General features: G+C 53.3%; 1 protein-coding gene and 1 long non-coding RNA gene across 2 annotated transcripts; one reads left to right on the top strand and one right to left on the bottom strand.

The window, feature by feature from the left end:
• Window positions 1-2058: 2058 nt before the first annotated feature.
• LOC147914571 (uncharacterized) lies at window positions 2059-3738 on the bottom strand. Its single transcript, XR_015555045.1, has 3 exons — window positions 2933-3738; window positions 2451-2837; window positions 2059-2256 (listed from the first exon to the last, which is right to left on the bottom strand). It is a non-coding gene; the product is annotated as an uncharacterized LOC147914571 (long non-coding RNA).
• A 61081-nt stretch (window positions 3739-64819) lies between these two features.
• On the top strand, window positions 64820-126972 carry LPCAT1 (lysophosphatidylcholine acyltransferase 1). The gene is made up of 14 exons (XM_087443097.1): window positions 64820-65020; window positions 86965-87107; window positions 94989-95203; window positions 100752-100864; window positions 102113-102173; window positions 102489-102547; window positions 104818-104852; window positions 106048-106102; window positions 114793-114875; window positions 118349-118474; window positions 119108-119261; window positions 122004-122102; window positions 123081-123222; window positions 124650-126972. Exons 1-14 carry the CDS (start codon window positions 64886-64888, stop codon window positions 124832-124834), a joined length of 1605 nt encoding a protein of 534 aa, XP_087299223.1. The 5' UTR covers window positions 64820-64885; the 3' UTR covers window positions 124835-126972.
• The last annotated feature ends 15215 nt before the right edge of the window (window positions 126973-142187 follow it).

Raw genomic sequence — 142187 nt, 5'->3', positions numbered from 1 at the left:
ATATCAGAATTATTTAGAATTTTTGCATCTACAGTCATAAACAAAACAAGCTCGCTCTTTTTTGTGGTCTCATCGTCAGGTTTTACTACACAGAGTGGGCGTCTTCTGGGAACAGGGTCTCATGGGCACAGCCATGCACGGCTGTGTGTGTGAGAGCTTCTAAGCACGAGGAAGGGGAGCTTGGAATGCTCACGTATTTCATTGTCACTCTGGGGGAAAAACAGAAAGTTTTAAACAGAGTTCCAAAAAACTGGCAGGCATTGTTACAAAGGATCATGGTTGGTACTGGGGGTGCCCTGGTCTGTGTTAAATATGTATTTCTCATTTGATACCAGGGAAACTTCTGAGGCTTGATTTGCAAAACCATGCCTGCCTCTGAAGGAGAGCAGGTAAGAAGTCAGGGCCTTGACCAGATCCCCTTAAGGAAGTAACAGAGACCACAAATGTTTGCTCGACAAGGTGACAGTGGACAATGCTACAGGGAGGCCACACAACCAGTCTGATCCCAACCCCCCTTACTTCTGGGTTATGGCATCACTGGTCATGTTTATTTTTCTGGCCACTTTTATATATATCCTAAAATCCCAAAGAGTTCATTTATTAGTTTTATAATTAGGACAAGAGATAAAAGCAGCAGGACTTCCTTTCTTGGAGGAAAGAGTCATGCAGGCCCCAAAGAGGCAGCCTGGGCAGGGCAGCGTCCTGGAGCCCTGCAGAGCTTCCATGGCCATGGCCAGAGGACAGACCCTGAGGGTGTTACTGAACCCAAATGGAGGTTCCTTTACCTGCTACACAGGAGGGCCAATAAAGAAAAAGAAACACATACCAGGCTTGTGGCAAGGAAAGAGGTTTACTACTGAAAGGCAACCAGATGAGGATATGGGAGTTGGAACTCAGATCCACCTCCAAGAAGGAAAAGAGGTAGGGGTTTTTATCTGAGGTTTTAGGTGGGGGAGGGGAGCGTGTGCTGGGGTTTAGGTAGGGGAGGGGGAGCATGTGCTGGAGTTTTAAGGAGGGGAGGCCGAGCAGGTGCTGAGGTTTTAGGGAGGGGAGAGGGAGCTTGTCCTGGGGTTTAGGTGGGGGAGGGGAGCGTGTGCTGGGGTTTTAGGTGGGGGAGGAAGAGCATGTGCTGGGGTTCTAGATAGGGGAGGGGGAGCAGTGCTGGGGTTTTAAGTAGGGGAGGGGAACAGGTGCTGGGGTTTTAGGTGGAGGAGGGGAACATGTGCTGGGGGTTTAGGTGGGGAGGGAACCGTGCACTGGGTTTTAGGCGGGGAGGGGAGCGTGTGCTGGGGTTTTAGGGAGGGAGGGGAGCATGTGCTGGGGTTTAGGTAGGGAGGGAGCGTGTGCTGGGGTTTTAGGGAGGGAGGGAGGGAGCCGGTGCTGGGATTTTAGGTGGGGAGGGAGCATGTGCTGGGGTTTTAGGTGGGGAGGGAGCGTGTGCTGGGGTTTTAGGGAGGGAGGGGAGCCGGTGCTGGGATTTTAGGTGGGGGGAGGAACGTGTGCTGGGGTTTTAGGTGGGGAGGAGCGTGTGCTGGGGTTTTAGGTGGGGAGGGGAGCAGTGCTGGGGTTTTAAGTAGGGAGTGGGAACAGGTGCTGGGGTTTTAGGTGGGGAGGGAACATGTGCTGGGGGTTTAGGTGGGGAGGGAACCGTGCACTGGGGTTTTAGGCGGGGAGGGAGCGTGTGCTGGGGTTTTAGGGAGGGAGGGGAGCATGTGCTGGGGTTTAGGTAGGGGAGGAGCGTGTGCTGGGGTTTTAGGGAGTGGAGGGGAGCCGGTGCTGGGATTTTAGGTGGGGAGGGAGCGTGTGCTGGGGTTTTAGGGAAGGGAGGGGAGCATGTGCTGGGGTTTTAGGGAGGAGGGGAGCGTGTGCTGGGGTTTAGGTAGGGAGGGGAGGGTGTGCTGGGGTTTTCGGGAGGGAGGGGAGCATGTGCTGGGGTTTAGGTGGGGAGGGGAGCGTGTGCTGGGGTTTAGGTGGGGAGGGGAGCGTGTGCTGGGGTTTAGGTGGGGAGGGAGCGTGTGCTGCGGTTTAGGTAGGGGAGGGGGAGGGTGTGCTGGGGTTTTAGGGAGGGGAGGGGGAGCATGTGGCCATGCTGGTTGGCACCTTCCCACCAGCCTGCATTTGGCCTTGAAGACTGAATTTCTTTCCCTTGACTGTCTGGACTTTTCTGGTTAGTCTTCATCTGCAGCCTGCATTTGGCCTTGTGAGGCTGGATCTTGATGTCTGGACCTTGACTTCCAGGGAGAGACAGCTCATACACTAAGGAGGGACAGACAGACCTGGTCAGTTTTAAAAAACAGTTGATTATGTTGAGTCTGCACAGCTGCAGTTAGCAAAGCTATCTCAGAGTTTTTGCTTTCTTCTAGCCCGGGGAAGATTTTTAACTTCATCGTTCCCGGTTTCAAGGGGACCCCTTTGTTTACAGCCAGGACTGAAGGGTCTCTGTCACATACCCTTCTTTATTTGTTGGTTTGTTTTTCCGATTGTACGGTGTGAAGGCCCCTCTTAGCTCTGGCCCACATGCAGACAGGCAATGGTGCATTTTGATGATTTCCAGTAGTTGCCCCCCATCCCTCCCCACAGAGTCCTACAGTGGAATTACTCTAAGCCAAAAGGTATGCAATTTTAAAATTTTTGACACATATTGCCAAATTTCTCTCTAGAAAAATTACACTAATTTGTGCTAGTTCTGGTTACCCCCCCAAGCCCAGAGGAGTGGGGATGACTGAGGCCGGGATCCGGGGGAGGGGAGGCCAGCAGGGGAGACGGAGCTGGGAGGTGTCTGGAGCAGGGGGGTGCTGTGATTAGATTCCAGTAAGTGCGCGGATCCTTCCTTCCGGCTGTTGGAGAGAGGAGCAAACAATTAAAATCTCAGACACCCATTTACCATCAAAACTCCCTCCGCCCAGGGTCAGGGGATGACTTGTGTTTTTACATGATTTCCTGTAAAATCTATCTTCAACCAAACGTGCCGTGCACAACTGACATAACCAGGTGTAAGTGGCCCCTGATCCGCGTCCCGCAGCGCTAGGCCTCCCTCTGCTGTGCAGTGTGGCCTGTCCAGTGGCCGTGGGAAACAACTTCACTTCTGTTTCTGTCTTTGTTTCCCGACCACGGCAGTTGAGCAGTTTTGTTTACGGGCCATACTTCCTCTTCTGTGGGCCGTCTTCTCTTTCACCGGCCGTTCTGGAAGATTCTGCAGAAGCTCTTGCTCACTGCCCACCATCCCAGGCTCTCTTCAGCCGCTGAGCACTCACCTAGTAGTTTTATGCTCCCTCTGCTCGTCCTGGGAGCTGAGCCCTGAGGGCCTCTGAGCCGGCCCGTGGGTGTTCGCTGTTCCTCCTGCACACGCGGAGGCTGGGCCAGGGGCGGGGGGCAGGGGCTCATGAAGGAGATTGGGGGCGCACCTGAGGCTCACCAGAGAACAGGCTTTATGCAACCGGAACATTGAAACACAAGCCCGCGGGTAATATAAACGCGTTGGGACCGCAGGAGGGAACAAGCTTCCACCCAGGCGGCTAGCGCTGGCTGCAGGCTGTGTGCCAGTTTTCCAGAAGCGAGCAGTGACTCGAGCTCACTCCTCGTCCTGGACTCCACTCGCCGCACGGTGGCGCTGTGAGCAGGGTTTCCCCCGATGTTGCAAGAAGGTGAATTCCGGGGAAATTTCTTTTTCAGACGTGGTTTCAAGCTGAAATCAGTCAGCACACATTGAGCTCTACACCAGAAAAAAACGGAAACATCGAAGCATGAGAACCGGTAATAATCGTTCAAGCTCTGTTTTAAATCTTGAACTTCATTCCCAGCATCACGTGGTAAAATGCACCTAAAAACGACGAGGAGACCTGCATCTAGTGGCAGGAAAGACGCTCTAACACGTCATTGGAGAAAATCACAAGTTATGAAATGGAATAAACAGCATGATCCCATTTAAAGATTTTATTAAAAACATTTAAAAAAATCATAAAATTGGTAGTGTTCTCTGGGTGGAGGAACACGGATTGGTTTGTTATTTTTGCATATGTGTATGTATATCCTCCAGGGCTTTTTACAATGACTCATTTTAGCAAAACCACTCTCCTCTGAGTCACAGGCCCCCAGGGGTGGGCCGGGAGGACTTCCCCAGAGAAGCTGTCCCTTGCCAGGATTGAGTGTCGCATAGCGGCCCTGGGGGGGTGGGGAACCCAAGCATCTTACTGGATGCAGTGCGCTTCCTCTCCACTCTTGGGTGATTGCCTGGGCTGCCCCAGACCCCCCAACCCCGTGTCGCCGAAGAGGGTTGATGTCCCGAAGCCCCTGTTCCTGAACCATCCTTTGCCCCCAGGAGCCTGTAGAAAGGCCCATGTTGGCTCACCCCACAAGGGCTGAGTCAGAATCCAAATTCCAGCGTGGCCCCCGCTGACTCAGGGCCACGTGGAGGCTGGGAAGGAGCCCCAGACAGGAGCACCCCTCGCAGGTCCAAGTGACACATCCCTTCCCTGTGAGCTCCGGAGGTGGTGCCACCCTGACTGGGGAGCTCCAAGGACAGGACCTCACGCCCCACCCAGTCACCTGCCCCCTGCCCCCTGAAGCACCTGAAAGATGTGGGGGTTCACAGCTGTCGTGGAGCGGGACCCAACCAGGGACGCCGTGTGCTCGGCGCCCCCTCTCCTGACCTTTCCACCTTGGGCCACTGCCCTCATCCCTTGGAGGAATCAGGCTCCAGGCTTCAGGGCCGTGGGCATGTGGAGGGCCTGGGAGAACTCGCCCTGGCTTGTCTGCTTCCCCAAGGGTCATTTCCGTGTCCTCGGGGGGAGTGTGACCAGCCTAGTGTAAGGGCTGGTAAGGCATGTTCCAGGGGGACCTGGAGAGGTTACCTGTGGGGAGGCAGGAGGCAGGGAGCAGCCCTTGGCCTCAGGAACTCCTCTACGGGCACTCAGGCTGCTGGAGGCTGCCCCCAGGTCTGCCAGCACTGACCCTCCACTCCTCAGGCCTGCCCCCCCCCGGGCTCACCAAAAACCTCCTTCTCTGTTTTCTCACAACCTGTGTCAGGGGTTGAATTGTGTCCCCCAAATTCATGTGTTAGAGTCCTACCCCCAGTTCCTATGAATGTGACTTTATTCAGAGCTGGGATCTTTACAGAGATCGAGTTAACATGAGGTCATTAGAGTGGGCCCTAAACCTATAGGACTGGTGACCCTATAAAAAGAATGTCACGTGAAGAGTGAGAGAGGTGCGCAGAGGAAGAGGGTGTGGAGAAACAGGGAGAAGACGGCCGTCCTCACGCCAAAGAGAGAAGCTGGAGCAGAGCCTCCCCCACCGTTCTCAGCAGGACCCCCGCTTCTGACACCCTGATCGTGTACTCCAGCCCCCAGAGCTGTCGTCAGTGGACGTCAGGTGTCTGAGGCGCCTGGTCTGTGCTGGTTTTGGCCGCCCCAACTCACTGACCAGCCCCACACGAGCCCTCGCAAGACGGGACCTCTGCACAGCCGCATTTAATACGATGCTCACGCTCCTGCCGCCCCGCGAGACCAGGACTTCCCCAAGAACAGGGACCAAGCTGTGCCCACCTGGGGACCCCAGCCTGCGTTCTGGAGGGAAGGCACAGGTGGGGCTCAAACGCTGTGCTGGCCGCCTTGGCTGGCCACCACGGTCGCGTTTCTGTGGCTGCAGCCGGACACTCCAGGTCTTATTTATCCTCCCAGATCTGACCGTTGGCAAAACACAAGAGCAACAGACAGTGGACCCAGGAGCAGGGAGGGTCTCTGGTCCCTGGTTCCTGGGGGGGTGGCTGGTCCAGGGCGGCGTTCTCGTCCCTGACGGCCTTGGCTGGGGCTCTCCTGCCATCTCACGCTCCTTGACTGGGGTGAATCAGGCTCAGCCACAGGGAACAAGCATGCTGCCGAGCCAGCTCCTGATCTCCAGACTCAGCCCCGAGCCGGCACAGAGAGCCTTGCCTGGGGATGGCCCACCCGGGGGCTTGACGGGGAAACCAGCGATGGCAGGTGGGCACGTGCTAAGAGGATGTTTATCTGCTCTCTGCCTTCTGGGAGGGTCTGCCTGGAGACTTTGCACCTGGTCCCCGACAGCTGTAGGAGCGTGGCCACCCCACTGGGGCTCTCATGGCGCACGGATCAGGCAGCAGATGTGCAGCCAGCTCTGTGACCCACAACGCTGCAAGTGTGGCACTAGGCAGCGGGCACAGTTGACGACCAGCCTGGTGAATTTTGCCCACATGGACGACCCCCGCCGTGGGAGTCTCGGTCCACTGTGAGGTACTGACCCACACTTGGAGCAGGAGCACAGCCCCGAGGAACAACCACCCAGAACGGAGCATGCTGTCCCATGGACGTCCAAGCTGACCGTGGGGGGAGTCCACAGTGAAATGCTGGCATGCTCCACCGCCACCTTCTCCTTCCCCCGGCCATTCTCCAGGGTCCGACACATCGGCATGTCCTCAGTCTTCCCGGGAAGGCAGCCGACGTCTCCCAGGTGCTGGGAGGGAATTCACATGGGAACAGCGACCACGTCGTCTGTGCACTCGCCACACGCCTGCCCACGTCCCCCTGAGCACGTGAGACACCAAGGGTACCTCAGGAATCCCCCACAGTCCGGGAGATCAGAGCCATGGGCATCCCTCCTCCCGAGGAGGAGACCAGCGCCTGGAGACATTACACGATCCGCCATGGCTGCCCGCTAGGAGACAGGCCCAGGAAGACGGAGCCGGGCTGACGCAGGCCCAGGCTGCAGCGGGACGCTGGGGGGTGCAGGGGTGAGCCTGTGGGCCTTGGGGAGAGCACAGAAGGGGCAGCGCAGCGTCCCCACATGCTGTGTGGCTGACCTCAAGCACGTCCATCGAGCACTTGAACCTGCTCATCCCAGTGGACTGCGGTGACTGCACCTGAGGCCAGGGGACCGGCTGACTTGCCTTTCAGGTCAGCTCCTGTGTGCATGCGGGAAGAGGCTGCCCAGGCCCTCTGCACAGCGAGGCTGGTCTGCAGCTCCAGGGACCCACCCGCTGCATGAGCATCCCCGCAGCGCCCGTCCTCGCCCACGGGGCCCAGCATGGCTGAGCTCCTTCACCAGCAGGTCCCTTCCTTCTGTCCTTCCTTCCTTCCTTCCTTCCCGAGCTACACGGCTCCTGCCGCTGAGGCCCAGGCACCGCCCCTCAGGCCACCCTCCCTCAGGGCATTGCCCGACAGACGCACAGGGTGCCATCCCCACACGAGGGCCTCCCGGGCAGCCCCAGCTCTGCTTCAGGCTCCACCTTGAGCGCCTCAGCAAGGCTCTCACCATGACTTGGCCCTTCAAGGGCCTCTTCAAGGAGCAGGCACCTCTCCTGTTCTTCCTCCTTCCTGAAGTCACTCAGGAAGGGGAGAAGGGACCTTCCAGAAGTGAAGCCCTTCCCACTACCAGGGGTGGGGGGACACCAGGGATGGTGGCTGAGTTGTCCCGTTGCCCGGGTCCCACCTTGGCTCTCTGCCGTGTCGGGGTCAGGAAGCCTGGCTCCTCCCTGGTGATGGGCAGAGGCCTGGAGAGGGCACGTCCCCACAAGAAGGCCTGCCCCAGCTGCCCATCCCTTCCCGCTCAATGCCCTCTGCTGAGCCCATTTCTGCAGGGAAGAGTCAAACCCGTGTCCCCCTCCTGGGGCTGCGATGCGTGACGGTGCCTGGTGATGGTCAGCAGGGACAACGTCGACTTGTACCCATGTGACAGTCCCCCACTCAGTGCTGTTGGGGGACCAGCCACAGGGGACCTGGCATATAGCTGCGTCTGCTGAGGATGGTCAGCACAGGTGCCCGTGACCCAGCCTGAGTAAAACAAAGGGGGCTGTTTGCTCACGGCTGACATTACTGGACACCATGCCTCCACCTCCCATGCCTGGGGGTAGCCACTGCTCCGAGGGGCCATCACGGAGCCAGGGCCAGGCTCAGAGCAGTAGTCAAGGGCTGCCAAAGGCCACGCCAACCAGCCAGGCCTGCCCTGAGGCCTGTGCGCCCTCTGCAGGGCCCCAGGGTCTCTCTTGGCTCTGCGTCCTCCAACCCGGGTGCATGTGACCGAATCAGGATGAATGTACCCGTACCAAAGTGATGAGAGAGTGAGCACCCAGAACCGCAGGAATTTATCATCCCCGAGCCCCTGCTATGCACCAGGCCTTTAGAGTAATTCAGCAGAGCTGTGCAAGGCTCCTGTGCCTGGGCCTGCTGTGGGTACCGGAGACCTGGCAGGGAGCACAATGACATCCTCCCCTCATCGGGACTTCATTCCCGTCACTCACTCAGCGTGAGGCGGGGGGAGCCCCCTTCACAGACAAGGGGCCGAGGTGACAGGTGGGAGGGACACCTCTCTGCTGCCTGCAGGATGGCTCACATGCTCATTTATTCCATGGAAAGCTTGCTCAGGAACGGCCCTCAAACCTCAGACGCGTCTGGAACACAAACGACCAGAGCAGCTCCAGGGATGGACTCACCGCAGGTCCTTCGTTGGAAGACCAGCCTCGGCCACTGGAGGCAGACAGATGCCAGGCCAGCTCCCCATGCGCGCGGGGGAGGGCCGAGGGCAGGAGCACAGCTAAGTTAGTCCAGAAGGTCCCCCAGGGCGGGTCCCGCTGACCGAGGAGGTAGGAGGTGGCTGCACGAGTGAGCCGTCAGCCTCCTGCCCTGAGTCTCCGGGGGAGGAACGGCCTGGTGACAAAACAGCTAGAGTGTCCAGATACGGCCAGTGGGGCAGAGAACACTGGTGTCGGGAGCTTCCGAGGCCGGGGGTGCTGGGTGAAGGTGGGGCCACGTCAGCCTCTCCAACAGTGCCATTCTGCTGCTCTGGGCCTCCCAGAGGACCTCAGCATCTCGGTGTCCCTTCTGCTCCCGTCCCCAGGAGTGATTCACCTGGCAGCAGGGACCCTGGGCTGTGGAGGGGTCTCATGGCTTTGAGACAAGAAGACCCCATGGAGACCATGGCCAGGTCAGTCATCTTCACTCTGGCTGTGGGCTCCACATCTTAGACCCACGGCCCGCAGAAGCTGCTCCACAAAGGATGCACGTGGCTGAGGAGCCGATGCGGAGACCACAGACCTGCGTTCACATCTGCGAGAGCTAGGGTCCGCCCAGGTGCTCACAGCTGAGACGTCCCTAGGCTGCCCTGTGCCTCCCTTTTGGTTGTAGCATTTGGGTTCCCATACGAGGCTGCTCCCCGGCAGCACCCCCATGACCCCCCCGTCGAGCTGACGGATGCACGTGGCATGTTGGGGCACCTGTCCCCAGCACTGCAGGGGCAGCATAAAGTCACAGCGTTGCCTCCATGCTGCCCAGCCTTCCTCTCCACCTCTAGGGAGGCTCACGAAGCCACAGGGGAGCCAGGAAACCTGCAGGTGGTGGTGGGCATCACTGGGCGCTCGGGATCAGGGTGGAGTGTGCACAGAGGGCACAGGGAGGCTGGGCCCTGGGAAGCAGAGTGGGCCAGTCACACAGGGGGCTTCAGGGGCTGGCAGCCCCTCCCTCACGCTCCTACCCAGTGGTCACTGCTGAGCCCCTCCCAGCAAGAGGAGCATGTGCAGCTCCCACACAGACCAACGGGCCACTGGGCCACCCCAAGGTCACTGCTGGCCTGAGACGGTCACAGCAGAGTGGGGCCGACCTGGAGGCAGGTTTGCAGGTGGGAGCAGGAAAGATGGACAGAGGCGAGTGGGGTGGGGAGGCGGGGAGATCGGCTCAGAGAAACGTGCCTCGCTGGGGTGGGCAGGCAGGCTGATCCTCCAGGGCGGGGGGCTGATTCCCAAGCCCTCCTTGTCCCCACGTCAGTTCTGATTATCTCCAAAGCGGCTCTGGTCTGGGTGTGAACTTCCTCTTGGTGTCTGTCACCTCCTCCCTGGTTTCACCAGCTGGTTTCTCGAAGGTCAAGAATATCCCTGAGCAGAAAGCAGAACTGTTTTCTCACAGATTTAAGAACTATGAAAAGAAAATGCAAAAGCCCATAAAAGAGGACTAAATTTAACTATGTCTGAGTGATCAAAAAAATTTGGCATGACAAAAGGAATGAAAATCAAAATTAAACGGAAGCAGAAGCCTGGAAACGATATTTACAGAATGTTGGGAGGAAGTAGTAATACCTATTTTTTAAAACTCCTTACAAATCAATGAAAACACAAACACTCAAGAGAAGATGTAAATAGGTAATTCAAAGACAGGAAGTGCTAGTGGCCACCAGGCAGATGGAAACTCACCTGTCCTCACCGGCAACAGGAAACGCAAACTGAGAGAACAAGAGGCCGACCTGCCCGCCCAGCGGGCGCACACGAGCCGTGGACCATCCCCAGGACGGCTCGCCTGGGCCGAGAGACCAGGGGCGTGGGGCTTTCACGCAGCTCAGCAGCCCCCTCTCTCTTCCGTCCACTTCTATGCGCTGCCTTACAGGTCTGTTTTGAGTCGAAGACGCTGAGTCTGGTTTCCAGGGACAAACGACCAGAATTCAGTAGCTTCGTGACAATGGGCCTGCAGGAGGCCGAGGGGCAGAGTCCTTTTCCAACTCTTTGAGCCAGATCACTGCTATCCAAACAAAATCCTACACAGGAGTGTGGCAGAGTGCCAGCTGGTCACAAAGCCCACGTGACCAGCACCCAGAGGGATCCAAAAACAACAAAAGTAGACAAAGATGACAGCCGTGCTGTTGGGTAGAATGAGAAGTGGGGAGCCCCACCTCTTGCTTCCTGGGGGTCACGGAAGGGGCTTCAAGGGGCAGGAAACCCTGAGTCAGATGCCCCCCAAACTGTGGGAGCCCATACACTGCTGAGACTGTAGAAGTGGGGACCAGTGAGGATTGAAGTCTGGACCCCAAGCAATGAAACAACATGGCAGTCATTGGAAGAATGAGCTGACCGCGTTGGATGCTGGCTCTACATGGAAGATGGAGTAGATGACTGCACGTGGATTCCTTCAGGAGGGGATCTTCTCAGTTTGGGGAAAAACAGCCCCCAGGGGGCCTGGGTGGAGCAAAGAGCTGAGGCAGCTAGAGATGAGGGCAGAGCATGGCTTAGCCCCCAACCTGGGAATGAGAGGCGGTGGCTGGGAAGGCTGAAGCCTCAGCAGTCCCTCGTGGAGGGGTCCGGGGGACACCCAGGGAGCCATCTCTGGGGCCCCATGACATCAGGAGGGGGTTCCCATGTCATGAACAGCAGATGGATTAGAAAAGCCAGAAAGCCAGCCGTGGTCTGCACTTAGGCGGGTTGTTGCGTGGTTCCCTGTGCCCCTTCCTAGAAGACAGGTGGGAAGCGAAGCCTCGCCATGTTTACAATTCTGTGTGAAAGTCTTGTTTGTCTAGAAATTCTGCTTTCCTGTTTTTTTACTGTTTCTGTCAAAAAAAATGGAAAAAACTGCTTACCTCAAATCAGCCAAGAGGGTCTGGTGGCCGGGACTGCTGACCACAGTTTCTGCCGTGAGAGCACCCAGGGGACCCAAGGAACATGCTCCTCTGAAGGGTCCTGGCACAGCCGGTGGACGTCCAGTCTCGGGGCACGGGGACCCCAGTCACGGTCCCAGAAGGCCCAGAGAACGGGGCGCCTCCCCTGGAGGAGGAGAGGAGAGTGAGGGAGCAGAGCTGCCAACAGCTGGGTTTGGTGACCCGCATTTTGCAGGAGGTGAAGGGTTAGCCCCTGTGGTTAGAAGCTCTGTTGTCTGCAGCCCAGACCCTGAATCGCAGCAAAGGTGCCTCCTTCGCTTGGCCTGCAGTTTCTTGCTCCTCTGCCACGTAAACGTCCCCTCTGCCCACCCAGCCCCCACCTCTGGTGGGATCAGCAACCCTCACAAAGTGGCATGTGTGTGAGCTCCTGGGTGTGGAGAAATTGTGGGGGCCAGGTTTGGGGTCTGGGCCTTCGTGGAGCAGAACTCCACGGGGCAGAGACAGGGGCCTGGAGTCAGGATGACCTGGAGCCCCCAACCTCCTGAGGTCACAGGAGCCAGAGGGGAGTTGGGGGTCTTCCCAGCATGGGAACCTAGGGGAACCCCGTGGCAGCCCAAGGGGTGGGCGTTACTGTTGTCCCAGCTTTACAGTGAGACAGATGGTCGAGTTGTCCTGAGGTCACTCGCTAGAGACCAGGTGAGACCCAGCACACAGCTAGGACTCACCCAGAGACGAGAGGGAGTGAGGGTAGGTGAGAGAGCGGGGACGGCAGGCCCTGGGGCAGGACAGCGAGGGCATGTGGCCAGGGGCTCACCACGTCCCCAGAATGGCTTTCTCTGCATCTTTGTTCATTTTCTGGTTCTACAAAGAACATACGTGATTCGTGTAGTGAAAAGTACCAGATCCACAACATTTTTCAGCTGGGTTACCAGGTGGTGGGCAGGAGGTGAGACAGCCTCTAACGCTCACAGGATAAACCATTACCCTTTGCTGGGGTTAATAGGAGTGTGGGCACCCGCAAGGCTGAATTGGGCGATTTTCCCTAAATTATCGACAAGACAGCAGTCAGGCCAGGAGCTGGCTCATGACTCAGGCACCCGGCCGCACGCTGGGCCGTCTTCATCCAGTCACCGTGTCTCAACAGACGAAACTTCAGAATCTGGGGCGCAACGAGTTATTGTCATTAGAGCAGCAATTAGTCACACTGGGCTAGACTTCTCCCGCTGTCAAGTAGAAGACAGACCACAGGAAGCACAGGAGAGAAGACAAAAGGCAAGAGCAGAGAAAAAATGAGGGTGAAAGTGGGTCTCAGTTCCAAAGAATTTTAAATACCAGATAATCCTGAACTTCATTGTTTGGAAACGTTGCTAAGAGTGATCTTGCTCTCTAATAAATTTATCCTGAGATGATGCTTCTACTCAGGAACTGAAGTCAGCTCAGGGACTCAGCCTTCTGGGAGCAGAAAAATTAGCTGTTTTAAGAGTCAAGCTTCAACAGATTTCTCTCCAGATTCCGGCATCAGCTCTCATGCAAGTCGAAGCCCTAAGACGCTGACTCACCGGGCCTCGCCCGCCCTCATTTGGAAGCATCACCTTTGGTGCCCACCTCCCCTGCTAACCATGGACCCCGGAATGCTGGGTGTCCGGCTGACCTGGGTGTAGAGCTGTGTCCAGCACAGCAGGTGTCAGTAGTGTTGGTGAACTGACTCTAACTGACAAGACCAGGGAACAGCATCTTTCCATAAATTTCCATAATATACTGTGGGAACTGAAGACTTACATCTTGGATTTGCTTATTGAAATTTGTCTAAAATGCTTGGAATCCTTTAGGGGCATCTCATGAAATAAGGGTGCTGCCTCACCGAAGCTCAGGGACCCATCTCTGGAGTAAAGCTCCTGCCAGGAGGGTGTGGCCATCCTGTAGGGTCTATGGAGGAAGATGAAACAGCAGAATGGAAGATCCCAATGCCCATCCTTCCAGCACATGCCTTGAGGTCCAGGAACGGTGGGGAGTGGGGTTTAAAAGCACGAGGAGTAGGTGGGGGATATAAGAGAGGAGAAAAGTACCCCAGAACATTGGCCAAGCCCCCTGAGGCAGGGAGGGGGCAGAGCAGCAGACAGGGTGACCTTGGTGTGGGGCAGGGCTTAGGACACCAGCAGAGTGGCAGCATAGGCTCTGATTCCTGGTAAAGAACCAAGGCTCACTGGTGACAAACTTCCACACCAACAGCCCCCAGGGCGCTGATTATCCTGGGTGTGGGACCACCCACATAAACGTCTGTCAGGAAAAGTCGAGAAAGAACTCGAAACAGCAAAGAACAGGTTACAGGTGCCCTGCTTAACTCACCCTCCCGGGTTATCTGCACCTTTCATTGCATGTGAGCAATTTCACATCTCTTTAGTTGTAGAAAACTGATAGTAACACAAATGACTCTCATCTGTAGAGATGAAAAGAATTTGTCTGATGAAGATGCCCTTGATAATTGCCTTCCGGATATTGACCAGTCTTTCATCTTTGATAAATGTATTTCAACATTCTTGATTGGATTCTCCTTCAAACCAGTTTTCAATAACTTATTGGTTCTCTTATTAATCAAAGAGATAAATAAACTCTTTGACACTTTACACTTTTTAAAAAACATATCTTTTAATACACTCTTCTCTGCACACAGTTCTGGACAAATTAGAAATAAGACAAGGCAGCAGCAGATGAAGCCAAAACAGCTCATCTGCCACCGATAGAGGCTGGTTGAAGGAGGTAGCTTCATGTGAGATCCAGGTGGATGTCTTGACACCAAACCCAGTATCCAACAGACTCACCTCTCAGCGACACCTGTGCAGACCCAGCAGCCCTCCCAGGAGCGGATTTGGGAGTTCACTTTCCCTGGAGAAAATGTCCCTTGCAGGAGCAGAAAGTGCAGATGGGAGATGAGCATCCCTTAATTCACCCGCCAGCTAAGCACGTCCTTGTCTCCGGGGGAGTAAGTAAGAGGCCTAGAGAGGCGGGAAGCATGCATGATGGGGCTCCAGCCACCTGGAAGCACTCAGGAGTGGGAAGAAATTTCCCTTAAGACATGAGACGCTACTCGCAGCATTCGAGGTGGAGATGAGGGCTAAATGGCCACTAATGATGGCAGGGACTTTTGTAATTGTCAAGCTGAGGGTGGGGAGGCCACTGGTGTTTAGTGGGTGGGGCCAGAGTCTGCTAAACGCCACCCAAAATGCCAACAGGGTCCCTTGAGAAAGGCTATGAGATGGTCACATACAGGGAACCCCAAATCTAAGAGCCTTTTGCATTGAAAAGTACCTCTCACTCCAGATTGCCTTCCCAGGGAGGGTATGACTCAGACAAAAGACAAAAGCAACGGTGGTGGAAGTAACTCAGACTTGGTTTCTGATGACCTAAGTCTGTGCCTTGGACACACCACCTACTGCTGGACCACTGATTCCGTTTCCTCCTGAGAAACAACAGTGGGGATAATAACTGCAGACGTGGACAGTGCACCACCACTTAATAAACCATAGACTGCACAAACGCTACCACTAAGGCTTTCTTAACGATTAAAGGGTAAACCTGTTTCATCCACAACCAGAGGTTTTCAGGAACCCAGCTGAGCGTCTCTGCTAATTCCCTTTATCACCTGTGCCTGAATAGTCACAAGGTCGTGTATCCGCAGGGAAAAAATAACCTCCCTGGGCTTAGCCTTCGACTCCCTGAATTCCTGCCAAACTAGAGAATTATCCAAGCTCCCCATCATCCTAGGACCCAGACAAGAGGCCGGGCCCAGGCGAGGAGTGTGAGCCCACCCAGTGCCCCCTCCTCACTTCCTCCCTCCACTTCTTCAAACACGAGTCCCTTGAAGCCCCCATGTCGCAGGCAAGGGAACCAGCTCCCACTTGGACACAAACGTGGGTGTCACCTGTCGCCATGTTTACACAGACACAGCCTCAAGCATCTTACACCAACCAGAGCATAGGAACAAGCAGATCAAGTGACACACTCGGGCCCCACAGGGCACATGGCTGCAGGCTATTTTCTTTAATAGAAAAACCACTTAAAGTGACTTTGCAGCTGAAGAGCAACAACATCGCCGTGGAATGAAGCAGGAGCACCACATCGGTGAACGCCCGTGGGCGCTCAGTGCTGCATTTCTTGCTCCCAGAGGACACCAAATCTTTAGATTATTGCCGCAGTCCATTTGGGCTGCTAGGACAAAATCCCGCAGACTGGGCGACTTACAAATGACGGACACTTATTTCTCACGGTGCTGGAGGCTGAAGTCCGAGGTCAGGGTGCCAGCCTGGGGGAGTGAGGGCCCTTCCTGCTCGCAGGCTTCTCCCCACCCGGCAGAAGGGTCACGGGAGCTCTGTGGGGTCTCTTTTGTAGGGACACTAATCACTAACCCCATCATGGGGGCTCCACCCTCATGACCTAATTACCTCCCAAACGCCCCACCTCCTGACTCCACCACCCTGGGGTGCGGGCTCCAAAATATGAGTTTTGGGGGGACAAAAACGTCCAGTCCATAGCAATTATTACCAGTGAAAATCAGGACAGACTCGTAGGGGAGGGATGGCATTTTCTAACCCTTCACTTTCCTGCCAGAGAGCTGGGATTCTTAACCAGGGCGGGATGGTGACCGCAGAGGGTGGGGTGAGCGGGAGAGACAAGGACCTGTTGCCAACCCGGGTGAGCAGCCAGCAGGTCCTGTGTCAGGTTTGGAAATCTTCCTGCCCTTCTTTCCTCAAAGACTGACGTTGCCTGTTCTCTGCTCTCTTTCTAGGACTCCAGTGGCTCGTGTGTTGCGTTTTTCATCATATCCTCTGTCTCTTCCTTATTTTTCCTCCTTGTTTCCGTGAATCACTTTGGATATTGTCTTCTGACCTATTTTCCAGTTCATCAATTCTTTTTTCAGCTATATCTAAATTATTGTTAAACTCATTCACTGAGCTTTTAAATTTTGCTTATTGTAATTTTTTTTAGTTTTGGGATTTCCTTTTTTTATAATTGTTAGTTCCCTTCTAAAATTCTTAATCTTGCTTTTGGTCTTTTTTACCCTTGCACAACGTCACAATGTTATTTTGAAATCTACCTCCGAGAACCCTTGTATCTGGAACTCTTGCGTAGATGGTTTCTTGCCTGTTGTTTCTCCGTTTACACTCGTGCTGCCATCCCTCCAGGTGTGCCTGGTTATTTTTTTAACGTTTTTGCCTGAAATTCTATTTGCAATGTTTTGGGGGGGAATTTTGGGGCCAGAATGACGTCATGCTCCTCCAGAGAAAATACGAGCATGAGTGTGCCGACAGCCTGAAAAGACGGCAGCCAACTAGGGACTCGATGTGATTTTTATTGACTTTCTCTCCTCTTATCAGGTTTACTAAGAGACAACATAGCAGGTATGAATTCTCAGAGGGACTCAGGCTTCTTTTTTGACAGTTTAATCCACACATTAGTTGCTTTGTCAGTAAACCTCAAATCAATAGCTGTGTCTCCGTAAGAGAAAGCACTAGGGGAGGAGGTGTGTTTGGAACCACTGACCCTTAACACAGTTTAGACACATCTGACACCCAGTGTTGCAGGGTCATATGTGCTTGGGGCCACTTCCTGTGGACGGAGCGGCCCGGGGAAGGTGGGCATCACACATCAGGCCCCAGCAAAAGAGAGGAAATCTGTTTCTCTTCTTCACAACATCCTGGGTGAGAAGGTGTGTGTAGTGGTGGTCTTGCTCTGAGAAAGGACCCACCTTGTAGCCACCCTGCCCGCTCCAGGAGAGGAAGAGCTTCCTTCCCTCAGAGGAAGTGGAGACCATCCCCCAACAAGGCCACCCAGGTTCCAGAAAGTTTGACACAGTGCGTGATACTCACCTAGTTTCAGCCCCATTAAAAGCCGTTGAGCTCTGGTTCTGGAATCCCTCCCTCTCTGAGGCTTCAGGGAGACTCTGATAGTCCGTCATCTCAACCTCGCCCCTCTCGAGGCTGGTGAGCATTGGGGCGGAGGACCCACCATCGCGGGAAACAATGCTCTCTCACCCCTGAAACTGGGGGCCGGTTCTGAGCTGGTAGGACCAACCATCCCAGTGTGCTGGGACAGAGAGGTTTCCCGGGACCCGGAACTCCCTCGCTGAAACCAGGACAGCTTAAGGCAGAAGGGGCCACTCTGTATCTCTGAGAACAATTGGAGCCTATGGGGTCATCATCGGGCTCCTGGTTCTGGCCTCGCCTTCCAGGGCATGCCAGGAGGCTGAGGTTCCCATGTCCTCTCCAATCAGCTCTCTGTCATCTGTCACCTGCTTTTTTCTCACAACCACTGCGTTGTTAGTCCCAGGGGTTCTCAGACTAGAATCCTCACTGTGCCTCTCTTTCCTCTAGAAATTACTCTCTTCTGTGGGCAAATATCATACCACACTGGGTTAGGTCGGCTGACAAAACTCTCAAAAAGCCACTATGTGGCTCCAAATTGCTCTAAGAAAAATCAGAAATATGTGAAGAGCAAGCTGGTGGCGGGGACAGGAGGCGTGGGGTTGGAGGTCAGGAACAGAGGCCATCTCCTATCTTGCAGGGAGAATCCTAGCAATTTTTAAATTTACATTAAAAAGCTTTGTGATTTTCTGACACCCTGAGTAGCTTGAGCCAAAATGCATGAATGGTCTCAGACCAGCCACTTGGTATAACTATAACCGTGGATTAAATGGACCATTCTTTGACGCTTCCGACGTGCGAGTGGGAGGAAGGGTGAAGATTTTGCACAGCAGACATCAACACCCTCCCGCTGCAGACACACCTGGTCTCTGGCCGGCTCCTGAGAGTGCACTCAGGCAGAGTCCACACAACGGCCTCTGCCAGGACGAGGCTTCAGAACCTTCCGGCCTCGTTACTGTCCACTCCCTCCCTTACAGGACCGGAGTCAGGACCTCAGGGCCCCTCACACGTGGGGCTCGGCTGGAAGGACCGTCAGCTGAGACATCATAATCTCCCTTTATTAGAAATACAGACTGCGATTTATAAAAACACCTCTGTTTCAAAAGCCCCGAATGTTTGTACCCTCTAATTCATGATTCCTTCTTCTGATTTATCTTGGAAATAATCAGCAGTGCCCACTAGATTTATATAGAGAGATGTTCATTGCAGGCTTCGTTATAATAAAGAAAACTGGTAACAACTCTTAAGTGCCCGACCACAACACTGTAATAAAATGTGTACAGTGAAATATAACGCAGCTATGTTTAGCGCTTATTAAACTTCATAGACATCTTAAATGCTTCATAAACACTTTACGTAGAACTTTTCTCTTTGTTTTGTATATATGGTAATGATTAAATGAGTGCAAGTAATCAATAAAGTGGCCAGATAATTTAGAAAATAATTTCTTTGCTATTATATTAATTCTCGCTCAAAGGCAGTGCTGCTTCTCCCTTCTTTTGAGACAATTCTATCTTTAATTGGCCCATCAGTGCTCATTATAATGTTACAAAGTGCTCTCAGCTACTGCTAGGAATTAAGGAAGCCCCAGCACCGGTGTTCTGTTCTCTACACACCCCATCACATCTGTGCTGCACCCTACAAACAGCCACACGGGAGGGGTGATGCAATTAGAACTGATTTCTCCTGTCCCCAGGAGACCCTGAGGACCAAGGCCCCACCAGGCCCCCTGACCTACTCCGCTCAGCATCCTGCCCGCACCTAACTCCTCTCTTCCCAGCTCTTTCACTGAGGGTCCTCCACCCCGGTGATCCCTCAACCCCAGCACGACCCCGAATCCACTGACCCTACAACTGTTTTACTGTCCCACATCCTCCCCAAAGGCACCGACCTGGCAGGCCCAGCAGGCCAGTTCAGGTTCAAGCACAGCAGGAGCCCTTTGGCACTGCTGGTTGAGCATCTCTGGCCAGCTGAGGGAGCCCCCACAGCCTCCTCCCCAGTGCTGCCCCGCCACAGCCCCCCCAGAATGGCTGAGAGTCAAAAGACTGACACCAAAAGCTGATGAGTGCCCCAAGTGGAGCTCCCACACTGACAGCGGGAACGTAAAATGGTGCACCCTCTTCAAGAAGTGATCTAGTAGTGTCCTATAAAACTAAAGATACACCTGCCCTGTGACCCCTCAAGTCCACTCCTGGGCATTCACCCAGCAGGAAGGAAAGCATGTCCGCACAAAGGCGAGAGAAGTGTGTTCACAGCAGCTGTATCCACAACAGCAAAACACTGGAAACGACCCGTGTCCAGCAAAAGTAGGATGGGTATTTCTACAACGGAAGATGGCAGCAGCAGAAAGAATGAGCCTGACACGCAGCAGCAGGGCAGCATCACATGGGTGGGGCTAAGCACTGGATTAGATATTGATCACTATGTAACTGGCTACCCTAAACTCAGTGGCTCGAAACAACAAGCCTGTATTATCTCACACGCTTTCTGGGGGGGCAGGAATTTGAGAGCAGCCTCACTTGCTGGTTCTGGTTTGGTGACCCTCATGAGGCTGCAGTCCGGAGGTCAGCCAGGGCTGTGGTCACCTGACGGCCTGAGGGCGCTGGAGGACACGCTGCAGGATGGCGCCCACACAGCCGGGGTGGGGACCTCGGTGCCTCGTCGTGGAGAATTCCCTGGGGCTCCTCAGTCACTCCTGCATTGGCACAAGGGCACTCTCTCAGTGTGTGGGAGACATCAAGGGTGCGAATACCAGAGACAGGGGTCATCGCCGCCCACGAGCAAGGCCGGCTACAGTACAGGCCGTGGGATTGCATTCTGTGAGTTCAAGGTGAGGCAGCACTGACCTGCGGTGACAGAGTTGATGACCACGGCCACTCGAGACGGTGATGTTGGACTGGGAGTGGAAATGTTCTGCGTCTTGAACTGGGTAGAGATTGGGCAGGTCCATATGTACAGGTGGAAACTGAGCTGAGCACTGACAATTTGTGCACTTCATTCTCTGTAAGTTAGTTACACTTTGATAAAAATGTAAAAATTAGAACATTCAGTGTGGTAACATTGGGACAAGTCTGTGTGAAAGGAAGGCCAGACCAGAGGGCCAGAGGTGCTGAGGAAGGCAGCCTCAGAAGGAAGGCCAAGGCTCGCGGGCATTTGCGAGAACAAGGAGGGTTTGTCCACGTCTGTGGACACCAGGCCGTGGGCTCAGTGACCCTCCAGGCAGGTGGCACTTGGGGAGACCACCTGGGAAGGCCCTGAGATGACCTAAAGAGAGAGATGCCGGCCATGCCCCAGTCCTCCGCCTCCCACACTCTGACCCTTCCAGCTCAGCCAACATCTGACCCTGAGCCAGAACCACCCAGAACCTTCTGTAATTCCAGACTCACAAGTCTGTGAGTGACGTGACGTGGTTGTTAAAAGTCATCAAGTTTGGGAAGCTCCCTGGAGCTCCCACCTTCCTCCTCCTCAGCCCCCATCACTCTCCTCTGACCCCTGCGGTTGGAGCCCAGGCATGTTTATGGCATTTTCTATTGTGGGAAATATGATGATTTGATCTTTTGAACCCAGTTTAAGCGTATCAGGACCATCTGTAAATGCTCAGAATGAGAAGAATCTTCCTGCGTGCACCTGTCAGAAGTTGGGCTGTGAAATCTCAGTCCCAGCTCGAGCTGTCAGAGATCACTATCTTGTCTTGAGAAATGAGAGGCCTCCAGGAACAGCAAGCGTGGAGGCTTCTGCTGCCAGTAAACTCCGCTGATGCAGGAGGGGCCTGGCCGGCCGCTGGGCATGCATGCCTCCACCTGTCCCTCCAGCTCCCTCACTTCACCTGTTTGCACCCCAAAATCAACGTGCTCAGAAAGCAGCTCCCGGTCCCCCAGCGAGAGCAAGGGCCCTGGGGGCGGCAGGCACAGCTCTGAGCTCACGTCAGGACGGGCTCTTGGCCTCCCAGCTGAGGACGAGGATGCGGAGATGGGAGTGAGAAAGTACCCAGTTGGGGGGCTCCTGAGCCCAGCGCAGAGGGGTCGGAGGAGGCCCGTCAGGCAGGCCGATGCCTGAATTTGGCTTTGTCGTTCTGAGGATGCCGGCACGTCGTCCCTCACGCCCTCGTGTAATTGCACTGACAAGCCGCCAGGCTGGTTGGCGTGTGGACCTCGGCGGGCTCGCTCAGCTGGAGGGGGCAGCGGCAGCCCTGAGCGGTCACCTCCCGGGCACTGGGCAGGCTCTCCAAAGGCTGAGGTCTGAGTGCCCTGGGGCCGCCGTGACAAATGACCACACACTGGTGGCTTAAAACAACAGAAATCTATCCACTCACAGGCCTGGAGGCTGGAAGTCCAACATCCAGACCCCACTCCCTCTGGAGGCTCCAGGGGTCCCCTTTCTGCCCCTTCCAGCTCCTGGTTCCCCAGGCTTGCCTGAGCTTGTGGCCGCGTCACCCCAGCCTCTACCTCTGTCTCCGTGTGGCCTGTCCCCGTGTGTATCTAATCTCCCGTCTCCCTCGTGAGGACACTTGGGATGCATTTAGGGCCAACCAGTTGACTCAAGATAATCTCAAGTCCTGTAACTTAATCATCCCGCTGGTCACATTTCTCCTGTCTGGAGAAAGGTCGAATTCATAGTTCTGGGGATCAGCGGGTGGATACGACAGCCGCTGGCGCCCACGGCAGGGAGGGTGTGCAAGGTTTCAGAACAGTGTGCCGGTTAGTTCCCTGATTGAACAGCAGAAGCACTGGGACCATTGGGAGGACATCAGGTGGTCTCCAGTTTTCCAGAGAGGCTCAGAAGGTGGACACCAAGGGGAGGCAGGAGGCCAGAAACGAGCCAAGGTCTGGGCCCAGGAGCAGCTTGGGCAGGAGTCCTGCCTCGGCCACTGGGCCCTGGGAGCCCCTAGCGACCTGGCCACCCTCCCTGGAATGGGTTCTGCTCTGCACCTGACTCTCAGTGTGTGTGGTGGGCCCAGGGGCCTGACGCCTGGACTCTTCGTTGTGGGAGGCCCCCGTGGGGGCTTCCTGGGCCGCCTGTGTGTGGAGCCCAGGCCTCAGGAGATGCAGCAGCTTACAGGTTAGGAGTAAGTTGTGGATGACACAGCACCCCTGGATTTAAGGAATAAAAGCCCAAGGATGTGAAGACCAAGGGACCCTCCCCTGCAGACCCCAGCCATGCAGCAGGAGAGCAGCTAAAGAGGCATAGGGGCTCCAGGAAGCAGACCCGCCTGGCCACTGCTCCATCCCCCTCCGGCTGGCCCGGCTCTATCCTCCACCAGAGTTCCCGTCTGCCTGTCTCACTTCTGCTGACCACTGACCACGGGAGTCTGAACAGCAGGGTCCTGAGGGGTGGGGTCCAGGAACCCAGGGCCACCAGGACGGGCAGAGCAAGCATTTCCAAGGTTTCCAAGGGGGACGCCTACACCGTGGGTCCCCAGGGCCGGGCTCCCCAAACGCAGGACGGGGATCTGACGCAAGAAAGCCAAGGTGACAAAACCGTCTGCTGCAGGTGTCGCGGTTCCACCACCAGGCTCCCCACAGAGACGGTAGGAACCCCGCGGATGAGAACAGCTGACCTTGAGAAGTGTGGTCCCCGCTGTGGCTCCTGTGTCACATGTGCCTAGTGTTCACCTTTGTTTCATTATGATATTCTTAAAACACTTGTGCCTTTCTCTCCATGTCCCTGGGTGTTGCCACCTTGAGGCCTTGGAAGTAAAGGACACCGGTGTGACAGGTGTGAGCCAGGAACCTGAGACCCTGAGCCCCAATCACAAAGGACGCGTGATGACAGACGCGTGGAGAGCGTGAACGATCTTCCTCTTCTCTGAAGGAAGCCCCTGTTCTGTCGTATTCGGTCGTGTTCACCCTCCATTTATAGAACATGAGTCACTCTAGAATTTCAGTTCATGTGCTTTTTCTGTTACGTTAGCGAAACATGACAGAAAAAGTAAGTCCCAGGACATGAGAAATACTTAAATAACTGGAGAGAGAGACCGTGTTCATGAACAGAAATACTCAACCTTGTAAAGTGTCAATTCTACAAATTCATTGTAATCCTAATCAGAATTCCAATGGAATCAGACCTCGAAAACTCACAAAGAAGAATAAACTACAAAAGTAACCTGGAAACAAATATTTGACAAAAGAATAAAAGGAGAGAAATGAGGGCATATTCCCCAGCTGGAATTAAGAAGTATTTTGAATTATAGCAGAAAACAGGGAACTCTCAGCACAGGCATAGTCAAATACATTGAAGAAGCAGATCTGCGTACTTATAAGAAGTTATTATATGGTTTAAGTGGCTTCCAAATCCATGGAGAAAATATAAATTGTTCAATAAATTATATTTAGATGAATGAGTGTCCATTTGGAAAAAACATAAAATTATATCCCAAAGACAAGCTACAAACACATTAAGACGTGAACTTTAAAAAACTGCAAGTGATTAGAAGCAAATGTAAGAGAGCGGGCTTACGATCTTCGGGAATTAGGACCTTCTCCAACCAGATACTAAAAGCAAACAACGTAACAAATAAAATGGCTCATAAGTTGACCACACCAAAATTTGAAACTTCTAAGTTAAAAGACAGTAAGTATACAGACTAGGAAAATGCGACATGTGCAGCAATCAGAACCGTTGTCCAGCATAAACTAAAAGCTCAGAAAATCCAAGAAGCAGACAGACACTCAACAGGAAAACAAGTCCTGAGCAGGCAATTCTCAGAGGAAAATCTGATGGCCAGAAACAACCGAGAAAATACTCAAACTCTATTAAACAACAAAATGCAAATTGAAATAACAATTTTTCCCAGCTCAGATTTCAATCTTTAAGGTCAGGTCTTTTCTCTGGGGGAGGAGGGGGATGGGTCTGTGGCAGACCCCCGTAGTCCAGCAACATGGGCCTCCCCCTGCATCTACGAACCCACATGGCTGAGTTCCGGGCGGCTTCTTGTGAGTGGAAGGGAGGACGTGCATCTCCAGGCGAGTGTCCTTAACAGGAGGGGACGCGCCTTCTTCCTTTTTGTTGGCTGATTGCTGGAGGGACGTGAGGGCTGCAGCTTGAACACAGAGGTGGACCCACCAGTTGAGGTAGAGCCACAAAATGCAGGGGCCTGGTCCCTGCCTGGCCATGAGCCACCAGGGCAGCCACTCCAGAACCACCCACCTGGATTTTGTTCTCACGGCCCTGCTCTGTTTGGTTTTCTGTCCGCTGTGGCTGAAGCTGCTCCTCAGTGCTCCAGGCTCTCCCCTCGATGTTGGTAGGAGTGCCTATTTGTTAGCCACTTTGCACAGCCACTCCAGGAGGCACCCAGACCTGACCATGGTCCAAATGGCCGTGGTCAATGAGGTAACACTACTGGCTGGACGGGAGGCTGTGACCCAGCTGCACATCCTTCAGTTTGAGACCTGTGTTTGCTGCGGTCAGAGGGAATGACGGGCGTGCATTTACAACTCGACTCCTTGCTCTCCAGCCAGGACAGTGGCAGGGCTCTCACATCCTCCTTCCACCTGGGACCAGCGGCAGGTGCCGAGTCTGTGCCATCGTCGGGACAGGACCCACGTACACATCCAGTTCTGTCCTGAGTTCTCCAACTTGTGTGACTAGTTATAGCTGAAAGACCAAAACCAGGAAAAAAATTCCACCTGAGTATTTTGCCCACAGGTGCCGTCGTTCTGCTCCAGGCCACAGCCACCCAGGGACGACTCGACCCTCATTGGGAGTGACTGCAGATCCATCTCACAGCTGAGTCTGTAAGAGCGCTGGCCGGGAAATGGGGAACGTTTAGAAAATAAAGTGACTTGACAGCTGTATTTTCAGGGACTCGGGGTGATTTGTGGTCCATAGACAATGAGGCTGAAGTTGCCAAAAATTCTCAGAGGTCGGTGGCTCTGGGTGGGCATGGCAGGCAGGTCTCCAACCCTCATCCCCCCTGGCGCACCCCCCCACCCCATAGGTGGGGGGAGGGCCTCCGTGTGGGCAGACATCATCCCAGAGTGTCGCGTGGAGATGGTATTTGCCAGACACAGCCTCAACCCATCTGCCCTTGACACGTGGGAGCTCATCCAAGCAAAGAGAAAATATTGATTCAGTGTTCAGCAAATAATCCCATCAATTGAAACAGATTTAGTGTCACCGGGAGGCCTTTGAAAGCACGGTGATTTTAAAGTACGGTTGGTTTTAAAATGCTTATTTAGGTGGTATGAGTGTATTTAAGTGCAACTGTTTTCAAAATGTTATCGTATTTTTAAGAAAACTTTTACAACAAGTGACAAATAGTATAGAATTCTATACATTTTGTGGCCATGCCAAAAAAAACAGCACTCAGCTCCAGACCAGAACACAGGCAGCCTCTACTGTCCAGCCGGTACCCAGCCCCCACAGGGACCCCTGTGCCCACACGGACACACATGTTGGCTTTGCCCGGTTTTGAATTCTGTGCACTCGGCAGAGCACAGGACGCAGGCTCCCATCTGGCTCCTTCCTCCCAACGTCCTGCTCTGGAGAGTGTTCCCCACTGTTGAGCCCATTTACAGTGTGTTTATCGTCACGGCTGTGTTGAATCTGCTGTGGACACAGAAGTTTCTTTATCTGCTCTGTTATCAATGGCACCTGGGTTGCGTCTAGTTTGGGGCCAGGAATACAGCGATGTGAACGCTCACACTCGTGTGTTTGGTGAATATGTGCACGCATTTCTGTTGGGTCTATGCCGTGATGATCCACATCACCGCCAGTATCTGGTGCTGTCCGTCATTGGGATTTTACCCGTTCTCACAGGAGTGTGGTGGTGCCTCTCAGTTGTTACCATCGATTTTTTATATTAACTTTGGTTCCAGTGAACTGCAAAACCTTTGGGCTTTTCTTCTTACACAATTATATCATCCACTTATCATGAGAGTTTTATTTCTTCCTTACTAATTCTTCTAACTTTTTCTTTCTTTGTCTTTCCTTACTACACTACCTAGTGTAACACTGAGTAGAAACGGTAAGAGCCGCCTCTTCTTTCGCACAGTCTCGGGTGGGAACCTCTCACGATTTCAGGAGTACTTCACGGTTGAGTAGGAAGTGTGCTGAAGACGTTTGAACATAACCTTATCAGATTAAGAAAGTTCCTTTCTCTTCCTAATTTTTCAGAGGTTTTTAAAAATCTTTTTTATCATGAAAGGTACTCAAATTTATCATATCATTCTTCAGTATTTATTAAGATATGACTTTTCTCTTTTTTCTGTTAATGTAACACATTACATTGATTTGTTTATTCCAATCTTGCATTTCTGGAATAAACTTCACCTGCTTATGATATGTTCTTTTTTTATATATCATGGTATTCAGTTTGTTAAGACTTTATGTTAGTTTTTTGCATCTTTTTTCATGAGAGAAGTTGGTCTGTAATATTCCTCTCGTAATATTTTCATCAAGTTTTTCTATCAACACTATCTGGGTGGCAAAAAAGAACCTTGTTAGTGGTTTCCACTTTCCGGTTCTCTGGAAGAGTTTGTCTGATGTTCGTGCTGTTTCTTTCTTAGATGTGTGGGGGATCACACCACTGAACTCCTGATACCGTTTCCTTCCTAAATACAGACAAAGGATCACCCAGATTTTCTCTTTCTTCTTGTGTCAGTTTTGGCTAACTGTGTTTCTCTGGATATCTGCCCAGTTCAGCTGCATTTCCAAACCACAGATGTTCTTCTTCTCTCTTCAGTGTTGAATGCTGCCTGTGCCTTTCATCCCACAGATTTCTACCCTTAGGATTTACTTCCTTCTGTTTTCTTTGAATTTTCTTTTCAACTTTCTAATTCTTCAGATGGATACTCAGACTATTGGTTTTCAACCTTTATTATTTTCTAAAGCATTTAAGGCTATAAGTTTCCCTCCATGTGTGGCTTTAGGTGAACCCCACAACTTTGTTGTTATTTGCTGTATCACTCAGTTCCCAATAGTTTTAAATTTCAATTGTGATTTCTTCTTTGATGCATAGATTATTTAGAAAAGTATTGCTTTATTTCCAAATATTTCGAGGGTTTGGTTTTTTTTTTTGGCCTTTGATTTTTAGCTTAATTCTATTGTAGTCAGAAAACATTTTATGATTTTAATTTTTTTTAATATATTGAAACTTCTTTTATGGATCAGCATCTGATCAGTATTAGTACATGTCTAAAATGCACTTGGAAAGAGTATATCTTCTGCAATTTGGGGAGCAATATCCCATAGATGAACTAGGTATATTTTGATAATTCAGTTACTCTGCTTGTCCGGTCAGTTACTGAGAAAGGTGTGTTAAAGTACCAACTATGTTTGTGGATTCACCTATTTAGTTAGCTTTGTCAAGTTTTGCTTTATGTGCGTCTGAGGTGGTGGTGTCCGACGCACCGGATTTGCACTCGTCCTGTTACCCGTGGATGGCCCCCGGCACCGGGAGTCATCCCTCTGTCTCTGGTGGAGTTCTTGCTTCGACGTCTACTCAGTCTGACTCTTGTCCAGCTGCACCTGCTCTCTCGGTGAACGTTTGCATGGTACAGCCTTTTCCATGTTTCATGGCCGTTTCCAGCCTGGCAGTCCCGGGGGTCCCGCTGTACCTCCACGTCTGGTAAAGTCACCAGGAGAGTTCTGACCGTGTCCACTCTCTGGCTGAGCTTTCTTCTCACACCGCCCTCCCGGTTCTCCACTTAGTCTTTACTGCCCTCCTTGGGGTTGATCCCGTCTTTTCATCCCTTGACTTCTCCTCGGCAGCCCGTTAGTCGTACGGACGGCCTGACGTAGCGGCTGCTCAATAACAGCTTCTGTCCAATGGCTCTTGAAAGTGTTAGTGTTTTTCTGTTGGCAATTTTCTCGCGTCGATTTTGGTCAGTTGTGTTTTTCTATTTGTCCATCTCATCTACATTTTCAAATCATAATGTCCTCTAATTATCTTGTGGTTATTATTTTATTGTTTGGTTAACAACTTCTTCACCCAACAGCACACTAAATAAATATGCTAGAAGCAGTGATATTTTGACACGATTTCACACAAAAACGCGGTCACTATTTCTCAACCCAACAACTATTATTCAAGAGACACACAGGGAATATGTGAGCAGGGCCCCGTGTTTGGAGGAGCCAAGCATTTCGCTTTGTGAACACACATCAAGCAGGAGGGGGTGCCCATCGTGGACCCCTGCCCACCAGGTGTGCAGGTCTCTTGTCCGCTGGGCGTTCTTGCTTAGTCTTTGCTATCACCTGATATAGTTTCTCTGCGATGGCCTTATTTTTAGGTGTACTTTAACTGCACAATAACCATGAGCTCCGAAAGGAATGAAGAACTGGAGAAGAAAATAGTGCAGAAAGAAAAAGAAAGAAGGAAAAAGCTTTGACCGTTGAGTGACCATGCAATGAACAGGGTTGAGAGGGGAGGAGGTGGAAGAGAGTGAAGTCCTTCCGCTGCACTAAATGTCGGCAAACCTCGAGAGGATGAAGAAGAGCTGAGTCCTTGTGGGTTCTGGGATGTCGCAAGGCGTGTGAGGAATGTCAGCCTGTCTTGTGTCTCACCCAGTGGGTGGAGAACCAAGCGGATGGTGGACGACCATTATCAATGCTGATCGGGCAGCAGAAGGCCCATCGATGTTCAGAGAACTGAAGAAGCAGAGCGACAAGGAGGCGGGCGAGACGCCAGTCACCACAAATCACAGTGTGAGCGGGTCCAGAAGCGCCCAAGCTGCACGGTACGAGGTCACGGGAGAGGCAGCCACTGCTGCCTGGAGCAGGCGTGGTCCTCAAGCCTGTTGGACTCTGACAGTCACGGTCTCCCTTGAAGTCAGCACCTAGATCTCCCTGTGCTGGGCTGTGCCGCCCGCTGGGCAGCACCCCCACAAACTCCAAGTTTATATGTTGGTCCCTGTCGTCCACCGTCCCCTGCGTAACTCAAAGCTTCTGCAAAATCTATGTACAAAAATGCTTATAATTCAACGAGGAGTCGGGCTCAAGCAGTACAATCCCCCCGAGCGATTCGCCCAAGAACGGCCTGGGGGTGATGGTTTACAGTGCAGACCCTGAGACCACCAGCAACTGGACACAGATGGTCAGTGGGGCCCGAGTCTCCATCTCTCAACCGCAGCTGGTCCAAGACTGCCCCTGAGAAGGAAAGGTCAAAACCCTTGTGCTAAATCAAGTATCGGGATCAACAAGAGTGCAAGAGCGTGTGCACTCTGCTCACCAGAACAAACGGGTCTCGATTTTTAAAGCTTTTGCTTTTGAGTGAATAATCTTTATAATGAAATGAATGACCGACGCATCTCTTCATTGGAACCCACCGGCAGGAATTCTTCTTGGAAGCACTTCTTGGCTTTGTGTTGCCGTCTGCTCTTTAATGTGAGGAAGCCAGCCTGCGATTCCGTCCAGGCTCTCCACTTCAGACTCTCCAGTGGTTAAAACCCGCCCCCAGTCACCCCAACAGCGAAGCTTTAGTGTAACTTAGAGCGGTCACCAATCATACAGCGTTGGCGTGTCTGAACCCTTCCTTATCTCCATGAAAACTCATTCACAGACATGGCTTCACTTACTCTGAGCCCGGCGCTGTTCTAGTACAGAACCACGTCCCTGCCATCTGGGAACCAACATTGCGGTTGGCCAGAAAAACAGTGAGAAACTGAGCACAAGCTGAGTGTGGTGTGCCAGGGGGTGTGTGCAGGTGTGTGTGCCAATGGAGTGTGCCAGGTGGGGTGTACCAGGGAGGTGTGCCGGGGGTGTGCCCCGGGGGGATGCCAGGTACAGGCCCTCAACTGATTGGACGAGGCCCACCCACACTAGGGAGTGCCGTCTGCTTTAGCGTCCACAGATTCCAATGCTAACGTCGTACAGAAACACCCTCACAGACACACCCAGTATAATGTTTGACCAAATGTCTGACCCCGTATTCCATTCAAGTTGACCGGTGGAATTAACCATCACGCTGACTTATGTTTTCGCAGGTGGTTCTGGCTTCCGTCTCGAGGGTGTGCTGTTGGATGGGTCGAGAGTGAAAGCTGGAGACGCTTGAGGCCACTGCAGTCATCCAGGCAGGGACAAGCCACCCCTCGTGTCTCAGGTCTCAGATGATGTCGTGGGCCGGCTTCCTGAGCTGGTGCCTCCCCTCTAGGTACCTACTTGCTCCCCTGACGGGGGCTTCCAGAGGGGAGGATCTGGGCCTCTAACGCCACAGTCTCCTGACGGCTTCTCCCTGTCTAGGTGGGCCAGGCTCCCCCGTGTGGACACAGTGGTAGTCATCTGTACTCTGCTGTCCCACCATCTTCCCCGTGCTGGTTAGGCGACGCTGGGCGTGTCGTCCAGAATCTGATGACCCCGACCCTCACGGCTGTCAGGAAAAAGGAACAGCCCAAAGGAGACCCCAAAATGTGGGTCCCCGCTAGGGGCGGTCTGCTTGTAACGTTAGGGGACGTCCCCGGATGCTTCCCTGGGAATGTCAGACCCGGGAGCAGTCAGCTAAGGCCCATGGTTTCCCTTCTTTAGAAAAGATGCTCAACTTAGTCACTCAGGTGGTTTTACAGTTGAAGGAAACGTTGTTCCTTTCAAAACATCTTCAGTGCTTACTTCCAATAAAGCACAGTCAGTTCTCATTAGGCGCGGCGGCTCTGATCTGTGAAGCCACCCAAATACGGAATTAGCGAGTGTTGAGCTGTTACTCCCAGAGGAAACACAGGGCTGGGTTCCTGCAGCCTCTGGTCACAACATTTCCCTCCACCGATCAACATATAACCTTGTTTAGTGTTTCTATTCAAAGACACCTCACTGAATATGTACTGCGGTTTACTAGCATTGAACTCTAGGCACACAACTCAGGCCTGAACAAAGATTCTCTCACACATTTTCTCGTGAAGCACATCACAGCCTTCCTAAAGGCCACAGGCTACACACCTGGCTGTGGGTGCTGCAGAAAGCCATGCCTGCAGCCCGCCTTCAGGAAGCTTTGGGCGCTAGACAGCACTTCAGCACTGTGCTTGGGGGCATTTTAAGCAGCAAAATCACCAACAAAGAAAAAGCACAAAAATGCAAAAAAATGTGGCTCTTAGTAGACCTTGAAAAGGCCACGTGTCTACAGTACGAGCTGAGGCCGACAGGGAGGCATGACCTCAGCTGGGAACCTGCTCGTTGGGCGACTCAGAATTTCACCACACTGGCGCTTCCCTAAAAGACTGTGCAAAGGCCACAGATAGTAATCTGGGGTTACAAATAAATTTTCCTGAGAGGGTGGATTCGAAAGTACGGAACCCGGGAATTTTGAGGACCGGCTGTAATTGCCCAGTGTTCCCCCCACCCCCGGCCAGGACCAACCCTGCCCCTGTCAGCTTCCCTGGCTGTGACGGGACGGCACCTCCTGGTAGATGCGGCCCAGGCTGCAAACACTCCCAGGTGGGGTGGGCACGTCACTTAGCACAAAGGGACATGGTGGGGGACAAGAGGTCAGCAGTGGCCCACGAGGCCGGCTCGGGAGCAGACACCCCTCTTCCGGGGGCTGCTGTGAGACAGCAGGAGATGCCTACCTGGAGCTAGCCAAATTTCAGAGGGAAGTCGGACCCCGCCCGGTGCCTGGTGTCCAGTGGGCATTCTGTGAATAGTTACTACCTGACCCTGAACTCCAGGGGGACTTTGAGGATGACCTCTCTCTCTGGCCTCCATGGCACTGCTAGCAACAGACTAGCAGACATGGAGCCTGGCACATGGTGTATCATCACCTGGCAGCAGGGCCACCGGGAGACAGGCAGTGATGGTGCCACGAGCCCACACACCACCCTGCCTCACGCAAGTGAGCAGGACACATCTGGCCTGTGGGTACTGGGGAAAGCCGTGCCTGCAGCCCGCCTTCAGAGTCACACTGTCACTGCAGAGAAAGCCAGAGAGAAAACCGGAGAGGCCTGAACAGAGCTCTGGTTGGGAAGGCCCACAGAGGCATGGGGGAGGGTCCAGTGGGTCCCCCTTTCCCCTCCATTCCTTTCAGCAGATGGAGACTTCCAGGCCTTCCAACATGATTGTTTTCTAGAGAATCTTCATTCTGCTCCAGAACTTTCAACCTTAATTTGCTAGAGATTGTCTGAAAGCCTTGTCTCTATCCATTCACATATTTTAGGGGAATTAAGATAAAACTTTCCTTTTTTACCCTCTTTTTCGGGATTTCTTCAAAGGCTTAGATGTTCCAAGCACTTTTGATTTTATAACTCACCTTATGGGGAAAGTTGGCTTAGGAGTGTTTCTGAAATAAACAAACAGACCAGGAGATGGGCCGGGCCACAGCCACCTCTGAGCGCGACATGAGGGCCTTTCGCATCCCAGCCCCGCGGCCTGAGCTCGGAGCCATTGTGGGTTTTCTCCTCCGTTAGTCAACCCCCTCACCTGTGAAACAGGTGATAACCCCCCGACCCCCTCCCCCTGCACTGAGGGGTCAACAAGACAGTTTGCAGACTCCAACCCTGTTGGTTGCTGTGGGCATGATCGTCATTGTGTCACAGACGAAGCTTCTACCTAAAACAGAAACGGAAGCAGAGTGCCTGTTAGTATTTTAAACGTAAAAATAAAATACTGCAATCTGAAATGGTTAAAATATTAGATGTACCAGAGTTTTCTAAATTATAATCTTTAAAAAATCCATTTTGTCTCAGAAATTACTTCTCCAGATTTTCGTGATTTCATATTCGTCTCCAGCTGGGAGTAAAGGTATTCAGCGCTCTGAACCTCCATCGTGAGCTTTGGGGACTGACCACAGCAGGGCTGCCGAGGACAGGAGGGTCACCCAGATGCCACCCTGCTCAGGTGGTGACTCAGAGGCGAGCGTGCCTGGGCAGACACAGGGGAGGGACTGGGTTTGCTCCACCGGCCCCCCGCCCTTCTTTGCTCCATTTGAGTGCAAGTGGCTGGAGGGAAGTCCCACCCCAGAAAGCCAGGGCTTCCCCGAATGCTGGGCAGGCAGAGAGGGGGCTGGATCCTGAGACCAGCCCCCGGGGCCTTGGAGACAACAGTGAGTCAGTCCGGGCAGCAGGGCAGGCCCAATGACACATCTCGTGACCTTGACTGTGGCCCTGGAAAAGGAACCAAGATGGATCAACTCACACCCAGTCTGCCGGTGGTTCACCTCCTGTCGCCTCCAGGAAAAGGAGGAAGCTGGCACTTGAGGTCTGGGGTGTACTCTGTCTCTGAGCTCCCCTTGTCCTGAGAGGCTCCCAGGGATGGGAGAAGTCAGGAGGGGCTCCTGGGATGGAGGCGTCTGCCACTTGGCAAGGGTGGTGGTTTCCAGTGGGGGCAGGCCCCTCAATGCACGGATGCTGGCCGAGGCTGTGCACAGGCACCCGGCACCATGCAGCTGGGCCCTGGGCAGACAGCAGGAATTGTGTGCGCTCCTGGCCAGGAGTGCACTCCCGGCACTCTCATGGGGCCAGTGTGTCCGCGAGGACGCCGAGCCCTGACCCGCATGCCAACCCTGATGTCTCAAGGCAGAGAGAAGAAACCCAGAAGAGGACGACGTCTGGCTGGTCTGCCAGCACTGGGAGCAGAGCTGCGGCCCCAGCTTAAGTGAAGAAAACCCTAGAAATTGGCTTTCGTGGTGATTAATGCTGGGAATGGGTGTGAGTGGTCACGTTGAATAAGCCGGAAGCTGACGAACCCAACAGACAGACAGACGTGTGTTCCAGACTTTCTTTTAAGTTTGTTCATTGACATTCACTGTCACAGAAAAATACCGATGCTACTGGGTAGAGGGACATAAACTTTTGGGCAGCTTTCCCATGGGCTCCACAGGCAGGTCTGGAAGGCCCCCTCAGCGCCCCTCGTCTCACCCGCAGGGTCCCCAACTCTGCCGCTCAGCACGCCCGCACCATCCTCCCTTCTGCGCGGGGTCTACCCAGTTCCTCCAAAACCCCACTCACGTGCAGCCCCATCCCGAAGCCCAGAGTCTTGGATATGATTCTCCAACCAGACAGGGACAGCCTGGCGTGTTTAGGGGTCATTAGAGACTCCTCGGGACCTGGAGTCCTGAGCGCTGGCTCCAAGCAGAGCAGCCTACAGCACTGAAGGTGCGACGTCCCTGCCCCTAGAGCAGATGGGAGAGCCCAGGAGGGTGGAGCTGGGCCACAAGACAGCCTCCTGCCTCCCCACCTAGCCAAGCTCACAGTGTGGATGCACCCACATTCTGGAAGCCAGGAGCCACCCGGCCTGGCCCTGTCAGCCTCATGCGCCTCTGAGCTGCTCATTTCAAGGAGTCAGCCAACCTCGTCAAGGAGAAAGAAGTTCCTGTCTGCAGCGGTCACCAGGACTCACTGCCCGTGATGCTGGAGGAGAGCTAGTGGCCGGGACATCCCTTCCCTCTACGGCCCCACAGACCCACAAGCTGAAACGACAAGTAGTGGCCCAGGAACCACAACCTGCCCAGCTTCAGGTCTCCCTAAACAAAAGCCTGTAGGTACAATGAGCTTCCACCGGGAAAGGAACTGTCTATGGAAACACTGATTCTGGGGGTTTCATCTAGAAATAACCTCAACACCTGAGTGGCCCCTCACCTAGCAGAGAGCAACACGCCGCCCTCCCCACTCTGAGGGACACGGGCGCCGTGAGGGGCCCCACGGAGACGGAGACCTTCCTTCCTCCTGAGCACAGGGCGGGGACATACAGGCCCACAGGGCCAGGCTTTGACCGCAGGACGGGGCGTTACAGACATGCGTTGGTCTGGGGTGTCACAAAGTTTCCGCACACGAGGGGCTTTCCCACCCCCGTGGAAGAGGAACAAGCTTGGGGGGAAGGAGCCCCTTTGCCTGCTATGAATTGATGGAGGAGTCAATCAATCGCCAGCACCCTGCTGCCTGCTCTTCTGGGCCTTCCTGCCGTAGGCTCAGAGGCTAAGCCACCACTCGGGGCCCTCAGCTGCAAGGCAGGGGCAGAACTTGAACCCAGACCTTCACTGGCCCAGGTCACTCTCCCCCATTGGCAACTGTCACAGTGATCATATTAGAAACGTGATTCTGTAAGATCATACCAGATTATAAACAAAACCCAGTGCTCTCTCCTCCAGTCTGGTGAGCTCAAGGACGCAGGCCTGCTCTGGCCTCAGCAGGGCCCTCCTGGCCGGCACAAGGCTGAGGCCTCCCCAGCCAGCTTCCTGGCCGCCGGGTCTGGGTTCATAGCTGACACCTGTTGGTGTCAGCCGACTAACTGAGAAAGAAATTGGCCTCTTTTTCCTGACCCGGGGCCACCTGTCTTTTTCACACTCCGTTCCACACAGTCAAGGGCACTTTTCCACAGGGGACCACAAACCTCCCGGGTCTGACTTGCCCAGCACGTCCAATGTCCTTCAGTGGAAACACACCTGTGCCTGCCATTCGGCAGCTCAGGTCCTCGAGAGGCTCTGACTTCAACGTCCAGACCCTCTCCGCGCGTGGCTGGGTGGCGGACAGCCTCCCGGGAGCTCGTCAGAGAGGCAAACCGCTGACTTCCGCCCCCACCCGTCCCTCCAGCTGCATGGGGAGCTCAGGCTCCAGAACCACGGCTCTCGGACAGCCCACTTCCCGCGACCGCCTTCACCGCGTCAGGGCCAGGGGCCCGCAATTTGTCCTCAGGGCCATAATCTGTGCCTGCAGCCCATCCCGGCAGTTCTGTGTGCCCCTCATGGCCCCGGCACTCGGTTCCCGTGAAATGCCAGCCTGGGGTCCCCGGGAGTCAGGGTGCCCACGGGCTCTGTGGGGTGCTCGGGAGACCAAGACCACCGAGCAGGGTTTACAAGGGCTCCTGTGTGTCTCCCTGGTCAGCTCGCGGGCCCTTGCACGCTGGAGGGACGTGCGATGTGCCTCGGATCAGCATCAGGGGGAGCAAGCGCCGTGTGTCTGCAGCTGGCTGCCTGCCTGGCCTGCGAAGGCGCTCCTGCTGTCCGGGAAGCTGGTCTGCAGTCGCTGCTGAAGTTCTCAGGATCTGAGCCACAAAGACAAATTCTCCAGGAGAGAGGATTGCTGCACAGAGGGAGACGAGGGAGATGGGCGGTCCCAGGGTTCCAGGGCCACCTCTCTCGGGTCCTCTGCACATTCCCGGCATCTCCCCAGCCGAGCGGCCCAGGAGGCCGGGGCTGGAGGCGGTGGGTCTGTGCCTCCCACTCTGGAGACCAGGCAGGCGGCCTCTCTCAATCAACTCTGATGTGGAAGCAGCTCTCCTCTTAGGGGTACTGCAAACTGCCCCCCACTGGCCTCTCCAAGCTTTCCCCTCTCGTCCCCACTGAGCACAGACGTTCCACGGAACTAAATGGGCATTCTGCAAATAGCAAATTGATGCTGCAAATTTCCTTTTTTGCTAAAACTTAAAACATAGTTCAGAAAAAAACTAAACACATTTATATAGCAACACCCATTGTCATGAGAGTTGGGGTGGGGGAAAGTCAGGAAAGGTTTCCAGAAAGGAAACACTCAAACGGGGTTCTGAGGGATGAGTAGGAGTTCCCAGGAGGGAAGGAAAGACGTTCCAGAAAAGGAAGGTACAAAAGGGGTGGGAGCCAGACATTGCTGCGTTCGGGAGGTTCTCACACCCAGGGACCTGCAGAGCCAGGCAGGTGGGCAGCGTTCTGTCCACCAAGGACAGCTGAGACTCACCTCCCACCAGGTGGAGACTGTAGAAAATGTAGCCAAACCTTTTGGGTTTTTTCCAGAAAAGTAAAAATTTAATTTTTCATGTGAAATCTGCCAAATTTTAAATGTTGATGTTAAGAAGGAAAACTCCCCCCTACTCAACATTTCCTTAAACGTGAAAGTGCTCAGTAGATGTAACGGGAAGCCCCTCTGAGCCCCATTTCTTATGCCACACAGATTACTTAGTGGTCAATGTGGGGGGCAGGATGGGCGTGTCCAGCCCCCTGCAGCCTTTGCCCTGGGGACGGAGGCTGCTCATCCCCTCCCCGAAGACCCTGCCCTGGGAGGGAACACACCCCATGACTGTCTCAGCTGGGGGCAAGCCTGCCCCATGTGGGGCCCCTGTTGGCCCTCATGCCTCAGCGCTCAGGCCACCCGAGGGCCCTTGCTTGGCCCTGCAGGTCCCCCACCTGCACCAGCTCTCACCTGGGAGCCAGCTGTACGGTCCAAGGGCCCCCATGCCCTCCCCCCAGTGGTTTCAGGTGAGGGTCAGCCACCGGCTGCCGGCCAGGACCCCGCTTGTCCTAGCAGGTCCCCGACCAGGGCCCACAGACACGCTCCATGCAAAGCTGGACCCTGAAGATTTTAGGCTTTCCGGGCCATTCCGTCTGGGCCACAGCTGCTCACCCCGTGTTTGCACCAGGACAATAGCCACAGCTAACGCACAAACGACCGGGCACGGCCACACCCCAGTAAGTGTGTTCACAGACACTTGGCCCGTGGGCTGCTGTGGCCCATCCCTGCCCTGGACCAGGACCCTGGTCACTCCTGTGAGAGGGAACCTGTGAGCTGACCTTCCCCACAGGGTCCTGACTCTCCTCGGGACCACCAGACCACCCCAAGACCTCGCGTGATGCAGAGTGGAGTATGAGGCTACAAAAGGGCTTCTGGTGGCCATACTGGGCTCTGCGCTGAGTCTTGATGGCGGGTGGGGTGTCCTGACCTGGCCAGGTGCCGGGGCCCCATCACAATGGGTGTCTGTCCCTGGCTGCTGGCTCCTGTGGCCTGCAGGCCACCCCACATTTGGGGTTTGGCCGGTGACTGTGGCTTTGTCCACGAGAGGAGGCTGTTTCCACAGAGCCCCTGCCCCACCACAGGCCTCAGCCAACACCCAAGTGCCTTGGGCTTGGGGATCCCCATTGGAGTGGGGGACTCACTCTGATGGGAGGGGCTCTCTCTGCACAGCCCCAGGTGGAGGCTGCAGCTCTACTGAGTGCTCGGCTGGGTGTGAACGGTGGCCTCTGGGCTCAGAGACTCAGTGCCCTCAGAAAGGCTGAGCCTGGGATCCGCGTGCCCCCTGTGTGCAGGACTGGGGGGAATGGCACAGGAGCAGGCCTTGAACTCACATGGCTTTTCCACGGGCTCTGGGGGAAACCGCCTGGACGCCTGGTGAGCTTCAGACTAGACACTTCCTGAGCCACTGGCCGGTGTGGCCGGGGCCCCCGAGCAGGGAGCCAGTGTCGCAGGAGCAGGTGTAGGGAGGTGGGTCCACCCTGCGTCCTCCCGGAGAGGCCGAGTGAGGAAGGCCCAGGAGTCACGTGGACATGAATGCAGCAAGAAGGCAGCAGTCCTCAAAGACATCCCAAGAGGAGCCTGTGTGCCTGGTGGGTCCCCTCGTGTGGAGTTGGGGGCTGAACTCTGTCCCCCAAAAGGGTATGTTGGAGTCCTAACCCCCAGGACCTCAGACTGTGACTGTATTTGGAGACAGGGTCTTTATAGAGGTCACCAAGTTAAAATGAGGTCGCTAGGGTGGACCCTGATCCAGCAGGACTGGTCCCTCTAAAAAAGGGAAATTTGGGTACAGACACACACATGGGGAGAAGAAGGCCGTGTGAACAGGGAGGCAGAGATGGGGTGATGCGTCTACAAGTCAAGGAACGCCAAAGACGGCCGGGAGCCCCCAGAAGCTGGATAGGAGCCTGGGACAGACGATCCCTCACGGCCTTGGGAGGAACCAGCCCTGCGACGCCCCAGCCTCGGCGCAGCCTGCTGACCCCCGAGAGAACCCACGTCTGTGGTTTTCAGCCGCCTCGTCTGTGCTTCCTTGTTACGGCGGCCCCAGGACCCTCTCCCCTGGGGCCCAGGGCCCGTCCTGACGGAGGTGTCTCCCACTGCAGGCGAGTGCTCGCCTGGGAACCGGAGCCGGGGCGGGCTGGCGGCTGCTGGACGGCTCTGCCCGAGAGAAGCTCTCCACAAACCTCCTTCTGTCCCGAGTGTGGGACCTGGAAGTAAGCTCAGAGCAGCCTCACCCGAATCAGAGGGGCTTTCGCTTTGCTGCTGCTCGAGAAGGCCGCTCCGCACCAGGCCTCCCCTGTGTGCGGACTGAGTGACCTCGGCCCGCTGGGGCGGGTTCCTGGGAAACGTTAGGAAAAGAGTCACCAAAACACGTTCAGAGTCAAACAAATCCCTAGAGGAAAAGGTTCAAACTCTGCACCTGTGTCCTATGACAAACATAATTTTTTTTTTGATTTTTGAAAGCGATATGATGCTAACTCTAGAAAAATTGGGAGAGGAAGAGAAGAAAGGGAGAAAATTTGAATTTCTGCTACCAACCTTCCCAGGGATTTTTCAAATCTGTATTCACACTTACTGCAGGTTGAGGTCCTAAGTTTTTGTCACACAGTGTCTTGTCTTTTCCATGTAGTAATATTTTCTTAAGAATGTTCCATATCATAAGAGTCCTGCAGAAGCATAATTCTGAAGGAGCACAGCTTTCACGACATTGGTTTTCCTTCATTTATTCAACTGTCCCCCTCACTGGCCAGGTTCTTGCTGGACACAGGGCCTTTGCACATGTTGTTCTTGTGGCTTCCACCCTTGAGCCACGTGACTACCTCCCCACTCTTCAACCTCACCACAGTGACGCTTCCTCGGGGTGGCATCCCCTAAGCAGGTGACCCCCACCCTGGCATCTCCAGGGAGGCATGTGGTCCCCTCTGCCCAGCAACAGTGCACAGGCACTGTCAGAGGGAGCTGGGTGGGGCAGCAGCGTCCCCCATTAACCCTGCGCACAGCTGGGACCCTGGCCGGCACGGGCTCGGCTCACTGTACACACGTGGGTGAGATTCTGCAGCAGCTCATTGAGTGCTGGGCACAGGCGTATGTTCAGGATCAGGGCAGCACACGCGTGGCCCTCCGATGACGTCTGCGTGTACCTAAGAGCCGCGCTCTGTTCGGCTGTCACCAGCCAATGGGCAGCAAGTTGGAAAAACAGTCTCCTCACTGTTGGATTTTGTCCGGAGTGCTGTCACAGTTCCTCAACGAGCGCGGCTCCCCATCTCAAGCAGGTGGATCCCAGGGAGGCGTTGGGGGAAGGCAGGAGGCTCTGGTCTGCACGGGGCTTCTTGGACCCCAGCACCGATTCTGCCTCCCTCCAGCTGCCTACTTGGGATAGCCAGGTCACCTCTCTGAGCCTCAGGCTCCTCATCGTAAAACATGCAGGAAACGTGCCCGTGCCCCTGGAGGGGGGTCCTGTTGGGAAGCAGGTTGCAACCTACAGCCTTGTACAAATCTCTGCTTACGCCACGCTGGGGGCCCTGAGAAGGATGAGCTGGTGAGACTTCAGGACAAAGCCTGTGTCTGCACTCCCCCCCACCCCCAGGCTCACCTGCGGATAGTGGCTTGCTCGTGGGAGGCCACACTTGGGTTACAGTTTGGAGGTAAAACGACGCCTCTTCCACCAGCGTGGTGGTGTCCAGTTGAATGGCCGCAGTCCAGACCTCATCCTCTACGAGTGAATTCCTCAAGGGTCCTCAATCACCCAGACCTGACAGTGTCCTTGCAGTGACGTGACCCTCATGTAGCTTTCTTCCTTCCATAAGAGAACACGGGAAAGGCTGTGACCCGCACAGCTTATCACACACCGCTGCTGACTGACTGACGGCCCATTTCCGTAAGAGCTGTCTCCACATGATGCAGACCTGCCTGGTCACACACGTGGCCCCTCACACCTGACGCGGCATCCGCCTCCTCCTCCGTCTCGGGGAGCCTGGGCCAGCCCTCGTGTTCTCCACGAGCAGAGTCGTAAGTTGGGCAACTGTCAGGAGGACAATAAGGGCCGGAAAGTTCTCCCTGGAGCAGGGGAGATTTTGTGGGAAACCGCAGGCGTTGTCGGAAGGTGGTGGTGTTTACAGAGGGAGGGAAGTGGGAGACGAGGAGCAATCCTGACCTGCTCTTATGCAGGTAAACACCTGAGAGACGTTTTCGGGAAGGAACCGAAGATTCAACAGCTTAGTAAATAGTGCACAGCAGGGAACACCCTGAGGGCTGGACGTGGAGCCTGGACGTGGACAAGGCTCTGCCACAGTCAGGCTGCGCCAGGGTCGGTGGAGGGTACCTCCCCACAGGCAGCCCGGCAGCGACCCCCTCAGTAGTGCCTCGCCCACTGGGTCTGGGACAGCCCTGGCCTCACCCTCCCCAGTGGGATGTGCTGGAGACAGGACCGCCATCCACGCTGGCTGCCTCTGGGTCCACGTTGTCTCTGGGCCAAGGAGCAATGAGCCCTAAATCGGGCCTGCTGAGAACCGAGACACTGCCCCTCGCATCCTCGGGCAGTGTGTAGTCGAAACCACTAGAAACTGTTCAGAAGACAAACACTGGCCAGCAGCGTGCTCCACACACCCGGCAGAGGCGGCCTCGCCATCCAGACACGGTCAGGTATGGAAAAGGAGCACTCAGCTAGAAAAGAAACTTTAAAACAAAGAAATCATTACTGTGAGGCTAAATAATCCTCATTTTAATAGAAAAGTCAGTTTCCAAATTAATCTGTCTTATATTTGAAATCTTTATACATCGAAATGTCTGCAGCAAAGTGCACCCACCCTAGACCCCCGCGGCCGCGTAATCAGGATGGACCAGCGGGGACGAGGTTAATCAACAACCGCGGGGCTCTCTGGGTCAGTGCCCAGTGCTGAGTTTCAGGGGTGATTTACCAGGACTCTGGGTGCGCCTCAGGGTGAGCCGTGGACGAGTGTGTGTTTACTGTGGCCTTGAAAAACACCGTTAAAATTCCTAAAATTGTTGGGGTTTGGAAGCCAAACTCGTCACCCCACAGAGGCAGAAGCTGAGGGGCGAGTGCCCAGCCTCCATCAAGGACACACAGTGACCGGACCCTGCCTGCCTCGTGCCTACAACACTTGCAGCTGAGTACAGAATTTCCGTTTGGCACGCGGACCCTGCACCAGTCACCGGCCTCTGAGATCTCCTGCCCTCTCCCACCTCGTGGTGCTATGTTCAGAACATAACCCTGCCTGCCTCCAGGGTGCCCGCTTAGACCGTGTGCACGAAAAAATGTCTGAAAACCAAGCAGAGCAGTACTACATTTGGGCGCGTTCCAGATTTGGGGCACACTCACCTCCTGTGGCACTTGAGCCCCTCAGCACCCATGGGAGAGGGGTGACCCCACAAAGCCCCAAGCTGTCCTCCAGGACCATGCCCCCTTCTCGCCCCTCGGCACCCACGGCCCAGACGGCCACGCGGCACCCCTTCTTTCAGCCCCCTCCTCCCTGAGTGTCCAGAGGGGCTCCTCAGGAGACAGAGGGATGGGAACAAAGGGGCCGATACGTAAAAAGACGCGAGGGCAATGCTGCAACTGCCCTCTGGACACCACGTCCCCTGGGGGCCAGCGTCCCAGGCCAGAGGCTTGAAAGTGTGAAAGCAGCACCCTGAAACGTTGGCTGCAGAGAGGAGAGGAATGGGGGTCAGTGCGGTGGGAGACCACTGTGAGGAGCTGCTCGGCTGCAGCGGGGCCATCCAGACAGAGGAGGTGCAGGGGCTGGAGCCCATGACCCCTCCTGCTCCGGGCTGACCGCCAGCTGTGATTTCAGCCTGCCTTCTGCTCCCAGGGGTCTGGGCCAAGCGTCGCCTTGAGGATTGTGCCCGAGAAGAGGAGGGAAATGTGTCATCTCTCTTTCTGCTCTGCTGGTTCCTGAAAAGGGAGACCAGCGACTTTCGGACACTGAGATTTCGGGCTATCAATTAATGGGAACTTCAGTGCACGTATTTGAACACTAAGCCCACTCAAAAGGATCGCACCACGGCTGGAAAGACCCCTGTACTCTGAGGCCTGAGGTATCAAATGCCACCTTGACATCTTCCAACATCTGCAGGCCTGACCCTGAGACCCCCACCCTCCCCAGACATGCCCCCACCCAGCAGGAAAGTCTCCCCACCTGGCCAGTCCCCCCACCGGCGGACCAGCTGCAGCCCACCTGGTCCTCAGCCTGGTGGGTTTCAGGTCCCTGTCGGGCCATAGAATTACTCAAACAAGCCCATCACATTCCCCCTGGGAACAGGGGCCACTCGCCCTCTTGTCACCGCAAAGCCCCCTCCACGGCCCCTGCTGGTTCCCGCTGTTCCCCAGTGCAACCTGGCATGGCCCTGCACGCTGTGCAGGGTCCCCTCGGCTGTGACTCCACGTGACTGGTCGCCTGCTGTCAGTCTCACCCTCCCGGGGTGGGGTGGCCGGTGTCGGGCCGTCTCGAACCACTCGGGGCAGGGTCCTCTGCAGCGGGGTGAGTAGCGGGTGATAAGAGTGGCCCTTGGGCTCCACTGGCCCAGCGTCCAGGCCCACTGGAGAGCACCCCCGGCCCCGGACATCCCAGCGGTCACCAGGTGTCAGGGAATCCCTCCCCCTTCCTTCCAGGGACCATCCAAACAGCTCAGGTTTCAAACCCAAAACAAATGGATTGAGAACTGAATGCGACAATCACACAAACTCTGCATGAATGGAGGTCTCGCTCCCAGTCCTGGGGTGTGGAGTCCTCTCGCTGATGGCAGGAGAGAGCTGGCTTGGGCCAAAGTCCACTCCCTGAAAACTAAAGATCAGATCCGTGCACGTTGGGAAGGGAAGAAAAGGCGGTTGTGAGGGTCCAGTGAACTCTCGAAGTTGCCTAAGAAATATGTGGGGTGGAGTTTCCTGCAGATGCACCCACTGGACCAGAATCGGGGTGCCCTCTGCTCCTCCCCACCTGACAGGCTGACCTAATTAAGGAGCTGTCCCTCCACTCGCCCCTCTGTGATGCCGTCACCCCAGCCGCGGCTGGGAGCGGGACCCTCTCTGTGCAGCCTGCTGTGAATGAACAGAGGCTTTCTGTTGTGCAGAGATTTCCAGGGCTGAGCCGGCTTCGTGTGTGAGTGACCCTGCTCCATAGACCGAGGACTCCTGGCCGGCATCCAGCCGCAGACAGAAGGGATCTGTGTGTCGCATTGGGTCAACATCACAGCACAGCCAGGGCGGGAAAGTGGGGCAGCCGTTCATGACGCCCAGACTTGTGTGAATAGGCTTTGCTTGTTCCCAAGTAGCCAAAATGTCGGTCCCTGCTGAAAGCTTGCTCTGCCAGCCAGGGTCACTGTGCTTAGATTTAAAATAAAAATATTACAGAATCAGAAGCTAGGGTAAACTCTCTTTCTCCTCTCCTTCAACAAAGCTGAGTGGAATAAGTGAGACCAAATCCTACCCTCCAAACACGCGTTTGGCCGAAAACTTTGTGCGGAGTGTCAGCCTGCACTAAGCTCTCTGCTGACACTGTAGCCCGTGAAAGGCCATCTGCCACAGGGGTGCTGACGCCGCCAGAAGCACAGCGGGCAAATGAGACGCGAATTCTCTTTCATTTTATTCTGTGAGCGGGCGGGCTTGGCTGCTGAGCCGCCTCTGAAACCAGAGGCGTGTGAATGATGAGAATGTCAGCAATAAAACAACTTACTACTAGGAAAACAGTTGTCCTCTCAAACGGAAGACAAAATTGGAAAACTGAAATTAAAAGCATAAAAAGCCATAGTTTTGTTATCAAATAAAGTACAACTAAACACCTAAAACTTAAATTCACAATTAACACTTGTGAGCCCTCTCAGCATTGCCCCTTCCTCAGTCCAGCCCCCCGAGTCCCAGGTCTGAGGCTCCAGCTAGACCCCAGCATCCACGGTCCCCTCCACCGCCCGACTCTGTCCCCACTCTCAGCCACCTGGGCTTATTTACCGCTGGCTCAACTGTCTGGATGATGTTTCGTCACCTGCTGCCTCCACTTGTCAAGTCTCCCCCCGTCTCTAAAAAGATCCCGAGTCCCCATCCCAGGCCGCCTCAGTCTCCCCCCACACCCTGTGCCTCTCTTCCTCGGTCTCACGCTGTGATTGTTTCAGGGCTTCTAAAGATCCCTTCCAGCTGCGGATCTGGGGCTGGGCCTTCACACTACCAATCCTCGTGGACTCGTTCAGTCCTGGGTCATTAAGCTGACTGTTCAGTCTCCCTGCACGACCATGCTCACTTTATTACCACTTCACTATGCGATGGACATCTTCAGTTTCTCACAATCTCAGAGTAAAAATGATTCTCACCTGTGCGATTTCTCTAGGATGTATTCCCAGGACCGTGATTCCGGGGTGACAGGGCAGAGCACCCTCACTTAGTGGAAATTTGCAAACTTCGTCCCCGAGGGGCTGCTCAGCACCACTGCCTGTCTCCCTACCCTCAGCCTCGTCAGACCCCCTCTCGTGGTCGGGCTCAGGAGCACGAGGTGCGACACACTGGGCTGTGACAGCGTCTCTTGTGTAGGGCAATCACGAGCATCTTTCCGTCTGCTTCTCTGGGGTGGGTTTTCTCCCCTGAGAATGGCTTCTTCTCGCACTTTGCCCATTATTTGGTTGTTCTGCTTTCTTAGTGCCCCGTGGAAGTTCTTTTTGTTGTCCAGAGGCTGATCCTTTCCCAATGACATTCTTTGTAGCTATTTTTTGTCAGCTTGTGGCTTGTGTTTTCAGTTGGTCCATAGTGAGATTTTGGCAATGTTCTTACTTACATGCATCATATTTGTCTCTGTGGCTTGTGCTTTTCGCAGGCTCATTAAGAAATCCTTCTCCATCCCAAAGTCATGAAGGTAATCTTGTGTTTTTTGACTTTGAGGTTACACTTTCCACATTTAAGCACTCATTCATGTGTCGTATTTTTTATTGTGATAAAAATATATACTATAAAATTTGCCGTTCTAACCACTTTTCAGGGCACAATCCAGTGGCATCGATGCTCTTTCATCCCCCCAAACAGAGTCATTCATTTTTAACTCACTTATTCAACAGATCCTCACAGAGCATCTCCCCCGAGTGCTCTGAGGGGACGGACACGTCAGTGAACAGAGTAAACGCAGGTCCCCGCCCACCAGCCGACCCCACGTGCAGGAGGCCGACTGACACAGGGCACCACGACAAGTGGTAAGAACCGTGCAAGAAGAGCAAGGACGGCTTTTCCGAGGGACAGAGAATCGCCCCTTGGTCACGACCCAGCACCCTGAGGGGATGTGTGGGGCCCGCGTGGCCTCGTGGGTTGCCCTGAGCTCACAGTTGGGCTCCACCTCTGGGAGTCTCCCGGGAAAGACAATCAGAGCGCCCAGCGGCAGAAATGAGCCCCCGGGTCCCTGTGGCTGGGGGTCTGTGCAGCGGGAAGTGAGTTCATGGGCGTGAGGATTGTTTTCCCCATGTGGACAGGAGAGCCTTGGCTCCAGTTCGTGAGGGAGGTCCCCCAGCGCATGATGGGCCCTGGTGAGAGTTTCAAAGTTGCTTGAGTGCGGCCATGCCCGGGTGTCGGGAAAAGGGGCAGACGGCTCACTGGGAGGAGTTGTCGGAGGTGTGGGTGGGGTGCCCTGGCCTGGGGTTGGGCAGTAGTGTGGGGGAGGACAGCCCCGTCCCAGGGTCCCAGGGAGAGCAGTCCCACTGGGGTTCGGTGGCAGGCTCCTGGCAGCCTCCTCACAGGTGTAGCCGGAGGGGACAGGGACAAGCTGGGCCCTGGCTCCCCGGGGTTTGTCATGGGGGGATCTCTGGCTGAGAACACACCCCTGGATGGACGAGCAGGACAGCCAGTGTTGGGACCATACTCACGGCCCTCGGTGGGCGTCTCAGGGCCTCGTGGTGCCAGAGAAGATCCACTGGCCTGGCCAGCCATGGGCGGCAAGCCAGTGCCCTCGTCCAGGCCTTGGTGAGCCCAGACGGGCCAGGCTCGCTGGCCTCTGGGTGCTGCTTCTCTCACGCCACCCCGAGTCCACGTCCAGCCTTGTCTGACTCATGCCACCCAGGCTGCCACCCATCACCGCCATTTTTAATGTGTCTTCTCCCCAATGGCGAGCCACCTCAGACCTTGGCGACAAAGCCATCAGGGAGACGTCCCCAGAGAGTGTGGCTGAGGCAGGCGGGTCCCACAGGGAGAAACAGTGGGGGGGTCTCCTGTGGTGGGGCCTGAAGGACTCGCCCCGGGGCGTCCTCCTCCAGATGACGGTCCTTGGTCAAAGGCAAAGAACCAGGGAGAAGGTGGTCCTGCCACGTCTCCTGGGGCCTGGAGCTGATACAGTCAGAGGCGCTTTCTCTAGGAAAAATAGTATAGAATTGCAATAATAGATTAGGTACAAATTTGAATATTTATTTAGAATGAAAAAAGAAGCGGCAACACATTACAAGTGTTTTAAAGCTGCGTGACAAGATGCAGAAGGTCGTGGAGCACGGAGGCCTGGCTGGCCCTGCTCTGCCTGTGGGGGTGCCGCACCCCTAGGGCTCTGCCCGTCAGTCCCATCGTGGGTGGAGAAGACAGGGTGGAGGTCAGGCAATGTTTACTGACAGTGAAGGGAAGTTTCCTTCCGCTTTGCAGCTGCCCACCCTAGAGGGGCAGGGGGCCCTGGGAGAAGTTCTGCCCTTTGACCCAACTGGCACAGTCCCTGTAGACCCCACCTCAGCCCCTGAGCCCCTCAGCCAGGGCCCGGGTGCCCCCAGGCAGGCAGCAGAGGGATTGCCGTGTTTGGATCTTTCTCCTTGGGGTCACAGGGGCCCATGTGGGCGGTGGCCCTGGGCTCTTGGGGGGTGGGTGGCCATGTGGCAGCCCACTGCCCCTGTCTGCACCCAGGACCTCGCCCAGGGGAGTGGCGCCCCCCAGGCCTCATGTACCTGATGGGGCCGCCGCCTCCTCCCCACATCCCGGAGAACATTCTGGAAGGGTCAGGGAAAGGATGGCCTGGGAGCTGGAGGGGGATCGTACCTCGGGTTCCTGGGTGAGGACAGGGGTCATTCTTCACTGAGTGGACGCTTCAAGGGCACACGTTGCAGGCCAGCCCTCCCCAGACAGATGGACAGATGCTGCGGCTGCCAGAATGGTCTCAGAGCGCAGTGGACGCCGCCCCAGGTCAGAGTGCGTCTGACTAAACTTGGGGGTCACCCGGCTGAAAGAGGGAGGCCCAGGACGTGTTTCTCGGGGAGGGTTGACTTTCCTTACTGTTGTTCTCACGGCATAAACAGTGACCGCAGGTCAGCGCGGGGCCCTCAGATATCCGTGGCCTGTTGCCGACCCCCGACCCTGTGGCTGTCCTCATGGCTGTAATGGTCTTGGCCCCTCCTGCCACTTCCTCATCACGCTCTGCAGCTCACTCCCCTTTGCTCACACCAACGGGACCCGGGGGCCACCAGGACCCCTGTCACTTCCTTTTTCTTACCTCATTCCCCTTGAACTCCACTTCCCAAGACAGCAACCTCCAGATCCTGCGCCAGCAGCCTGCTCCGGGCCCCCAACACCACCTCCATGGCCTTCTCTTTCCTTCTTTCTCTCTGGGCTTCCATCTCCATGAAGGCTCTGCCTCCCTCACATCCACTCCTTGAGCAGTCCCAGCACATCTGGGCGTCCCTTATAGGTTCAATGGACAGAAAATTAATCAGCTTTGAGGATCCAAAAGGGACCTCAGCCCAAGTAAATCCTAGCATAGCCCAACAGTAACAAATAAAATAATTTGGTGACCCGGGGACAACCGAGATTCAAACGTACGTGGAATGTGTAGATCCCAAAGACGCTGTGGGGTGTTCAACAGTCAACCCAACAGGAAGCAGCAATGAAGATCGAGTGATAACTCAGCCACAGGTTTTATTTTCTACTGAATCTCCTACTATCAGAAACTTTCTTTACCACTGAGCTAAAAATTTAAAAGGATTCAGAGAAAAAGATTTAAGTTGGAGCATAAGAAACCTGTTGTGTACAGCTTGAGGGATTGACGGAAAAAAAAGTGGTCATTGCAAAAATGTGACAAGCATAAATATACAAGTCTATTTGCCCCCAGATTTTACTGAGAGTTTTATATCTTAGGGAAGAGTATGATTCTAAGGAAAGATGTCATTTCTGGATGTGCCTCCTGAGAAATGTTTGACCGCCTCACCTTCTGTCACGGTGTACCTTCACATTGGACTTAGGAGAAAGTAGACGATACTCTGTTTCACCCGACACAGGGCCCTAAGGGTCCTGTAACAGGCAGCTTACCTGACTGGGGACTCCACTTCCTGACCTGTCAACTGCAGAAAGCCCTCCGCCCGCCGCCCCGGGCGTCCTGTCCCCTCCTCGCCGAGCCCTAACCCTGACAACATCATCGATTAGACAGCAGGACAAGCAAATACCTGCTGTATGTGGTAGAAATTTAAATTTACTCACCACCCTTTTGGGGGATCCACCCAATTTCCCAGTGTGGGTTCCTATGCAACGAACCCCATCTTCACACTTTACCCCTCTAAGTACAACTTTGGCTGCAGGAATAACTGGGCAGCAGACGAAGGGGCTGCATGGGTGTTCCTGCAGATTTAGACGCACTTGCTTCAGAGAATTGGTCTCTTGTCACCTCCCACCTGCTGGGAACCTGCAGGAATTCTTCGTGAACTGTGCCGGATGCCAGGAACGAGGAAGCTCCTGACATCATCGTATTGACGCACTTTATGAACCATAGTAACAGTATAGAACAAGAAGCGACATCATAAATACTTTACGAATCCCTCTCAAATTACACTGTTCTGCTGTATGCGGCATTTCCCAGGTTTCTTTTTTTTTTAAATGAAGAGACAGAGTTTCCTTAGGTCTTATTGCCTATTAACGTTTGATCTAGCATCGTTGGTTTTATGTGGGAGGGCCCGGGTCCCCCTGGTCTGCATCAGAGGCTCTCGCACCTCCGCCCACCCCACTGACTTCCCCAGGCAACAGGCCAACATGGAAGTGGGATGATTTACTTAGTTATTTCCTTCATAGACCTCTTTGGACAGTGATCACAGAAGAAGCAAGACCTGGGGGCAGCCCCTCCCACAGGACTCCAGTGAGCAGCGGACAGAGTGAGAACTCAGATTTAGAGCCAAATTACCTTCACTGCCTGGTTGACTTTAACTGTCCACAAAAGCACAGCACCCCTGTGGTGGTCAATAAGAGGAAGCATCGCCTTTGGAGACAGGAAACCCGCTGAAAAACATTCTCTGATTTAGAATAATGATAACAATAATAATAATATAAAAAGACAGCAGAGCATCAGCCCACTCGGTTCTCGAGAGGGTGTGGGGTGGACGTGGACCCCGGTCATGAACACTGAGCGACTCCAGAACCGAAAAAGGCCAGGATTTTACACCTAACGGAGGAAGAGGAAAGCCCACTCAGTTGGTGCAGTGAGTGAGGAATACCAGCATTTCCTGTTCAGGTGAGAGAAGGGGGCTCACGCTTTTCATGCTAAAACTGACAGCTACGGTTTCTCAAGGACTTTCTACATGCCCAGCTTTGCGCTAAGGTTCAACGCCAGGATGCTATTTGCACTAACCCTTGAGAAGGGTCCCCTCATTAACCCCTTTTCATAGGGGAGAAAACCAAGGCTTAAAAGTAGGACTAACCTGTCCAAAGTTCCCCTCGTGGTGAATGAGGGTGCGGGGTCCTTGTGCACCCCCACCCCACCCCCAGCAGTGACGCGGCCCCCAGGGAGGGCCAAGTGCTCCGCCCTGTATCTGCGTGCGTGTTTATACATTTAAATTACATCACCATGCACACGTGCTGGGGATGTCTATCTAGAGATGTGCGTGTGTGTTTAAGCAGTAACAAACTCAAACTGTCAAAATGGAGAATGGAAGATGCACCATCATAGTGGGACTCACATAACTGTCTTGAATGTGGAAGAAATCGATGTTCAAAGAGAAGGTGGTGAGTTGACCAAGACAGAATGTGTCATCTCTTCCTTAAGGAATCAGAAATACTCAAACCTGGAGTTCTACTGAAATACACTACAATGGCAGTGCTCTTTTATCTTGGCGATCTAGTCAGTGCCAAAATCACACCAGCTTTTTACAAAATCTCGTTTGCAATCCAGGATCCAACTCTCAAAGAACTGCAAGTAATCTCTAACCTTCGTGAAGGAATCGATGCTTTACACCGACCTGCCACGTCACAGCAGACTCTGCCAAGAGTTCAGGGATGTGCTCTTGCCCACCCCCAGCTCCCCCTTTTTGGTGAAAAGACTACTGATTCCGGAAGACGAGCACTGGGTAAGACAGCGAGCCTGCAGGGAGCACCGGCTGTGTGCCCTCACCTGCTGCGCACCTCACCTGCATTCACTCTCTGAACCTCACAGAATCCCTCAGGGTGAGTTCAACCTTACCCCGACTATACAGATGAGGAAGGGAAGTGAGGCAGAGAGAAGCAGTTCACTCCCGCGGTCGCCCGTGCCGTCCCCCTGCTCTACGGCCCTGTGGAATGTAGCTCACGTAATAAAAAAGAACTAGAGACTTGGGTCAACTTGTCCCAGTGGCAGCATCGCTACTGGGCACCACTGGTATTTAGGATCATCCTTCAGTTCTGAGCAGGCAGGAAAGGAGAATTGCAGAAAACAACATTGCCTCCATGAAGTCTTGTCTAAAAGAACAGCTGAGCCAAACAGAAACGAGATGTGTTTTCATATCAGACGGGATGGGACAACAGAACAGTTTGCAAGGAAATATTTCCTTTTCAGCTTGAAGAATAGCACTGCCAAGGGAATTGGGTTCATTTTGGGTTATATCAATGCAAGTTCTAAACAGGGATCATTCTAAAAATACATGAAGAAGTGAAACAAACGCCGTGTCAGTTCTGACTGAACAAACATTCCAGGACTCAAGGACTGCACACCCAGCTCTGTTCACAAAGTCCTTCCTCAAACACAAGTGCTAGCTTCCCCTCCTAGTTTAAAGAGATATGCCCTCTTTACTGAGTCTTTACAATCAAGAGGTTTATAAAAAGGCCTCTGATCCAAGGCCTCGTCAGTCAAAGTGTGGAAAATATGCACAAGGATCCTCTTACGACTCTCCTGAAGCCAAGGAGCCCGATCAGGTGATCCCAGCGTCTGTTATCAGACGCCAAGTGCTTCCGCTCAGGATGACTTCCCCGTTTGCTAAAGCAAGAACCACTTGTGCAAAGCAAACCCTGGGCTGCCACAGCTGGGACGTCAGTGCACGTGTAGGGTGACATGGATGGGGCAAGTGCACATGCAAGGGCAAGTGTGTCTTAAGGTACAAGTGTGCAGGTGTGCATGCAGGTGTGCATGCAGGTGTGCATGCAGGGCCAAGTGTATGTGCAGGTGTGTGTGCAGGGCCAGGTGTGTATGCAGGTGTGTGTGTAGGGCCAGGTGTGTGTGCAGACACCCCCAGGCACCTGTGGCTCCACTGCCCAGCCATCCACACCTGCCGAGCCCACTCACCTCCGAGGGTGAGTGAGGGGTGTGACATTACCAAACTGCGTGAGAAGCCCTGCCAAGGAGCTGGTGCCCAGCAGCCCCGTCCCCAGGAGAGAAAGACAGGGAGGGAGGGAGCTCACACATCTGCCCCTTCCACGTGCACAGGTGCTGCAGACTTAGCCGGGCCTCCACTGGAGGGGATGACATCTTCACCTCCTCACTCACCACTGTCCTGGGCCTCTTTCCAGACCTTCTCAAATGCCCCCTCCTCCTCGGGAGGAGTCACTTCCCAGCAGGAGTCACTTCTCTCTTCCTAAAGCTTCTGGACCATTCCCAGCACCTCTTTTCCCACACACGCCCCTGCGGGGCCCACCCCGTGGCAATGTAGACATTAATCTCCAGCTGGGGGCAGGACTCCCCTTCACCCCGAGTCCCCCTCCCAGCCAGAGCTTAGGATGTACCAGGGGCTAGTTAGGTAATGAATAGGAGGATTCGTGCCACTGCATTCTTCTAGAATAAATTTTTTGATTCTCCAATGAGCCTGTTCTCTTTCCTTTTTCAGACAATGAATATCATAGAACCAAATGTCTCAGGAGTTCAGAGCCAAAGGTGGCAGCTTGGGAAACATCTCCTGACACCCTACGATGTTTCAGAGCTTTGAGAAGATGAATAAGAGGTGCTGAGGGTGTCAGACCACTGTGGGGGGAGGCCCTCCTGAAGGGAGAGCGGGGTGGGCTTTGGAGTGAAGTGGTGTGCGGAGGGGAGAAGGGGGTCAGGCCGGAAGGTCCTGTAGAAATTGGGATGAGCAATGAAATGACACTGGAGTAGAGGAGGAAGCGGCAAAGAGGCATATTCAGAGAGATTTAAAAGGGCTTTCTAAATCTATTTCAACAAGCCGAGGCCAATACCACATCACCTCGGGCTCTGCTTTGTCACCCCTTGTGGCGTATATATTCATTGGAATTATGTTCACTTGTAAGTAACAGGAAAATCCAAAACAACAACACCTTAAACCAGATGGAAGTTTGCTTCTGCCCCACATCATGAAGGCCAGAGGCAGCCAGTCCAGGGTCGGGCGCCCCCCAGGGGCCAGGACTCAGCCTCCTCCTCTCTGGTCGCTCTGCTGGCATGGCTTCCGTTCCCTAAGTTGTTTCACGGTCCAAGCTAGATGCTGTAGCTCCAGCCATTACATTCACCTTCCAGCCATCAGGAAGGCACCCTCCCCTTAAGGGCACTTCCCAGAAGTTCCACAAAGCTCGTGCTTGTGTTCCATTTGCTGCCAGAACTTAGCGCCATGACCACAGCTAGCTGGCAGGCAGGCTGGGGAATGCAGTCTGTACCCTGGGTGCCCATGCATCCTGCTGAACATGTGGACAGATGTGGGGAGAGCCAGCGGTTCCCCATGGCCTGGCCGCTGCCCCCTTCTCAGAGTGAATCTCCTCCTTCAAGAACTTGCCCTCCTCCATTGAGTGAGGGCTCTGTCTTTGCCACTTTGCAAAAATAATTTGACACAGTATTTCTCAAAGCCAATTGGAAAGAATTACTGCAAGCAATTTTTTCATAAAACATCACTCCTTTGAGAATAATTGTTTTTATGTTTGTGCTTTTTCTGACGTTTTAGGAAGCAAAATTACATGCAAACATTTGTTCTGCAAACCCAAAGTGTGAAGGAAGTTGCGCTCAAACGCTAAAAAATGCTTCCCTGCCTCTGAATTTCAAAATCTTCTGAGTTTGCATCAAGGCCCCCAGAAGAGATCAAAATTTCACTCACGTTCCACACTGAGGATCATTTTTTCAATGTCAAGGAACACGAGAAGGATGACACTGCTAAGGTGGCTGCTGTGTTGGTGACCAGGGGCCCTTCCAACCTGTGTTTCCAGGACAGCTGCTTCAGAGCGCTGGCTTTGTGGTCAACATTACTGCCACGTGTGCTTTAAATGTTTACTTAAATGATAATGATATCATTTAAATATTAAACGATAGCTGAAATTTATAAATCAAAGATAAAATAATGTCAAGTATCTAGATCTTTATTTGATGTCAAATGTGTGCATATTTGAGGAAAACAGTTTTATCTGGAAACCAAGTGTTGTAAAAATAGGACCTCTCTCCGGAAGGCGGCCTGCAGAAGTGGATGACCACATCCAGGGGGAATCCTGGCACGTGAGCAGAAAGAAAGACCCCCGGAAATGAGGCCGCGGCCTCACTGGTCTTGGCTATGATCTCGGTCACAGTCCTTGTGCCTCAGTTTCCCCATCTACAAAATGACTCTACTTCACCCACTTGAGGTGTCTTGGAAACTCTTCTGAGGAGATGGGTGCTGCAGGGCGTCTCCGCAAAGGAGGAGCCCAATCCGTCCCTCTGACGTTCGGAAGGACCCCTCTGGCTGCACTGAGGTAAGCAGAAGGGCAGAGCCAGGAGACCAGCCCGGCCGCCAGGGCTCCCCGGTGCAGATGCCGGGGGGCTGGACCAGGGTCACAGCGGCGGTGGAAGGAGAGCCGAGTCCTTGCTGTGCTCTGAAGGTCGGCGTCAGGCACGTCCTTTTATTCTGATGCTTTGGCGCCTGGGACCTTGCTGACCCTGGAGGGGCGCCCCTCCCAGGGCTGGCTACCTGCTAGAGATGGCAAACAACTCATCCTCAAGCACGCCTTTCACGTGCCAACCGGCCAAGCCAGAGCCCACACCGCCACCTCCTCTATGACTCTCACACTGCAGGCCAATCTCCCCACCACTCTGGGCAGGCCCAGACGCCTGGGGACGGCCCCACCCCAGAGCTGTGCAGACTGCACAGTGGACAGTCCTCAGCCTGCTCGCCTGCCTCCTCCGTCCCTCCTGTGGAAACCACAAGACAGACTCTGACCCTCGCTCTCCCTCCGCCCTCTGCCTCCTGACCACCCTGGTTCTTCCCAGCGAGACCTTGTAGGGATGTGCCACGCCCCCTGCTCTTGGGAACTGGGAGGAACAAACCCCGTTTCCAAGGACAATCATCTCCTGATCTGCTGGCCTCAGTACCCGTGAATAACAAAACCTACATTTTATTTATTTTTTTTTTTAAGATTTTATTTATTTTATTTTTCCCCCCAAAGCCCCAGTGGATAGTTGTGTGTCGTAGCTGCACATCCTTCTAGTTGCTGTATGTGGGACTCGGCCTCAAGATGAACGGAGAAGTGGTGCCTCGATGCACACCCGGGATCCGAACCCGGGCCACCAGCATCGCAGCGCGCGCACTTAACCACCAAGCCACAGGGCCGGCCCACAAAACCTACATTTTAAAACAAGTTCCCGGGGCCAGCCCGGTGGCACAGCGGTTAAGTTCGCGTGCTCCTATTTGGTGGCCCGGGGTTTGCAGGTTCAGATCCCAGGTATAGACCTACTCCCCTCGTCAGCCATGCTGTGGTGGGATCTCACAAACAACATTGAGGAAGCTTGGCACAGATGCTAGCTCAGGACAAGCTTCCTCAAACAAAATAAACAAAATAAAATAAAACAAGTTCTCGCCTTCAGAAAATGCTAATGGACGTGAGGCGAGAGAGAGGAGCCAGCTGACCCCGGGGTCTTGGCCCGAGCAACCAGAGCACGGGCTGTCACCCATGCGTGGACAGATGTGCAGATGAGGGAAGACCTCAGAAGCTCAGCCACAGGCGTGATAGACTAAAATGCTCTGGACTGACCTGTGTCCCCTCAGATCCATGTGTGGCAGCACTGCCCTAGCGGGAAGGTATTTGGAGATGAGGCCTTTGGGAGGTGCCTAAGGTGAAATGAAGTCACGAAGGAGGGCCTCAAGACAGGATCAGAGCCCTTCTGAGACCCGAGAGGTGACCTCTCTCTCTGCCTCCACCACGTGAGGACACAGTGCAAGGGCAGCCATCTGCAGGCCAGGAATAGGCGCTCTCCAGGAACCGATGGCCGGTGCCCTGATCCCCACGTCCAGCCTCCGGGGCTGTGAGAAGTAAATGTCCTGTTTAAGCTCCGTCTGCGGTATTTGTTACAGCCCCTGGAGCTGACTAGTGCAGCCCCCAAGTGGAAGTGACATTGGGCGTGTGAACACTGAGCTCAGGGAAGAGGTGCCAGCTGCAGACACAAGTCCAGGCCTCACCAACGTGGAGACGTGTGTAAAGGCACAGGACTGGCCAAGATCAGGGTGGGGGGAACCCTGTGGGCGTGTTCAGAGGTGGACGAGGTGAGGGGGAGCCACCGGCCAAGACAGCAGGTGGACTGGAAGTCTGAAGGGAGGGAGGTGACCGTGGAGCCTGGAAGCCTGAGGAGAAAGGCTTTTCTCAGTGTCACTCACCTGTCACCGTGACGGCCCGTCTACGGGGTGCTGACAGCACTAGCCTCAAGTTTCTTTAAGAAGCCACGTAATGTAAATTCTTTAGTGTATAAAAACAACATTTTCTTTGTGTTTCCATATTTGATAGTGCACTTGAGCACAGAGAAAATGACTCTCTTCACTGTGTACTAGATAAAACCCGCTCAGATGCGTAATAACTTTCAGCTGGCTGACATTTATCAACATTATGTTTTGACAGGTTGAAGTCCCCAAATAGGTAGCATTTTCTTTCTCCACGTCGGCTCAGTGTTGAGTAAACCGAGAAAACAGAATGGGGTGCCCTTCATGGCACCCAGTTTCCTTTTTCTGGGGACATATTCACCTGCACGATCCCCTCCTGCCCACGTTGGCAGCTGTTCCTTGAACTGGGGGAACCTCGGGGAAGGACACAGACCTGGCAGCCCCGACCCCATGGCTCAGCAGACACGGCAGCCCAGACCCCTCTCCCCGCGAAGCCTCTGCAAACTGGGTGACAGCAAGTCCCGGAGCTGCTGCACTCCCTGCCAGGTACCACTGCTACCGTGGGCAAGACAGACCTCGAAGGGGTGGTCACGGGTCTGGGCATCACCCCAGACTGTCCTAAACTGTGGCTTGGGGGGACCCCTGAGAACCAAAGGTATCTGCAGCAAACTGGTCCCTTGGGCATTCTGTGGATGAATTTGCACTGGAAACGTTTGTCAAGGGTTTATCAAGCAGAAGCAACAACAAGAACTGAGAGCCCACAGTAGGACCAGGCCTGGCGTCAGTGGGGCTGCCACTGCCAACGCAGGGCATCTTACAGAACACTCTCCTTGGGAGTGCCTTACTTCCTAAGCCGTCCTTCGCAGACGTCGGCCAGGTTGCTTTCCAGAAGAGGGCATTTTGGCTCAGCTCCTCCTTCAGGAGGATCAGAGAGCTGCTTCCACCCAGGCGATGACCACCCAGCCCACCTGGAAGGGAGCCCTGAGCACCGAGCTCCATAGCAGGACAGAGTGAGGCCAGAGAGGGCCACCTGGGGCTGACAGGCTGTGTGTTATCGATAACATCTATTCATGGATTTTGCAGAAATTGCCCAAGATCAGCTGGCTGTTGTGGGCTAGATTGTGTCCCCCCAAAAATGTATGTCCAAGTCCTGACCCCTGGAACCTGTGAGTGTGATCTTATCTGGAAACAGGGTCTTTGCAGAGGTAATTAAGGTAAGACCTGGAGAGAAGGTCATCCTGGATTAGAGTGAGCCTTAAATCTGGGGACTGGCGTCCTCACAAGAGAAAGAAGAGGGCGGTTGGAGACCCACAGACACTACCCTATATCTATTAGAGAAATTGATTTTAAGTTAAAAACACTCCCAGAAAGAAAACTGCACACTCAGATGGCTTCATGGGAAATTCCACCAAACATTTAAAGAAGAAATAATGCCAATTCTACACAAATCCTTCCAGAAATTTCAAGAAAAGAGAGTGACCTCAACTCATCCTACAAGGCTAACATTGCTCTGATACCAAAACCAGAAATAGATGTTACAAGAAAAGAAACTACCAAGCAATATCCCTCATGAGTACAGACGCAAATATTCTTTAAAATGTTTGCAAACAGAATACAACATGTGAAAAAAGGATCTATCTGTCATACCACGTATCCAAGACAGGCATGTCCGGTCCTGCCTCTTCTCTTTAAAAGTTTGCTCAAGATTCTAGCTGGTAAAATTGGGCAAGAAAAAGAAACAAAGGCGTCCAGATCAGAAAGGAAGAAGTAAAACCATCTCATTTTCAGACAGCATGGTTTTCTACCCAGAAAATACAGAACCCATGAGGAAGCTACTAGAACTTGCTAGTGAATCTAGTAAGGTTTCAGGACAGGAAATCTATAGTATAAATAAATTGTATTTGCATATACTAGCAATGGACCATCAAAAATGGACATGTCTTAAAGTACCATGTACAGTAGCACCAAAAAATTAAATACTTAGTGATAAATCTGACAAAAGATGTACAAGATTTGTACACTGCAAACTACAGAACACTGTTGAGAGCAAGTAAAGAAAACCTAAACAAATGGAGAGACGCACCTTGTTCACAGATCAAGAGATTCAGTACTGCTAAGATGTTATTTCTCCCAAAATTGATGTATACAGTCAACATAATCCCAATCAAAATTGCAGAAGGCTCTTCCCATGGAAATTCACAAACTGATTCCAAGATCCTTATGGAAACAGAAAGGATTGAGAACAGCTGCAAAAACTTTCAAAAAGAAAAACTAAGTTTGAGGACCAAGGCTGTCTGATTTCAAGACATATTATGAAGTTATAGTAACCAGAATGGTGAACAATTGGCACCAAAATGGATAAATAGGTCAATGGGACAGAATAGACAGTGCAGACACAGAAGGATGTACATGTGGTCCACCGATTTTTGACAAGGGTACAGAGGCAATTTGTGGAGAAAGGACAGTCTTTACAGCAAATGGTCTGGAACAACTGTATATCCATAGGTGAAAAAGGAAAAGCCTGATATCTATACCTCTCATCTACAAATAATTAGCTCACAAGGATCATAGACCTAAATGTAAAACATGAAATTGTAAAACTTCTAGAGGAAAATGTTTGTGACCTTCAGTTAAGCAAGGATTTTTCAGATATAACACTAAAAGCATGATTCATTAAAAATAATGATCGATTAAAAAACAACCATAAAAGGTAGAACTAAGAATAAACATAACACCATAGGATGAAGTGGGGGCTTATCCAGAAAAACAAGTTGGTGTAAGATTGGAATATCAACCAACTTAATTCAACATATTAACAGGATTAAGGAGAAGAACTATATGATAGATTTTTGACAAAATGACAAAAACTCTCAGCAAACTAGGAATGGGAGGGAACTTCCTCAACCTTGTTAAAGGTGTCTATGAAAAACCTACAGCTGACACCAAGACTGAATGCTTTTCCCTGAGATTGTTAACAATGCAAAGGTTGACGCACACAAAGCAAATATACAAAATTCAGTTGCGCTTCTGTGAACTAGCAGCTAACTACTGGAAATTGAGGTTAAAAAAAAAACACAGTATCATTTGCAACAGCATCAAAACATAAAATACTTAGGGACAGAATTAGAAAAACATAGGTAAGACCTATAAATTATAAGTGAAAATTATACAACATTGCAGAGAAAAATTAAAGAAAACCTAAATAAATGAGATATATACCATGCTCAAGGATGGATAACTCAATATAGCTAAAATGTCGATTCTCCCAAATTGATCAATAGATTCAACACAATCTCATTAAAAATCTCAGCAGATGTTTTTGATTGATTGATTGGACCTTTCTTAAAGTACCATGTACAGTAGCACCAAACTGATTCTAAAGTTTATGTGGGAAATGATCTGGAAGAGGCAGACATTATCTTGAAATGGAATACGGACCTAAATGTTAAAGCTACAACTATAAAACTGCTGAAATAAAATCTTAATGACCTTGGTGTAGGTAAATACTTCTACAACAGGATATCAGAATTATGATCCATAAAAGAAAAATGTTGATAAACTGGATCTCATCAAAATTGAAAACGTCTGCCTTTTGAAAAGATGTTGTTGATGCTTAACAAACCACGCCAACACTTAGTGACTGAAAACCACAACGATTTATTGTTTCTCATGATTTCATGGGTTTCCTGGAAGGTTTGTTCATTGCACGTGCTGGGGACCCTCATTTGGCTGCATCCACCTGGGGCTGCATCTGCCAGGGGCAGGTATATCCGCCTGGGGCAGGTACATCCGCCACAGCCTCTCGTCCCCTGCGGTCTGTCTTCACACAACCTCCACTAGATCAACACAGTCAGTAGCGCTCCTCCATATGAGCCATGAACAATTAGAAAAAGTAATAAAAATATAAGATTATTTTGCCACTGCAAAAGTATGACATAGCCAGGAATTAATCTAATAATAACGTGGAACCATCATGTAGAAAAATTTCAAATGCTCTCAAGGAACATAAAAGAAGACCTAACAAATGGAAGAATAACCATGTCGGTGAAAAACAATGCTTAAAATTGCCAAGTGTCTGTGTGTCCTGTGGGAATCATGTTTTTTATTCTCTGTATTTTCTGACGCTTTGACATTTGGGGCCTCCTTTCTTGGCAGTGCACCTTTCAAATGCAAACTAGCTGACCTGGAGCCGTACCCACCCTCCTCTACCGGCTCTCACACTCAGGGCCACTGTCCCTCTGCCCTTATCACCCCAGAGCCAGGCGCAGACAAGCAGGGTCAGCCCCTAGACCCCAGAGCTCACTGAAATTACTCAAACTAGCCAATTCTAAGCCTGCTGACCCTGCCTGGCGTGTTTCCTCCTGTGGAAACCACAATAAAGGGTCCTGCTCACTTTTCCCCTGCTCTCCCTGGCTCCCGTGCTTCCCCGTGTGGCCCCGTGGCATGGCGTGACTCCCGTCTCTAGGGATCTGTGAGCAAACGTCCTCTTTCACGACAGTCATTGCCGTGTGCCTCTCCCCAGACCACGTTAAAGCAAATCCTGGGCACCCTTACAACACGTTCTTCCTAAAGTCATCTATACACTTAAGGCAATTCGAAACAAAACTTCCAGGGGGAATTTTTAGCAACTGGACAAACTGATTCTACAATTTGGATGGAAAAATAAAGTTCTCTGAATCACTAAGACAATTCTTGTAAAGAAGCGCCAACAAGAATTCACCCTACTGGTTGCTAAGGTGCATTAGTCCAAAGGTACAGAAGTGAGAGTCATGTGGTGAGACCAGCACAGGAGAAAATAAGCCAGCAGAATAAACTAGAGCATCCAGAAGCAGCTTTATAAATACTGTTTATAAAGCTTCTGTTCATGCCCGCAGAGGAACCACAAGTGGGAGGGAGAGATTGATAAATGGTGTTGAGGATACTGGGTCGCTACATAGAGGAAAAAAAATCCTCAGATGCATTACAAACAACCACGAAAGGCAGAACTAAAAATAAATATTAGGAGAAGATGAAGGAGAATATCTTTTCCTCTCCTGTAAATAACTAAAGTTCAAAAAATAAACAAACAAACCAAAAATACCCAGCCCCACAGGAACAAGCAGGTACCTTGTGTTCTCAGTTCATGTAGAGTTCAGGAAACATGTCTCTCCAAATCTACCATGTTAAACAGAAGCAGAATGAGAGCAAGGAGCCGCTCATGGGAACTCAGCGAACACTTCCTGAGCACGGCAGCAGCTCGTGTGCTGAGGGTCCGCGTTCCTGGAGGTTCCAGAGAACCAGGGCCCATCTGGTGGTTTTTCCAAAACCAAGAAACTAAGTCCCAGAGATGAATGGAAGTCTTTCCCCCTCTACTGAAAGAAACTGCTATAACCCTATGCCCAAGACCAATTCTTTCTCCGAATCAAGATTCCAGAACCCTCTGGGACTTCCAGAACATTCCACCACAGTATTAAAATTGAAGCCTGAGTGAATGATCAGTGCAAGCCAATAAACTTCCCAGCCCTTCCTCTGAGCCTGCACCACTCTCCCCACAACGCCCACCCGCCAGCCCCCCACGAGTTACTCTCAGCCCTCAAGAGAAAACCGACTCCCTCACACACAAAGGACTCTTATCCCCAACAGGTAACTGTCCCTCCCTTCCAGCTGTAGCAGGGAGGGGTCCCCACCCCTGATCCCAGCCCACTCCTTCCCCTGAGCTCTGGACTCTTCAGGGCTGAGATCGGCCATCACTGCCCCTCACACAGGGGGTTTCCACTTCTCCTGTAGGGCTGGCTCTTCGAGCACCTAAGGACAGGCCTCAGTCCCCTCCCTAAAGCAATTGTCCTGGATCCTACCCTCCCCCTCAAGCCTCCATCTGGCTCTGCCAGCCACTACCATTGGATGGTCTTTTCAGTTCTCTCCTGGCTGCTCCTCCCAGTGAGCAACTCCATGGACTCCCCCTCTGGTCCCTCCACCCCCAGGCCCTGTGCTCCGTGGACGCCCCTCTGGTCCCTCCACCCCCAGGCCCTATGCTCCATGGACCCCCCCTCTGGTCCCTCCACCCCTGGGGCCCTGCTTGCCATGGACCCCTCTCTGGTCCCTCCACCCCTCGGCCCTGCTCTCCTGGCTGCCTTCTGCTGTCTTCAGCCTCTCAGGGTCCACCACAGCTCTGTTTGTTGTGAATGAGTGCAGCATCTCTCTTGCTCCCTTCTCTCTCTCCTCCCCCTCACTCTGCACAGCCCTTCGTGCTGTTCCACCAGCTCTCCCACCAGGACTCATGTGTCTGCAGTCAGAGCAATTGATAATTGAATGCCCAAGAGGTCAGCAGTGGGCTGATGGCCACAGAGGCAAGGGACATGGAGCCCACACATGTCCACCAGCAAATGAGCTCCATCACAGTCCCCAAGGGCTTCTGCGTCATCAGAGCACAGGGCAGGAGGCAGGCACTGTGCCTGTTGTCTTTTACAGACGTGACAACCAAGGCTCCAGAGGAGAGAATGGTCACATGAGCAGATCAAGTGTAAGTCTCTGACCCCGCTCTGCGTTTTCCCATTCTGTGTGGACAACATCGTGGAGGAAGTCACAGACTGAGCAGAACCAGCGGTCTTTCTTTTGGTCCCATTTCCCTCTCTCCATCAAAACACAGACGGGCCCTCAGCAGACGGTGCTGTTTCCTGCGTGAGCCGGCAAGGGTACCAGCTGGGCTATCAGAGGGCTGATCTCTCCCGGACCTGCTGCCCAGGCAGGGACGGGGCTGGGGGGCCTCATCGAGCACGGGCGTCCCCCGGAGCCCAGGACTTTGGACTTTAGAAAGGTCAGCTGGTGGCCCCAGAGCAACGCAGGGAGCGCTGGGGCTCCTCCTCCCTCCCTCGTGTTTTCGGGGGTCGGTGTGCGACTGGGGCTCCCGACTGTCCAGGCTGCCCTTCCTCACCCACCACCACAGCCTGCTCCGGTCCTGCATCGCTGGCGGGTGGGGCCGCAAGGAGACCCTGCAGAGAAACTCAGCTGTTTTTGCTACAAAACTTTTGCCGTGAATTTCTGAAATTCACACATTTTGACCCCAGTTAATACTGTGCCACAAACTGGGGATCCCACAGGTCTCCCCTTCCCCACAGGAGTAACTCCATGAACCATGCTAACTAGGGAATGAGAAAGCATTATCGGAGTCTCATCACCCCTTCTCAAAACGCAGCGTCGGTCAGCAAACGCCTGGTCCCACATCTGGGTGGGCCCCCTGGTCTGAACACACCCCGCGATCCAAGTGGATCCTGTGATCCGAGTGGACCCCATGCGTCCGGCGTGGGGCCTGCCCTCAGGGGCTCCTGGTGCAGCCCACAGACGGCCTCGACCTGGACCCAGGAGCAGCGCAGGAAGAACCCCCCTCTCCCACAGGCCGCCTTCCAGGGCAGCCCCGTCCGAGTGAGGACAGGAGAGAAGGAAGGAAAGCAGGGGGAGCCGGGGCTGCGCTGGGGGTCCTAGTGGAACCGCAATGGCCTCTCACACACGCGGCCTGGCGGGCCCAGCTCCTCGTGGCCCCAAGATTTGGGCGGGTGGGGCAGCGTGGCGCAGGGACGCCCGTGGGCTCCGCATCCGCAGCCCGGGGCGCGCGCGCTGGGCGCGTGCCCGCCCCTCCCTCCGTCCGCGTGTCGCTCAGCGCGGGCCACCCCGGGCCGCATCCTCCGCCCGCGCGCGGAGCGGCGGAAGGGGGCGACGTGGCGGGCCTCACCGCGCTGGGGACCGGACTTCCCCTCTCCGGGAACCGGGTCCGGCCGCTGCGGGAGGCGCTCAGCCAGAGCCTGGGCGCCCCTGGTCCTCCAGCCCCCGGGTCCCCCATCCCCCGCCCCCCCCCCCGCTGACCCCTGACTCCTCCCGCCACACTGGTCCTCCGGCCCCCCAACCCCCTGCTGCCCCCACTCTGCCCCTCTGACTCCTCCGGCCCCCCGGCCCCCCCTATGCCTCCCTGCCTCCCCGGTCCCCCGACTCCCCGGCCGCCCCAGCCCGGCGCGGCCCCCGCCCCCGACCCGGAGCTAACCCCGGCGGGGCCCGGGCTGGGCCCCTCTGGGGCCCGCGGGCGGTCGGGCCCGCGTGGACCCCCCCCCCCGGCGGCCCCGCCCCGCCCACGTCACCCCCCCGCCCCTCTTGCGCCTGCGCGGCGCCGCGCCAGGCCCGCTCCAGCCGCGCATCCTTGGCCCGCGCCCCGCTCGGCGCCCCGCTCCCCGCGCCCCGCGCCCCACGCCCGGTTCCCCGGCCCAGGCTCCCTTCGCGGCTCGCGGCGCGGCCATGAGGCTGCGGGGACGCGGTCCCCGGGCCGCCCCCGCCTCCAGCGCGGGGGCCGGCGACGCGCGGCTGCTGGCGCCCCCGGGGCGGAACCCCTTCGTGCACGAGCTGCGCCTCAGCGCCCTGCGGAAGGCCCAGGTGGGTGCCCCCCGCGCCCGGCACCCCCACGTGCCCTGCGGCCCGCAGCCCTCACCCATCCCGGTCCCTTCACCCTGGTTCCCGCCGCCCGTGCCCCGAACCGGCTCCGCATCCCGTTTCCCCCGCACCCCGAACCCGGCCCCACACCCCCTTTCCCCGGATCCCCGCACCCCCTTTCCCCGGATCCCCGCACCCCCTTTCCCCGGATCCCCGAACCCCCTTTCCCCGGATCCCCGCACCCCCTTTGCCTGGATCCCCGAACCCCTTTCCCCGGATCCCCGCACCCCTTTCCCCGGATCCCCGAACCCCTTTCCCCGGATCCCCGCACCCCTTTCCCCGGATCCCCGCACCCCCTTTCCCCGGATCCCCGCACCCCTTTCCCCGGGTCCCCGCACCCCTTTGCCTGGATCCCCGAACCCCCTTTCCCCGGATCCCCAGACCCGGCCCCACCCCTTTCCCCGGATCCCGCACCCCTTTCCCCGGATCCCTGCACCCCCTTTCCCCGGATCCCGCACCCCTTTCCCCGGATCCCCGCACCCCCTTTCCCCGGATCCCCGAACCCGGCCCCACCCCCTTTCCCTGATCCCTGGCCCCCCGCTCCCCCGGTCCCGGCGTCCGCTCCTGCCGCGTGCAAGCCCCGCCCAGTACCGGAGCGGCTCCCCTGAATGTGACTATGTTACTTGATGAGCTTCGTGTATGGGCACCTCGTTGGTCGTTTGAGTCAGCGGGGAGACAGTGGGGTGCGGGCCTGTGGGGTCCCCTGAAGATAAATGGCAGGAGGATTTCCGCCTGTGTGTTTGCAAGCTGTTTTCCGGGGAGTGTGCAGGGGAAGCTCTCTTGGGAGTTGGCCTGTAACCAGATTCAGGTTTGTACAGCCTCCCTTCCAGCGTGGAGGGAACAGTGTGCGGTTGGCTTCCATTGCGTTTTATTTGTGGGGCCCTTTGGTCCTGGCTGAGGGATGGGTGGATGCAGGAAGCAGGGAGCCTTCACGCTTGTCCCTTTCCTTCTCACACGTGGCTTCTGACCTGGTGGTGTAATTCCCTGGCTGTGTTTGATCTGGGGTTGACAGTCTCTGGTTGTGTTTGCATTTCTGTAAGATTGTTCGCAAGATGGCCTTTCTTTTCACTCGGGAACCATAGCATAGCAGAGGCACTGCTTCAGGACTTCAGTGGTTGTCCGGTTGGTGGGGAGTGTATTTCCAACTGAGACAAAACTTTTTGCCAGGAGACAGAGATTTTTTAATACATAAAGTAATTCATCTGACATGATGTTCAAGTGAAAAGTTCTTGACATCAATCTAAAGTTATTGTTTTCCCTGCCGCCTGCTCTTTCTAGAAGTGCCTTCTTGGTGGGTTTGGTTATCATCGGTGGGAGAAGGAATGGTGGGTGGAAGATTTAGATGAGGGAAGAGAATGGACAGTGGCATTCCTCCTGGCGACACGAAGGGGCAGGATCGTCCCCAGTTGGCTCCTGGGCCTTGTCCCCTGCCTCTGGGCGTGTCCCGGCCAGACACCAGCGTCCACCCGCTGGGGTGGTCTGCTGCATTCATTGGCTCGAAGACTCTCACTCGTCATCTGCCAGGTGCTGTGTCCAGCGTGCCATGGGGTTGGGACACACAGTCGCTTCCTCTGGGCTCCTGAATGGGCCCCCCAGCCACCAGCGCCCCCTTCCCTTCACTCCTGTGGTCCAGTGGGCCTTCCTTCTCCCACGCTCTGCTGCTTAGAACCCTCGGGGGTGCCCCTGGGACAGAGCCCTGACCCCTTCAGGTGGTTTCCAAGGCCCCTCTCAGCCCTGCCCCACCCCCAGGCTTGGCACCCTTGGCTCCAGCTGTCACGGAGCTGGCCCCCCTCCTGCCCCTGCCCACTCTCTCCTGGCCTCTGTGCTCCTCCCTCAGATCTTAGGTGAAATATCACCGCTAGGAGGAAGCCTCCCCCTCCTTAGAGGTCCCTGGAGGACCACCTCTGCGTCCCTGTCACATTTGCAGCCCCTTGTTACTGTGTGTATGTGGGGGGGGGGCAGGTCTGTCCTGCCCCAGACAGTGTGCTCACTGCCTGGGTGAGGTCCACTGAAGAGCCTCGCTAGTTCTTGAGAGAATAAACAAGGTAAAGGGATGAATGTCAGAGTCAGAAAGCCCCAGCTTCCTCAGGCAGGGGCCAGGCGGTTGTAGATTGGAGGTAGGAGCAGGGCTTGGGCTGTTTTTCAGTGAACTGTTGATAGGAGTCCAAGATTTTGGTTTCAGATATAGGCCTGCAGCATCTGGATGACATTCAGAAAAAGAACAGGTGGGTGGGATGTTTTGGCCTCCCAGACAGGAAGAGATATTTTGTATATACCTTGTTGCAGTGTTTCAGAATAATCTCCTATGTTTGTAACAAAGTGGTCATTACCACTCACATGTCTGCAGTGTGTGGTGGGGGATGTGTAGGTAGCTTGTAAATGCTCCCAAGTCCACTCTGCAGAAACATTTTACTTTTCACCCAGCAATGCTCTGCAAAACTTTTTACCTTTATATAATGTATCATGGTAGTTTCTACAGACTGAACTAACCTATCCAAGCAAAGAAGCCTGCCTGCCCAAATCAATAAGTAAATGGATCCAGCAATGACTGTGCAACTCACCTAAATTAGATAAACCAGTAAGGGTGCCTGCAGTTTCCTGTTAGCATTTGCTGCGGGGGAAGGGCTGCCACGTGCCTGCAGATTAATGACCAGTCCATCTGTCACTTAACTGCAGATTTAGCCAGGATCTTAAGCATCTCTTTGGACATAAAACAACATGTTAAGATCTGAAAAACCGTGAATAGTATAATATTGGATAGTCATGTGGTAATTTGTTGCTTTTGGAATCATGAGGTAGTTTTATGTCACCTGGGTTTTTTGATTCTTTCCATTGGAACTCATGGGTGTGAGCGCATCCCACCTCCAGCTCTGATGTTTCTCCATTTGTGGCACTGTAACCAGTGCCAGTGAGAATTTACTTTCTGGAAGGCAGCCCGGCTTCCTGTACACCTTGGAACTGAGGCCTTGGAGGGAGGAGGCTGCTGAGCGCACCCCTCCCCCAGTCTAATCCCCAGAGGATTACAGGAGGTTGAATCCAGGGACAGACTCCAACCCACCAGCCTGTGCTGTGCAGTGGTCTTTGCGGAATTTCATTACCCAAAAGTGGGCGGCCAATTTTCTTCTCAAAGTTCTTATCTAAATGCCCAAGTGTTGATAAAAAAGCAACAGCAGGCGCGCCCAGTGTCAGCCTAGATCCCGAGTTAGGTGTGACCATTCTGGAGCAGAGAATCCCATGCCCTGGTTACTTCCAGGCCTCTCCTGAGGAAGGCTGCTGTTTGCATCATGGTCTCGTACGCTGCCCACTGGCCTCAGTGTCCCCCCACCACGCGCACACACAGACCAGGCATGGCGGTTGCCCTTCTGCTTCTCTGACCTGCCAGACTCCTGGATCCTGCCCTGGCCCCACCCACCCCATCTACTCCCGCTGCCCCTTGTGTCCAGTGCTCCATACGTGAGGCTTCGTGATGAACAGCTCTGTCTAGCCCCTGCTGTGACCCCTGCTCTCTGCCGGGGGTGTGGAGGGATAGATGAACAGGGAGGTGGCCTGACCAAGCTGGTGTTTTTGAGGGGCAGGCGGTAGTAGCAACCTGGGGGGAGCCTGAGGATGGGGGGTTTCCAGAAAAGCGTGCCTCCCGTAGGAGGGCACAGAAGGCTGGCTGCAGCAAGGCCTGGCCCTCCCTGCGTGCCTGGGAGACGAGGCCCAGCGTGGATGCCAGGCCCCGGGTCCCCAGCTACCTTCTGATGACGTGGGAGCCTAATGGTGCCATCTCTGTTGGTGCATTTGTAGCCAGGCAAGGTAGGGGTAATTCCCCAGGGTCCTTGCCACTGGTCACTCTCAACACAGCCCTGGGAGGCAGGCGGGTAGGAGGTCAGGTACTGTGTCTCTGTGTCCCAGGTGAGGAGACCGAGGCCCAGGTGCTGTGCCATCCCCAGAGTCCCGGGCAGTGTGAGCTGGCTCTGTGTGGATGTCTGACCTGGCCTCACAGGGAGCCCGGCCCTTAGGAAATGGCTTTTTCCTCTAACTCACCAAGAGCCTTTTGTGATCCAATTCTAATTTTCTGGAAGCGTCCACACATAAAACTTAATTGTGGCTAATGCTGAGGAGTGGGAAGGGGGTTCAAAGTTGACAAAGACTTGACTGTTCAGTCTTTATGCTCTTCTGTTCTGAAATGGGGGTTTTCAACATGTGTGTATATATGTTTTACATATGTGTGTATGTACACACACACTCACATATATACACATAAGTATATAAACATACACATGCATATACACGTAAGCGTATACACACGCTCACACACATACACATAAGTATATACACACGTATGTACACACATATACACATAAGTATATACACACACACATATGCACGTAAGTATATACACACGCTTACACATATACACACATATATACACCTAAGTATATACACACTAACACACATGTACGCATAAGTATATATACACACACATATACACATAAGTATATACACACACGTATATATAGACACATACACATAAGTATATATGCAGGTATATACACACACATATATACACATAAGTATATAAACATATTATACACATGCATATACACATTAAGTATTTACGCACACACACGTACACACATATATACACATAAGTATATACACACACTCACATATACACACACATACACATAAGTATATACACACACACTCACACATATGTATGTATAGACACATACACATAAGTATATACACAGGTATATACACGCAGATATATACACATAAGTATATAAACATATTATACACATGCATATACACGTTAAGTATTTACGCACACACACGTACACACATATATACGCATAAGTATATACACACACTCACACATATACAAACACATACACATAAGTATATACACACATACTCACACATATGTATATATAGACACATACACATAAGTATATACACAGGTATATACACACAGATATATACACATAAGTATATAAACATATTACATGCATGCATATACACGTTAAGTATTTACACACACACGTACACACATATATACACATAAGTATACACACACGTATAAGTATATACACACACTCGCACACATATGTGTAAGTATATACACACATATACACATAAGTATATACACACACAGTATATACACACACACATACACATAAGTATACACACTCACTTTTGTTTCACGACCTCTTTAATGTCTTAGTACTGAGCAAAGCACAGTCTCATTTCTCATTTTAAAAATCGGGATTTTGTGCCTGAAACAGAAGCCACTCAAGAGCCGTGCTGCAGGAGCCCGGCGTCCCACCCCCTGCCCTGTCCCGCGGCAACAGGCCCTGGGAGGGCACCCCAGAGGGTGGAGAATGGCTAAGGAGGCCTGGGCTTTGCTGGGCGAGTCTGAGCAAGGCCTCCACATGGTCATGCTCACAGAGCCTCGCCCCTGCCCTCTGCCTGCTCTGTTCCTCTGGCTGCCTGCTCCCCGGGGCCCTGCACCCAGCACTGCCAGGACAAAGCCCCCGTCCCCTGAGTGGCCGGAGTGGGGTGCTAGGGCCACCTTACCTTTCCCGAGTTAGCATTGTTCCGTAAACCTTTAGTCTAGTTGGAAGTTTATTTGAAAACGCACCCAGAGGAACGTGTGTGTTTGGGAATAACATTCTGTTTACATGTGATCTCAGGGTTGGCCTTCCGGAGCCTCCGTCACCGTGTGCCTCGGTGCCACGTTTTGCAGTATTAACCTAATTCGCATGTTCGGTGGCCTCATCACCGTGTTGCAGCCTTGTGAGTGGAGCTGTTTTAAGCGTCAGGTGCTGTTCTTCCTCCCACACGGGGCAGCTGGCTCCCGTGCTCCCTCAGGCACAGCGTTTCCTCAGCTCCTCCACCACTGCGGGGGGCCGTCCTGGGTGGGGCCGCTGGCCTAACCTGTCCCAGAGCCGGGGACGTGCCCCGGCGGTGAGGACCACCGCCTTTTCCAGGCACAGATTTTACTGTGAAAAGTCATATTTCCATCTTAGAGCCAGAGGCGTGATTTATTTTCCCCAAAAAGTTACTTGCCACATAAAAGCTTTCTTGAAAACATCTTCCACAATGTTATTATTTCAAACCCCTAGGATGGGGACACGAGCTGGGTTTCACTGTGCTGTGTCTCACACAGGGTCCCTGCGGTCTGGAGGGCGAGGACCAGCATTTGCCACCCAGCAGGGCCCTGCTGCTGCTGCCGTGCTCTGAGCACACTCAGAGTTGACCTCAGTGCCCGAGACTGCCAGCAATGCCAATGGGTTGAGGGCCCTGTTTGGATCAAGAACTGAATAGCCACCCTGTGGTGGGGGGTCTTTGATATCAGGGTCCACTTACTCTCTCAGGCTACCCCTGGAGGGAGGATGACTGTCCCACGCACAGAACAAATGACAGAACCCCCCAGCTGGCTGGCCTGCCTTGTGCCCTCCCATTCCATCCTAGCTGCACCTGTGTGTTGGTTCCAAGGAGTAGTCAGATGGGTCACCTTCATCCTTCCCCACTGTGCTCAAAGGAGTGACCACCCTGGCCGGGAGACAGACTGCCCCAGGCTCCTCTCCACTCCTGCTCCTCTGACAGGCACCACAGGCCTGGGTGCCAAGCCTAGCCTGGCTCCACAATTGTTACTGGTGGGCAGGGACTCCTTGGAGCTGGGGGGCAGAATCAGGATGTTCTGGGGCGCTCCCTGCAGCTGAGGGCAGAGCCAGGATGTTCTGGGGAGCTCCCTACAGCTGGGGTCAGAGCCAGGATGTTCTGGGGGAGCTCCCTGCCATTGGGGGGCAGAGCCAGGATGTTCTGGGGGAGCTCCCTATGGCTGGGAGCAGGGTCAGGATGTTCTAGGGGAACTCCCTGCAGCTGCAGGCAGAGCCAGGATGTTCTGAGGGAGCACCCTGCAGCTGGGGTCAGAGCTAGGATGTTCTGGGGGAGCACCCTATAGCTGGGGTCAGAGCCAGGATATTCTGGGAAGCTCCCTACAGTTGGGGACAGAGCCAAGATGTTCCGGGGGAGTTCCCTGCAGCTTGGGGCAGAGCCAGGATGTTCTGGGGAGCTCCCTGCACATGGGGCGCAGAGCCAGGATGTTCTAGGGGAGCTCCCTACAGCTGGGGGCAGAGCCAGGACGTTATGGGGAGCTCCCTGCTGCCGGAAAGTACAGAATGTGCCCGTGGGTGTCCTTACATCTGGACGAGGGCTCCCTGCAGCTGGAGGGTGGGACCAGTATGTTCCCTGGGGGCTCCCCGTGGATGGGGGCCTGGACCCAGCATTTCAGTGGGGGGCCTCCTGTAGTTGGGGGTGGGGATTGAGCCTGATGTTCTTTCTGGGGGTGCTCTCTGTATCTGAGGGTGGCGTGGGGGAGGAGGTGCCCAGGTTGGGGTGCTGCCTGCTGCTGGAGGGCTCCTCCCCACAGCTGGGGAGCCCAGGACGGCCCAGGACCGCTGGGGGGAGGGGTCCTCCAGCAGGGGTCTCAGGGTGAGCTCTCCCCCAGGCCCTGCTGGCTCTCTGCGGGTATTTGCTAAACAAAGGGAAGCAGCCAGAAATGCGATAGTTCTTGAATTTCCAGATTCTTTTGTTCAGACTGGGAAGTCAGGCCCCTGGAGGTAAGGAATTTCCTTGGGCCACAAAGCCAGGGTGGGTCTGTCTCTTGGGCATGCACTGAGCTGAGCAGGGGCATGAGGGTCTGGCTGCGGCTGGCAGGGGCCTGTCTGTGCCCATGGGCCTTTATTGTTGGAGTTCTCATGGTATTCTCCATCCATGCACCCCCCACACTCCTGCCCCTACTGACCGTCCCCATTGGCTGAGGCGCACCCCTGGCTCATGACACCAATGAAAACAGAATGTTGCCCGCTAACCCTGGACGTGCCATCGTGGGGGGACACGCCCCGACTTCAGACAGAGTGTAGGATAATGTGTACTTACGAGCAGGAACGGGCGGCCTGGGCCTCCCTTTCTCCTCTGACTCTGCCTGGACGGTGAGCCCCGAGGACAGGCACCTGCTCTGTCCTGGGCACAGTCAGGGCTCTTAGGGACCCGCTGGATGAACAGTCGGTCAGCAGATGGCCACTCGGCCACCTGGTGCTTGCAGCAGCCCCTATGCAGACAGTCCCTCCCGGGGCCGCATGCACCGCTGCCCTTCTGACCCTGTGGGTCGCTGTCACCTGCTCCGTGGATGAGGATGGAGCCTTCTCTGTGCCTGGCCTGTGCCCCTGGCCCAGCTTCTTCCTGAGTTTCTCATCCCCTCGGTTGGGGCCATTCCCAGGGACAAGCCAGTTCCTCCTGGGGTGCCCGTCACGTCCCTGCCTCTCCCCAGGCTGCTGTGGTGCAGGCCCCACGCCCCTGGAGCTGCCTGTCCAGCCTCGCTGGGCACCTGGGCTTCTCCACCATCTGTGGGACTCGTGGCCTCCCGGGTCCGTGTCTGCAAGTGGGAGCCCGGTGCCTTGAAAGCTGCCTTTGCGCAGACGTGTGATTACAGGGTGTCCTGCCCCCAGGTGAGAGGCCCGTGGAAGTCGGTCAGGGGAGTTCCTGCAGCTCTAAAGGGGTTTGGAGCTGGCTCCTGCTTTTGGATCTGAGCCTTGTCCCTGAGTGGACTGTCCAGCCCGGAAAGCTTATGCTTTCCAGTGCTTCTGTGTCTCCCCGACCCCATCTGTTCTTCTGACCACCTGCCCAGAGCCAGGCCCCACTGGGCACTGAGCTCTTGGGGGTGCCTGGGCAGCCACGGAAGGGCCTCCGGCCTGTGTTTGGTTTATCGTGGAATTTCACACCCCGGGGCTGCAGGAGCTGCAGACACCACAGGGACCGAGCCCTGCTCTCCAGGCGAGGGGCCCTGAATCCCTGAGGAGATGCGATTTTGTAGGAAACCAAGTGAGGAGAGTGTGCAGGCAGGACCTGGGAGCTGGCCCGGCACCAGCGTTCCTCAGGAAGCTGCGGGCGCCCTGCCTGTGCCCTCCTGGCTCCTCCCCCAGAGGGCCTCTGCACTCGCTGCCCCTGCCTGTGGGACGCTCTCCCCACACTCCCCCTTCAGTCTTTGTTTAAACCCCACCAGGTGCTGTAGAGACCTTTCTCAACCTCCCTGGAGAGAAGGTGTGCACCCCCCCCAGGTGCACCCACCTCACCTGGACGCCTGTCACCTGCCCCACGGGGGTCTCAACCAGAGGGGCTGCTCCTCACCAGGCTGCGCTGTTCTCTGCTGCTCCGAGTCCGAGCAGTGCCTGGCCCGTCCTCAGTGCTCGGTGCGTGGTTGCTGGACGAATCACACGCCGTGCGTTCAGCTCCTCACAAATGACCGCGGTTCACAAGCACCGAGCTGTGTCCCGGGCACTGTGCTCTGTGCCGGCATCGCAGATGAGAGTGTGGGCTTTAGGGACCCCAGTCCAGGCAGCCCGACCCTGATGTGGGGTGGGCAGGAACTCGAGGAGAGCCAGGGAACGGGGAAACCATTGACTGGCTGGGGGGCTGGGAGCAGCCAGCATCCCTGGGGGCTGCCAGGAGTCTGCTTTGTAGTGTTTGGAGTTCAAGGTCAAAGGCGTGGCACGCATAGACGTCCAGCAAGCTGTGTCTCTGGAAATGACTGGCAACGTCTTGACCAGAGTCCAGGGCTCTGGGCTCTGGACACCATGGGGTGTTGAGACTGTGTGAAGGTGACAGAGTAGGAGGGGTGTTGTTCATCAGAAGGTGCATCGTGCTCCCTGCCCCTACCCCGACTGTGTGCTCGTGGGGTCAGTGTCCTGTGACCCTCTGAGTGCCTGCGTGGGGGTGGGGGTGATGGCACTGAGGTGACAATGACGATGGCAGCTGAGGTGACAGTGTCCCCACAGAGTGAGTGTCCAGGTGGTGGCCCCACGGCAGAGCCTAGCAGGGATACAGGGTCTTCCTGACTCTGCCCCAAGCCCGTCCTCACACAGCACCCCTCATTCACTTCTGTTTATGCCGTGGTGCCCAGCGCTCACCGGCAGGTGCCATCCTGACCCGCCTCGTCCTCCAGCCGTGCTGTACCCTCCCCCTTGGTGTCTTGCTGGTGGTTTTCCCCAGGGACCCAGAGTCCCCGTGGCCGGTGGCTCCTGATGTCCCTGAGGGTCTGCTTCCCCAGCCTTCAGGTGGAAGCTCCTTTGCTCATCTGCTGGCACGTGTCCTAGGCCCGAGAGCCGTCAAACGTGGCCCGAGAGCTCTGCCAGCGTCCTGGGGCCTGTGCTGGGATCTCTGCTGCGTTCATCTGGAGGCCCCGAGCTGCTCCTCCGCACTGACCACTGACCGTGCAGTTGGTTTCATGCCTCTTTCCCTTTGGGCCCTGCTGCCTCAGGCTGCCTGGTGCCTGGGAGACCATCAGCACTGAGGGACGGAGCAGGACACTGGGCCGGGCAGGATCGGCCGACACAGCGGGCTGTGACCTCCCAGTGGACCCTCAGATGCGGCTCCAGGGCAGGCAAAAGGACTGTCTGGTGTTGGTGGTTTCCCTGTGGGTCCCCCTGGTTGTAGGGTTTCAAGTGTAGGGTTACCTTAGACCCGAGTGGTTCTGATCCCATACAGAACTGAGTAGATGCTTGTTGCTGCCTCACAAGACCACACGCCAACTGTGTGTGTTGACGGTGGTAACTACCATTGTCTAGGAAAGTCCCTCTGCTGCCGGGCTGCGGGACAGATTTGTAAATTCAGAGTGAATTACCGAAAGACATGCTCATTTCGCAGAAGCCTCCAGATTGGGCGACACTTGCTAAGATTTCAGTTGAAAGCCCTTGAATAGAGAAGATGGTGAGGAAGTTGGGGCTGCTTGCAGGTTTGAAAGAAAAAAATCGCTGTTTTAGAAAAGCTATATTTAATTTTAGATTTGAGTGGGAGAGCTAAGAAGAAATAGCTTATCTCTAACAGTGAGCGCGATTCAGGAAGGACAGTTTCCCCCTATCTATCACTATCCTAGTGTCACCCGGGTGGATGGAGAGCATCAGAGTCAATACCCCTGAAGCCTGAGGTCAAGACCATTGATGTTCACACGTTAGTAAGAAAAAGACCTGTGAGTCCCATGTGAGTTTGGGCACAGGATTTATGTGGATGGCCAGTCACACAGAAGCAGCCAGATGCCCAATAAAGAAAACACTCCTAAACGTGAAGCTGCTCCTCGTGTGTGACCTGTGCTCCCCCGTCCCCCACAGCCACCCCCCACTGTTGACACTGTGGATTCCAGCCACAACGTGGCTTTGTCTCAGAGCAGCTGTGTGTGCGACAGGATAGAGTGACAGCGACCGCTCAGGATGCCAGCTTCTTCTCTTTCATTTTTGCTTTGAGATAGTTTAACCATTCGAATTAATTATGAAACAACTGTTTATCCCTCATTTGAATGCAGTGTATGATTTGGACCAGAAGCTGTTTTATATTTAGTGAAGGTGTTTGCTGATGGGGGAAGCAGAGAGGACATGTTTCCTCGGGTCGATTTGCTGGTTTGCATCTGTGGAACGTCGGGTCCCGGCGGATGCTCTCAGCTCTCTCCAGCCGTCTGTGCTGGTGGGGTTTCCCAGTGGAAGGACCCCTGCGAGAATCACTGTGCTTTTTCTAAGTTGTTATCTCTTCAAAAAGAAAAAATGGTAAAATTAGATGTACCTTTTTTCTCTCGCCACGTCAGGAGCAAGTGGCCCCAGCAGACGTGAGCTGTCTCCACGTGGCTCTGTGGAACGGCTTCCTGCCTGAGGTGTGGGGGCTGCAGACTGCCCCAGGGCTTCAAGGGTCCGCCTCCCGGTTTTAGAGTGTTCTGTCTCTTCTAAATCAGGATTCTCAAAAACAGCTTGTTTTATAATATTTAATAAGCAACAGTAAAAACAAAAGATTGGCTTCCTGGGCAGGGTTCTCCTCCCCGGGCCTCACGTTGCCCTGGAGACCTTTCTGCACTTTGTGCATCTCTTGTCTAATCTTCCCTGGGACGATCTTGGAGGGGACCAAGACCAGCTGCCTAGGATGGCGTTTGAAGAATGCATGAGACCGCACCCCAGAAAGCACTGCTCCCTGTGCATCTGAACCCCTGTGCTTGCTTCCTTTCGAAAGATGAGCCGTCACTCCCCTTACCATGGACTGCAGCTGATCTGCCAGGTGGGTGTTCATAACTCCTGTCTCAGGAATGCCCTTCCGCTGGGGAAGGGTTGGTGCACCTGTCTGTCTCCACCACTCCTTGCCCCTCCGGGGGTTGGGCATGGGCCCTTCTCTGTGGCCGAGGGGTGAGTGAGGGTTCTGGAGCCAGCCCTGCAGAGATTTGGGGAAGGACCACCCTGCAGAGGTGCTATGGCAGGGCACCTGGTGTGGTGGGAGAACGAAGGGAGGCTGGTGTGTCCAGGGAAGGCTGGGCGAGGGGGAACCTGGGGTCTCGGGGTGACTCGGGAGCCACTCAGAACTCTGAGTACTGAGGGGCCTGTTCTGGCTGTGCCTGGAGGGCCAGGGTGGGCGCTCCCATGTTGCACTTCGGAGAGGAGGGGAAGGGAAGCAGATTCTGGATTTGTTTTGGAGAGGGAGCCAGTGGGAGTTGGTAAGAAAAAGAGGCGGCAGATATGATTCCAAAGTGTATGTTGGTAGACCCGAGGGGTGGAGCTGCCCCCTGAGGGCGAGCAGGGGTCCGGGGGCTCAACATGGGTGTCATTTGTGCCTGACGGTGGGTCAGCCATTGAGGGTACACGTCTGGAGCCCCAGGCAGCAGCCCCAGCTAGGATGTCAATGTAGGAGGCGGCGTCCCCGTGTCAGGCCGATGTCCAAGGGTGTGGGGTGCACAGAGGAGGGAAGCCCCTTCTGTCCTGGCTGCCCCTCAAACCTTGGCTTTTGCTCTGACCAGCCGGCTGACCTTGGGAAGCCGCCCGGCCTCCCTTGCTGGGCCTCAGTTTCCCCACCTGTCCAAACCCATCCACAGTGTGTGTTTCCTCTCTGGGGTGTGGACCGCACCTGCATCCCTGGCAGGATTCTCCCTGCCTCCCCCTCCTGTGGCCTCTGGGGTGGGCGGCCCGGCCCTGCTGTCTGCATCGCCCCAGCCAAGCCTGGCTCGTGGCGCATATGCCATTTGGGTGGGTTAGCTGATTCAGGCAGTTGGCTCGCCTGCTGCATTGTTCTTGGGACCACTTCCTTGCAGCCCCACGAGGCCTTTCGTTCCGAGAGGCATTCCTTGAGCTGGTGAGCAGTTCCCTTTGGTTCCTGCCTGCCTTTGGGGCCCCTCTGCCCCTGCTCTGGGTTTCTGGGCTGGGGGCTGTGCAAGGCGGCCCTGTGCCCTGGGGTCCCATCCTTGTGGGTGTGGGGACACTGCAGATCAGAATAGCTTTTGTCCCTTACACTTTAATCTGAGTGCCCTTGATGCCAGCTCAGTGCCCCCCAAGGCCCTGTGGTCACTGTGGTTGTAGTACCCCCGTGATGCAGGCTCCACCAGCCCCCAGGCCCCACACCCATTAGTGACCTGTCCACTGTTCGTGTGCTCACCTGGGTCTGCCATCCCTGAACACTGCCTCCTCAGATGTTGTCAAGTAACTTCTCGGCATGGAGGTGTAAGTCCTGCCTTGTGTCTCACCTTCTATACTGATCGTCCCCTGGGATGTGTCCCCTGTGCCCCATGTAACTTGCAGCTCCGCCCTCTGCTGGCCCTGGCGTCTGACTGTCACACAGGCCACCTTCGTCTCACCTGTCCCAGGGTGGCCCCCCTGGGTGGCGTCCAGCTCTGCTGCCACCGCAACACTGCCATCAGCAGTCTCTGAGCGCCCGCCCGTGGGATCAGCTCCCCAGGGAGCTGGGCCTGGGCCTGCCAGCTGGCGGGGGGTGCCACGCCCCGCTCCGCCTGAGTCCTCACCTGCCACGCAGAGGCCCCCGCACCGTCCTCACGGAGCTCGGCGGGAGAGGAGCCGCCCTGAAAGGTGGCTGTTTCCAGAACCTTGGGAGCACATGGCCTCTGCCAGAACCACAGGACCGGGCTCTGCATCCAGCCCCTTGTGGCGACAGCCCAGAGTTCGGGCCACGTAACATCCAGGCTGATGCCTCTGAGGGTCCACCTTTGTTCCACTTACTTGTCTCTTACCCATCAACCGTCAGGAGAGGTCTTGGGTGGTCGATCCGTGCTCGCTGTGTGTGAGCACCAAGTCTCTTTCTGTTTCTATTAGCATGATTTCAGAAACTTCCTGAGAAAAGAGAGAACAGGTAGAATGTGGCTGCAGCCCATGTTTTCTGTGGCCAGCAGGCACTTGTGTGTGTGTGTGTGTGTGTGTGTGTATGTATGTATGTGTGCGTGCTTGTATTTTCTTTAATCATGTGGGGGAGTGAATTTCTCTCTAGTGTATTTGTGAATGCATTTTCACGTTCCTTTGGGATGGTGGTAACTATTTTTTTCCACAATTAAAGCACACTGGCGTTGGAAGGCACCTTCGGGAGAGTTGTCCCTGCAACCTGCCCCCCATCGTGCTGACTAGCAATCGGAAACCGCTGGCACTGCGGCAGAAACATCCGCTGTCTGTTGTGACGCGGTCCACTATGTCCTTCGAGCTGCCAACGCCCTTTCCTTTTGGAGCGTTCACACGGTGCCCCACACGCTCTCCTGGCCGCAGATGTCGTTTTAGAGTCTTGCATGGCTGGCTGGGGTCCCTCAGCACAGCATCACTCCGGTGTGCCTGCTCGGAGGGCACACGGCATTGCGGCGTCCCAGCTGGCCTGTCCACTCCTGGTGAGGGCATGTCTCACCACAGTGACCCAGCCTGGCACAGGCACAGCGTGGTGGAGATGAGAGGGACCCCGTGTGCTCCAGAGATCCGTGTCTAAGTGTCGCATCGGGGTCCATGTTGGTTTTGGAACACAAGGCCCTGGGACTAGCTTGCACACAGCTGATGCCAATGGTCTCGACAGCCTTGCAGAGAAGGGGGTGTGATTGCCGGGTGCCTCTGAGCAGGGCATTGTAACCGCAGGTGCCTCACTTAGAGAGTTCTGGACCCATGGACCAGGTGAATTCACTGCGAATTGAGGAATGTTTTACATCTAAGATGAGAATTGTCGTTTTCACACTTCTTATCGTGGGAAATTTGAATATACACCAAATGTATTAGCTGGGGCTGCCGTAACAACATAACACAGACCCAGCGGCTTAAACATTAGGAATTTATTTCTCACAGTCTTGGAGGCTGGAAGTCCGAGATCAAGGTGTGGGCAGGGCTGGTTCCTCCTGAGGCCTCTCTCCTGGACGTGTAGATGGCTGTCATCTCCCTGTGTCCTCACGTGGTCATCCCTCTGTGTGTGTCTGTGTCCTGATCTCCTCTTCTTATAAGGACACCGGTCCTGTGGGATCGGGGCCTACCCTAGTGACCTCATTTAACCTTAATCACTGCTTTAAAGACCCCATCTCCAAATACAGTCACATGCTGAGGTCCTGAGGGTCAGGATTCTAACATGTGAATTTAGGAGACATAATCCAGCCCTAACACCAAAGCAGAGAAAGTGTAATGGGCCCCGTGCCCCCCACCCCCAGCCTCAACAATCACCAACTTGTGGCAACTCTGGTCTCACGCACCCTCTCCTCCCACACCCAGTGAGTTGGAAGCAGAGCTCGGCCTTCGTCATTTCACCCATAAACACTCTGGTGTGCATCTCAAGGAAAGAGACTGTGGTCACTGACCGTGTTCCTCTATCTTCCCATGTTTCCCAGAAGCTGGTGGCTTGATCTGGCTTGATTTGAAACTCGAGAGATTCCACTTCTGTTGGGTCATCGTGTGACTCCTCCACACAGGGCCTGCACGCCTGCTGGTCCCCAACTGGGCAGGACCCTCCGTCACGTGGGTGTGCATGAATGGAGAGGTTCTGGAAGCCTGTGCTGGGCACGTCCAGGGGACACTCCCCCCTCCACCCCTCGGCTGCCCAAGGGCCAGTCTCATAGGACAGGCAGCACCAGGCCCGCTTCTTCCCTGCACTGGCCAGTGTCACAGTCAGGAACTGGTTTCCTAGGGTCCCCCGAAGGTGAGCAGTGAGGTTAGGGCATGTGTGTGTAGACACACATGTGAGTGAGTGTGAGTATGAACAAGTGTGAGTAGATACGTGTGGGTGAGCGAGTGCGAGTGGATACGTGTGTGAGAGCAAGTGTGAGTAGGTACATGTGTGAGTGTGAGTAGATGAGTGTGAGCGAGTGTGAGTAGATGCGTGTGTTAGTGTGAGCGAGTGAGTGGATACACATGTGAGTGAGCGAGTGTGAGTGGAAACGCGTGTGAGAGCAAGTGTGAGTAGATACGCGTGTGTGAGTAGATGAGTGTGAGCGAGTGTGAGTAGATGCGTGTGTGTGAGCGAGTGAGTGGATACACACGTGAGTGTGAGCGAGTGTGAGTGGATGCGTGAGTGTGAGTGTGAGTAGACGTGCGTGTGTGACTTGGATCGTGGTGGGGATGGGCTCGAGGCGGCCAGCACATCTGCAGTTCCGGTCGGTGCACCAACTCTTCTCACCGATGCCCCATTGCTCCGTCTGCCGTGGGGGCTCCTGAGCCTGGGACCTTCGCCGGCTTCCCTGATCTGGGCTGTCCCCCGACGTTCCTGGTTCTTCGTCTACACGCCTGCCCCTGACCCGGGATCGGCCTCGCCCAGGAGCCCTGCGTCCTTGTGCAGGAAGTGGTGTGGAGAGGCCACGGGGAGCCCGCCTGGTACTCCTTGCGCCTGGCAAGTCCCCACCTGGACATGCTCCACTGGGACTTGTGGTGAACGTGCCGGGTTAGAAGGGAGATTCACCTTCAATCCTCGTTTAAAGTGGCTGCTCAGCGACACGGATGCTCTGGGATCAGATATGTCGGTGTCTATTCGCGTTAAGTCCCTTTTAATGGGACAGTTTATCGTAGCCGGCTTTCAACTAGCTTAAACTACATTACTCAGCCAGGGCCTCTCGGTGTAGCTCCTCACAGGACTGCGTCATAAACCCCCATGTAGCTCACGGGAAGGATGTGAGTTTATTTGCCCTGGCACTTTTGAGGGTGACCAGAGCTCCTGGTGGTGATGGACAGGCTGCAGCTATCGGCAGCTTCTCAGGACAGATGCAGGTCCTGGCACTTCCAGACTTTTCCCGGGTCCACAGCGTTCTCCTCAACCTGCTGCTGTTTCCTCCTCCTTTGTGCCCAGACCCCGACCAGTTGTCACCTGGGAGCAAGGCCAGTGTTCTCTCCTTGAGGCCCTCAGGGTCTCCCACTGACCTGGTCTCCAGCCCACACCTGCCCCCCTCTCCAGGGCTGCCTCACCGCCCACACCCCAGCTGGCTTGTCCGTCCCTGCCTGCTTACCTGCACAGGTGTCGTCTGCTGGTGCCGCCCCACCTCCTTGGGAGAGAGCCTTCAGTGGGAGTGGATCCTGGGGGACCCTCCCCTGCTGCCCCCCATGATGGGGTGTCTGAGTCAGCGTGCAGCACAGAGCTGGGTCTTATTTGGGGTATGGGGAGTGGCAGCCTGCCCTCTTCACAGGGCATCTCTGTCTCCCTGCATGCTCCTGATGGGGGACAAAATACTAGGACCGTGTAATGCTGCGGGCTCACGCTCTGGGCTAGCCGAGGAAAGCAGTGCAAACGGAGATGGCTCCAGCTGCCCCGGGAAGGAGTGATGCGTCCAGCCTGGTCACTGATTAGAGTGCGTTCCACATGTGCTGCCGAAACTGCCTGGAAACGGCACACTCGCTCCCTTTGCGCCAGAGGCTCTTTGTTCTGTTGATTTCTAGTCCAGTTGGGACTTGCTAGGAACATCTTTGCCGTGACACCTCTCTTAGCACCTGCCGGAGTCGAGACTGTCCACGTGGCTGTCGTGGCTGCTCCGGTCGTCTCCCCCGTGGCTCGGAAGCACCGAGTCTGCTCGTACAGGCTGAGGCTCGGGCTGGGCTGCACCAGGCGTGGGTGGACAGTGAGGATGCAGGGAGGCCAGTGGCCGGGCCTGGGATGGACGCAGGTGATGGAGCCTATGGAGAAGAGAGGTGGGCCAGAAAGTGCACAAGGATGGGATGGTCCAACCGGGAGGCAGCCTGGAGCTCAGGACAAGCAGCCAGAGCCCACAGAAGGGTCTGGAAGGAGCTGCAGCAGGCTTCCAAGTCCTGCCCCTCTTAGGGGTGGTTTCTGCCTCCTCTGGGACAGGGCTGAGCCCAGCAGAGAGCACGCGGGCACAGCGTGTGTGTGCCAGGGTGAAGGCAGAGCCGTGGGTACCTGGTCGAGGAGCCCTGGTAACACGTGGGCTCTTAGCCCAGGAAGCCGGGTCCTTCCTGCACCCTGCAGGCTCCCAAAGGTGCCTGCCCTCTCTAGGCAACCTACACAGCACTACACACACACATTCATACACACTCACACACATGCACACACACATCAATAGAACCACTTTCTCCCATCCTCCAAGCAGAGCCTGGGGGGCTCACCATGGGTCACTGGCGCCGTGTCCCTGACTGCAGTATGTCTCTGCCTGCCCGTTCCCCATCTGGTGGGAGGCTTGTCTGTGTGCTCAGGGTCAGAGCCTGTTGTGGTCACTCACACGTCCTTTCCCTCTTGCTGCGAAACTCAGACACCAATGGTGTTCACCACGATGCACATCAGAGCAGGCGTGTGAATGCCTTGTCTGAGGTTTAAATGCGGTCACATACTGTGTCCCACGGGGAATGGCCGAGTGAACCCCATGGCCGCTGGCCAGCCTACAGGAACATGTGTGGCTAATTAACCAAGCAGCTTGAACAGCAGAGCTCCGTGCCCCGACTCGGGTGCTGGGCGGGCTCGGCCACCCACCCAGGGCTTGTCAGCACCCCTCTGTTGGTCCGACGGAAAGGGCACTGCCTCGCTGGGGCCCTTCGAGCCCCTGTCCCAGTCCGCAGTTTTCAGATACACAGGCTGAGGTGCTGGAAATCGCGTGCTCTTTCTGGAACCCCGTGAGAGCCTGTTGTTATTCCACTGTTTGTAGTAGAAGCCGTCCTGGTGACGGAATATGGATGCAGAGTCGGCATGCGGTGTAGACGCACGTCGGCGAGGGACGCCCTCAGAGCCGTGCCATCGGAGCGTGGCCCGCTTTCCGTTAACGGGCTTTGCTGCTTGTTCCTTTCGTCTGCCGGTACAGCCACCAGGCTTCAAGCTTGATTTGTGGGAACACACAGTAAAGTATCCAGTAGCTTGGCTTCTCCGCAAATTGGGAAGAGACGGCCAGCTGTCGGTTTCAACAGCAGAGCAGGTGTGCTGAGCTCCCAGGGCAGTCTCCTCGGAGCCGGGAGCCCGGACGGTCAGGGGCGCCTGAGAGGCGGCCGAGGTGGGACGACGTGTCGGGAACCAGGAGGCGGGTCGTCTACAGACCACCCTCTTTTCCCTCTGCAGCAAAGTCGTCGCGTAATCACAAAGGGTGGACACGGACATGAGGTTTAGCCTAGATTTTAAAAGGAGAGGAAAGGCTCCACTTGGAACTTGTGGGGTTAAAGTGGTGCTTAGAGAACGCTGTGCTTCTCAGTGTGAATACTGGGAAATAAGGCCTCTCTGAAAATAATGCTCCAGGCCTTCACAAGAAGTTAAAAACAGCATCCGAGTAAACTCAGAGTAGAAAAGAGAGACTCTTGAAAGAGCCAAAGTCAATATGATTGACCAGGTCACAGCAGAGGCAAGAACAAATCCAAAGCTCGTCCTAGAAGCAGTGGTAACGTAGAGAAGTGTCTGGCAACATAGGCCAGGGAGTTTTAGAAGGCACGAGTGATGTTAACAACAAAACCATAGATCAGAGCAGGCCGCTGTAAATCCCCAGAGAATGTGACGGGCAGGCTCACTCAGTTATCTTGAAAACGCGCATGGTGGGGAATTTGCTGGGGAGGGAACATCTGTTGAGGACTTCCAGAGAATTCCTCACTGACAAACACTGAAATGAACTCAAGAGAGAAGAGAAAATCCAGGTAAACAGTCTTAGAAACACTGAGACAGCCGCCAGCAATCTCTGTGGAAATTCCTCGGAAGAGGTGGCTCTTTGGTGTCTGATGTTCTTGCTGCAGGATCCGCCCAGAGGAAGGGAGCAGGGGGTGGCGCGGGGGAAGCCAGGGGTCAGGCTCCCCTGAGAACCGGCACCGAATCTGTCCCAGACGCGTGTTAGCAAACAGACCCAGCAATTCCTTAAAAATAGCCTGGCGGGTGGCTCCCCGCACCGTGACCAGGGTGAGATGTTAAAAAGCTGTGAATGCACGCCATTAACAGGCTGAGAACAAACACATCATTATCTTACCAGATATAGGAAAGACTGACAAAATGCGAGACCCGTTCACGACTTCAAGCAAAACAGGGCTCTTAGAAAACCAGGCGTGGGCAGGTACATTCTCTTCAGTGAAGGACATCCGCTGACAGCCTAGAGCGAGCACCCATTGCACAGAAAGCCTCGTCACTCACGTCCACCACAGGACAACAGAGTGCTTATCCCTGTGTCTGGTCAACCTCACGCTGAAACTGGAGTTTCCAGCTGGGGCGATACCCAGCCCCCAAAGAGGAGGAGAGAGAGGGCCGTTAAAATTGTCATTTGCAAAACATGGTTATCTAGATCCGCACTGCCCCACAGGCAGCCACGGGCCACGCATGGCTGTTGGGCGTCTGAGATGTGTCGCGTTTGCATTGAGGTGTGCCATAAGCGTAAACTACACACTGGATTTCCAAGACGTTGTGAAAAAAGTGTGAAGTGTCTCATTCATAATTCTGTATTGAGTACGTGCTGAAATGGTAATATTTCAGATATGTAGGGTTAAATAAACTGTATATTAAGTTAATTTCATCACCCTTGTATTTTTTTAATGTGGCCACTAGAAAATTTAACATTTCACATGTGGCTTGCGTTGTATGCCTACTGAGCGGTGCTGGTGTTGATAGAGACCCCCAGAGAACCTATAGAGAGACCGTGGAGCCGTCAGGATGTGCCCCATCTCAGGTAACAGACACCCGACAAGGAGAGTTGGGGGTGGGGCTGCTCAGGCTTGTTCCGGTGAGAAGCTCGGAGCTGTCACCACAGACGTATGTCTCTTCTCCTGTCTTTTCTGTCTTCTATGCGCCAAAACCTACAGGTTTGAAGTGTGTATTATTGGAAATGATCAAAACCTGCATCTACTTATCATAAAGCTTTTATAAGTTTTATATTTTGTCATCCGTCCCCCACCCCATGTTCTAATTGACCACCTGAGGTCAAGTTCATCACGAAACACTCATTCCTGAGCATCTGCTCTCAGCTGCAGAACCAGAGCCTGGATTTGTGCGTAAAAGCGCTTGGATTGTAGTTACAGCTGTCCATCCACCTGCGAGTCTCCCTGACTTGGCCACACTGCTGAACCTCGTGTGTCCACCCTCGCCCCCGCCCCGTGTTTGCGGCTGTCCCCCCACCTGCAGGGCCTGCCCCTCCCGCCGGCGTCCTCGACCAGTCCCGTGGCGGCGTTCAGCATGCTCCTTTCAAGGCCAGGCTGAGCTGCAGCCCCGTTCTCTGTGGGGCTCCCGCCCTGTGACTTCCTTGGGCTGGAAAGTCACTGAATTCCCCAGTCTTCCTTGTGGTCCAAGGTCCAGTCTTGCGAGCGCCGCACTTGCTACGTTGCTGCTTCCCAGATGGCAGCTCAGCACCTTGCAAGTATCCTCGTGTTTCATAAGGACTTGGGGAGAGCAGGCTGCCTGGTGGGGATGCTGGGGGCCGGGGCAGAGCACCGATGACTCGAGGAGAGAGCTCCCCACCCCGTTCCTAGGCCCCCCCTCAGGAGTGACTTTAGGGAAGGGGGCAGCAGCGTGGCTGGTGACCCTGGGAGGATGTCCTGGCTGCTGACCCCACCCACTGTCCACGAGGGGATGGCACCTGGGCTGTGGCAGGTCCAGCGCCGTCTCCTGGCCAGCTTCCCGCTCCGGGCATCCAGAGGAGCGGTGCCTCGTGACAGTGCTTCTGCCGTGACCTCGCGCTGTCTCCCCAGGTCGCCCTCATGACGCTGACGCTCTTCCCCATCCGGTTGCTGGTTGCCGCCTTCATGATGCTGCTCGCCTGGCCCTTCGCACTCGTGGCTTCACTAGGATCCGCCGAGCAGGAGCCCGAGCAGCCCCTGGCCTTGTGGAGGAAGTAAGTCACTCTGTGTCCCCAGCACAGACATCCCCCCATTTCTGTGTCCCCAGCACAGAGATCACCCAGTGATTCCACGTCCCCAGCACAGAGATCCCCCCATTTCTGTGTCCCCAGCACAGGGGTCCCCAGTGATTCCATGTCCTGAGCACAGAGACCCCCCCATGTTTCGTGTCCCCAGCACAGAGATCCCCTGTGATTCCGTGTCCTGAGCACAGAGACCCCACCCCCACCCCCACCATGTTTCGTGTCCCCGGCCCTCCAAGGCTGCGTTTTGACCAGCGTCTGTCCCACCCACTGCCCCGGTCTGGTCTCCGCAGGATTGAGTGCCCTCTCGCTTTTACACCTTGAATGTTAATAAACCACAGCTATCTGAAGATGGACATGTTGTGAATACGTCTTAACTGAAGATCCAACATGGACCCCCCAAAATTAAATTAGATCACAGCGTTTTCTTGTTTCTTTAACCCCCTGAAGCTGCTCTGTAGCTCAGAGTATACGCCGTCAGTTGAGGGTGATGTCGAGAGATCGTGCAGATTTGATAGGTGCTTGCAGTATCTTAGGAGCTGTCGTTCTCCTCATAAAACCAGTGCTGACAACCTTCTGTGTCAGCTTCTCCATCACCACGTGGGGTCCTTGAACGGTTTATTCAGAAGTAGAAATGTTATTGGCTTAGTGTGGTTGTTGGCGAAAGGGCCCACAGGCCAAACCCGCTGCCACCCATTTTGCAAATAAAGTTTTATTGGAGCCCAGCCACACTCGTTTGTGCGCCCTCCAGGCCTGCCTCCCTGGAGGTGGGGGTGCTGTGGCAGATGCTGTGTGGCCCGCGAAGCCTCAAGTATTTGCTACCTGGCCCTTTACAGGTTTGGCGCATTGGCTCGTCCTCCTGCTTTCTCTAGAAAGTGTCTGAGCTACAGGCACATCGACGCCCGTGAGAGGCTGTGGGGACTGGCATCTGTCCTGAATGCTGGCTCTCCCGTGCCCACATGCCGTGGTCAGACACAACATCACATGCCGGGGTGAGGGGGTGGGGGGCAGCCAGTTAAGGTCAAGGGTTTGCTGAGCTGCTGATGAGCATGGCACGGCCAGGCTGGGGGCGGTCCAGGTGTCCAGGGGACCCTCACGTGGGTCTTCGTGAGCCCCTCCTCATGGTAGCTCACGTTCTTACACCGTTCTCAGTTTCAGATGAACCACCGTCTCTTCCTACCTAGTAGACCTGAAGGCAGGCCCGTCTGTCCCCAGCACCATGCCTGCCCTGGGGTGCTGGGAAGTGGTCCTGAGTGAGCGAGTGGGATGAGTGAGTGAGCGAGCGAGTGAATGAATGAGTGAGTGAGCGAGTGAGTGTATGAGAGCGAGTGAGTGAGCGAATGAGTGAGTGAATGAGCGAGCGAGTGAATGAGTGAGCAAATGAATGAGTGAGCGAGTGAGCAAGTGAGTGAGTGAGTGAATGGAGGAGGAGGCAGCGATTGCTGCTGGACAGGGCTATCACTGTGGTCACCTGGGCCCTGGGCACCACTGGCATTGAGATCTTCATTTTCCCCTTATAGATTTTCTAATTTATCCTTGAAGACCACACTTTACCTTGAGGGTTTTTTTTAATGTTTTAACCATAAAATATGAGTTGAGTATCAAATGTGTAATCAAACACCATAAATCTAGACCCATCAGAAATCACTTCCAGTTTTGCAGGGTTAGACCTGTAGTGAGAGAGCAGAGACTTTGCAGTCTGGGCAGACTACAAGGGATCTGATTAGAGTTTGGGGCTTTAGTGCTGGTGGGTTCACGATGCTTCTGGCACTTTCTGTCTCAGTTCCCGGTTCCTCCCGCCCTGTGCTCGGGCTGAGCTCCCCGCTGTCCTCCGTTCTCTCCCAGGACGTGGGACTCCTCACACAGCTGCAGTTTCTGTCTCCCAGATCCATGACTCTGGATGAGTTCCCATGTCCTGTGCTGACTCCACGTGGCTTTTCTTGTCCTCAAATAATTTGCTTGGCCTCATCGGGTAATAAATGGGCCACAGAAACTAGTTCCAGCAGCCCCTCTTCACAGACGCCTCAGACGTGTGTAACGGGCGTACGAAGCATCCACACAGGGAGGGGTGGGTTCTTAAGTGTCCGGAGAGCTCAGGGTGTCTGGGTCCACCGAGACTGACTATGTGTCATTCCATGTGTGTGTGCATGTATGAGAGTATGTGTGAGCGTGTGGCATGCGTGAGTGTATGTGTGTTACATGTAGATGTGTGTGTGCATGGTGGTGCATTCGTTTGCGTGTGTGAGAATGTATGAATGTGTGTGTGTACGTGTGTGTGCATGTGTATATGTGCGTGTATGTGTGAGCATCTATGTGTATACGCGTGTGATGTGTATGAGTGTCTGTGCGTGTGTAAGTGTGTATAGATGAGTGTGTGTGTGAGTGTGTGCACTGTGTGGAGCACTGTGTACATACGTGTGTGAAGCACATATGCGTGTGTGCACCTGCATGTATTTAGTGTGTGTGCTCGAGCTGCACACAGCCCTCGGGGTCTCTGTGCAATAGTGTTTGTGGAGCGCTCACTCAGTGCGCAGCCCTGGGCTGGGTCTGGTGCTCGAGGAGAAGCGAACAACAGTCAAACTGTACTCCTCAGAGGACACCCAGTGACAGAAGCGCCTGACCTGGGGACACAGGGAGATAGGAGGAAGCAGGTTGTGAACTAAGCGGGACTCAGCATGTGCCACACCTCTGCTCAGGATCCTCATGTGGTCAGCTGCTTCAGGCTACGCACAGCCAGCGTTTTGAGTAGATTGACGTTAGTTAAGAGGATTTTTGCTGAATATACATTAGTGTCATTCAAACCTTCCTAAAATAGAAATCTTGAGTTTTCAATGAAGAATGACACAGTTTCACAAAAGACACTTTATTCTAAGTTGCTTTCAAGACGCAGCGTTGTGAGAACCATAGCATCTTCTTACAAACCTGACCAGGGGCTGACGCCTGAGCCAGACCAAGCGGGTGGACGGTGACAGTTGGTCCTCTGGGTGCTGCCCTTCAGCCGACGCGCGTGGTTTAGAAAGAGGGTGTATTGGTCCACTCAGGCCGCCATAACCAAGTACACAGATGGGGCCTTGGCCTTGGATAAGACACTCATTTCTCAGGGTCCTGGAGGCTGGACGGCCAAGAGCAGGGTGCCGCATGGCAGCGTGCTGGTGAGGCCTCTTCCTTGCCTGAGGACGGCACCTTCTCCTGTATCCTCACTTGGCTGCCAGCTCTGGTCTCTCCTCTTCTCACAAGGACACCAGCCGTGTGGGATCAGAGCCCCACCCTTATGACCACCTTTCACCTTATCTCCAAATACAGTTAGTTTAGGGGCCACGGCTTCAACATGGGAATTGGGGAGGACACAATTCAGGCCATCGCAGAGGGACCCTTTCCTGAGTGCTCCGTGTGGGGACTTCGTCCCCATCTCCTAGGGGCCAGGTGCACACTAGAGGTTGGAGCCTGAACTCAAACTTGCTTTAGTTTTTTTCCACTCTCCTGAAAGCCGGCACACCCCCACCCCCACCCTCAGCGTCTCAGCTTGGGGCTGCCCCAGAGAAGCCGGGCAGCCCCCAAAAGCCCCTCGGTGTCTACGGCCCAGCATTGCCTCCCACCTGCTGCCCAGGACCGTGCCTGCTCCCGGATGGCCTGTCCCAGCACTGAGCACGTGGCTCCTTGGGGCTGCTCCAGGGTACAGCCCCGGGACCCGCCTCTCCATCGTCAGGGGTCAGTGCTCCACTCCAGAGCAGTCCCAAGAGCACACAGGCCAGCTGTCACCTCTGCCACTGCCAGTCTGTGGGCTCCCTGTCACAGCAAAACCGTTAGAAACATGCAGATTCCTGCCCTCCGCTCCCTGTCAGACCCACACGGATCGGGCTCTCGCCCCACTCCTCACACCCTGGTGTTGAGGGCACTGAGGCCTCAGTGTGCCCCAAGGTGGTGTCAGGACGCCCCCTCCACCTCCTGGTGGCCTCCTCCCCTGCGTGCCCTTCTCGGCTCCTCTTCCCCCGACCCCGGCTCCCTCTTCCATGAGCTCATCTCGTTCTGGGATGTCGATGACTGTCCACAAGCCAGTGGCTCCCAGACCTCTCCTCCAGCCCAGGCCTCTCCTCCAGCCCAGGCCTCTCCTCCAGCCCGAACCCCAGAACTTACCTGTCTGTAGGTGATCTCCAGCTCCACACGTCCAACCAGGACTCCATGCTTCCAGCTCCCCACCTGTTCTAGTCACAGCCCTGCCTCCATCAGTGGTGACTCCACCATCCTTCGTGGCCCGGGCCAGGCCCTGGGAGTCACCCTCTCTCTCACACCTCCCATCCATCCCAGCAGGAAACATCTTGGCTCCCCCTTCAGAACGCCCTTGACCCCTCCACCTGGTCCCCCTTCCCTGGTCCCCTCACCATCGTCGCTCACCTGGGTCCCCAGAATAGCCTGTCACCTGCTCCCCTGTTTCTGTGTCTCAGCACAGCAGCCACGGGGTCCTCTACAAATGGAAGTCAGAACACAGCTCTCTGCTCTCAGCCCTGCAGGAGCTCCCATGTCCGGGTCCCCCAGAGCACAAGTCTCATCGTTTCAACGCCTATAAGGCCCTCATCATCTACTGTCCCTCCCCCATCCTCCTCCTCCCTCCTCTCCAACCACACGGGCCTCCTCACCATCTCACCAACACTCAAGTGCCCTCCTGCCTCAGGGCCTTTGCACAGCTGTCCTCCTGGGAGAGTGCACCCAGATGTGCACAGGGTTAACTCTTCTTCCCATCCAGTCTTCACTCAGTCATTTCCTCCTCTGCTGTTTCTGACACTCCTCACTTTGCTCTCCTTTTATTTTTATTTTTTCATGGACAGTATCTCTTTCTAATTTACTCCATAATTCACTAATTTTTTAAAAATTCTTATTTCCCCCACTAGAGGGTGAGTTCCAGGCGGGCAGGGATTCCTGTCCAGGTTCACCGATGCATCCTCAGTGCTTTCTAAACCCGGGCCCGGCAGAGCAGGTGCTCGGTAAACGTCAGATGAATGGATGGATTTTCCTTTAGTCCATTTTCTTATTTTTATCTGAGTAATACATGTGCGTCGTTAGAACACAGCAGCGAAGGAGAGCAGGTGCTGGAAAGCAGGTCTGCAGGCCCGCCTGCCCGCCCGGTCCTCTGCAGTGTCCGCCGTCCGCATCTGTCTGTGGTTGTCCTGCCGTGGCCCCCATGATCCTGAAACATGAGCTGTCAGCTCTCAGTCCGTGTGCACAGACCCCCGCTGCCACCCGGCGCACGTGCACGCCGCAGGGCCACCTGGTGGGGCGCGTGCTCCGGTCACAGGCACGGGCGTTCCTCCCTCACCCCGTGAAGTCCCAGAGTTAGGGCACCTCAGCTCACCTTGTGTTTGAACTGTAGTTGCTGGTATTCTTTTCTTCTTTACAGAATTTCTCAATACCTTTCATTTTGCCTGTTACAAAAAGAATAATGACCCTGAGCGTAGCCTCAAAATACTCCACCCTCGCGGTCACGCAGAGGGTCCTGGAGCCCAGCTCCCGCCGTGGCGCCGTGGTGCTCTCGGCTGGATGTGGTGCCTTCCCGATGCTCTCTTGGGCGCAATTTACAATTTCCTGGGCCCGTTTGGTTGGGGTTTTTTCCCCTTGTTTTTTGCCCAAGACCCTGGAGTTTCAGGTTCTTTTCTCAGCACGAGGAACCCGGACGCGTTTTGTGTCTGAAATGTCTTTACTGTCCCCACGCGGTTGCTGGATAACTTGACTGTCCCATCTGTGGAACTGCAGGTTCCAGACCCCACGTCCCAGAGCCTGTGGGTGCGATCCTGTTCCTGCCGACACCTGCAACAGCGCTGCAGGACTAACCTGTTCCTGCCTCTCTGGGAGGTTTAGTCTTTTCTTTGTCCCTGGTGATTTGAAAAATTCTTAAAGGAAATTTCTCAGTATGAAACTTTTTTTAAGTTCATTCTGTTCAGCACCTCCACACGTGTGTTTACTCAACTCTAAGAAACCCTCTTCTTCAGATGGCTTATACTTCTGTCCTTGTTTTCCTGCGTGTTCTGGAGATTTCCTTCTCCTCGTTTTCCAGTGAACTGGCTATTTCTGCAGTGAGATATTTGATTTCCAAGAGGATTTTCTTTTTCTTACTCTCTGCCTTTTCAGAGGACCTGCTCTCCTCAACTCTGTGGCCACACTGATCGGGGGTGTTCAGACCTCTTCTGGTGCCTGCACTGTGGTCTCCTCATGTCGTAATCCGTTCTCTCACGGGGCTGGCTCTGCTCATGTGTCTCAGATTCTCAGGTGTCCTCCCGGTGACGAATGGAGGATGGAGTTCCTTGTCTATGTAGATCTGTCTCTGATTCACTGTCCCCTGGGGAAGCTCTGGTCACCTCGTGCTTGTCACCGGCTGCCTTTGCCTTGGGCCCCAATTTTGCACAGTGAACAGGGCTTTTTTCTGAGGCCAGCGTCCACATGGCCTTCCCAGTGGGTAGTTTGACTGGGGATAGAATCCCTCCAAGATCTTTAGAGGATTGTCAGAGTTGGTTTTTTCCCTCCCAGTGCATTTCTCTTGAGTACTCTTGGACCTTTTGACCCGAGGGGTGGTGGGTGTGTCGCTAATAGAAAGATCGAGATTCATCCTCACTTTCTTCTTCCTTATGCATTAGTGGACATCTACTGGCTTTTATTTTTGCGCAGGTTTTTAGGTGAAAAATAGCATGCCTGCAGAAAAGTGCATTAAAAATGTGCAGTTAAACAAATAATTTAAAAGCACGTACCTGTGTAACCACAGCCAGCTCTGGAAACAGAGCATCAGAGCTGGTCTCCGGCATCCCAGCGCAAACCTCTCCATCACTGTTTGTCACCCACACAGACAGGGCTTTTCAAGGTGGCTCCTTCAGGGGCTCCGTGCTGCTCCAGCGATTGGCTGCTGCTCGGTCTGCAGGGACTCGTCTTCCGGAATTCTCTTGAGAGGGTTTAAGCTCCTTGGGAAATCAAGCCAGTAAGGTTTTAGGCTCTTGTGTTTCTTTGTGGCATCTTACCCAGTTGATCACCCACGTAACCCAGCAGCCGAGTGAGGGGACGTGGCTCTTTATAAAGGTGCCACCTTTTCCCTGTCAACTGGCAGGTGTGTGGCCATTCCCCCATGTGGTTTCAATGATGTATTAAATAATGATGCAGTCTGTAGCTGTCAGAGATTACCATGAAAGGGAATGTGTAAATTTAAATGCCTAAATTCCCATATATTTTAAAAATAATAAATAGGAAACAAATTCTGTTAATCTACACTGACTTACTTTATTTTTCAAATTTATTGCCTGTCTAATTTTATCCAGAAAAGGCTCATTTGAATAATGTGACGTCTGATTCCGGGAGCCTCAGGCAGCTGGGGAGATGAGACTTGGGACTTTTACACGGCAGGTCTCTGCTCCTGCTCTCAGCTCTGGATTTCACTCCATATTTCAATATGGATTTAAGGTGTTTGATTTTTTTTTTTTCATTTTAAACTTATGTACTTAGAATGCTAGTGACTCACTCTCTAGCACTTAAGGTGCTGGTGTCTTTCATTTTACCTGTGAGCCTTGGCCTGTTGTGTTTGGGGTCCCGTGTGGTCTTTGTGCTGTGGTGTCACGCGGCAGAGACGGCCCCTCGGTTCTCTCGAGGAAGTGACTGCACATCCACGTAGTCAGAGTGGGAAGAAGGCACGGGGTCCGTTCCTTCCTGCTCGGACATCTCTGTTACGGCTCTGGCAGGTATGAGTTGGCCTGGCCCACACCCTGGACCGGTCGGCAGAGGTCGGCAGAGGTCAGGCTGGGGTCCCGGTGCCCTGACCAGGTGTGGAGAGCACGGCTGTGACCCGCCCGCCCAGCCGTCTGACCCCGGCGCCCTCTCTTGCAGGGTCGTGGACTTCCTGCTCAGGGCCATCATGCGCACCATGTGGTTCGCCGGCGGCTTCCACCGGGTGGTCGTGAAGGGGCGGCAGGCCCTGCCCACCGAGGCAGCCATCCTCACCGTGGCACCACACTCCTCCTACTTCGATGCCATCCCCGTCACCATGACGATGTCCTCCATCGTGATGAAGGCAGAGAGCAGAGACATCCCGATATGGGGAAGTGAGTGAGCCCCCCGCCCTGCTGGGAGTGTGAGCCCCCCACCCCTGCTGGGAGTGAGCCCCCGCCCCACTGGGAGTGGGTGAGCCCCCCAACCCTGCTGGGAGTGGGTGAGCCCCCCCCCCGCCCTGCTGGGAGTGTGAGCCCCCCATCCCCCTGCAGGGAGTGAGTGAGCCCCCCGCCCTGCTGGGAGTGTGAGCCCCCCAACCCTGCTGGGAGTGGGTGAGCCCCCCGCCCTGCTGGGAGTGAGTGAGCCCCGCCCCACTGGGAGTGGGTGAGCCCCTACCTGCCCCGTTGGGAGTGTGAGCCCCCACCCACCTGCAGGGAGTGAGTGAGCCCCCACCTGCTGGGAGTGTGAGCCCCCACCCCTGCTGGGAGTGAGTGAGCCCCGCCCCACTGGGAGCAGGTGAGCCCCCACCTGCCCCACTGGGAGTGTGAGCCCCCACCCACCTGCAGGGAGTGAGTGAGCCCCCACCTGCTGGGAGTGTGAGCCCCCAACCCTGCTGGGAGTGGGTGAGCCCCCGCCCTGCTGGGAGTGTGAGCCCCCATCCCCTGCAGGGAGTGAGTGAGCCCCCGCCCTGCTGGGAGTGTGAGCCCCCAACCCTGCTGGGAGTGGGTGAGCCCCCTGCCCTGCTGGGAGTGTGTGAGCCCCCCACCCTACAGGGAGTGAGTGAGCCCCCCACCTGCTGGGAGTATGAGCCCCCACCCCCCTGCTGGGAGTGAGCCCCCCGCCAACCCCAGTGGGAGGGGGTGAGCTGTCTCCCACCCCGCTGGGAATGAGGGAGCCGCCCCCCACCCCGCTGGAAGTGTGAGCACCCCCCCGCCCTGCTGGGAGTCTGAGCCCCGCACTGGCCACTGCAGGTCTCACCCACGTGGAATAGACACTTGGCCCTGCGTCCCTGACTTTCCTTGTTGTTTCCTCTGTAATATTAATTGTGGTGACTTTCACTTTTCATTAGCGCACAGCGCCCTCAAATACAAGAACTAGATGAAGTGCTTCTTCAGGTTCCGTCTAACGAGAATGCATGACCTCCACCACACAGGATTCCAGAAGTCTGGAACAGCTCAGTAACTCGGTCCTGGTGCATTAGTTACTGTACGCTAAACCTGGGTGTGGAAGTGTCCTGAGGCCCTGTAGCAGATTACCAGAACTGGTGTCTTAAAGCTGCAGAAATTTATGCTGTCGACATCAGATCTGGCAGGGGTTCACTCCCTCTGAGGCTCTAGGACAGGATCGTTCCTGATCCTTCCAGCTTTCAGTGGCCCAGCATCCCTGGGCTTGTGGCCACATCACTGCAACCTATACCCTGGTCGTCACACGGCCTCCTCCCTGGGTGTCAATCTCCTCCTCTGTGTGTTTCTGTAAGGACACTTGTCATAACCAGGGTGATCTCATCTCAAGATTCTGAACTAATTACATCTGCCAAGATCCTTTTTTCTAAATCTTGCTTTCACAGGTTCCAGGGGTCACCAGGTTAGGACGTGGACACACCTTTTTGGGGTCACCACTGAGGGCACTGCCCCACTACTCTGGGGGCTCACTCTGTCCCAATACGGTAACCCTGTAAGGAATCCTAGGCAATCTATCTCGTTCCCCTCACTTTACAGATGAAAACACCTTCCCACACCCAGCCCAGCCGGCCCAGCCGGCCCAGCCAAGCGCTGTCCACAGTGCCCCTCAGGGGTCGGCTGGCGTGTTCTTGGTGGTTGCTTCTCCAGCGATCCCCCACTTGGCCCTACTCTTTCTCTGGCTGCTCCATCCCGGCCCCATGTCTGCTGCTCGCCTTCTCACCCAGCACCCTCTGCCTTTTAAACTGAGCCGTCTCGGATCATCCCTGTTTCATGCTGCGCACGTCCGCGGCAGATTCTGGAGCAGGGCTGGGCTGGGCAGGGGGCTAGTGGTGCGGGGGCGAGAGCTGCAGGGCAGAGGGTCCCCACTCCGTCCACCTTCTCCGAGTTTCCACCTGGCACCTCACAGCATTCGCCTTCATTGGACACTCATATGGAGAACATCGTGTACATTTTGTTTTGTCTTTCTGATAAGAGGAACATTCTGAGAGAGGGTCTGAGATGTTGTGTGCTATTGGCAGAACAGTAGCTCACCAGTGTTTACTGGATTGGATGTGGACCAGGTGTGTCCGTGCGTGCTGCCATCACAGAGGAACACAGACAGGGCGGCTTTTACACAACAGACAGTTCTTTCTCACAGTTCTGGAGGCTGAAAGTCTGAGTTCAGAGTGCCAGCGTGGCCAGGTTCTGGTGAGAACCCTCTTCCGCCTTCTCACGTGTCCTCACATGGTGGGGGTTTGGGGGGGCGGTGACAGGCCCCTGCGTGGTCTCACCCTGGGGAGTGGCATCCCAGATCCTTTACAGACATGACAGTCTCGTCCGAGGGAGGTTCAGTGAGGTTGATATGAAACAAAAGTAAAGGGAAGGCACGCCACTGAGGAGCAGGCAGGGGCGGCCCTGCTCCAGCAGGCTTCTTACAGGAAGGTTTGCAGATAGTTAGCATCAGCCGGGGGCGTGACGGCCCAGTGGTCGAGAGCCTGGTTTTCCAAATAAAGGATTATACACCATGTGCCTGGAAAGTCAGGTTAAACTCTAAGAATGGTCTGAAAGCTGGGCAGAGACTGTGACCACTGGCGAACTTGCAGTCCACTCTCCTACCTCCGGAAGGTCCCACAGACCCACGACTGTGAAGGAGTATGGTCCCCAGTGAGGGCCCGGGAAACTGGGGTTTTGCAGAGATGGTGGTTGTTCTGTTTTACATTCTTTCTTTTCAGTTTTAAGCTTCAGGCTGTGGCCTGTCGCCTTCTGGGGAAGTTCTGGGCTGGGGAGGATGTCATTCTCCTGCAGATTACGCAAACGCTCTTGAAAACTTGACTTCCATTACGGCTCCAATCACAAGCTAGCGTCATGGTGGCTCAGAGTCACACCGTCCGTCTGCGTCCCGAGGTCAGGGTGCTGAAAGCTACTCACCTGAAGGTGCTGGGGGTTCCGAGGTCAGAGCTGGGCCCCAGGCCACCTCACCGCTGACCTTAACCTCCGGGTGTCAGGAGGGGCGGTCACCAGCACACCCTCTGTGCCTGGGGCCCTTCATGTGGACTCTATTTCTCAGTCCTTTTGTGGATAACTGACAAGTGAGAGGGAAGGGATGGTGATAAACCAGTTTGTTACAAATTTTAGTTAGAATTCAGATATGGCACGTCCCGAATCATGTTCCTGTTTTCCTAGATTGAAGGTACGTACGCCTCAACGGAACGCTGTCCCAGGAGTGCAGCTGACAGCCCCCGTCGTGGGGCCGCTGGAGCGCATCCCTGACGGAAACCCCGGCTCCTGGAGCAGACCCGTCTCACTGGGTTCTGGCTCGTTTCCTCTGGTTCCGCTTGTGCTTGTTTCAGGAAGCGCATTACTTCTGAACCCTTTGACAGCTCACAGACGTGGTGAATGTTGAAAATATTCCAAACACTCATCTGTAGGTTTGACTTAACCAGTCAGCATGGTTAAGCCAGTGCTCTTCTCACTCTTACAGTGTCAGTGTCCTCTCCGTGTCCTTTATCTGCACACCTGCATTTACACCCCGTGTCGAGTCTGGTGCTCACTCGTCACGGAGGTCAGAGCGCTCTCACTCGGCCTTGCAGCAGACGGGGCAGTGTGGGTTCTGTGCAGACGCTGCGCGGTGAAGTCCTTCCTGTGCGGGGCTCACGGGACGAGAAGCCTCCCTTGCTTCCTGTCCTCAGCGGCTCACTGCTCAGTTCTCAGGTCTCGAGTGTGGGGATCTGTCCGGGCCCCATGGGGCTGCCTGGTCTGAGACTGTGCTCAGATGCCGAGCTCCCATCGGCCCCAGCGTTGGAGAGCCGCTCTCCGTCTCTCTGCCTTCGGCTTCTGGTTCGCCCAGGAGTGTGAAAGCCTTCCTCGTCTGTGGCCTCTTCATTGCCGTTCTAGACAGAGAGGGAAAGTCCTGAAGTCCCAGCTCAGTTCCGTGGAACCAGCCACCCACCAGGACGAGCAATGGGGTCTCCAGACGTCTGTCCTGCCCTCGGGACAGATGACAGAACGCGGGGTGCAGCAATAAGGAAACAGGCCGTCCTGATCTCGCTGTCGCCTCGTCCTTCTGGGCGATTCTGTCGTTCCTCCTTCCTGCCCGTTGTCACCTTAAGCAGAGTCAGGGCGCAGGGGAGAAGGAGGATGAAATAGGTCCTGGAATGGCGAAAAAGCAGAATGTTTCAAGACGTAGGAAAAAACATCACTAAGATCCAGTGTATCTTAGATCTTATGAGTCCTGTGGACCCGACTCAATAGAATTTTTCTGTTCAAATAAATTTTCTCTTTGCTCTTTGGAAGCCCTCCAAGAAGTCATGAAACATTATTCCTTACAAGTGATAAAAATGCTCAGAAGAGAAGCTCGCAGCTAATCTCGGGCCCGGCGAGCACTGAACCTGGGCAGAGCAGGTGGTGACGTGGCCTCGCCTGACCCGTGAGGGTGACCGGCCGTCAGGGCATCCCGCTCACATCGTTTCCCAGGAAAGGAAGCGCTCGCTGAGGACAGTTGTATTCTAAAGTCGGTTCAGAGTTCTTCCTTCTAAGAAGTGTCTTCCCACCTTTCGATCGCCCTGCAAGGGCACCGATGCGTTGGTTGTGGCCATCAGCTTTGGTGGAGGGATGCCTAACAGGAGGCCATGTGGCATGGTGGTTAGAATCGGGGCTTTATGAGTGTCCTGGGGCTGCCCTGACAGAGTACCACAAATTAGGGGCTTAAAACAGCAGAAATGTCTTCTCTCACTGTGCTGGGAGCCAGAAGTCCCGCCTCAAGGCGTCGACAGGGCCACTTCTGAGGGAGAGTTCATCCCAGGCCTCTCCGCAGCTCTGGGGGCTCCCACGGTCCTTGGTGTCCCTTGGCTGTGGCCACATCACTCCATCTCTGCCTCAGTCACCATGGGGCATTCTCTCCGTCTGTGTCTGTTCCCCCTCTTCTTATAAGGACACCGGTCATTGGTTAGGGCCCACGCCAATCCAGTACCACCTCGTCTTAAGTTGATTACGTCTGCAAACACCCTATTTCCAAATAAGGTCACAGTCACAGGGCTCAGGATGTCAACCTGGCTTTGAGGGGCACAGTTCAACCCACAGCGGGGGCTGATGGGGTCCCAGCCACGTGCCTGGGGCCCTTCTGACCTGGAGCCTTTGACCGCCATCCCCTCTGGTGTTAACACTGGTGACCAAAGGCTCTCTGCCCTCTGGAGGAGTCAACCTCCTGCTGTTCTCTTCCTCTGATTTGTCACCCATGGACACCCCGTGTGGTTACTTTGGGCCTTGAAAGTTATAGGGCCTCCTGCTGTCATCTAAGTTCCTCAGAAGCTGTGATTTTCTCGAGTCCCTTGTGGTCAGGCATTGACTCACTGCCCGCCCTGTGGCTCAGCTCTCAGGGCATCTCTGGGGGCCTCACTCTGGCTGGGCGTCATGGGGCAGCCCCCCCTTCCCCCCACCCCCACCCCAGTCCTGCTGTGGCAGAAGCAGTGCCTTCCCACAGGAACGCCTCCCTCCCTTTCAGCTCTGATAAAGTACATCAAGCCAGTGTTCGTGTCCCGATCAGACCAGGATTCCCGCAGGAAGACCGTGGAAGAGATCAAGAGACGGGCGCAGTTGAATAGAAAGTGGCCGCAGGTAACTCACTCCTGCCTGCATTTTGAGTGGATTTATTCCAAAAGATGTGAACTTGGAGATGGGGGTGGGGGACGGACAAAAGGTCCCAGGCTCGCCTCCCTGGGGGCTGGATTGTTTGGTTTCATTTTATTTTTGATGAATCTACAAATCCAAGAATGTGCTAAATATCAGGTACTTTGGGTTCTGGAATTTTAAAATTAAAAGGAATGGGAAAAACAGTTCTCACTTGCATCTCAAGTTCCCGAATCATCTTTATTGGAAATGAATCTTTTTATAAGTTCCAAGTCAGGAAGCGCTGTGACCTGCCCTGGAGGTCAGCGCAGTCTCGTGTCTGGATAGTGCATTAGTCTATATGGTGTCTTCGCTTGCCTCTGAAAATCCTGGCTGAGTGCGCCCCGCACATGTCTGGTTCCCCGGGGCGTCAGGATGACCAGACCCGGCTGTGAGGCGCTGGCCTCACCAATGTTAGCTGTGGACGTGTTTGTTCCATGCTGCACTTTTTTTCCTTCAAATGAGCCGACTTTGAGAAGCTGAACGTCCTGCAGGGCTCCCTGGGTTCCGGCAGCTCAGGAAACACTGGAAGGTCTGGCCCACAGCACCCGTGCCCACGGGCAGCCCCTTGGGGGCCGTGCCTTCAGGGTGCCCTGGCTGCCCACCACGGTCTAGGTCACCCCCTTCCTCCATTCAGCTTCCTGCCTGACCATCCGGCACGCCGGGGTTGGGCCCACGCTGGTGCAGTGCCACCTAGAGTTGAAAGCAACCACGTGGGCTGTGTTTCCAACAACTGGGGCAGGTTTAGCTTACGCCACGAGGCTGGAAGTCAGTGTGATCAGAGCAACTGGAGTCCCCGTGGGGGAGGCGTCCCGGGCAGCCCTCACCAGGTCCTCCGGCCGAGGGCCCTCCGTCTGCGCCTGTCCTGCACCATGTGTGGCGCCTGCCCCGTGCCAGCGCGTCCTGTGCGGTGTTTCTGGTCCCCGTGGACACTGAGGGTGGGCGCTAGCAGTCAGCCGTTTACGAGCCCCGCTGTCTGAATGGTGTGCTGTTGGCACGCTCGTGTTGCTTCCCTAGTTTGGTAAAAGCCCTTGTTAGAGAGGGAATCTGCATGGGCTTCCATGGTGCATCCTGCCTCGGCTGAGGATGGTTCAGGTGTCTGCGCTACGTCAGCCGCAGAGGAGACAGACTGGCAGCTGACCCGTGACCTCTGAATTATGTCCCTTTAATGCCAGCCTTTCTTTTTTCCATTTCAAGATAATGATTTTCCCAGAGGGCACTTGCACCAATAGGACCTGCCTGATTACCTTCAAGCCTGGTATGTTGTTGTCTTAATTTCTTCTTTTTCTCCTCGAGAGTGGAGGAGACCCGTGCTGCCTCCCAGTTTTCCCACAAAGTGCCCCTCGGCCTGGAACAGACGCTCCTGTCTGTTCCCTGCTGGGCAGAGCCATGGCCTGGCGTTTTCTCTGCATATTCACGGCCAGCGCAGAGGTTGAGGAACCTTCCAGGCCCCAAATAACCGTTAACCAGGAGGGCCTGGCAGAAAAGCCCCTTTTACTCTGAGGCTGGCATGAGATGTGCAGGTGGAGGACCTGCTGCCTCGGAAGTAAGACAGCGTTCGTTTTCCCCACAGGAGCCTTTATTCCAGGAGTCCCTGTCCAGCCTGTGGTCTTGCGGTACCCAAATAAACTGGTGAGTGTGTTTTCCTGGGGGCTTGTGTGAAGGTGGATTACCTGGGATGAGAAGTGCCAGGTGGTCTAATGTATCATTTCTAACCGACGCCGGTATTCTGGAACATTCCCCAGTATTCACACACGAAGTCCCACTTTCATAGGTCATGAGGCAGTGGCCCTTCCTCGCACGTGATCCATCCTGGCCTGCCATGTCCTCAGCAGCTCTCATGGCCAAGAACACACTCCAGGAAATTTTTAAATTGGGAATATTTAAGTTCTGGAAGCCTGGAGGCAGCAGGAGGGAAAGGAATTAAGTGACTTGATGGTTAATGTGCCTTCATCATGCCTCTGTTGGGTACAGAGGTTTTGTTTGTTCTAAGAGAGAAAATAAAAGGCATTTGGTGCTCAGAGTTCCTGGGTGATCTTGACAGACCCCCAGCTTGGGGTAGGGGGGGACTGGACGAGGCCTCAGACCAGGGCCTGCTGGGGCCCCGCCATGGCTTCCATTTCCACATCTGTGAAGCAGCCGTGGCTGTCTCATCTCCCAGGTACCTGTGGATGCTCCATCTCTCAGGTGCAGTCAGCCCGCCCTCCTCAGGGCGGGGGCCAGGCTACCCTGTGCCAGCTGCACCTCGCTTCTGCTGGAACCCCGTCCAGGCAGGCATCCTGGCACCTCGGTGGGCTGAAGGGCTCTTGTAGCTGAGACAGGTCCACACGGACCCATGTCCCCAGGCCCTGCCTGGGCGCCGGGTGCATTGGAGTGTTTCTCAATGGAGGACACAGAAGGTGGATTTGTTCCTGACGCTGAGCTGTCTCCCTGTCGTGGTGTCTTTATGACACAAAAGAGGAGACTCGCAGGTCATGACACGGTGGGGTCTGGAATTGCTGGTAGAGACAGCGGCAGAAGCACGTGTGACATCTGTGGGCATGAGGGGCTTCCAGGGCAGGCCTGCGGAGTCCCAGGTTTGCACACTGGACCCTGTGCCGCGGGTGTGGACAGAGGCCCTCAGAGCGGCCAGGAAATGAAGGCCAGGCAGAGCCGGCAGGCACACAGACGCACAGATGAAACTGTTCTTACTGTCCATAACTGAGCTCTGAAGAGGTGCAGTCCGTAGTCAGTTTCTGAAAGTAGGAGAATCTGTCATGGGTGTGTAGAAGTCTAGATTTTCCCCTTTTTTTTTTTTGTGAGGAAGATGGGCCATGAGCTAACATCTGTGCCAACTTCCTCCATTTTATATGTGGGATGCCACCACAGCATGACTTGATGAGCAGTGCGTAGGTCCGTGCCCAGGATCTGAACTGGCAAACCCCGGGCTGCTGAAGCAGACCGCACAAATTTAACCACTGCACCACTGGGCTGGCCCCTAGCTTTCCCATGTTTTAACTTTGTTCCATCAACTTATTTTAAGCAAGGTGCCCCTACTGGGGTCTTACATTCAACTTAGTTGTCACAGAAGCAGAACGTCCGCCTTGCGCTCATATTTCATCTGTCTGTGTCACGTGTTCTTCAGCCTCAGAACTGCGGGAAGAACAGAGCTGTGCAGAGCAGGGAGCCAGGCGGGGGGCTGGGGGAGCCCGTGCGGCAGGTGGGTTTTCAGGAGCCCGTGAGAGGGGTGCGGGTGAGTGTCAGGACTGCGGAAGAAAGGAGCCCATGTGGGTGACCAGTGTCAGGGTGGAGACAGGGTGTATCATCTAATGTCCCCACCTGGGTGGCTGGTGCAGCTGCTGAGGCTGAGGACGGAGAGTGTCTGAGATGCCCCTGTGGGAGTAGGGAGAGGCGGCCCCCGCAGTGGTTTGTTCTGCCCCTTCCCGAGCCTGGGCTGACCTGCTGGAGCACGTCTCTGACTGAGAGTTGAGGCAAGCACCTTTGGGGGACAGGTGGGTTGGAATGAGGCTGCCAACAGCATCATGCGTCCCGGTGATGGGCAGCGCAGGTGTCGGAGGCCCTGCTTGAGCACGTCTGAGGGAGCCGGCAGACAGAGCAGGTGCCCACATGGGAGATTGAAGTTGCCAGGAGCACCTGGGGGAAGGGCAGAAAAAGGGAAGGGGGCCTGGCTCTTACGCAGACATTGGAATTGTGACCGTGGAGCTATGGGAGGAGGGGTGAGCGTGTTTGGGGGTCTGGGAGGACAGGTCAGAGGTGGGCTGGGACAAGGTCTGGGCCAGGGACCGGGATGGAGGCCAGGATGGGGGCAGGCGCACCTGCAGAGGGAAGAGCCCGCGAAGCACATGTGGGGACTTCTGGCACCTGACTTCAGTTGTGATTCATTCTCTCCTTCTTGCCCCTAGGACACTATCACGTGGACGTGGCAAGGCCCTGGAGCGTAAGTGAGACCCTGTAATGTCTTGTTTGTCCTGTCCTCCTGGGAAGGCACAGGGCCGCTCAGGAGACTGCCGTGCACTCCGGTTCTTTTAGCAAATTCGAAAGCTCTGAACGCTGACCTGCTGCTGTTTGACAGCATTAGCCTCAGCCGACTATGGAAACTAAGTGTACAAACCCGCTGTTCTCACCCTCCTGGGTGCCGGGACTTAATGTCTTCACCCAGCGGGGAGGTAACCGTGAGAACTCTTCTCTTCCCACCTGTGTTTGTCGACTCACGGATTACATCACGTCACCTTCCTGGGGTCCTGCGTAAAGACAGATGCAGCTCCGGGCAGCTTCCCCTTCCACAGCTACATGGAAGGCACAGGGCTTCCAGGCACGACGGGTCTCCAGGGGTCCAACGTTTGAGGTGGTGTTTGATGAGGCCAGGCAGAGCCCTCCTGGGACCCCCAGGCCTTGCCAAGGGGTTTGGAACAGGACTCTGGGGAGGTGCCCTGAGGGGTGGCATATCCGAGTGGAGCTGATAATGTTTCCAAAGCTGGACTGCAGAGGGTAGGCGGTGAGAAGTGAGGTAGAAGCTGGGAGAAGGGCTGGGAAGGGCTCCTTCAGGAGTGGCCTGTGCTTGGGGCTGGCAGTGACAAGGCAGAAGTAGGGTGGGTACAAATAGTTATGAGGGGGATTGTCTATCTGGGGGAGTGAGTGAGGGCCCAAGGACAGGGGACTCAAATGTCTCCCCATTTCCGACTCCTGCAAACAAAAGGGTGGTAATGCTGGTTCTGAGATCAGGAACTCCAGGAGCCAGGCTTGGGGATCACATGGTGCAGAGCCTGTCCAGTCCGATGCCAGGAGACAGCCAGGGTGGGGACAGGTATCAGGTGGACAAGGTTTCCTGAGCTAGAGGACAAACTTGGGAAATGGTGGCTTGCAGGGCAGACCAAAGCTGCAGGTGTGGGTGTCTTTAATGAGAACAGTGAAGACCACTATTTGATAAAAGTGGCGTCACTCATAGCTGTGTCTTAAGGTTCGGATTTGGCTGAGGAAAGCTCAGCATCCCCCTCCTGAAGGAAAATTAGCTGCCCACTAGTGCCCTCTACGGGGAAAGGGCGTGTGGAGATTTTGCTCCAGAATTGGAAGTAATTTCACTAAAAGGAATTGAGAATCTTTTAACCAATGCTGTGAATCTATTCGTTTTTAAGGTTGGAAATCCTGTGGCTCACGCTGTGTCAGTTTCACAATCAAGTGGAAATTGAGGTTTGTATAGATATAGTGTTAGACAGTTACATTGAGGTCCATTTAGATACAATGTTATACAGTGTTGTTTTAAGGTCTGTATAAATGCAATTTTATACAATGTTATGTTGGGATCTATATAAATACAATGTTATATTGTCTATATAGATACAATGTTATACAATGTTATGGTGACACTTTGTACAGATACAATGTTATACAATGTTGCATTGTCTATGTAGATACAATGTTATATTAAGGTCTGTACGGATATAATGTTATACAATGTTATGTTGGGTCTATATAGATGCAATGTTATACAATGTCAAATTGATGTCTGTACAGATACAGTGTTTCATGTTATCTGTCTTGCATTGAACTCTCCATTTCTCATTGCTCCTTAGAGGTGCTTCCCAGTGGTTTTGCATCAATTACTTTGTGTCTCTTGCATGATTTCAAATCCATTCAGATAGGATTTTTAAAATCAACAAGGAAGCTAAACTCATCATTCTTTTATTATGGTTAGCATAGCCTAAGGGCATATAAAATTGGCACACATACTATGAATTGGTTTTTTGGCTTTTATTTTTACCTGATACTAATACTCCTGAATTCGTATTGCTAAATTTGTCATACTGTCATCCTCTGTTTAATACTTGGTCAGATCTGTAGCCTGCCTCCCAGTTTTCAGCCCACTGGATGTCTCTCAAGTCCTGATGCCCATCCTCTCGGCTAAATCAAACACAGTCACATTCGTGCAGCCTGTAAATTTTATTTGGGTGGATGAGGAATAGAGTTTATTTTCTTATGAAGGGAATTAGCATGCTACTCCTGCACCTGAAAATTAAAGATGAGTCATGTGCAACTTAAATTATTTAATGAAACAATTTGCTACCTTCTGATAAATATTACAGTGTAATACTGAATTTACAAATGATCCCGGCTTTCAACCAGGTTTTTCACTTCAGTAGAACATAAGCCGCTTAATTACAAGGACCCAGCTGAGAGAGCCCTGGCCCGAGTCCAAGGGTGGCAGGCCCGCCACTCAGGATGTTTTATGTGGCTCATCCGCGGGTGGCCCAGAAGCCCCAGTGGAGCGAGGATCTCCAGAAGACACGCTGGCACTGGCCGGGCCTCCCGGCGTGAACGCTCTGTTTCAGACCTGGTTCCTAATTTTAAGAGTCGAGAAGAAGCTGTGGCTTTGTGAAATCACTCTAAATGTCTTACTCATGTCACTCCTATGAGATACCAGTGCTAATGCGAGGAACTGTTGCAATTTAGTTTTTTAAAATGTAAGAGAGAGGGGGCGGAGTCAAGATGGCGGCGTAGGCAGACTCTGAACTCACCTCCTCCCGTGGACACAGCCAATTTACAACTACTCGTGGAAAAATTACCCCTGAGACAGAACTGAAAACTGGATAAGAGGAACTCCTGCAACAACGGACAATCCTAACTGAGGTAGAAGAGGCAGAGACTCCCTTCTGGAGAGGAAAAACGCCGCCTTCACAAGCCGCCAGCTTCACGGCCGCCGGGAGCAGCTCACAGGTACGCAGCCTCCCTGGAGGCGCGGGGCCCTGAGCCGGGGAGCGCCCCCGCTGTGGGCATTTTGTGGACCCAGCACAATCGAGACCAGCGGCATAATATCTGACTGTGCCTGCTACTAAAGCATTGGGTAGCACCCCCAGAAAACCCGGTTCACAAAGAAACTAAAACTGGCTCTTAAAGGGCCCACGCACAAACTCATCCGTTCCAGAAAGCATCCTAAAATCACCAGAAAGAAAGGTGCACAGTGCTTCGGTGACAAGAGACTCACCTAATAGGCCCTGAGTGCATCTCGGTGAGGGGTGAGACCTCTCCAGGGACTGGGACATTGGCGGCGGCCATTGTTGTGGCCTGGTGTGAGCGTGCTGACACAGACGCCATTGGAGTTCTCCCTGAGACCTGCTAGCCCAGGGTCTGCTCCACCCACTAGAGCACCGATTTAATCCAGCTCAGCCAGGGCAGGCAGCCCACCCTAGAGACTGGCCCCACCCAACAACAAGCCCTCAGGCAACGTGTGGGCCTGCATAGATTGGTGACTGGATTCTCTGCAGCCTGGCAACTGAGCTGACTTGAGCAGGGCAGGGTGTGCACAAGGAGCGGGTGGAGAGTGTGGGGTGGTGGCGGAGTGTGTGGGGCTCCCGCCGTGGAGAGACTGGGTCCGCTTGGGGAGGTCAGGGCGCTCACACGGGGCAGGATTGTGTTGACTGTGTGTGTGGACCTGTGGGCAACAGGGCTTGTCAGCTGCAGAAGACTTGTGCTTCTCAAAGACCCACATAGGAGGTTTGCCCCACCTTGCAAAGCCTGAAACAATTGGGTGCTCCTGTGCCTAAGGGCAGCCCCACCCAGCTGCAATCCTCAGAGAGCTGACAAGAGACCTAATAGGCTAGAGGTTTACAGCAATTGTAAGGCCCTGAGCCTAACAACCTGCCACACTGGGGGCCTACTCACTTAAAAGAAATACTGCAACACAAATGTGGTATTAGAACTTGCAGCCAACTGTGCTGGGGCTCCCCACACCTGATAAAGAGACTGAAGGGCCCACAACAACTACAAGCAGCTGAGCATTACAACAGCTGGCCAGGAGCATAACTCAGCCTCCCTGGGCGCCTATAGGGAGAGCTAACAGGCCACAATAGAAGGACACACGTAGCCCACATAGGGGCCACCCCTGGAACATTGAGAACTGAGGGAAGCACACTGGAAGCCTCCTAAGGCATCACTTACATAAGGTCACCTATCCAAGAGCAGGAAACGTAGCTGACCTACCTAATACATAGACACAAGCACAGGGAAAGAGGCAAAATGAGGAGGCAAAGGAATACATTCCAAGTAAGGGAACAGGACAAAACCCCAGAAAAGGAACTAAGTGAAACAGAAATGAGCAACCTACCCAACAGAGAGTTCAAACAAAGAGTGTTAAGGACGCTCACTGATCTGGGGAGAAGAATAGATGAACTCAGTGAAAATGTCAACAAAGTAATGGAAGATGTAAAAAAGAACCAATCAGAAATGAAGAATACAATACTGGAAATGAAAAATTCATTAGAGGGACTCAAAAGCAGAGTAGAGGATACAGAAGAACGGATCTGTGAGCTGGAAGAAAGACTAGAAGAAATTACCCAAGGTGAACAGGTAAAAGAGAAAAGAATTAAAAAGAGTGAGGACAGTCTAAGGGACCTCTGGGACAACATCAAGCTCACTAACATCCGTGTTATAGGTGTCCCGGAAGGAGAAGAGCGAGACAAGGGGGCAGAGAATCTATTTCAAGAAATAATAGATGAAAACTTCCCTAACCTAAGGAAGGAAACAGACATCCAGGTACAGGAGGCACAGAGAGCCCCAAACAAGATAAACCCAAAGAGGCCCACACCAAGACACATCATAATCAAAATGTCCAGAATTAAAGATAAAGAGAGAATCCTAAAAGCCGCAAGAGAATGTCAAGTTACATACAAAGGAAACCCCATAAGGCTATCAGCTGACTTCTCAGCAGAAACCTTACAGGCTAGAAGAGAATGGCACGATATATTTAAAGTGCTAAAAGGAAAAAACTTACAGCCAAGAATACTCTACCCAGCAAGGTTATCGTTCAAAATGGAAGGAGAGATCAAAATTTTCCCAGATAAGCAAAAATTAAAGGAGTTTGTCACCAAGAAACCAGTGTTACGAGAAATGTTAAAGGGACTGATTTAAGGGGAAAAGAGAAGACCACAAATAGGAAAAAATTATCTATTTCCATGATTAGAACGTAATGGATACAAATGCACAAAAAAGAGGTTGGATATTATATCAAAAACATAAAAGGAGGGAGGAGGGGAGTTAAAGAGTACAGCTTTCAGACAGAGGTCAAACTAAAGTGACCATCAATGCTGTATAGAAGAAGTAAGGAACAGAGAAGGACTACTAAAACACTGAGAAAAAAAAAAAAAGTTAAAAAGTGGCAGTAAGTACATACTTATCAATAGCTACTTTAAACGTCAATGGACTAAATGCTCCAATTAAAAGGCATAGGGTGGCTGACTGGATAAAAAAACAAGACCCATATATATGCTGCATACAAGAGACACACTTCAGACCTAAAGACACTCACAAACTGAAAGTGAAGGGATGGAAAAAGATACTCCACGCAAATGGCAATGAAAAGAAAGCTGGGGTAGCAGTACTCATATCAGACAAAATAGACTTTAAAACAAAAACTGTAAAACGAGACAAAGAAGGGCATTACATAATGATCAAGGGAACAATCCAACAAGAGGATATAACACTTGTAAATATCTACGCACCCAATGTAGGTGCACCTAAATATATAAAGCAATTATTAACAGACATAAAAACAGAAATAGACAGTAACACAATAATAGTAGGGGACTTTAACACTCCACTTACACCAACGGATAGATCATCCAAACAGAAGATCAATAAGGAAACATTGGCCTTAAACGACACACTAGAACAGATGGACCTAGTAGATATATATAGAGCATTCCATCCAAAAACCGAAGAATACATGTTCTTTTCAAATGCACATGGAACATTCTCCAGGATTGATCACATATTAGGCCACAAAACAAGTCTCCATGAATGTAAGAAGATTGAAATAATACCAAGCATCTTTTCTGACCACAACGGTATGAAACTAGAAATCAACTATAGAAAGAAAATCAGAAAAGCCACAAATACGTGGTGATTAAACAAAATGCTACTGAACAGCGACTGGGTCAACGAAGAAATCAAAGAAGAAATCAAAAAATACCTGGAGACAAATGAAAATGAAAATACGACATGCCAGAATTTATGGGATACAGCAAAAGCGGTTCTAAGAGGGAAGTTTATAGCGATACAGGCCTATCTCAACAAACAAGAAAAATCTCAAATAAACAATCTAACAATGCACCTAAAAGAACTGGAAAAAGAAGAACAAACAAAGCCCAAAATCAGTAGAAGAAGGGAAATAATAAAAATCAGAGCAGAAATAAATGAAATAGAGACCAAAAACAATAGAAAAATTAATAAAACCAAGAGCTGGTTCTTTGAAAAGATCAACAAAATAGACAAACCTTTAGCTAGACTCACCAAGAAAAAAGAGAGAAGGCACAAATAAGTAAAATCAGAAATGAAAGAGGAGAGGTTACAACAGACACCTCAGAAATACAAAAGATTATAAGAGAATACTATGAAAAACTATATGCCAACCAATTCGACAATCTGGAAGAAATGGATAAATTCTTAGAATCATACAACCTTCCAAAACTGGATCAAGAAGAAGTAGAGAATTTGAATAGACCAATCACCAGTAGGGAGATCGAAACAGTAATCAAAAACCTCCCCAAAAATAAAAGTCCAGGACCAGACGGCTTCCCTGGTGAATTCTACCAAACATTCAAAGAAGACATAATACCTATCCTTCTCAAACTCTTCCAAGAAATTGAGGAGGGGGGGAAGCTCCTAACTCATTCTATGAAGCTGACATTACCCTGATACCAAAACCAGACAAGGACAACACAAAAAAAGAAAATTACAGGCCAATATCACTGATGAACATCGATGCGAAAATCCTCAACAAAATACTAGCAAATCGCATACAACAATACGTTAAAAGATTATACACCATGATCAAGTGGGATTTATTCCAGGGATGCAGGGATGGTTTAACATTCGCAAATCAATCAACGTAATACACCACATTAATAAAATGAAGAACAAAAATCACATGATCATCTCAATAGATGCAGAGAAAGCATTTGACAAGATCCAGCATCCATTTATGATAAAAACTCTGAATAAAATGGGTATAGAAGGAAAGTACCTCAACATAATAAAGACCATATATGAGAAACCCACAGCTAATATCATCCTCAATGGTGAAAAACTGAAAGCTATCCCTCTAAGAACAGGAACCAGACAAGGATGCCCACTGTCAGCACTCCTATTTAACATAGTATTGGAAGTCCTAGCCAGAGCAATCAGGCAAGAGAAAGAAATAAAAGGGATCCAAATTGGAAAGGAAGAAGTGAAACTGTCACTATTTGCAGATGACATGATTTTATATATAGAAAACCCTAAATAATCCACCAGAAAACTTTTAGAAGTAATAAACGAATATGGTAAAGTTGCAGGATACAAAATCAACATACAAAAATCAGTTGCATTTCTGTACACTAACAACGAAGTAGCAGAAAGAGAAATTAAGAATACCATCCCATTTACAATTGCAACAAAAAAAATAAAATACCTAGGAATAAACTTAACCAAAGAGGTGAAAGATCTGTACACCGAAAACTATAAAACATTTCTGAAAGAAATTGAAGAAGACACAAAGAAATGGAAAGATATTCCGTGCTCTTGGATTGGAAGAATTAACATAGTTAAGATGTCCATACTTCCTAAAGCCATCTATAGATTCAATGCAATCCCTATCAAAGTTCCAACAACATTTTTCACAGAAATAGAACAAAGAATCCTAAAATTTATATGGAACAACAAAAGACCCTGAATAGCTAAAGGAATCCTGAGAAAAAGAACAAAGCTGGAGGTATCACACTCCCTGATTTCAAAATATACTACAAAGCTATAGTAACCAAAACAGCATGGTACTGGCACAAAAACAGACACACAGATCAATGGAATAGAATCGAAAGCCCAGAAATAAACCCACACATCTATGGACAGCTAATCTTTGACAAAGGAGCCAAGAACATACAATGGGGAAAAGAAAGTCTCTTCAACAAATGGTGTTGGGAAAACTGGATAGCCATATGCAAAAATGAAAGTAGACCCTTACCTTACACCATACACAAAAATTAACTCCAAATGGATTAAAGACTTGAATGTAAGACCTGAAACTGTGAAAGTTCTAGAAGAAAACATAGGCAGTACGCTCTTCGACATCGGTCTTAGCAACATCTTTTCAAACACCACATCTGACCGGGCAAGAGAAACAATAGAAAAAATAAACAAATGGGACTACATCAAACTAAAAAGCTTCTGCACAGCAAAGGAAACCAACAACAAAACGAAAAGCCACCCTAACAATTGGGAGAAGATATTTGCAAACCATACATCTGATAAGGGCTTAATCTCCAAAATATATAAAGAACTCATGCATCTCAACAACAAAAAAACTACCAACCCAATTAAAAAATGGGCAAAAGACCTGAACAGACATTTCTCCAAAGAAGACATACAGATGGCCAACAGACACATGAAAAGATGTTCAAAATCACTAACTATCAGGGAAATGCAAATCAAAACTACAATGAGATATCACCTCACGCCCGTCAGAATGGCTATAATTAACAAGACAGGAAACAACATGTGTTGGAGAGGTTGTGGAGAGAAGGGAACTCTCATACACTGCTGGTGGGAGTGCAAACTGGTGCAGCCACTATGGAAAACAGTATGGAGATTCCTCAAAAAATCAAGGATAGAACTACCATATGATCCAGCTATTCCACTGTTGGGTATTTATCCAAAGAACTTGAAAACACCAATTTGCAAAGGTACATGCACCCCTGTACCCCTCATTGCAGCCTTATTCACGATAGCCAAGACTTGGAAGCAACCTAAGTGCCCATCAAGGGACGAATGGATAAAGAAGCTGTGCTATATATACACAATGGAATACTACTCAGCCATAAGAAACGACGAAATCTAGCCATTTGTGACAACATGGATGGACATTGAGGGTATAATGCAAAGTGAAATAAGTCAGAGGGAGAAGGTCAAATACCGTATGATTTCCTTCATTAAGTAGTAGATAAAAACAACAATAAACAAACCCATAGGGACAGAGATTGGATTGGTGGTTACCAGAGGGGAAGGGGGGAGGGAAGAGGGTGAAAGGGATAATTCGGTACATGTGTGTGGTGATGGGTTGTAATTAGTATTTTGGTGGTGAACATGATGTAGTCCATGCAGAAATAGAAGTACAATGATGTACACCTGAAATTTTTACAATGTTATAAACCAATGTTACCGCAATAAACAAAAAATTAAATAAATAAATAAATAAATAAAATGTAAGAGAAAGATTAGAATTATATGATGAGAATTGATAGGACTTCAGCATGTTCCTGTATTCTTAAATATCCGCTTTAAAGAAAAAAGGCTCGGTGCTGGTCTTTTGCCTTTTCTGCACGCGAGGGTGGCAGCAGTGTGTGGGACTTACTCATTTAAAACGCTGTATAAGCATCGCTCATGCAAAGACGTGTCCATGGGATGATGTATTGTAATCTCAAAAGGCAGTAGATGTCAAAAAGCTACTAATAGTCTACCTTTCATGTAGAAATAATTTGTTGTGTTATTTACAACACAAACTGAGACCTTTAGAAATGGAAACACACGCAGTTCCTTTGCATCTAAAGATTAAGGCCCTGTGTGCAATTAGAAATACAATGCGCTGGCAAGCAAGAGCTTCCATTTCAGGGGAGCGGGCACTCCTGGTGAGGAATGGTGGGTTGTGAGTTTTCACACGTGTGTGTACGTGCACATGTGTGCATGCATTGTGCATGCGTGCGTGTGCCTGTGTGACAGCTTCAAAGAAAATTCTAATGGGAAGTGCTTTGACCGATCTTACTTTTGTCAGACTTGTGGTTGTCACTTATGGTGGCCTTGGTAAGGCAGGTGTCTTGTGATGCTCATGGAAGTAACACATCCTTCTCTGTGCTCAGTTCCTTCCTGTGTACAGCCCGTCTGCGGAGGAGAAGAAGGACCCCGCCCTGTACGCCACCAACGTGCGGCGTGTCATGGCCGAGTGAGTGAGCGCCCCTCTCCCATAACTGAGTCAGAGTGTGCGGGGAGCCCAATGCCCTGGACGCCCCTAAGTCTGGCTCAGCACTCTTGTTTGCCTCCTGTTTTCCTCTTTTGCTATTAAGAAGCCAATAGCGTTGGGAAAATTGGGTTTTGCAAAAGCAAATGAGCAAGCGTTGACTTGCGCGTTGGCGACGGTGTGCTTGGCCGTACACTTTACGCCCCTTGTTTTTGTCGGGTGGCATTTCTGCTTATTCACTATTGGGAAGATGATTCATCGTCGCTTCGTTCTACAAATTTCAAATATACCCAGAGCCGTCATTCCCTGGGTGCCACGTCCGCGTGGGCCCGATGGAGGCAGGCGTCGGAGCTGTCGGCAGAGTGCCGCCCGGGCAGGCTGGGGGATCGGGTTGGCATGTCCCCGAGCTTGACTTCTCCTCTCCCCACACAGTGTTTATTAATGTTCTTGCTCCGTCTTACTGAGTTCAGTGTGGTGTTTGCACACTTCCTCATGTGCGATAACTCCTGCTCCTTACTCAGCAAGTGTGCTCTCGGGATAGTCTCACTTCCCACTTCCACGTGATTCCCAGTTGTCTCCGAGAGTGGTCGCGTCAGCTCCACTGCCACCCCTCTGATGGCCTTCCTCCCTCTGTGTCCCATCCTCTCCGCCCTCCTCCTCTCTCCTTCCGGGCAGCAGGGGCTGCCTCTGAGCTCGGCCCTCGCGGTGCCAGGAGGGTCTCAGTGCTCAGCAGCTCTGACAGTGAGCGTCACCCATGGGGGGTCTGCTTAGCTGCGGAGGGGTCTTGATGGGGGCTGTTGCTAACCTTGTGTGACTGAGGGTCCTCAAATGAGCTCTATCTCCTCACTGTACACACATCGTGACCCCACTGCAGTGCGTCTGTGAGACCATGTTGAGCAGAATCACGCATTCATCTCAACACGCGTGAGCTAGAACTCATCACGGCATTCAGGCTGTCTGCACGTGCCTCAGAAGAGCAGAGTCCAGCAGACACGCCCCTCTCTTCTCTTGGGCACCCCCTCTGGAATTCTGCCTCCCTCCTTCTCTGAATCACACCCCAGGACACACATGGAGCAGCCAGTGGTCAGGGTGTCTTGACCATCTCGGCCTTTGGGAAGTCAGGGTGCTCAATGGCACCTTTGTTCAGACTCTTGATAAAGAAATAGTGTCCATGGAATTGCAGGCTTGACAGCTTAGGTGCAGTTTTTTTTAGTACACATTCAAATAAATTAACTATTAAAATTTTTTCAGGAGCCAGCCCTGATGGCCTGGTGGTTAAGTTCAGCACACTCCACTTTGGCGGCCTGGGTTCGGCTCCCGGGCACCAAACCACACCACCCGTCTGTCAGTGGCCGTGCTGTGGCAGCAGCTCTCGTAGAAGAACCAGAACTTAACAACTACACACAACTAGGTACTGGGGCTTTGGGAAGTGGCGGGGTGGGGGGAGAAGAAGAAAAAAGGAGGAAGACTGGCAACAGATGTTAGCTTAGGGCGAAGCTTTCCCTGCAAAAAAAATATATTTAAATACGTATCCTAAAGAAACTTATATGATGTCAAATACTATCTATATTAACGGAGGAGGAGCGTCATACATTCAATGGAAAAGGGCAGATAATCCATTGGGCGCCTCCATGCCTCAGCGGCTGCAGTAGAATTTCAGAAACGTGGAGGTGGGTTGTCACCTCCCTGGTCCTTAGTCCCCCTGAGTGTGCACCTCGGAGGGGCCAGGATCCCAGCGAGCTTTGCAGGGATCCTGTAAAGCTGGCCTTGTCCCACCTTACAATTCTGGCTTCTTTCCGCAAATGATTACACCCAAGTTTGCCACAGGGAATTCTTTTTTTGTTGTTGTTAATGCAGTGAATAACTGTTGTTTTTTTTTTTTTTTTTGAGAAAGATTGGCCCTGTGCTAACATCTGTTGCCAATCTTCCTCTTTTTTTTTCCTTCTTTCTCCCCAAAGCCCCAGTGCATAGTTGTGTATCATAGTTGTAGAGTTGTAGCTCTGCTATGTGGGACGCTGCCTCAGCATGGCTTGATGATCGGTGAGTAGGTCTGCACCAGGATCCAAATCGGTGGATCCTGGGCCACCAAAGCAGAATGTGTGAACTTAACCACTATGCCACCAGGCCAGCCCTAGCCAAGGGGAATTCTAACAGCCATGGAAAAAAGACTTCTGAAAGTCCCTATTTCCTTATGACGTGATTGCACAGAGCATTGTCATGGCAACAGGGAACTGCTGTCGAAATGATTGAAAGCCTACTCAGTTTTGGGGGGGTGGTTTTCTGTACTTGGTAAATTCCCTACCATGAATGTGTGTTCTGTAATAGTCAGGAAGAGGTTATTTTTCATGGAACCTGACGCAGCTCTGTGGAAGAGTGCCTGGGTGAGGGCTGTGGCTTAGGTGCTATGTCTCCCCCACTTTCCTCCAGCTCCCCTGGCCAGTCTGTCCTGTCCTGCAGGCCCCACAGACGCCCCTTCCTGGGGAGGGACAGACAGAGGCCCCACTCTGGCAGGGTGGGCAGGGGCAGCCACTTCCTCTCAGGGAGGGGTGGCTTCTCCTGTTTGTCAGTCACAGATGGGAACAGCTCAGGGGACAAGCCTGCCCTCGTCCAGTTAAGAGAGAGGAGGGGCTGCGAGCCTTTGGACCAGCGGGGGTTAGGAGGTGGGTTTACGCCGTGTCTTGGGCGTGTTCCTCCCGTCCAGCCTTTAGCTACAGGCCCATGTGCTGCGTGTGCACTTCTTCCCTCACCCAGCACGTTCTCTCGGAATTGCTAGAAACCCTTTGCCCTGCCAACAGGAGGCAGAAGGGACGAGCGACTCAACGGCTGAGTCAGGAGTCCTGAGAACGGGAGTTTAGAAGGATTTGCCTGCTCCTCAGGCGTCTTCACGTTTGTGGGTGTTTTAGTCTGGTTTTTAAATTACGTGTTGGCTTCATTCTGCTGCTGTTGGCGTGTTCACCTTCCTGGAGTTCCTTCTCCAGCCGAGCGCCGGTGGATGCACCAGCTCTTCTCGTGCAGAGCTGCCCGTTTCTCCAGCTGCCCCCACATGTCAGCCAGGGGGTGACGCCTTTCCTCTGGAAACTTGTTCTTTCCATGATTTTCACTTCCGCTCTGGACACCACCTGTACTCAGATCAGTTTCTTCTTTTAATGTCTAACTGGAGTAAGTTTTATGGGGGCTACAAAACTAAAACACCGAAGCCACAGGTGGACCATGCCTTAGATCCCCCAGCGGGAGGAGTCGCCCTTTGAATGTGCACATCCTCCTGGACAGAGCAGGATGCAGGGCTTGTAGGAGGTGGATTTCTGCCGTTGCAGCTGGCTCAGGAGAGGCCACGAGGGAAGGGCCTGTGGGGGGACCTCTGTCATTTAACGGCCTTTGCCGACTCCTGCGGCCGCCACAAGCAGCCCTCTGTGGCCCCGGGGGGCCAGCTGACGGGTGCCCCCCTCCCTCTTGCGCAGGGCCCTGGGCGTTCCCGTAACCGACTACACGTACGAGGACTGCCAGCTGGCCCTGGCAGAAGGACAGCTTCGCCTCCCCGCGGACACCTGCCTTCTGGAGTTTGCCAGGCTGGTGAGGGGCCTGGGGTGAGTTTGCTGGTTTTTCTTACTCACGAGCGGTTGGTCAGACACGGAGCTCCCTCTGCCACTGTGACGGGCGTCAGGCTGTGGGCTTAGGTGACAAAGGTGACAGCAAAGTGTGATTTGTATCGGCAGTGCGGGGCGTCCTGGGAAGCGCTGCCAAGATGCTTCTTACAGACGGAGACGCCTCAGGCCCCCATGAGGTCTGCACCCGGCACCTGTTGACAAGCGAGCTGGGGGTGGAGCGGGCGCCCAGGGCCGCCTGGAGAGAGTTCCTAGTGCTTGTCCTCAGGGTTTTGTGGTTTTTTTCAAATACCAACTTCAATCCACTTAGAAGTAACTTAAGACCCTTAATGCTTGGCACCAGCTGTCGCTTTATGGGGACCGTCACAGCTTACAGACTGACCTCCTGGAGGGGTGGGGGGAGCCCGTGTGAGGGGGTGTAAATGCTTGTGTAGACACTGAGGCAAACACATTGCATGCCTTCAAAGTATTAGAACACCTCTTCCTGAAAATGAACTTGCCAGTTGTTCAATAAGTAATTTTAATATTTTGTTGGGTGTTAAAACATAACGGTCAGTCTCCTGTTGTTAGCATCCTGTAATTTATTGAAAAATCATTCTCTCTTTTTTTGTTTAGCCTAAAACCAGAAAAACTTGAAAAAGATCTGGATAAATATGCAGAAAGCGCGAAGATGAAGAGGGGAGAGAAGATCGGTCTCACGGAGTTTGCAGCCTTCCTGGAGGTCCCCATTTCAGACACGCTGGAGGACATGTTTTCCCTGTTTGACGAGGTAGGGCTGTCACCCCAGGAGAGGGCTTGGTGGCAAAACCTCCGACTTTTCAAAGGATAGGTTGTTTTTGTTAAAACATAAACATTCTTGGGGTAGGCCCGGTGACGTAGCGGTTAAGTTCACATGCTCCGCTTCGGTGGCCCGGGGTTCGCCGGTTTGGATTCCGGGCGCAGACCTACGCACTACTTGTCAAGCCATGCTGTGGCAGGCGTCCCCCATTTAAAGTAGAAGAAGATGGGCACGGATGTTAGCCCAGGGCCAATCTTCCTCAGCAAAATTACAAATGTTACCTCAGGGCTAATCTTCCTCACCAAAAAAAAAAAAAAAAAAGTAAACATTCTTTAGATCATTTTGGAAGTAAAGAAGGAAAACCACCCCTCATTGGCACATCCTACCCTCCCACCCTGTCATTTGGGGTATTTTCTCCCGCACTTTTAAATGCACATAGAAATTTGAAATTTAAATTAACCTTTGCTGATAAAAACACCTGGGGACTTTTAAAGCGAATCGCTAGAAGGTCTCATGATACCACACAGCTATGCCGGCCCAGGGCCCCTCCCTGGAGGCCTCCGCTGACCCAGCTCAGCAGGGTCTGCAGCATTTCTAGACTGGCCTGGAGGTTCTCCATCGGCCTCTGTCTGGTGCGTGGGGATTTCTCCTGGTATAGCCCCCGCTCCCCTCTCACCCTCCACGCATCGTCAAGTCACATGTCTGGCTGAACCAGGAGTCAGCATTCACATCGCCACGGCCCTGGAGACGTGGAGTGGCCTTACTGGGTTCGGGGAGGGCAGGAGGCAGAGCATGGGGCGGGGCAGGTGCCACGGTTAGCCAGAAACCTGCCATGCTGCCACTCCTGGGTGTTTGTATTGCAGTATGGATACCTGTGCTGGGTCCTGTAGGAGTTGGTCATGCGGCAGGGTGTGTGTTGCGGGCATCTTTCAGCTGTGAACATGAATGTTCCATGTGCACAACATCATGTGTTTTGTGTGACAACACTGAGTGTTCCGTGTGACAACATGGCATGTTCCGTGTGACAACACTGTGTTCCGTGTGACAACATGGCGTGCTCTGTGTGACAACATGGCATGTTCCCTGTGACAACACTGTTCCGTGTGACAACATGGCGTGCTCTGTGTGACAACGTGGCATGTTCCGTGTGACAACACTGAGTGTTCCATGTGACAACATGGCATGCTGTGCATGGCAGTGAGGAGTGAGCAGCGTGTCTGGGCTGTGGTAGACCAGGGAGGATCGAGTGAGTGACGTGGGCACGTGGAGACCCTCTGTGAGCTTGCAGACCATGCAGATCACCTGACCCTCTCCTGCTGATGAAGCCTCGCAGCACAGAATTCGGTGTGTTCTCCCTCTTCTGACCAGAGGGCTGATCCAGAAGCAGCCCTCTCCCATGTAAAGATGAACGTAAAGGCGGCTGTTACGTGCGTCGAGGGTGCGAGTTTCTGTTGTTGTCGGAGCCACAGCTGGGGCTGCATTCTCACTAGGGCGCTTTGACACCTGGAGCGGGTTGAAACGAGAAACAGTGACGTGTTGTGGCCTGGGACGTGTCCTGGTGATGCATTGTTGGCAACCATCACTGAGCTCCAGGCATCTCACCTCGGTATGAGGGTGCATTTTCATGTTCCACTATTTCGAGGATGCAGGGGTCTCATGAGGGAGGAACCCTCTCCGCTTCACAGAGGATCTCAGACCAGAGGCGAGACCATCCCAGAGCCTGAACGGGCAGGCTGGGGGCCACATGTGAACTCGCCCTGCCTGGCACCCGAGCTCCTTCCCGAGACCATCAACTGACCCTCAGCTCGACAGTGGAGTCTGGGGCCATGGTGGGGAAGGCTGACATTTCCCCTCAGAAGACGCCAGGCGCCCGTGTGCCTCGTCCACCCCAACCCATAACCTACAGGCTATGGTAGACACAGAGGTGGACGATGGCACCAGAAGTCTTCTCTGTGACCAGGAGTCCTCCCTCTGCCCCGAGTCCTCCTCTCCCTCCTCCTCGTTGACCAGGAGTCCTCCCTCTGCCCCAGGTCCTCCTCTCCCCCTCCTCTCTGACCAGGAGTCCTCCCTCTGCCCCAGGTCCTCCTCTCCTCCTCCTCTCTGACCAGAACTCCTCCCTCTGCCCCCGGTCCTCCTTCCCTCCTCCTCTCTGACTAGGCCTCCTCCCTCTGGCCCCAGTCCTCCCCCTCCTCATCCACCCTGTGGCTCATCCCTCTCACTGTGGCCGCCCGCTCACTCACAGCAGCCTCCCGTCCGCGTGAGCTCTTGCACCGCTGAGGGTGTTTCACACAGATTCTGCGTCCGCAGCTGGCCTGGTGCCGGGTGTTCAGCACCACACACAGCCCGGGACTCGCCTTTATTCTGTGTGCTGCCTGTTTTGCCACAAGCAGACTAGGTTCCCAGGCCCAGACACCAGCATCGCTGTTTGCTGTCTGTCTGTCTTTAGCGAAGCCTTGGCAGGTGACAGCTGTACCTTGCCAGTACCTTCTCGAGCAGCTTCCTGTGGCAGGTCATCGACTTGGAAATTAATTGTAATGGCCTCCACAAGCGTATGGGGTGCAGTTACATTGGAGAAACCCGCTGGTTGTAAATGTTCTTCCAAGATATTTTCCTGTAGACAAATGCTGTCAAGTCAGTGTGGAGCTCACCTTGCCATTCGCAGCAGATGAGACCCTGGCTCTCCCACACGTGGGGGTGGCTGGGCTGTCGCCTGAGAGCGTCTCTCTCTCACAGAGCGGAGCTGGCGAAATGGACCTGCGGGAGTACGTGGTCGCCTTGTCTGTTGTCTGCCGGCCGTCCCAGACCCTGGACACCATCCAGCTGGCCTTCAAGGCAAGTGGGGAGTTGACGTGGGTTGACTTGTAGAGACAGTGGGACAGCTCACATCAGAGCTGTGACCCGTTTCTGTCTCCCTTGTTATGTTGGCAAACTTCCTATTTGCCTTACTGCTACTTTCACATAAGTTTGTACTAGCCATTGTTTATAAAGATGCCCCCATGCCCCCCCGAGTCGATTTCCTCCTGAGGGGCGTGGAGTGGGGTCCTCCTGAGTCCCGGGGCACCTGAGTAAGACTGGTAGCCCCACGCCCCCTTGACTCTCCCAGCACAGCCTCCGAATCAGCCTCTTGACCAGGGAAGGCAGGGCTTAGAGAGCTAAGGAGCTGCCTGGCCCAGCGTTGTGCAGAGCCAGGCTGTTCACCACTGTGCAGGGAGTCTGGGGAAGGCTGTGGTGGGGTCCTGGCCCCCTGCAGATTTACCTGGCTGCACTCGGGGCTGGCCTCACCAGGACACTGTCACCGGGGATGGAGCTGGACAGGCTTTGCCCACCTGGAGACATGATTTTGTCAGGGTCTTAGAGTGGGTGTGTCTCACAGGTGCAGCTCACATTAGCCAGACCCCTGAGAGCCTGATGTCCACATGAGGAGGCCTCTGGTCTGGCTGCTCAGAGAGCCCCTTCCTCTCACTTCCAACCCCAGCAGACCATCCCCACAGCGACTCTGGAGACTCCCCTGGGCGGGCGGCCGGGTTCCTTGTCTGGGTGTCCTGCTAGTAGCCGTGTTGTAGGGCGGGCGAGATGTCTGTTCCAGACGGACACCTCGGCATCAGAGACTAAAGTCTGGTACTTACCGTACAGTGTGTCTACCACGCTCGCCAGCACTCCCTAGGGATCAGTTGGCACTCTGAGCAGTGGGATCAGGGCCTGCTGGGGAGCCGGATCGCCTGAGGAGAAGTGGGCCGCCCTGGACAGTGGTGCTGGCGGGGGCGAGGACAGAGGGGTGGCTGCAGGGTGACGCTGACCTCTGGCTTGCAGATGTACGGGTCACCGGAGGATGGCAGCGTAGACGAGGACACCCTGTCCAGCATCCTCAAGACCGCCTTAGGGGTGGCGGAACTGGCCGTGACCGACCTTTTCCGGGCCATTGACCAGGAGGAGAAGGAGAAGATCACGTTTGGTGAGTGGGCCCGGGAGCAGGGGAGGGTGGCCCAATTGTGCAGGAGCGTGTCCCCAGGAGATGGGCGGCGGTCCCAAATGGAGTCCCTGCCCACCTGTGCTCACCAGGCCGCCCTGTCCTCTCGTGCAACATGGAAGTTCTCAGGAGGAAGGTTCTTCCCGAAACCTGGCCGGGGCAGGTGGGAGCTTCCGACTCTCATTTCTGCAGGCAATTCCTAGAAGCAAATTCCAAGCCTGCTGTAGAGCTCAGAGCCCCACAATAGACGCCGTCCCCCGGGGCTGCAGGCAGCCCATGTCGAGGCCAGGCTGGGACAGGTGGCCCACGGGGGTCCACAGTCAGGGTCCCCATGGAGGAGAGAATCCGCGTCCCCCCATCAGGAGTGACCTCTGCAGGTGTCTCCTCTCCCGGGAGGTTTTGGCTTTGTCACCTGTAGCCACACAAAGTGGAGGGCTGAGATCCTCAGGGACTGCAGGTGGAGGAGGGGCTGGGGCGGCAGGACCCGGGAAGGCAGTCCCCTCAGTCTGCTGGCAGGCGTGCATATTTCAAAATCAATGCATATTCTTGCTAAAAAAGAGTCGATGTTTGCTCAGGAAAGGTGGCTGTTCATGCCTTCTTTGGCCGTGTTTTTAAAATTGTGCCCAAATGTCAGACACGAGCGTGTGTGTGTGTGTGCATGCATGTGTGTGTGTCTGTGTTAGAAGTCGGCAGTGCCCCCGTGCCTTTGGGTTTCGTGGTTGACGTTTGCAGTGAGCTGACCCACTGCAGACCTTTTCCAGTAAAAGCTGCTCCTGGTTTCTCACACGGGAACATCTGTGTTTTCCTGCAGCCACCTGGAGTCTGCCGTCTCCTGCACCCGGGCCCTGAGTGTCACCAAGCCCTGGGGGCCCTGAGCACTCGCCACCCCGACACAGGGCCCAAGGCCACTCAGGTCCCATGACCAGCTTAGAGGGTGACCCCCACGCGTGCCTGGTCTCCCCAGAGCGTGGACGTGTCCACCGATAGTGCCTGCCTCGTGCAGTCCAGGTCACCGCCTGAACGCTTCATCCTGCCCCTAAAACAGCTCCTTTGATGGACAGTGCCTCCCTCACGCACTGAGTGCCCAGAGTAGACCGTTGAGTGCAAAATCCTGCGATTTCTTTAGATTTCCCCAAAGCAGGAATAGGTGAAGGACACAGTAGCCACCCCTTTGTTTTCACAAGACTCAGCGCACAGCAAAACTGAAGTGTGGGCGGGCGGCCTGCTCCCTGTCTGGTTGTCTTGCTCATCTCCCTGTCTGGTTCCTCCCCTCACCTCCAGAAGCGTCAACAGAGTCCAGCCCTCCCCGGGGGGTGAGGTGACACCCACACAGGCCTGGGGAAAAGAGCCCCCAGACTCCAGACATTGGCCCCCAGACGTCCCAGTAACCAAGGGTGCCTTTGTCTTTCCAGCCGACTTCAACAGGCTTGCGGAAATGCACCCCGACTTTGCAGAGGAGTATCTGTACCCCGACCAGACGTGTTCTGAGAGCCGTGCACAGCCTCCCCCGGCTCCAACCCCCAACGGCTTCTGTGTTGACTTCAGCCCTGAAAACTCAGATGTTGGGAAGAAGCCTGTTCGTAAGAAACTGGACTAGGATGGAAGGATCTGGAGAGACGAGGCCTCTCCCTCCCCAGCTCTGAGGCCATGCCGCCTCCACATGGCGCCAGCCCATCTGCTGTGACAGCCCCCGGGTTCCACTCCCCCACAGACATTTGCTGTCCTCAGGCCCGAGTTCTGGGAGACCCGGGGGTGGTTCTGACCCTGTTTCTTTGCAAAGAGCCCGGCGTGTGGCAGTGCCTAGCAGAGCGGTGGACGGGGAAACACGCGCTCACCCACCCTGGGCTCCTGCACGCCGCTCTCCCTTTGGGCAGCTCTCTCGGGCCGGGGGACAGGGGCTTGTTCTCCCTAGAGGCTCCTGATTTTCACTGTCCCTCTCAGTCCTTCCTAACCTCCTCATCGGTCACTCCTGGCAGCACGCACAGCCGCCAGCCCCTGCGCACACGTGAAGTCCTCTCAAAAGAGGACACGCGTCACGCGCCTGATTCCGGCACAAAGTCTCTGCCGGCCAGTGTGGCATCAGTGCCCAGGGCCAGCACCTGGTTTTTAAAGTTTCTATATTTGTGGGAGCTCATGCGCATTTTATAAACTTCATTTAGATACTTCAGGAAACATTCAACATTTTTTTAAAAAACAAAAGAAAATTGTTTTTATACTTCATTTTCCTTTGAGGGTCAGAGAATATCTTCTCACGGGCCCTTTTTTGGTAGAATCTGAGGCTGTGTGGGCCTCGACTTAACCTTCTCTCCAGCCTGTCCACCAGGTAGACACCTCCCCATCCGGGCGACCCTCTCCCTTCCCGGGTGCTCCTCAAGCCCCCACTTTATACCCGTTGCCAGCCTGGTGTTTCTGTTTCCACGTCACATGATCCACTTCTCTGTAGCATAGACCCAGCCAAAGCCTGAGTGTTGGGGAACGGGGCAGCAGGGGGTGCAGACGGGCATCCCGATTCTTGGTGGGCGGGTGTGGCTGCATCGCAGCGAGGATCCCTCAAGGCTCAGGACAGACACAGCAGGTCCCAGTGGAGGTGGACCGTCGTCCCCTTTGCATGGGTTCTGGGTAAGATCGGGGAAACAGCCGCCCGTGTGTCTGGCTGACCTGCCTTTCTGAAGACAGAGGAGCCACGTGGGAGGGAACGGTGTGGAGAGCACGGCAGCAGGCTGAGGGTGTCCGGCGACAGCCTTGTGCCATGGCGACAAGGGTGGCATCAGCTCCACAACAGGGAAGTCGTCTGTCCACGACCATGGGGTTCAGGTCCCCTCTCTGAGTCTGAGGTGCTCCAGGCACGGGGAAAGTGACACTGGTCACCTGGTTCATCTCCTCTCGGCATCACTAGACACCTGTCCTTAAAGCACAATAATTATTACCACAGACCCTGGCTTGTTCCCGAAAACCAAGCCTCTGGGTCTGTTTGGGAAAAAAATTCATTTTGAATTTCTAAGATGAATTGGATTTTATATTGGTGGCATCCCTATGGAAAGTGACCCCAGGGCTAGAAGTACAGGGAAAATGTGTGCTGACTCCTCGAGGTGTGCGTGATGTGCGTTTCTGCCCATAGATATTGGAAATGGAGGGACATTAACTTCTGTGGCGCTGACCCTCTGCCTTGTTCCAACCACACACTGCCAGCCAGGCCGCGGCGGGGATGGGCACTGCGGTCGACTCCAGGGCCCTGGCTCGCCAGACACAAAGGAATTCCAGTGCAGCCGTGGTAGCCAACAGTAATTGATTTTATAATTATAGATGCATAAATGGTCCTTTTTAAAAGAGAAAAACCTACAAATGACCAATGAAGGAGGTGAATAGACTAAGATATTCTGAGGGAAGGGGCTGGAATGGTGGCCTCCGTCCTTCATGTCTGTGGATGAAGAGTTTTTTGAATGAAATGCTGCTGTGCATTTTCAGGAAAAAAATCTCTGATAAACAGACTTTGAATGGATGTTTGTCCCTCCTCATTCCCTTTCCCTCTTGTAGCAATGTAGCGCCCATGGGCATTCAGAACTGTGAATGTACATAGTTTTGAGTTAAATCCCTTCCTGTGAGATGAGGACAAGAGGGGCAGGTGCAGCGCGGCCCCACCTGCAGGGTCCCGCTGGGCACGAGATCGAGGGCTGGGCGCGTGTGGGAGACCAGGGGTTCTCGATGGAATGAATAAAACGTAAACTTGAGGATGTATCTTATTGTGTGTGGTTTTTTAATTAGAAAAACAACAGACACATCCTAGGCTGTGACTGGACAGCTGATCAAGATGAGGTTCCCAGTGCTCTTCTGGCACGTTCGGAAAACACGATAATTGAAATTTTATAGAAAAAGCTTTCCTGACGCAAAGGGAAGGTCTGGACTGTTTTGATATCCTGTGGGTAGTGGCTAATATCCTACAGAACTCGGACCTGCATGGCTGCCTGCCTGCCTGGGAGTTGATTTCTGTAGTTTCTCTGATTTAAACGCACACGGCTTAAAGACGCTTGTTGTGCAGAGAAAATGGATCTTGGCTTCCGTCCTGTAATTAAATCAGTAAAGGAGTTATAAATAGAAGTAAAAGAAACAGAGCTGTTGTATTACAATTGCAAAACCTTACATGAAAAATCAAGGTAAGGTAGCCACGGCTCCAAGACTGGAGTAACACTGACGATACGTTCACAGCAATAAGCCCAAGAATCGGGCTGCAGTGAGTGTGTGAGGCCTGGCCCCACGCGGTCAGAGGGAAGAAGGATGCACAGCAAACCAATGCATGGTCATTCATGCAACAGGGGTTTTTATTTACTTCTCTGTGCTTTTAGGCATTTGCCCTTTTTAATGCAATAAATGGGCATTGCCTTAGAAATTGGTTAAATTTGGTTTTTTTAAAGAGGGTTTAAATCGGAGACACGCTCAGACTTCACACTGAGAGCTGCGCCCGCCGGAAGCTGCTGCTGCGACTCCGCTGACCAGTTCAGCAGGACGGAAGGAAGGGGCGAGCCGCCCGCCTCGGGCGCTGCCGCGGCTTCGCTGGGCGCTCAGCTCTCCTGCCCTCCGGAGTGAGGCCCGCTTTAAGGAGACGCGGGCCCTCGGGAAAAGCGAAGCCACTCGAGGGGCCCGGAGACTCCTGCAGAGGCGGGAGCAGAGGAAAGGCAGCTCTGCACCCCGCCGTCCCCGCCCCCCGCTGTCTCCGCCCCCATCCCTGGAGTCCGCTTCCCCACAGTCTCCGGCCCCGCCCACGAAGTCTCCGCCCCCGCCCCCGCTGTCTCCGCCCCCCGTCTCCGCCCCCGCCCCCAAAGTCTCCTCCCCACCATCTCCGCCCCCTCGCCCCTCCGCTCCCCGCCCCCCGCAGTCTCCGCCCCCCCCTGTCTCCGCCCCCAGTCTCCGCCCCTGCCCCAGTCTCCGCCCCGCCCCCAGTCTCCGCCCCCGCCCCCAGTCTCCGCCCCCCAGTCTCCGCCCCGCCCCCTTTGCTTATGCACCGGAAGCAGCTGCAGGAGAGCGACAGAGCAAGCCCCTGGCCAGAGGAGCGCAGCTCCAGATAGTGACCAGCACTGTCCGTCCCTTCAGCTACCCAGTGTCCATTCTCACCCTTCTTCCGCAATGTGAGCTACGTGCGTTGTGTGTTTCCTCCTAACGTGATAGAATAATCACTCCTCCAAACGCAGATGCTTTGACCTCCCAAAAAAGTAAAGCGCCGGTGAACCTTCATATCCCTCCCCGGATGACGCTGATTCTTTTTCTGATGCAGTCACACGCCCATCTGGATACTCTCTAACGTCAAATCTCAGTTACAGAGTCCACCAATGTTCCCTCTGTAAAACAACAGGTGCGCTGAAAAGTGGGGAGAACGAGTAAGCGGTTAACAAGCTAGTGTGCAGGCTCTTGTGCACGTTCACATGTGTGCACACATACACACACGTGCACACACACTTGCCAGGCCAGGAGGATGATTCGCATGGTCGCCACTATCCTGGTCTCTGGCTCCCTATGAGGTTGTGCTAATATTACAACCTCTGTCTTCCGCTCCCCGCTCCCTCAGCTCCAGCCGGCACTGTGGCAGGTCAGGGTTCTTTACCTCGTGAGAGGATTCAGATTCCCATCCCACGGTGTCTGGAGCCTTTATTACAGCGTGGGTCGTGAAGGTGTCCAGAGGATCCGCTGGGCTCCAGACACAGCACCAGCCCCTGCCCAGTCGGTCAGCAGGATCGGGAACGCTCTCCTTGCCCTGTGGGTTCAGGGGCAGGAGTTCCCCGAATAGCTGGTGACCTTCTGAACTTTCAGGGCAATGGATCAGTTGTGTCCCCAGCTAGGAGCGTTCTGTCCTTGGGAACTAAGACCTTTAAGGCAAAAGAGCCCGAGGTTGCAGAGGAGAGAAGCAGAAATACTTGAACGTCTTACCAGTCAGTGAGGCCAGATCCGTGAGCTGCTGAGATTCAGGGTCAGCAGGTAGACTTACTCATCACTCTCCTTTCCTAGGGCAGGTCACTGCAGGTCTGCCCAGCGTCATCATCACTGTGTCCCCATCTGAGAACACAGCCCCTCTCCTGGGAAGGACACAGGGAAGAGAGAGGTGACAAACCAGGCACAGATGTTGAATCCTCTACGCAGAAGTGGAACACATCAGTTCAGAGGGAATCTGCAGCCACAGCTGAATTCAATAGGCAAGGACGTATGTCCTGGAGCCAAGGCCCTGTAAGGAGGGACAAGGGATATTTTGAACAGTAACACAAGGCCCTACAGTAGCTCCTGGGTGTGAGAGAGAAGAGTCATCTCACCGCCACCCTGGAGTCACAGGCGTGTTCTGCTGTAACACAGCACCGCGCTGGCCCATAGATCAGTGCACATCCTCTGTGTGATGGAGGCACACCCATCGGGACCTTGCAGGGTGCCATCCCCTCGAGCGGCCTCACTGAAGCTGCAGAAGTCGTTCCCCCGTCTGTCGGGCCAGCTGCTTCTGGCTGGGGGCCTTGGTGAGAGCGGGTGTTCAAGTGTGCCCTGGTGCCCAGCTTCCTTTGTGGTAAAATAAGCCCCTTGGCAGTGGAACACGAGGTGGGCGATGGTGAGGAAGCCACTCATTAAGTCCACAGATGGTGCTGGCAGAAATACTGAGGACAGAGAAGACAAATCTCTCTCTGGAATAAGTGTATCAAGACGAGGACAGATATTTTCCCCCAATGATGAGGGGTCCAGTGTAACCAGCCTGAGCCCGGGGAGCGGAGCGACGTCTGGCGAAGTGCAGGCCCGCCTTCTGACAAGCGGGAGTCCACTGGTACCCCCTCAGCCCAGGGTGTCCCTGGTGGATCAGCTCTGTGTCGTGGATCCATGCTTCGTCTCAGTGCATCCTTCCAGGGCTGCTTTGGGCAGGAGGCTGTTAAGGAAAGAGGGAAAGAGGCAGGTCGACATCCACCATGCGGGTCCTACCCTGGACGGGGTTACAGGAGGTTAGACACTGGAGAAAATATCGGTGAGCCTGAGCATGTAGCAGTGTGTGGTCCCAAGGAAGCACAGACGGAAAAGAAAACCAACAGAGAGAAAACTGTTATGAAGTGCTGTCACATGTGATTGGAGTCCCAGGAAGGGGAGATCAGGACAGAAAAATTATTTGATAAAATAATGGCCAGATTTTTTCCAAACCTATAAACTCAGACATCCAAGAAGCTCCATAAGCTGCAAGCAGAACAAACATAACAGAAATACAGCAAGGCACATGATAAAATTCTGAAAGCCACTGTTAAAGAGAAAATCTTAAGAGCAGCCAGAGGAAAAGAAAACATCACTGAAGAACAAAGATAAGAAGGAGAGCAGATTTCTGAGCAGAATCACACAATCCTGAAGACTCTGGTGGCATCTTCAAAGGAATTAAAGACTAAAAGCATCAACCTAGAATTCTGTGCCAAAAGAAACACCATCAAAAGTCAGGGCGAAATAAAGATGTTTTTCAATAAGTGAAAGCTGAGATAGTTCGTTGCCTGCGGAACGTTATCACCGACAACGTTTAAAAGTCTCCAGCAGAAATCATAGAACACTGTGTGGAAATCTGTGTCTGCACAGAGGGTTAGTATCATTTGAAGGTAGACTTTGATGTTAAAAATGCGTATTGTAAACACGCCAAATAAAACACAAAAAATAACAGAAACAGACATATGACTAATAAGCCAATAGTAAAAATAAAATGAGATATTTTTCAAATATTACTTTTAACCAAACTAAACAGGAAAATAAGAAAAAAAAAAAAAAGAGCAAAGAACAGGTTGTACAAATGGAAAACCACCAGCAGAGGGTGGACTTGAACCCCCCACGGGAGCAGTGATACTCAGTGTGTCAGTGTAAACAAGGTCTCCCAGGTGGCAGTCGCTAGACCAAACGAAAATCCAGCACCTCGCTGTGCTGTTTAAACACACGCGGAAAGAAGAAGAGTGGGAAACGGACGTGACCTCAGACAGCCCGGAGAGCATGGCTGTGGCAGGATTAACACCACACAGCGTGACCTTTGAGACGGGAGCATGGCCTGTGTCAAAGACGAACATGATGCAAGGTTCTGGTCAATGGGAAGACACAGAGCCCCAAAGGGGTGTGTGCCTACCCACAAGCTTAAGACACAGCGAGCAGCATGGACAGAGTTAAAAGGGGAAATAAACAAACCAGCAATCATAGTTGGAGATTCTAACACAGCTCTCTCAGCAATCAATAGAACTGCCAGGGAAAGAAATGTAATTATATAGAAAATTGGAACAACTTCATTTACCAAATTGACTTAATTGCCATTTAAAGTGCACACAAAGCAGTTGACAAAACAGACTAAACGCTTGGGTACAGAGTAAATCTCAATAAATTTCAAAATATTTGAATCATACCGAGTGTGTTCTCCTATCAAAATGAACCTAAATAACATGATTCTGCCCATATTCCCGGGCAGAACTGAGCTCCAGATCCCGTGTAACTGCACGAGAGGCTGGGCGTCTGGGAGGAGGACAGCAGAGACACCAGTGCTGACAGGACACAAAATGCAGTCCTCCCTTATCCATGGTTTCAGTTACCCGAGGTCAACATCGGTCCAAAAATATTAAATGGAAAATTCCAGAAATAAATCATAAGTTTTGACTTGCCGCTGTCATTCCCCTCACTTCATCTCATCAGGTAGGCACTGTATCATCTACAGTCACCTCGAGAAGGGGGGGTGCAGAACAGTAAGGCATTGAGAGAGAGACCACGTTCACATAGTTTTGTTATAGTATGTTGTTATAATTCTTCTATTTTATTATTAGTTTTTGCTGTTAATCTCTTACTGTGCCAAATTTACTTTATCACAGATCTGTATGTTTAGGAAAAAACACAGTATATATAGGGTTCAGTACTAGCCATGGTTTCAGGCGTCCACTAGGGGTCTTGGAATGTGTCCCCTGTGGATAAAGGGGGACAACTGTACTGTCAAGAGCTGTTTAGGTTCTGATTAATTCTTTTAAACATAATAAAAAGTGACTGAGTCCACAGTTTGCTTCCTTCAAGAAGGAGGAACAGAGAGTGGATTTGCCCTTGCTCCTGGGACAGGGCGTCAGGTGGAAAACTCCGACGGGTTTTGCCTCAGCAATGAGAAAATATTAGCCTCAGACGAATCACAACTGTGGTCCCGCCCAACCAAGCTTAAAACCTCGACCAAACTCTTTAGAAGTAACTGACTGCAGCCCAAAATGATGTTCCAGAGTATTCACAGGAAAACAAGTCATCCGGTACCCCACAGGGTTAAATCCACAATGCCTGCATCAAACCGGAAGTCACCAGGATGCAAAGAAAAAACAGAAACAGATGATCTATAATCAATAGAAACGGAAATGACTCAGATGATGGAATTAGCAGATGAAGACCCTGACGATTGTCATACAATATAACTATCCCCTTGTTCAAAAAGTTAGCTAGAGGCGAGACTGAGCATGTTCGATAGAGGCATGGCAGATACCTTTTAACAGACACAACTATAAATTCTAGAGATGAAAACTACAATGTTTGAGACACAAAATACACTGGATGGGATTAAGGGTTGATTTGATACCACAGAAGAGACGGCAACTGAACTTGAAGCCATCACAGCACAAATGATTCAAAATGAAATAGAGAAAAAAGATAAAATATTGGACCAAGCATCCGTGAGCTGTGGGACTTCAGGTCGCCCAGTATACACGCCCTTGGAGTCCCCAATGGAAAAGGGCAAACAGGAAGAAGATTTGAAGAAAAAATGTTCCAAATTCGATATAAACTATAAACCCACAGATCCAAGGAGCCCAATGAAGTCCAAGCACAAGAACCACAAAGCTCTGAAGGACAGCACACGAGGCGCATCTCCATCAGACGCTTAACATGAGAGAAAAAGATTGGCACCGAGGAAGAAAGACACATTTCACACCGAGGAGCAAGGACACGGATGGAGCAGGTTTCTGGTTAGAAACAAGATGAGCTAGAGCATGTGGAGCAACATCTATAAAACATGGGAAGAAAAAGAAAACTGTCAACTCAGAATTCTTTACCCTGCAAAAATATCTGTCAAGGCAGAGAAGTAAGACGTTTTTAGACATACAAAAGCTGAAAGGATTCATCACTGCACACCCTCACTGCAGGGAATGTTAGAGTGAGTCCTTAAAGCAGAAGGAAAACGACCCCATTCATGAAATGTGGGTCTACAGAGAGGAGCGAGGAGGGCTGGAGATGGTCATTACACAGGTAAATGTGAACACTTTCTCGCTATTTAACTCTCTTTAGAAGATGATTGACTATCTGTGCAAATTGAGCATCCTGGGGGTCATAACATGTGGGGTGGAATATTTGATGGCGGTAGTGCACAGGCCAGGAGGGCAGATGGCAGTGTCCCGTGGTGCAGTCTCACCCTGTGCACAGTGTGCAGTGTCACCTGAGGGCCGACAGCAGCGATAGACGGTGCATGTTACAAGCACTAAACAACCACTAAAATAACAGCTAAGGGATATCAATCCAACAAAGGAGGGGAAATGGAAGTGAAAACAAAAACTACTCAACTCAAAAGAGGGCAGAAAGGGGGGAAAGGGGGAAGAGAGAACACGCTGGAAAACTAGAGAACAACTAGCAGATGGTGGCGTGAAACCCACCTTGTCGATATCCACGTTCAGTGCAAATGGTCCAAACACCAACAGGAGCAGAAGCTCTCAGATTGACCTAAAAGCCAGATCCAGCTCGGTGACACCCGAAAGAAACACACTGTGACTGATTCCAAAGACTCAGACGGTCAGGAGGAGAGGGTGGGCCAGCTCTAACTAAAGAAAGGTGGCATGGCTGTCTCAACATCAATGTCAGTTTCAGAGCAGAGGTTGTCAGCAGGTCCAAGCAAGGTCACTCGTGATAAGGATCAGTCCCAGGAGGACATCACGGTCCTGAATGTGCACACCTGACAGCAGGGCCTCAACGTGAGCAAAGCAAAGATGGACAGACCCGCCAGGAGACACAGCAGCGCACACGGTTACACTGGGTATTTCAACACCTCTCTCCCACTGGTTGAGAGAATAAGCATCCAGAACCATTGTGAGGACCCAAGAGATGTGAAAACCAGGATGAGCCAACCTGACCCATTTGGTGTTTACACAAAAGTGTAACACCCAGTAACAGCAGAGCACACACTCTTGTCAAATGCACGTGGAAATTCACCGAGATCGACCGTGTTCTGGACCGTAAAGGAGTCTCAATAAACTTAAAAGGATTCAAGTGAAAGTGCGTTCTCTAATGAGAAAACAAATAAATCACATATCAATGTAAGAAATGTATCCAGAAAAGGATAAAAAAGTACATCCAGAAAATTCTCAAATATTCAGAGACTAGTTAACACATATATAAATAACAGGGGTCAAAGAAGAAACCAAAAGGGAAATTAGCAAATATTTTGAACTGAATGTAAACAGACACAATATATCAAACTTTATGGAATCTGGCTAAAGCAGAACTGAGAGGGAATTCACAGCACTGTTGCCCAAATTAGAAAAGAATAAAAGTCACAAACGGATGCCGGCCTCCACCTGAAGAGATCACAGCAGGCTTTTTCCTAGAAATTGTAAAGTTGATTCTAAAATTCATATAAAAATACGAGGGACCTAGAATAGTCAAAACAGCTTTAAAAAAGAACAAAGCTGTATGACTTACATCAGCTGACTTTAAAATGCGTTACAAAACTACAGTCATCAAGATGGTGGTGTACCAGTCAGCTCCAGCTGCTGTAACAAAACACCACAGAAAACAGAAATGTGTGTTCTCCCAGTCTTGGAGGCTGGATGTCCAAGATCAAGGTGTGGCCACTTGGTTTCTGGTGAGAGCTCTCTTCCTGGCCTGCAGAATGCTGTGTCTGGCTGTGTCCTCATGTGGCAGAGAGAGAACGAGAGGACTCGCCCTCTTCTTAAAAGGCCACAGTCCTATCCAATTAGGGCCCCACCCTGATTACCTCATTTAACCTTAATTACCTCCTAAATACCCTATCTCCAGATACTGTCACATCGGGGGTTAGGGCATCTGGGGAGGGGACACAATCCAGTCCATGGCAAGTGTGGTATTGGCATCAAAACAGATGAACAGGTCAAGAAAACAGTCCAGAAAAAAACCACACAGGTAGGTGAATTGAATTTTCAACGAAGGTGCGAAGGGATTTCAGTGGAGAAAGGATGTCTTTTCAACAAGTGGTCCTGGAACAACTGGATAGTCACACGTAAAATAGTGAACTTTGACCCACACCTTACACCACGTTAATTTAAAATGGATCATGTACATAAATGTACAACCTAAACTTTGAAAAATTTTAGAGGAAAACTTAGGAGAAAATTTTTGTGCTCTTGGGTTTGGTCAAGATTTCTCAAATACAGCACTAAAAAGCAGGATCCATAAAAGAAAAAAATTGACAAATTAGGCTTCATCACAATTAATAACTTCTCTTCTTTGAAAAACTCTATTAAGAGAATGAAAAGACAATTCAAGATTGGGAAAAATATGTGCAAGGCACCTATCTGATAAAGAACTTGTATCAGAAATATGTCAAAAACTCTCAAAACTTAAGAATAACATGACAACCCAAATTTGCAAAAGATCTGAACAGACACCAGACAAGAAGTTATCCTGCTGGCAACCACACACGTGGAAGCTTGCTAAAACATCTTAGTCTTTAGAGAAATGCCAACTTAAACCATAACGAGACACTACTACACATCTATGAGAACAGCTAAAACTAAGAAGACTGGCCATGGGCCGGCCCCATGGCTTAGCGGTTAAGCGCGTGCGCTCTGCTGCTGGCGGCCCGGGTTTGGATCCCTGGCCCCCACTGACTCACCGCTTCTCTGGCCATGCTGAGGCCGCGTCCCACATACAGCAACTAGAAGGATGTGCAACTATGACATACAACTATCTACTGGGGCTTTGGGGGAAAAATAAATAAATAAAAATTAAAAAAAAAAAAAAAAGAAGACTGGCCATACTAGGTGTTGATGAGGAGGGGGAGCAACTGAACCTCTCATATACTCTCCATGGAAACATAAAATGGTCTAACTGCTCTGCAAAACAGTTTGACAGTTTTTAAAAACAGTGAAACACACATCTACTAAACGACTCAGCCATTCCACAACTAAGTACTTACCTGAGAGAAATGAAGAATATGTCCATTCAGAGGCTTGTGCACAAATGTTCAGATTCATTTTATTTGTAAAAGCCATGTGTCCACCAACAGGTGAATGGACAGACTCTGCTCTGTCTATACAATGGAATACTACTCAGCAATAAAAAGGAATTAACTATTGATTCATGTAACAATATAGATTCATCTTAAGTATGCTGAGTGGAAGAGAACAGATCCAAAAAACAGTACTTACTGTATAGTTCCATTTATATAAAATTCTAGGGGAAATAAACTAATCTATCACCAGCAGATCAGTGGTTTCTTGGGGATGGGGGTAAGGATGGATTACCAAGGGGCGTGAGGAAGGTTTGAGGGTGATGACTGTATTCATTACCCTGATTGTGCTCCTGTTTCCATGGCCACACCAATAACTTACCAGTTGTACACTCGGGATGTGTGCAGTTTGTTGTCTGTCAATTATACCTCAGTAAAGCTGTTTCTAAAAAGAAGACACCAATGGCAAGATAATGACAGAAAACAATGAAATTAGTTTTGTTAGGATGGTGGGATTACGAATGATGCTTCCTATGTCCTCCAATTTAGTTCTTCTTTTTCAAAACTGTTTTGGCTACTGTAGATCCTTTACGTTTCCATATACGTTTTAGGACTAGCCAATATCAAAGTCAGAGTTTTGGTTGGGATTGAGTGGAATCTATGTATTTGAGCAGGATTAATAATCCTAATAATGCTGAGCCTCCAGTCGTGAACATGGGATGTCTCTCCACTTGTTTAGGCCTTTTTAGTTTCTCAGCTGTGTATCTGAGTTTCCAACATATATGTCGTGCACGTATTTTATGCCTAAGCATTTTGTTTTGGATGCTATTTTATATGAAATTATTTTAAATTTTATTTTACAGTTGGATGCTGCTGGTAGATAGAAGTACAGTTGATTTTGTTATATCCTATAACCTTGCTAAATCCACTTATTAATTCTAGTAGTTGTTTCTACAGATTCCTTAACATTTTCTACATGAGTAATCATGTAATCTGCCAATAAAGATCTCGTCATCAATGTCTCCGTTTTCTTTGAAGCCTCTTATTATATGGCCGAGCCATTAGCCCACAAATCAACTGAGACCCACCTCTCCAGCCTTCTCTCCTCTGGGCTCAGGGACAGCCCGAAGCCCTGCTGGGACATCTGCCCCCTGGGGAGATTTCCCGTCACAATGCCTTCTGAGTGTGGCTGTAACTCGCAGCCCTCCATTTCCCAGTGAGGTGGGTATATTGTGTACAACATGTAGAATCCATGTTTCCACCGTTGGATGGTCATATGACACTCCCATGGAGCCACGGGTGTGGGTTAAGGGGGTGGTACCAATGCAGCAAGAGCTTCCGAGGCTCGCTTGTGTCTTCAGCGGCTGCTCGAGCCTGGTGTTGTGTATATTGCCTCCATCTGATGACGGCACGGTGCTGTCTATACCATACATTATGGGTCTGCGGGTTAGTTATGATGGGCTGCTCAGGTTACATGGTAACTTGGAGTTCCGTGAGTTTCCACCATGGCTCATTCAAAGGAGAGTAAGTCTTTTCAGAAGAATGTTCAGCTATTCTCCAAAACTCTAAGGGTCTGTACTGGGAGTCACCTCAGGGGGTGCCAGAGGCTCCACACGACCTCCCCATCTTCCCGGACCTCTCACGCCCCGTTGGTTCTGCTGGATTCATGTATCTCAGAGTGCAGTCCCTGAGCCAGCAGCAGCAGCACCTGGGAACTTGTTAGAGATGCAGGTGCTCAGGTCCCACTCAGACCTGCCAAATCTGAATCTCTGAGGGTGAGACCCAGAAATCCGGGCTTTCGGTGCACGCTAAAGTTTATTGAGGTGATTTTGATAGATGCTAAGGTTTATTGAGGTGATTTCAGTGGATGCTAAAATTTACTGAGGTGGTTCCGAGGCATGCTGAAGTTCACTGAGGTGGTTCTGACACGTGCTGAAGTTTGAGACCTGCACTAGGTCTCCTGGAGAGTGGCTTGCTCACAGTCCAGCCCTGCTGCAGAACCTCTCTTGCGCTGGGCTTGCCTCAAAATGGAACACTTTATGAATAACTCAGCAAATGGGCCAGAGAAGCATTCCCAATTGTGGGAAACCCCAAACCCCCAAGAGGCTCCCACGTGTGGCAGTTCTCTCTCAGAGTAGGATCGCCAGGTGCAGCAGGCTATCTTTCCCTCTCATGTGTGTCGTGACCAGTCCCAGACCTACGGACCCATGGAAACCACCAAGATGGCAAGCTCTGGCATCTTTGTCTTTTCTTTTTTCCAATCTTCAGTAGGCGTGTGTCTTCCCAAGGCATCTTGACATTTTGTACTTGCTCACCAGGTTGACTGCACATGATGACGTGGTGGATCAACGTGGTACGCTGTGAGCGGCAAGACGGGAAAGGTCTCTGTGACTGGACATGGCCTCAAGCTGGACAGTTGACATAAGGGCTGAGATAGGACAGTGAAGTTGTGTTGCTGTCCCTGCGTGTGACAGAAAACTGTCTCGTATGGTCCTTCCTAACAAGTATGGGGGGAGGGGTATTGGCTGCATCGGGAGTTGCATAGACCAGGATTTGTGTTGAGTTACTCCAGCCAGGAGATCAGCTGCTGAGGCTGGAGCTCAGTATCCCCCAGCATCTGCCTCAGGCAAAGCCGGGAGTTTGAGAAGCTCAGCAGGAGGCTGCTCAGAATCTCCTGTCTCTGGCACGGCTGCCTGCACGCTTCTGGGGAAGAGCGGCTTCCACTTCTCCTTCAACGTCCTAATGGCATGTGATCATCTCTTGCTGGTAAACTCTAACCTAGACCACACAGGGAAGGGGCTCCGGGAGATCAAACCCCTGGTTTCCCCCTAGTGGGGCAGAGGAGATCTGAGAGTCGGTGGTGGGGATGCCAAGATGACAAAATATTATGCAGCGCACGTGGGCTCCTAGATGCCGGGGTACAAAAGGGAAGCTTCTGAGAGAGTTTCCACGGTCCCAGGATGGAAAATGCCAGGACAACACTGGGGCAGCAGGACCGGAGGGTGAGCTATTCACATTGGGGCGAGGTGGCAGAGGGCTCCGAATAATAACAGTAATCAACCAACAACATAGGAAGCAACATGTCACCCCTGTGCTTGAGTGTATCTAGAGGAGACTCATACTTCTGTTGGAGAGTTTGGAGAGGAATTCATGACAGAAACATGGAAAATAAACCAATGAAAAAATAAGCAATTATTAAGTCAAGGAAAAACAAAAAATTTCCGAGAAAGAAGATGAAATCCTAGGACACCATAGCTCAGTTTGCATAATAGAAATGTCTCCGTCTGGACCTGCTGTGAACTGAAGGCTTGTGATGAAGTCCTGGCCCCGCTGGGTGTTCTGGGAGGTGAGCCCAGTTCAGACGAGGTCATAGGGTGGGGCCCCAGGCCAGGATTAGTGCCCTCATAAGAAGAGAACAGAGAGTGTTCTCGCTCTCTCCCCACCACCCCCATTTCTCCCTCCTGCCCCCAGTGCAGGGACACAGTTCCAGAACTGTGATCTCAGACTTCCACCTCCAGCCCGAGAGAAGTCCATGTCTGCTGTTTAAGCAGCCTGGCCTGGGGCATTCTGCTACTGCAGCCCAAGCTGACCGAGACAGGAACACAAGCCACTGCACGGGTTACAGACAGAGATGGATTTAATGCTGAGAATTAGGTTAAAAATTGCTTGATGGTTTGGAGGGGCAAAAGGTGGGAGGGGTGGTGGCTCCCAGCTGGGGGGCTGCAGGCAACCCCGCTGCAAGGCCCTCCTGTGCTGTCTCTGCAGCTGCCCTGCTGCCTGGGTCGGAGGGGAACTTCTGCCTCCTCCTCCCGGACTTGGCGGTGCTTCCTGGGCAGACCCTGGACTGAGCCCTGCTGCCCAGCATTTGGGAATGCAGCTCCTGGGCATCCAGCCACTGTGCTGTGGGGAGTGTGGTGTTGCAGCGTCCATCGCCCACCAGGACAGCCACGGTAAAAAAACACACGGGGGTGTGGTAGTCAGCGTCACCTTGACCCCACACTTGCGGAGTGGCGCCAACAGTTCTCCTGCTCCACTGTGGCTCTTCCTCACGGTTCCGCCCGCTCAGGACCACGCCCTGTCTGCACCACCTCGCTGCCTCCCTCCACAATGATGAGAGGGCGGCGGGCCAGACGGGGCTGTCTGAGGGCAGGAGGCTGCTCCGAAGTTCCAGGACTGCATGCTGCCCCTGAGGCTCACCGCTGAGGCAACAGTTATTTCATTTCTTGTCACACAGCATGAGGGTGGCCAAGCAAGGGGAGAGGCCAACATAGGGTCAAGAGGGGCGAGGGGGCTGTAGCACAGGCGTCCCACCTGGGCTCCAAGCCCAGTGCCCAGCGAGGGGACTAGTGCCACGGTTCCGATTGTCCCCGATGTCTAAAGCAAAGAAGCTTCCTCAGCCGGTGTACCAACAGAGGGAGTACAGCCCCGACTGAGTGCCACTTGCCCCTCTCTGGTGCCTTGGGCAGTGTACACGGCGTTCTCCTTCGTCCCTTCATCAGCACCACTGAGAGTCCCCTTTTCCCTTGAAGCCTCAGGACCCCTGAAGCCAGCCTCCTGCACCTTCACCACATGTCTGTGACGTGGCACGGTTTTAAGTCCTGACTTGTTCTAAGCTGCCCCCCTCGGGGACAGGACTGATAAGGTTCCTCTTTGTTATGGGTTGAATCGTGCCCCCCAAAATCCATATGTCGAAATCCTAAGCCCCAGGACCTCAGAATGTGGCCATACTTGGAGACGGGGTCTGTACAGAGGTGATCAAGTTACCATGAGGGCATTAGGGTATTAGGGTGGCCCTGATCCGACAGGACTGGGGGATTTCGGACACACACACACGCGCGCGCGGGGATTTCGGACACACACACGCGCGCACACACACACACACGCACACACTCAAGCAGAATGCCATGTGAAGATGGAGACAGAGATGAGGTGAGGCTTCCACAAGCCGAGGATGCCAAGGACGCCAGCAGACTACAGGAGCTGGAGAGGGGCCTCCCTCAGAGCCTCGGGAGGAGCCAGCCCTGCCCACGCTGACCTCGGACTTCTGCCTCCAGAACTGAGAGAGTAAATGTCTGTTGTTTGAGCTGCCCCATTGGTGGCACGTGGTTATGGCAGCCCCAGCACAGCAGTCGGTCTTAAAGCCGGGCTGGGACCAACCACGAGACAGTGTGGTGACACGCGAGCTCTCTGGCTCTTCCCAGCGGAGCGCAGGGATGCCGAGTCCCTCTGCAGCCGCACGCCCGTCAGCTGACACTGGTCTGGGAGGAACACACACCTCCGGGTGTTGTTCCGTGTTTGGTTGTTGGCACTTTCACCTGAGCTACTGCAACACTAGGATCTGCTCATCCCGACACACTTACTCCCCCCGACCCTTCAGACGGCTTCGTGAAGCTCACATAGAATTCTGCATCTATCCCCATAGCTTCGGCCTCTCGGGAATCCTGCAGGCGTGACCTCGACACCAGCAAGTGGCCTTTGTCCTCTCACGGACATGGCACCCGTGGGGGAAGCACCACGCTGCCTTCCAAAGTAGGGGTGAAGCGTGCTGCCGGAGACAGGACATAGTGCAATGTCCAGCAGCAGACCTCCTAGGTGGGTGGCACCCAGGTGGGCAGCATCACAGGGCAAGGCCACTTTGGAGGCAGCTATCCACACCCAGAGCCACGGCCCTCCCACAACCCTCCCACGGGCCCTCCCACAGGCTCTGCAGCTGCAGCTGGCCCATGGCAGACGTGAGTGACAGCCTTGAGTGTGGCAGGACCATCTCTGT

The sequence above is a fragment of the Ceratotherium simum genome, chromosome 18 (assembly GCF_057802395.1).
Source record: "Ceratotherium simum simum isolate JZ-2026a chromosome 18, ASM5780239v1, whole genome shotgun sequence".
NCBI classification, from domain to species: Eukaryota; Metazoa; Chordata; class Mammalia; order Perissodactyla; family Rhinocerotidae; genus Ceratotherium; species Ceratotherium simum.
The sequence above is the reverse complement of the archived record's forward strand: the minus strand, read 5'-3'. Positions and strand labels throughout refer to the sequence as shown.

What these genes read in the sequence shown, in the direction of transcription:
- LPCAT1 (XM_087443097.1), top strand. Translation starts at nt 64,886, where the DNA reads ATGAGGCTGCGGGGACGCGGTCCCCGGGCCGCCCCCGCCTCCAGCGCG. An exon ending in ACAATCAAGTGGAAATTGAG is followed by an intron (nt 106,103 to 114,792) that starts GTTTGTATAGAT and finishes CTCTGTGCTCAG; the next exon opens with TTCCTTCCTGTGTACAGCCC. An exon ending in CCATCCAGCTGGCCTTCAAG is followed by an intron (nt 122,103 to 123,080) that starts GCAAGTGGGGAG and finishes TCTGGCTTGCAG; the next exon opens with ATGTACGGGTCACCGGAGGA.